The sequence below is a fragment of the Pelophylax lessonae genome (assembly GCF_965119305.1).
Source record: "Pelophylax lessonae genome assembly, chromosome: 7".
NCBI classification, from domain to species: Eukaryota; Metazoa; Chordata; class Amphibia; order Anura; family Ranidae; genus Pelophylax; species Pelophylax lessonae.
The window spans coordinates 148,416,695-148,546,815 of record NC_138774.1 but is presented as its reverse complement, the minus strand read 5'-3'; the positions used below and the strand labels follow the sequence as shown (position 1 = coordinate 148,546,815).

Sequence of the window (130,121 nt, the reverse complement as noted above, 5' to 3'; positions counted from 1 at the left end):
CCAAGACAGGATGTCGGTCACCTCCCGGGCCGCCCGTGCACTCCTGGTGCCCCCCTGGTGGTTGATGTAAGCCACCACGGTAGCATTGTCCGTCTGTACAGGCAGGCCCTGGAGACGGTCCGACCACTGGAAGAGAGAGTTTTATCGCTCGTAGTTCCAGCACATTTATCGGGAGGGAGGACTCCTCCTCCGACCAAGTGCCCTGGGCAGACAGGGTGCCCAGGACTCCACCCCAGCCCGACAGGCTGGCATCCGTGGTAACCACTGTCCACACCAACGGGCGGAAGGACTTGTCTTCCGCCACCGACGGGGACTGGATCCACCTCAGAAGAGCCAATCTGGTCCGGCGACTCAAGGAGACCTCCAGATCCAAGGACTGAGGAAGTCTGTCCCACCTGGCCAGGATCTCCGTCTGGAGAGCCCGCGTGTGGAACTGGGCAAAGGGAATTGCCTCGAAGGCCGACACCATCAAACCCAGGCCCCGCATGCAGGCCCTGAGTGACGAGGACAGATTGTCCCTGAGGGACCGGATTTCGTCCCGCAAAGTCCGGAGCTTGTCCTCCGGCAAGAACACCCTTGCCTGAGCAGAGTCCAGAACCATTCCCAGATAGGGAAGGCGAAGCGACGGAGACCACGCTGATTTTTGAACGTTGATGGTCGACCCGAACTCCTGGAGCGTCTGTACCGTGATGGACAGATTGCGCACAAGGTCCTGACTGGCACGCGATCTCCGAAGCAGATCGTCCAGGTACCCCAAGACCGCAATGCCCTGGGCCCGCAGCAGGCCCAGAACCGGTGCCAACACCTTGGTAAACACCCTGGGTGCCGAAGCAAGACCGAACGGTAACGCCACAAACTGGTAGTGGTCCTCTGCGATAGCGAACCGAAGGTACCGCTGATGACCCTCGAAAATGAGGATGTGCAGGTACGCATCCTTCAGATCTATCGAAGCCAGGAATTCTCCTGGACTCAAGGAGGCCACCACCGAACGGAGAGACTCCATTCGAAACTTCCGAACACGCACGAAGCGGTTCAGCGTTTTCAGGTCCAGAATAGGACGCACTTTGCCCTCCTTCCTGGGCACAGTGAACAGATTCAAATAAAACCCCCGAAACCTGTCCCGATGAGGCACCGGGACAATCACCCCCTGAGCAAGCATGTCCTGCACCGCTTGATGAAAGTCCTGCAGACGCCCCGGAAGCAGATGGAGAATGGAAGGAAAGAATCTGTCCGCCGGCCTGGAAAGGAATTCGATCTTGTAACCTGATCGAACGATTTCCTGGACCCACCTGTCCGAGATCCGGAGCAGCCAAGGTTGGAGGAAACCGCGCAAACGTCCCCCCACCCCAGAAATGGGTGAGGGCGCCCCTTCAGGCAGAGGCGGAGTGTCCCGCCGAACCGGCATTGCCGGTCTTCTGCTTACCCGCCCAGGGTTTTTTCTGGTTGCCCTGGGCCTTGAAGGGCTTGCCCTTGGATTGGTTCGTTCTTAATGCCAGGGCGAACCATAGCTGAACGCTCGATGGCGGGCTGGGGGTCCATCTGACCCTCTATGCCTTGGAGAACCAGGGCGGCCAGTCCGAATTCCAGCACCGCATGATCCATCTTCATCCGAAGAATAAACTAACACTAAAGCTGACAAAATAAACAGCTAGTAAAGTGAGAGAAAAAAAACTGACATTTAAAAAGAAAATCAAATAAAAGATTTAGGAAGGCTGAGACTGAAGCCCCAGCACAAGGTAGCCTGACTATTCCTGATGCTAGGCAAACTAAAACTGAGTTGGGAGTGGTGATGCAGGGGGTATTGACCAGATGGGACAGCCCCCGTGGGTGTGTATATGCTAATGCCTTTTGTCTTTTGACTAAGTCTATATGCCTAGCTATTCCTACGGATAGGTGGACAATACCCAATAGTGATGACTTAGAGGAGGCGGCGACTGTCGGAGGACGTAAGAGAAATAAAATTTTATATAATATTATATATATATATATATATATATATATATATATATATATATATATATATATATATATATATATATATATATATATATATAGTTTGGGGCTTCTAAGTAATATTCTAGCAAAAAATACTGATTTTAACAGAAAAAGGCTTCGGTTTGAAAGGGTTAAATACCCTGTTAGAGCCGGTTCACACTAATCCGACTCAAAGTCGCCCCGACTTTGAAGTCGCCCATGCAGCGCAACTTCATCGCGGCTTGCAAACGACTTCTCATAATAGAAGTCAATGCAAGTCGCCCAAACTTCGCCAAAAAATAGTGCAGGAACCTTTTTCTAAGTCGGAGCGACTTGAGTCGCTCTGATTAGAACGGTTCCATTGCACAGCATTAGGAGCTACTTGTCAGGCGAAGTAGTGTGAACCGGCTCACTAATGTGGAAGTGAAATAGGTTTGTTGAAAAATTCTGACAGGCAAGCTTTTCTTTTTTTTTTGACAGAAAAAAAAAAACGTATAGGTCTCTTTTTTCAGACGTTTCAACATGCCTGTTGGTAATTTTTCCATAAGTGTACACAGATTCAAGCATTTACAGCATTGGCACTATTCTGTAGCGAGACAAAGTAACTCCCATGCGCATGTGCGGGAATTACATCGTCCCGGCCTGGTCAATCAAAATGTCCGAAGACTCAAAACCCAGAAGAAGACCAGGTGAAAATGGGAGCACTGGCCATGGAGGGGAGTACAGGCATTGTAGTGCTGGAAAATATCACTTTGCTGGCTAAGTGAGCCATAATGTGCAAACAAATATGCTGAGCATACTTGCACTCTATGGTAAAAGGTTCCGAAGAGAAGGGGTGGGGCAAAGTTTTTTCTTGTGGTTTAGTTTTGCTTTAAAAACACACAAATCATTTTAATTTTTTTTTTTTAACCAACTAAAGTATTTTGAATTCTGTGCAGCCACAATTGTAATTCCAACACCCCTGCCAGACAGTACTACTGACACACTCTTAACCACTACTGCAGCTATAAAACCTGGTCAAGGACACACCCCTAGCATGCTCATTGGACAATGCATTAGTAGCACATTGAAGAGGTCATTCCTTTGCCCAGTCTTTCCATCAACTTGTTCTGTCAGTGCATGTGATCACATCAAGTGTGATTCAAGTAATTACATTGCACTTAAAATACATGCAATGCGTTTTTAAAATAATGCACAGCAGCTTTATGTGTCATTTCTTTATATTTGTCCAGAATTCTACTCTAAGGCTCAGTTCACATCTTGGCGTTCCAGGTCATGGGCAGAATTGCCGTGATTCTGCCCACGATCCAGAATCACGGCAAATCTGTACGATTCCCGTCATTTCCAATGACACCCCAAATGCGGCGCGATTTTCGCCCGACAAATTGTGGTAAAATCGCACAAACAAAATTGCGGGACGCCTGGCACCGAAAATAAGTTTTTGTACTTTTTTTTGGGCGACGGCCGTCCCACTATTCGGTTTGTGTGATTTTACCACGATCCAGAAAGCCAAGATATGAACGGAGCCTAAAGTGAACACACTTGGCTGACTGGCAAACATTTGTGTATAGATATAAAAAACAGAACAAAAAAAAAAAAAAAAAACACACACATTATAAATACTATTTTTTCCATTTTTATAAATGATCACATTCCCCCTGTTGTCAGCTGCATAAGGGCTGGGGGGAGGAGGGGAGGATAAACAGCAGCACGCTGGTCTTCCCTGTGATTGGCTGTGTGTGGGGGGGCATGTCAGAACAAGTCTGAACGTTGGAGGAGAGCAGGTTGAGTTTCCAGCATAGCTAGAAAACGGACCACATTGTGCTCTCATGTCTAGCATGGTCAGTTTTTGATAGGAAAACAGGGACTGGCAGGAACTTCAGGGATTTCACACAAGGGAAGCAGTGCAAAGAGAAGAGGATATTTTTTTCATACAAGTACATGGCAGGCACATATTAGGAATATAAACTATTATAAGAATATTATATATATTCTTTAATTATTATAAAAGTAAAAACACTTTGGCAATGGGTTTACAAGGTGCAAAATACTGCATTCTACCAATTCTGGATTAGAATGTCATTTTATACATTTTCCTAAACTTTAGCAGCACTGCCCGTCTCAAATCCCACACTAGTATTACAGAAAACAAATCTATAGTGAGGTCATTAGTAAACTGATCGACTTCATGGAAAAAATATGAATTGGGTCACAAAGTGAGTTTACTCTTCTCTTTTATACATTTGGCTTCTATTGGTATTTTCTAGAGTCGGAAGAAGTTTCTTTGAGCAGCAAATGTGCAGTAAGTGCTACTGCAGGAAATTAGAGTCTTGTGGGTTCATGAGAAAAAAACCTAAATAATTGCTGAGTTAGGCTGGCCATACACTCATCAAAATGTGTCCGGTCAAGCAGGGACCAGCGGAATTGTGATCAGTGTGTGATCTCCCCTGGTCCACAGAATCAGATTGCCTAATCAACATCTGACAAAGGGACACATTGGCAAATTTCCCATCCATCAATGGCTGAACCTGGCGCTGTCAAGAGTACAATGTCCTGGCAGTGGGGATTCCTCCATCCACCCTAATTTGTAGCTGGAGGAAACAGTTCGGCCCCTTTCACACATACGGACCATTGGTCCGTTTTTCATGGACACTAATGCATTCCTATGGAAAAATTGATGTAAATGGATGATCATTCATTTACATTTGTTTTTATCCGTTTCCGTCAACATCCGTTTTTTTGAACGGATTAAAGTCCTATTTTTCATCCGTTAAAAAAACGGATTGGATGAAAAATGGATGAAAAACTGATGTTGACTTAAAAAAACTGATGACAAAAAAACATGACTGAACTGATGAAATGAACGGTAGGGGTGTGTGAAAGTGGCCTACGTTTCTTTTTGTTCAGCCTGCTGGCTGCGCGAAAAACAAAATTAACAACGTATGGCCAACTTTGATGATCTGTTATTCCCATTCACATCTAGTGAGCAAAGGAGATTAATCCTTTCTCCTGCATGATTATAGCATATATGTATAAAGCAGTGAATGTGACATTCACCAGATGTTCACTGTAGGTAAATTCTGGTGCATGTGTTTGGATTACAGTAATTGATTCACATGCAGTGGTTTTGTGAATGATACATTTACTACTTAAAGCGATGTATTAAGGCCCCTTTCACACTTGTACGACTTGTCCTGCGACGTCCCATGACAAGTCGTACCCCATGATTTCCAATGAGTACCGTTCATATCTGTGGGACTTCAAGTCGCAGCGACTTCAAAGTAGTCCCTGCACTACTTTGGTCTGACTTTGATGCTACCTGAGGTCCATAGACCTTAAGATTACACAGGCATTGCTTCAAGTCCCGTTAAAGACGTGTGGCAAAGTCGTGTTAAGGTCACGTCAAAGTCGTGCAACTTTCAGGTCGTACAAGTGTGAAAAGGGGCCTTAAGTCTCATTTTTTAAAAATAACAAACATCTTATACTTCCATGCTCTGTGCAGTGATTTTGCACAGAGCAGCCTCGATCCTTCTCTTCTCGGTCCCATTCTGGAGCTCCTGGCCTATCCCTCCTGCCGTGTGCCCCCCCAGCAAGCAGCCTGCTATGGGGGCACCCAAGTAGGCGCACTCCCAACCTGCGGCTCTGTGTGTCCATTCACACATGGAGGCGTGGCTCGGCCTCACCCCCTCCATCTCCTGATTGGCTCACTGGCTGTGATTGACCACAGCAGGAGCCAATGGCTCCCGCTGCTGCCAACAGCCAATCAGGAGTGTGTGTCCAAGAGGCAAGGCTCTTGTGGACATCGTTGGATCAAGACAGGGCTCAGGTAAGTATTGGGGGGGGGGGCTACTGCACACAGAAGGTTTTTAACATATTCCCCTAAATCAGGGATTCCCAAACTATGGCCCTCCAGTTGTTCAGGAACTACAATTCCCATTATGCCTAGTCATGTCTGTGAATGTCAGAGTTTTACAATTCCTCATGGGATGTGTAGTTCTAAAACAGCTGCAGGGCCATATTTTGGGAATCCCTGCGCTAAATAATGGATTTGTGTGATTGTTGGAAATCAACTTCTTAAATGGGTGACAACATGTGCCTTGTGTAGCAGCTCACAATAAGAAGTAAATTGATGCAAAGAGATTTGTTTCCCAAAAACTATGACTTGAGCAATTAAAGCTTAACTGAAGGCTTAATACTCGCCTGTACAGCGGTCCCTCGCCAGCACTGGCATCTTTCTCAGTTCTGGCCTTAGGCTGGCCAAACACGGTTAGAACCTTGGCTGGTTCAGCAGGAACTGGCCGAGATTCGAACTGTTAATGGCCAGGCTGAATGTACCCAGTTGCTCGAGCGATCCACTAGGGTACAACCCACCTGCCGGATTCTTTTGCAATTAATCGGTAGCGGCTGCTATAGCCGCTAGCGATAACCACTGTCTTCTCCTGGCAGGAATTGCTTCTCCTGCCCCCCTTCACCAAGAGAAGACAATGGCCTGGCAGGAGGGATTCACGCATTAACACTCTTGTGTTGATGGGGAAAAAATCAAGCAAAATTTTTTTTTTGCAGGAAAGAAATTCACTCACTCAGTGTATGGCCGGCCTTCGGGCCTCTTTATGCACAAGAGGCTGTCATCCAAGCACCCAAAGACTGGCCCTGGTGCTATAAGCTGAGCTACGCATGCACAGCTCACTTTACAGCACCGGAAAAGGCAGGTAGGGGCATTTAATTGTAGAAGAGACGTATGTCTTTTCTGCAGTAAAAAACCTGCCTGCTTGCTGTTTATTACATAAACATCCTAGCCTTACTTTTTTAATTGGGTTGCACCGATACTTTTTTTTTTTTTTTTTTTTTTCAAATATAGTTTTATTAAATCATTTCATACAAAAACCAACAAGACATAACAATTCAACAAGTTCCCAAAACATAAACACAATGGCAACAGTACATCCTCATAGGTAACTCTCAACTATATCTCAAGATGGTATTTCAGACCTTCATATATTAGCCCGTCTGGCACCTGATCCCAATGCTGTTGCCCAGTTTATTATACCCTCCCACCCCCCACAGAGAAAAGAGGAAAAAAAAAAAAAAAAAAAAAAAAAAAAAAAAAAAAAAAAAACCAAACAAGCATCTCCTCCTCCCAATCCCCCCCCCCCGTAGATGAACGACGCGCCCCCCCCCCCCCCCCTATCTCCAGTCCTCTATCAAGCCCTCTTAGCTAGCAAAAAGTCGTCTGCCTACCTCTGATAACATAAACAGGTTCCATTTATCCCAGATACTATTATATTTTTCCTGCTTATGTTGTGAGGACAAGATCAAGTCTTCCATTCTACTAATATTTTCTACCTTCCGTACCCAATCTGAAATTGACGGTGCTCGTGTTTTTTTCCACAGTAAGGGGATACATGCCTTTGCAGCATCTAATAGAAAAGGTATTATTGACCTCTCATACTTTCCACTTGGAATTTCAGAAAGATGGAATAGGAAAAAGGCTGGGTCCTCCTCTATCTTATAATCTGTAAAAGTTTGGGTCAAGTTCCTTACCTCCGACCAAAAGGGCCTTATTACTTCGCATGACCAAAAGATATGTAAAATTGTGCCCTTCTCCTTCCTACACCTCCAGCATTTATCTGTCTCTTGTGGATACCATTTGTGTACTTTGTCCGGTGTGTTGTACCACCTGGTAAGTATCTTAAAATTTGTTTCTTGGGATTTAACGCATCTTGCAGGTCTAAAAGTAAATCTAAGAATCCTTTCTATTTGTTCCTGGGTGAGCTCACGGTTTAGCTCACTTCTCCATTTCTCTACCCATGGCCAATTCATCAACTCTTTTGGTGTGGTTAATAATTTATATGAGGTTGCTAGAGTGCGCGAAACACTCCTTCGTCCTTCACATAATCTCTCAAACTCCGTCAGTGGTCTATCAAATCGCTCTGGATTCGGTATCGATGATAGAAAATGGTGTAACTGATTCGCCTGCCAAAAGGGTAGGCCAAATGGTCCCCCTTCCTCTTTTAATTTTGCAATCGAGGGCCACTTTTTCTCTATCAAAAAAGCTGATACTTGTACCTGCCCTTTTTCTTTCAATTTTATATACTCTTTCCCCTCCATACCCGGAATGAATTTGGGATTTCCCATTATTGGAACTAAGGGTGAATCCATAGTTGTTAATTTTTGTTGAATACCCTGATAATGGCTTATACGAAGCGTATTACCTATTATTGGGTGGGTTTTCAGATTTCCAGGTAGACTTGGGTAACACCATATTGCCCTCTTTAAATCCACCGTAGTTTGCGCTTGTTCAATTTGCGTCCAAAGTTTTGTACTGGACTGGTGCCACCACTCCAGTACTCTGCTTAGGTGTATACCGTGGTAATACTTGCGTACGTCTGGTACTGCTAAACCCCCGTACTGTTTTGACACCACCAAGGTACTACGGGCTAAACGAGGCTTTTTCCCTGCCCATATATATTTAATAAATAATGTGTGTACACTCTTAAAGAAATTATTTGGTATTTTTACCGGTAATGCTCGCATAAGGTATAAATATTTAGGGAGGATATTCATTTTCAATAAGTTACATCTCCCAAACCAGGATTGCAGCCCTCCTTGCCACTGTCCCAGCATCTTCCTCGTCTCTGCTAACAATGGCGGGAAATTCAGTTCAAAGACCTTAGATAAATTTGTAGGTACATACGTCCCCAGATATCTCACTGCCGAATCCTTCCATTTAAATTTAAAACTAGCTTTTAATGTAGATAATTTCAACTTTGGGATACCCACCCCCATTGCCTCCGATTTCCCATAATTTATTTTGAAATTGGAAAATATTCCATACTGCTCAATTTCCTTCAGTAAATTCGGCAGCGAGATCTCTGGGTTCGTTATCGTAAACAAAAGATCGTCGGCGTATGCGGCGATTTTATATTGTGTTTGTTTCAGCTTTATCCCCCCTATGTCCGGGTTTGCTCTAATTCTGCACAGTAGGGGTTCCAGCGATAAAGCGAACAGGAGGGGAGACAACGGGCAGCCTTGCCTTGTACCGTTTTTTATTACAAAGGGGTCTGAAAGAATTCCGTTTGCTTTTACTCTTGCTGTAGGGTTTGAGTAAACTTTCGCTATTTTCTGTAACATTAACTCTCCTACTCCAATGTGTTTTAGGACTGAGAACATATAAGACCATTTCACCCGGTCAAAGGCTTTCTCCGCATCTGTGCTCAATATGACGCAGGGGGTCCCAGACGAGCTGGCCACCTGCATCAGATTGAGCACCCTAGTCGTGTTGTCCCTTGCCTCCCTGTCTGCCATAAACCCCACCTGGTCTAAATGTACTATGTTTGGCATATATTTTGTTATGTTTGGCATATATTTTGTTAATCTTGTAGCAAGTATCTTAGTATATATTTTTAGATCCACATTTAGGAGAGATATCGGTCTATAGCTCCCACACTGCGATGGGTCTTTCCCTTCTTTTAAGATCAATGAGATATGGGCTGTCAGGGTATCTCTAGCCCAGATCTCATTTGCATCGACCCCATTGTATAGTCTTCCCAGATATGGGCCCAGTATGTGAAATAACGAATGGTAATATTGGTTTGATAACCCATCCGGGCCCGGAGCTTTCCCCTGTCTCATTGATCTCAAAGCTTGCTGGATTTCTTCCTGCGTGATGTCTGTCTCCATAGCTAAACATGCCTCCTGAGGTAATACTGGTAGACCAGATTGTGACAGGTAGTTTTCTATCTCTTGCTCGATATTCTCATCTTCCGTCAGATTATATAGGGTCGAGAAGAAAGATTCAAATTCCCCTGCTATCTGTCCCGGGAGTGCTTTCCTTTCCCCTCCTGGCGCCACTATATAAGGTATATATGACCTCCCCTTCTGATCCCGCACTGTCTTTGCTAACATTTTCCCACATTTATTTGCCGATTCGTATGAGAATCTTTGTGTTACTTGTAGTGCTGCTTTTGCCTTGTATTGGAGTAGATCTGTTATCTGTTTTCTGACTAGTATTAATTCTGCTAGTAAAGGTGCTGATGGTTTCTGCTTATGATTCTTCTCTAGGTTCTTTAATTTCTCTAGTAGTGCCTTTAGGTTACTATTTCTTTCTCTTTTGATTCTAGCCCCATGCTTTATTAGTACCCCTCTTACTACCGATTTATGTGCTTCCCAGAGAGTACCTATCGTACATTCTGCTTGGTCATTTTTTTTTTACTCGCCGATAGCTTTGCAGTGCATTTTGAGCCCTATACAAAATGAATGGGCTCAAATCGCACTACAAAGAATCGCATGCGATTTGAACAGAAATGTGGTGCAATTCCCATCCGAATTTCATGCGGTTTCCTGCACTGTTCCCGTGTGAACCCAGAATCGAATAACTATGACAAGCCTGGGTTCACACAGGAGTGGTGAGGGAACTGCATGCGATTCAGACAGGAATCGCACTGAATTTCTGTTGAAATCACATGCAATTCTTTGCAGTGTGATTTGATCCCGTTCATTTTGAAAGGGCTCAAATCGCACTGCAAAGGTATCAGTGCTCTAGATCGTCGAGTAGTCAAAAGTATTGGTATTTGCAAGGTACTCGTGCCAATGCTTAGTATTGATGCAACCCTATTTTTTAGCCCTAGGCTGGTCAACTACTAACTACAGTATATTTTACCGTATAACATTTTTACAATACACAATAATACATTTTTAAAAATAAAAAACATTTGATATATAATATTAACTAATTTGTGCAAATGTTATAGCAGCTATCCACCTGTTTAATAGGTTATGTGCCATACAGTGGCATTTTTAACCACTTCAGCTCCGGAAGATTAACCCCCCTTCCTGATCAGGCCTTTTTTGCTAAACGGCACTGCATTAAACACTGTACCCAAATAAAAATGTTCTCCTTTTTTCCCCCCCACAAACAGTTTTTTTTTGGTGGTATTTGATCACCTATGCATTTTTAAATTTTTGTGCTATAAACCAAAAACAACCGACAGTTTTGGGGGGAAAAAAAACAACATTTTTTTACTTTTTGTTAGAAAACAAATACCATAAAACAAAAAATTAAAAAAAAAAAAAAAAAATTGAATTTCTTCATCAATTTAGGCCATTATGTATTCTGCTACATATTTTTGGTAAAAAAAAAAAATCCCAATAAGCATATATTGATTGGCTTGCACAAAAGTTACAGCGTCTACAAACAATGGGATATAGTTATGGAATTTGTATTTATTTTTACTAGTAATGGTGGCGGAATCACAGCGGGAGCGGGCCTCCGATGGCACGCAATTGCGCCCGATACCCTGAAATGCAGAATCATGTACAGTAATATATATATATATATATATATATATATATATATATATATATATATATATATATATATATATATATATATATATATATACACAGACACACACACACACACACACACACACGATCCTACACAACGCGGCTGCCATGTAGCAGTAAAAAATGGGATTTTGACTTCCCCTAAAATCTATTTCTCTGATGTTCATTGACAGACACAGCTCCTGATCTTTTTAACCATTGAGTTTTACTGCCCCCTACAGGCATAGGATACTAGGCAGAAAAAAAAAAGTCTGGCTAAGCCTATGGGCAGTCCCAAGGGGTATATCCCATCTCTGCTCTAACTCAGTCTTGTTACAAGCAGTGTCAGAAGAATTACAACTCTACAGAAGAGTGAGTGCGATGTCCTTCAATGAACATCGGAGAAATGGATTTTACGGTAATCCCATCTTTCGTTCATTGACGGACACACCTCCTGATCTTCTTAACTATTGGGACATCCCAAAGCAGTGTTAAACATGAGGGGTGGCAACAGTGAAAAATAAATTCCCAAGGCTAACTATAGCCAAACAGGTGAACAGGAGCTCAACCAAAGCAACAAAAAAAAAAAAACCTTAATTACTTACCGGTGACGGTATTTCTAAGAGCCTTTCAGGACAGCACCTGGAGAGAGCGCAGCTCCACCCAATCCACAGGAAACACTGCAAATAAAAACTCCTCCTCTTCCACCATGCCTCAGTCATAGAGTAGCCTCCGACATGCTGGAAAACATAAACTACCACAGGTTAAACATTTACAAATTATATTATAAACAAAACCAAGGGGGGGTAGCTGCTGCTGTCCTGAAAGGCTCTTAGAAATACCGTCACCGGTAAGTAACTAAGGTTTTCTCAGGTCGCCTTTCAGGACAGCACCTGGAGAGGATAAGCGAGTAACTTACACTTAGGGTGGGACCACTGCCTGCAGAACCTTTCTGCCGAAGGCTTGATCCTGAGCTGACAACAAATCCAACCTGTAGTGTCTAATAAAGGTTGAATAGCTGGACCAGGTAGCTGCCTTGCAGATCTGATCAGGCGAAGCACCGGCACCTTTCAGCCCATGAGGTCGCTACAGACCTTGTAGAATGCACCAAGATGCCTTCTGGAGGTTCTTCTCTTTGAGCTACATAAGCCTGTTCAATTGCCCATCTGAGCCATTTGCCTAAAGTGCTCTTTGATGCTTTTTCTCCTATACGGGACCCTGAGAAGATGACAAATAATGCATTTGTCTTTCTAAATTTCTTAGTTACCAGGAGGAACTGAAGTAAGCATCTCCTCACGTCCAAGGTATGAAAGGATTCTTCCTGAAAGGATTCTTCCCGAGTATTACTAGGAGTTGAGGAGAAGGTTGGTAAGACAATTTCTTGTGATCTATGAAAAGATGAAGCAATCTTTGGAAGAAAGGCTGGGTCCGTTCTTAGGACTACTCGATCTGCAAAAATCAAAAAAGGGTCTGAAACTGAGGAGGGCCTGGATCTCACTGATCCTTCTGGCCGAGGTTATTAATGTTATCAAAAAGATAGTCTTCAAAACTAAATTCTTCAGAGAAGCCTCTTTTAAAGGTTCAAAAGGAAACTTAGTCAGACCTTGTAACACAATGGTCAAATCCCATTTGGGAAATACTTTAAGGGCTATTGGCCTATTGCGGGCTAATGCCTTGAAAAATCGAATGATTAGAGTCTCTTGGGACAAAGTCTTTTCGAAAAAAAACTGAAAGTGCCGCAACTTGCGTTTTTAGAGTGCTTGCTGCTAGTCCTTTCTCCATTCCCTCATGGAGGAACTCAAGCACTGAAACTAAATTTTTTAATTCAAAATTTTTGCTGGAACACCAGAAGTTATATTTTCTCCAGACTTTTAAGTAAATATCCCTAGTCACCTTCTTCCTGCTGGAGAGAAGGGTGGAGATCACTTTTTCTGACAGCCCTCTGGCTCTTAAGAGGTCTTCCTCAGTAACCACGCTGTCAGTTGTAAGCGGTCCAGTTCTGGATACACCAAAATGTCTCTTGGACTCTGCAAAAATTAGCAGATCGTCCAGGTAAGGGACAATTGAAATACCCCTCAGCCTTAACGTCTCTAGGGCATCCGCCATTACCTTGGTAAACACCCTTGGAGAAGATGAGAGGCCAAAGGGGAGGGCCCTGAACTGTAGATGCCAGACCGATTCCCCCAGATTTGGTCACTGAATAGATGGTGTCCATCCTGAAGTGCTTGTACCGAATTGATCTGTTCAGGATCTTTAAATTTAGGATCATTCGGTACTTGCCTGAGGGTTTTTTTCACTAGAAAGATCTGAGAATAAAACCCACGGCCTTGTTGCCCCTCGGGGACTTGGGATGATCACTTCCTGTTGAATCAGCTCTTGTAAAAGAGACATCATTGAGGAAGCCTCTTCCGGATCCCTTGGAAGGGGAGTAACATGGAATCTGCTTGGAGGTGTCTCTGAAAATTCCAGTCTGTATCCTTGAGCCACTATATTCCTCACAAAGGGGCTTGCGGATACCTCTTCCCAACGTGGGAGGAACCATAACAGTCTTCCTCCCACTGGAAGACTGTTGTCACTTGCTTTTATTGGCCTGGTCAGGTGGTCTGAAGAGGACTCCACCTTTCCCTTTGCCCTTTTGGGAGGCCCATCTTGATCTCTGATCTTGTTCACGACCTCTGTTGGTTTGCTGAACAGAACTAAATCTCTTTTTAGGAGGCGATTTCTTTTTTGACGGAAAGGCCTTCTTATCCGCCGTCCTGTCAAGGATTGCTTCCAATTCTGGCCCAAAAAGCAAGTCACCGGCAAAAGGTAAACCACAGAGTTTCACCTTAGAAGCTGAATCACCTGACCAGGTTTTCAACCAGACCGCCCTCCTGGCAGAGTTGACCAGGGCTGCTGACCTGGCGGACATTTTAATGGATTCAGCAGAAGCATCGGTCATATACTTTACTGCCTTTAGGAGCAGCGGGAACAAATCCAGGAGATCTTTCCTTGCTGTTCCAGCCTCCACATGCCCTTTAAGTTGTTCGAGCCAGCACTCAAGATTTCTGGCTACCACAGTGGAGGCCATGGCCGGCTTAAGGCTGGACGTAGAGAAATCCCAAGCCTTTTTAAGGAGAGAATCTGCCCTTTTATCCATGGCGAACGCCAAATCCGTGCGGCGAGACACCTGAGAAAAAGCAGCATCCACTCTGCGCTTCTTGTTCCATAGATGCGCCGTATCCTCTTCAAACGGAAATCTCCTTCTTAGGGATTTAGAGAAAAAAGGGGCCCTCTCTGGGTCCTTCCACTCTTTTTCAATAGATTCCGTAAGGACTTTATGAACAGGAAAAACCCTGCGTTTTGTCTGTTCAAGGCCCTGGTACATTTTGTCATGAAGTGAAACTTGCACCTTTTCTTCTGCGATTTCTAACGTGGTGTAAATCGCCTTCAGCAAATCATCAACCTCTTCCAAGGATAATTTGTATCTGGAAGATGTGGCCACCTCTTCCTTCTCTTCCTCCTCTGAATCCCTGATGGAACAGAGAGCACTCTCCCCCTCATCTTCTGAATCACTTGACACTGCAGACTTAGAAGTAGACGGCTGGGAAGATGTTCCACCCGTTTGTTGGGAATCTGATAGAACTTGTGGCGTCCTGGATAACAGGGAACGAACGGAGGACAGGGTGTCTTGAGTTCTTTGAATGAGGACATGAAGTCGCTATTCTGCTGACTAGACTCTTCCTTCACTAGGTCAGCAATACAGGATTTACAAAGTGGCTTCACCAAGGAATCTCTGAGCGGATTTTTGCATGAAGGGCATTTCCTTGATGCTGGGGCTCTTGTCTTCACTGTGGCTTTAACCTGGTAAAGAAAAAGCCACCATGAATCCCCAATAACCACTAATAAAAAAAAAACCACCACCTAGTGATTTTTTGCAAGGGAGAAAAAATCGTGACCCACACCAAAAAGGATCAGAAGAAAAGACTCCCAGATGCATATATATCCTGTTAGACTGGGAACAGTTACTCAGTCTACAGGGCAGGCTCCAAAAGGAGGGAAGGAAGAAACCCCAAAATAAAAGCTCACAAAGTAAAGAAGAAAGAGGCACCACTGCACCTCTCCTACCTGAGCTTGGCCGGCGCTGGCGGTGCCTGCTTCCACCGTCGCTGCAGACTTTTCCTCCATGTTTGTTGAAAAGCGCAGCTTGCTGGCAGATCTCTCCATTTAAATACCGCTTCCCGCGTCCCCCTCTGTGGACCGGAGGCGGAAGCGCTGACCTTGTGACCTGCCTCTGACCCCTGCGTGTATTGCGGTTGGAGCAAACGCCGCCACGCCCCCACCGTAAGTCCCGTCCACCAGAAATGACGGCGCGTGTCCCTGGGATCAGAGTCCGAAAGTGCGGGAGATTCAAATGCCAAAGGCGGCTCCCCGCCCGCCGACCGGACGAAGCGCGGACCTCTGACACCCGGACCGGATCCTCCGATGGGACTCAGCTCCCCTGAGCGAGCAAGGTAAGAGGCTCCGGAGCGTACCCCCTTTGAAAACTCCAGGGAGGGGAGCTGGGATGGTCTCCAATACAGACATAGAGAATGGGCAATTACTCCTATTCTCCCCCTGGAGAGAGTGCAGCCCTTCCACACAGCTCCTGCAATGCTTCCACCATGGTGGAGGAAACACAAATCACTGAGGCATGGTGGAAGAGGAGGAGTTTTTATTTGCAGTGTTTCCTGTGGATTGGGTGGAGCTGCGCTCTCTCCAGGTGCTGTCCTGAAAGGCGACCTAAGAAAACACCTTCAAAAGAAGACCAGGTCCTCTAAACAGCAGCCTGCAAAAACCTTGCAGCCAAAAGGAAGCATCCGCAGATGCCAACACCGGAGATACAACTGATGAAACCCCTCCGGATGAAGGGACCACTCCCCTTCGGGCCAACACCTGCTGACTGAGGTAATCCGCCTGCCAGTATTCCACCCCTGGAATATGTATGGTGGAGAGGGCTGGAACAAACCGTTCTGCCCACCTTAGAATGCCGGCTACCTCCAGAGCCGACAGGACACTTCTTGTGCCTCCTTGGTGATTGACATAAGCCACGACCCTGGCATTGTCTGATTAAATGCGGACTGGACATCCCTGAAGATGATCCGTCCAATGTTCCAGGCACAGTCTGATCGCTCGGAGTTCCAAGACATTGATCGGTAGTCTGAACTCTTCCAGTGTCCAGATCCCCTGAGCAGAATTTGTGCCGAGGACGCCTCCCCACCCGGACAGGCTGGCATCCTTGGTGACCACTATCGAATACAAGGGGAGGAAGGATTTGCCTATGCGAAGCGCTGGAGAACAAAGCCACCATATCAGGGACTCTTTCGTCCCCCGGCACGGCCAGATCTGATTGTCCAGAGACTGCGGATTCTTATCCCATTTGGCCAGAATCTTCATTGCAGGGACTGGTATGGAACTGTGCAAACGGAACTGCCTCGAAGGAAGACAACATCAGGCCCAGCACCTGCATGCAAGTCCGGAGGGATGACCATCTGCTGGACAGCAGGAGACAAAATTGCAGCCTGCAGTTTCTGGAGTTTGTCCAGAGGAAGGAGTACTCTGGCTAAGGCTGAGAGTCCAGAGTCAGGCCCAGATAGTCCAACTTTGTGGACGGAACCAGAGCAGACTTCTGAAAGTTCAGAATCCAGCCAAAATCCATCAAAGTTCGTATGGTGATTTCCAGGTTTTCCACCAGAGCAGTAGGAGGCTCCTCTCCCACGGCAAAGCGGAGGAAGCGCTGGTGAGTGACACATATTGGAATGTGAACGTAAGTGACCTTTATGTCAATGGAGGCAAGAAAATCCTCCTGATGCAGGGAAGCCACCACCATGCGAATGGACTCCATTCTGAACTTCTGTACCCGCACAAAGCAGTTCAACGCCTTGAGATCCAGAAATGGACGCATCTTGCCTTCCTTCCTGGGGACTGTAAACAGGTTTGAGTAAAAATCCCTGAAAACGTTTCAAAGTCGGAACCAGGACAATTACCCTATGAAATAAAAGGTCTTGCACTGCCTCAAAAAGAGCCTGCAAGCGGACCGGGGACAGTTGCACGTTGGAAGGAAGAACCTTACTGAAGGGTAAGAACGAAACTCAATCTTGTAGCCGGACCGTATGACCTTGTGTACTCACTTGTCTTGTACCACGGAAGTCCACGGGTCCGGGAACCAGCGAAGAAATCCCCCCCCACCCCATATAGGGGTGAGGGCGCACCTTCCTGCTAAAGGGGACTTGTCCGTGGGTCCTGGAGAAGCCCGCTCTTGACTTGCCAGACCAAGTTCGCTTGGATCCTCCAGAGGAGGCCCCGAAGGGCTTCGACCCCTTGTCGTTGTGATGTGTCCCAGAAGACTGGGGGGAGAAGGGAGGCGAACTTCTGCTCAGATCGCCATGGCGATCTGGCCGGAGAGGAGCGGGTACCTGTCAAAATCAGGTACCATTTCCCCCCTCCCCCCCAAAAAAAGTGCCAAATGTAAAAAGGAGAAGGGTGTGAAGTTCTGCTATATATATTTTTTCAATTGAATTGTTTCACTGCAAAAAATTGACCAAACATGATCAGGTCTTTAATGTGACAACAGATGCTGTAACAGCTAATACACAGCAATGGTGACTGTGTACTACATAAGTCAGTGTTTAAAAAGGTACACACACACTGTGCATATCCATATGTACCTTAAACAATTACAAATAGGCAGCACAGTTCTACCCTCTGTTATGGGCATGCACAGCAAATAACGGTTCTACACTGGCTGGTCATTGTAGAGTTAAGAAAGTCGCATACAGGCAGTTCTCTCAGTTGCTTCTATAAGAAGAGAGATCTGTTGAGCCAGGGAATATCCGATTGCCTCTCGGGGGGATCAGGAAGAAATTATTTTCCCCTGCGTTAGCAAATTGGATCATGCTTTGCTGGGTTTTTTCGCCTTCCTCTGGATCAACTGCGGGTATAGGATTGTGTATATGGAATTGCATGGTTGGGTTTCCAGTACTGGTGTTTTTTTTTGTTGGTTGAACCAGATGGACTGGTGTCTTTTTTTCAACCTGACTAACTATGTAACTATGTTCCACCTCCAAATTCTCATTTACCTTAAACACAGGTGTATTTTATCATGTAGCCAACATAGCAGAACATTCCCACAACAATATGAGATTTTCAAATATGTTACATTTCTGTGACCTGACAGAGCGGTTACACCTGAGCGCTCAATTTGTATAAATACATGTGGTTTAAGATATGTTCCCTTTTCTATAAAGGAAAGGAAATTATTTATCATTGGGCACACATATTAAAGCGGTATTAAACCCCAAACCAAAAATGGAATATATTGCAGCTTACCAATCAGATGCGGTAGCCGCATTGGTTTACTTTTTTTAGGCTTGATTTCGCTGTTTTCACCTGGTGATTTAAGGTGCCCATAAATCAAAGCTGATCATTGTAAGCATCCCTTTCCATGTTAAACAGTTTGTCTCAACACTAACTGCTACATAAGCAGGAGACCTTGTTCTTTTGAAAAACAGACTTACCGGCTAGATCCCCAGATGAAAATAAAGGAAAGAAAATTAATGCAGCCATCACATCTAAGAATTGGTAAACTGCAAGATGAATGTTTGATTTTGGGTCTAATACTGCTTTCAGCATATATTACATTAAAAGTGTTGAAAAATCATTGTCAGCAACAAAACACTTTATGGCTTATACAAAACCATTATTGTTAAGTCTTTAACCGATACACTACTGACATCTCCCAAATAAACCGTAATGTTTGCATCCACCAAATTCAAACCATCCCTGGGATAATTAAAGTAGAATCTAAAAGTTTGGAAATTGATTGTACTGCCATTTGGTGATCAAAGTACTGACATGAGGTTCACTAGAATACAGATGTGTCACACTTAAGCTAAGGTTACCAATCTGACCATACAATCTTTGTACAATCAACTCTAGTTACCAAAACCATTTAAAATAAGCACCTATCTAACCTAACCGATTTGTATCTAGGCCCATGAACTACAGTACAGATTGTAATGTGTGGGGACTTTAATGGCATTCAGCAGGTGGCTGCACCTCTACTCTGAAAAAAAAAAAAAAAAAAAAAAAAATTATATATATATATATATATATATATATATATATATATATATATATATATATATATATATATATATATATATATATATATATATATATATATATATAAATAATATTGCAGCGTTACTAGTATTTTTATAAATCTTGAATTCCTCTGCTAAAATCTTTAGTTCCTCTGACTGGAATGGGCCATTCACTCACTGCCTCCCCAGAGCAAAACTACAGCATATGAAAAAGAGGGTACTAAAGTAGGAAAAGGATTTTCCGTTAAGCAGTACAAGGGTATTCTAAAATCAGATGACATCAATCTGATACTTAGAATGAGGTTTACATATTGGTGGAGGTGTTCTTTGAACACATGGCAAAACAAAAAGGGAAGGCCCTCTTTAAAAATCCATGAATATAATAACGGTCAGTCATAGACCAGTCTTCAAGCTGTTGCTCCAAAAATAAATACTATAATCTCCCAGTACACCTACATGTAAGGTATACATGTACAAATTTAGCATTACAGTGTTATCTTGTCTTCCGGGTTTAGCTTTTTAAAGAAGGGTTTCTGTTTTCGATGTTCTTTTGCCGGAGAAACTTGCGCAGTTCTTGCAGTTCCCAGGGCCCCAGACTCTGATCCACGCCTGGCATCAGCTGGTTGCTGAGTGGCGATACAAGGTAACCATTTTGATACAGGAAGTACCGTTTGCAACATTCAAAAGTGCTGAACATTAAACCGTAATAAGGAAAAATCTGAAAGCAAAAGAAGAAAAACATTAGTGGATAATAATTTGGTCTGTACTGAAAGTTTGTTTTACCATCAATATCGGTTTTGCAATTACAATATGTGTAAGGTAAAGATCCAGGAAAACTATACAGTATGGGCTAGGAGAACCGTTCCATGGCATGCAGAAACATGCTAAGGAAGAGGGAAATAGTTATTGGCGCCAAGTTTTTTTTGCAGCTTTTGGTACACACGTAACGTTTTTATTCGTTCAACCCAGTGGGAGAGATTGCCATATTAATACATGCAATGTTAGCGCAGTGATCTCCTCCGCTGTCCCCCCCCCCCCTACCCAACCTAACATATGGGAAAAAAAAAAAAAAAACACAGAAAAGCATTATGAACAGCACAGGAACATTCCTTGCTACGCGTTCACATTGCTTCATTACAAATATGCAGGTATTGTGAACAATGTAAGGCTGGCCATACATTATACAATTTCCTTGCACAATTTTCCTTTAGATTTACCAAAATCATATAATACGAGGTCAAACCTAAACACTTTCAAAGTGTATGCAGTCAGGCAGGGCCTTGCACTATATAGTTGAAGGTAAATCTAAAGGAAATTGAATAATAACATTGCATAATGTATGACCAGCTTAAAAGTGACTAAAAAAGGAAATGTTTTATTTAAAAAAAAAATAACAAACATGTTATACTTGCCTGCTCTGTGCAGTAGTTTTGCACAGAGCAGCCCTGATCCTAATGTTTTTAGGTCCCCTGCTGGCGCTCTGGGCCCCTCTCCCTTGCCAAGTGCCCCATAGCAAGCCGCTTGCTGTGGGGCACTTCTGGGTGCGCACTCCCGAGCTTGCTCTCTCTGCGCCCATAATACACAAATAGCGCAGCTCAGCCCCGCCTCACTGGCTAGGATTGACAGTAAGGACTTTTATCTTTGTGTAAATGAGGTCTTACTTTAGCCAGGTAAACACAGGCTGAATATCAGGAGACAAAGGCCAGCAGTTAAAAAAAAAAAACGTCCGACATTCGGCCCGTGTGTATGTAAGTCTGTCCAACAGAAGCCTGTTTGGCCAGCTTTGGACGGATTCCTGATCAGCATGCTCAGCCAATGGCAGAACACTGATCGGTGTGTTCTGGTGGGGTGTTCTGTTCTGGCTGTCGGAACACAACAGCTCAGCGGCGGAGATCGCTGAACTAAACTCGCATGGTTAGTACAGCAGCTCCGACCGGAGCTGACAGTTGAAAACTCGCAGAGTTAAATTAAAAAAAAATAAAAAATAATAGTGTGAACCCGGCTTTAAGGTGCCCATAAATTTCAGTGGTCAGACACAACACACATTCAGATCACCCTCAAACATAACCATTGCTTGCTGGGCCTATAAAGCCAAGGTCGCATTTACACTTGCAAACACACCCATTCAGCAGTTTGATGTAAGATCTCCAGTGGGGTTCCTGTGAATAGCTGCAAGGCAGCCCTACTGAACGGGATTGGAGGCTGTTGGCTCCCGCAGCTAATTGCGCCCACTCACATGTAAATTGCGAATGCACCCTAAAGAATGGAGCTAGGTTTGACCGATTAGATTACTTGAGATAACACAGGCAGAGCCAACAGGACAGCTCTGAATTTTTGACAAGATCAATAGGTATTTTTTGTTTTTTCATTTATTGAACAGATATAACAAAAGGAATACAATAGGATATTTAGCAGACCAAATAAGAGATGTTAACGCTTTGTGTTTGCATACACTTTAACAAAAAAAAAAACAAAAACAACAAGTCACCTTCAGTAAATTAGCAGTCAATCCATTCCAAAGGCTCAGAATACCTTTTATCTTTACAATTTGTCTAAAACAATCAACTACTCCATTAAAGTGGACATCAACGCCCCCACAATGAGGAAGGATGTGGCTTTGTGCCTGCAAAAGAGATAAAGACATTTATTCAATATGTACAGATAACGGCAAGTCTTTATCACTAGCCTATATACTCACCACAAAGACCACCACAAACACCTCTAAAGCCATCCATACGTGAATTAAAATTCAGCTGGTTCAGGAGGGACCGGCCAAATTTCGATCCATGTATGGGGACAGTGGTGGTACAGAAGTTGATGTACTGATTGACTTCTGTAGAACCAGGCTGTCGGTCTGATAAATGTCACTCAATCAGCACCAACAGCTATAGCCGGCAGCGCTGATCATTGTATTCTGGCAGTGGGGAAATCAGTTTCCCCACTGTCAGAGCACAATAGCTCAGCAGGATTGATTACCCTATCCACATATTTGAGGTGTGGTCTATTTTTTTCCTTAAACCCACTGGTTGACTGAAAAAAATTGAATCATCTATGGGCTGATTAAGGGGAGGGGGGGTTAGTTAACAACTCAATCCTGGCCCAAGTGCCATTTCAGGCTTTCTGCAAGAGAACAGCAATAATATACAATACAATGATTATACTGTAAACAAGAACACTTACCTATGTCCATACTTTCCTTTGTGTGGATCCCTTTTCCGGCTTCCTCTGTGCAGCTGGGGTCCCTGCACTCATGGCACTATTTTGAAAAGTATTTTGTCCTGAAGATGTGCAAGATGGAGCATATGACGTCATGTGCCTTGTCTGGCATGACTTTAGCCTTTTTTTTTTGTAAATAATGCCTTGCTCCACATGTGCAAGTTAAAATGCATGATGTCCTAGGTTTCATCTTGCACATGCGCAGGATGAAATCCTTTTTAAAATAGCAGTGTGGGAGCAGGGATACTGGCTGCACAGAGAAAACCTATAAGGGGATCCACAAGAAGCAAAGGCAGCGTGGATATAGGCAAGTGTATTGATTATGTGCAATGTATTCTATATAATTGCCATTCGCGAAAGATTTTTTTTTTTTTTAACAGGAAATCAGTTTAATGCTGTACGCTGCATGAGAGGATTTTGCAGGTTAAGGATCTCCTTGAAGGCACTAGTGACGCTGCCTTCCCCGGGTGGCATCTGCTTGGCTGGGGCTATGCCACTAGTGCCTTCTGGGAAAACAGGAAGTGGAAGCAAAAAAAGGTAAAGTTGAAGGTAAAGGTTAGTAAAAGGGGGAAAAGTTCTGCTTTATGACAGCCTTAAGCTGGCCATACAATAATAGAATTTCATTTGAAAACTTTCTTTCGATTTGGTAATCATTAGGAAGGTCAAATCGACATTCATTTTCAACTGTTTGGATATTTGTATTCAACTGTTTGGATATTTGTATAAAATGGATTGAAAATCTATCTATGTATCGTTTAAAAATAGTATACAGGCCGCTTTAGAAAATATGTCCCATTTGATATTGTTCATCCCCAAGATAAGGAGCACTTGCAGAGTTTGCTTGTGCCAACCCCCTGCACAAAAATGACTATGTTGGCAGTGCGTGTACAATGGCTACCTTTAAGCCTGGTAACCCAGTGGGCTGAACGAAAAAAAAAAAAAAAAAATTATAATTTACAGATTGCCATACCAACCCATTTGATGTTAGTGCGGCGACCTCTCCCACTGAGCTATTGTGTTCTGAGAGGGGCAACCCCCCGGCACCCCCCCCCCCCCACCCCACCGCCTGCCAAAACACACTAATCAGCCAAGGACTGCTGATACTGGTTTTCCAGCATGCTTGGCCAACAGAAACTGGTTGTGAGACTGGCTTCTGTCGGACAAGCAGGTATAGACATGAAAGTCGGTCGGTTTCTGCTGAACTGACCTTTTCAGCCAATTTTCGACCTGTATATACCCAGTAGAAGTCCAGTATCAGCAAAAGTGCATATGAGTACTGCATGAAGACACGGTTGGAGAGCTGATAACAGTACCAGCGAACTCACTGTAGGTTTCTGGTATTCAAAGAAAGGTGGACTGTTAAAAAATGATTATTGGCTTATTCAAAAAGTCAGTGCTAACAGTAATAAAATGTGTAAGGTATAGGCAAACAGATTACTACTCTAAAAAACCAGTAAAATAGAATTTCTGATTAGTTGCTACAGGTTATTGTGGTTTACATTTTTAAATTTTAAAATCAATGTACAAGCTGTATAATGTATTTTGCATTGGACAGTAATCTTTATCCAATAAGTGATATTGAACTACATCAGCTGATCTACTGTGAAATAAAAGACCGTAATTCTACGAAAAGGGTACACAATGTACAGTAATGTAGTATAATGTGTGTGCAGTGCAGTTCTGTGTCCTCCTTAGCTGCAAATAGCTGATTGCCATGCCCAGAACAGGTATTACCAGTTTAAAACCAGCAGGACACACACAGGCGGAGTTTATAGCCTGGAGTAAATCATCAGAAACTCCAATTCCAAGCAAGGTGACTTATCAACAGCAACTGAATATTTCCTGGCAGATGAAGCTACTTTTTTATAGCAGTGTCTAGGTTATCAATACGTACATACTACACACTATTACAAAGAATAATGGCTATTTATTAACATTGCCATACAGCAAAAACACAATGTATTTTACGAGACAGATTTACTAGATTACAGGTACTGATATAGCGCCATCAATTTACACAGCACTTAACACACACATTGTATTCTACATTCACATCACTCCCTGCCCTCAAGGAGCCTAAAATGAAATCTAAGGCCCCTAACTCACATTCATACATACACATACTAAGGCCCATTAGCCTACGAACAGGCCTTTGGTGGAAACTGGAGTACCCAGAGGTAGTGCTGTGGTTGGGATTCAAACAGATGACACTAGTGCTGCTCGGTGGAATTGCAAACCACTTGGCCACTGTGCTGCCTTGTATTTAACAATAAATCCCTCCCTCTGCTGCTCAGAAGTAGCATTGTTACAGGAAAAATTCAAAGCAAAGTTTGGAGAACTGTCAGTTACCTGTTTGAGATTGAACGTGCAGAGGCTGCAAACACATCAGACAGCATTGTGAACAGATTTAAAGCAGAAGGAAATATTACATAAATGGGATTTAAAAAAATCTTACTGGAATATAACCAGTAAGGGAATGTGCAGTGTTTTATTAAAAGGTTCTCTTTAGATTTGTCAGATAAATTTAAGGCCCCATTCCAATTCACGCAGTGGGAATATGGGTTCTCGCATTTCCACTGGTGTATGACAGACTCACCACAGAAAGTCCAGAACCTTTGCAGGTGTAAAGTGTTGTGCATTTTTAAAGTGCACGTTTTGCTGTGATTTTCACCTGTTTTGGCACAAAAAAAAAAAAAAAAAAAAAAAAAAAAAAATTGTACTTTGTTTAGGATGCTATTAAGAAATAACGCATGAAAACGCGGGCAGAAACGTTCAATACTGCCCAGTTTTCAGAGCGGCCAAGTGTGAATGGGAAAGTAAGGAAAAATGTTGCGCTGCAGTGCTGGTGTAGTAAAAGCAAATCTTAATATAAACCTTGATGACACATGTATCAAATGTTTAACTTGAAATATTGACTGGTGAATAAATAAATGGTGTCTGTCACCTTGTGTACAATAATAATAAATACACAAATCACAGTAATATATAGAAAAAGCATAACAATAATAAATGAAACAGTCTTGTGTCAGCACACTGTGAATCCAAGCTGTAAAATAGGTGATAGCACACAGTAACAAATACACAGATCACAGTGATATTAATATATAAAACAGTCTTTGTGTCAGCACATTGTGAATCCAAACTATGAAATAAGTGACAGCCCACAGTGAGTCATGCATTCTTCAGTGTAACATACACCCGGGGGTGTGCAAGCCGCTCACCTTAGTGCTGTAAGGTAACAGCATTAGAGGCATTTCTTACTGGTAGGCAATCTTTGTTCATACACAATATGTGTGGTTCCTTTGGGGTATCTTTCTCTTTAACCTCCAGTTTGTTCCATAATTAGATGTGAAAGATAAAAGACTCCATAGTGTAGTACGTTTTTTAAGATGATTTAGTAAAAAATTAGATGTACTCACAGATAGAAAGGTCTGACATCAACGAGCGCCCGGCCCGTATGCAAATCACTTCCGGTATCGCGGGGCCCTACGTGTTACGTTACAACACGTGACTTCATCAGAATCGGTTGTTTTACAAGGTGATCATTTACAATCACTTTAAGGTAATTTTTTTATATGATGTTTTTTGGCATGCCCCAATTTATGTGCCTAAAAAGTTTTTTGATAGCATTAATACTGTATTGACTAGCTTGTTTTGGGGTTCGAGTCCACCTAGAATCTCATCATAGACCTTGCAATTACCAGTACAGGGCGGAGGAGTGGCACTACCCAATCTGCAGCGTTATTATTTGGCAGCCCAATTAAATCATATTTATGCATGGTGAATTCCAAACTGGAGTAATGCTTCTGCGATGTCCCAAGATGCCCTTGTGAATTCTTATAAGGCTTTAATTAATTCCCTGTACAGGCATGGGCCATACCCTCCTCAGGGAGCAAATGTTTTACAACTCTCCTACAAAATTTTTCATATGTGCAATCATAGAATTAAAGGCCCCCTTCTTACCCGGTCTCCTAATGCCCCTCTGTGGTTCAATGAGAGTTTGGCAGAGCTCACTAAGCTTCTAGATGGCCATTCGCTGGGCACATTTTGGGCTTAAAGCGGAGTTCCACCCAAAAGTGGAACTTCCGCTTTAGGGAGTCCTGACCCCCTGACATGCCACATTTGGCATGTCATTTTTTTGGGGGGGGAGCGGGTACCTAGTTTTGACAGGTACCCGCTCCCACTTCCGCTCGGAGCGCCGCGGCGCCCTGAGCGGAAGTTCTCCTCTCCCCCTCCCTCCCTGCAATCTTCTGGGACACGTCAGAGGTCCCAGAAGATTGCCGGCCAATCAAGACGCGCAGCGCGACTCGCGCATGCGCAGTGGGTACCCGGCTGTGAAGCCGCAAACTGTCACAGCCGGGTGCCCACAGCAGTGATGCCGGCGCCAAGTTAGAGGATCGAGGCTTCGGGCGGCCGCATCGCTGGACCGTTGGACAGGTGAGTGAATGGCTGGAATTCCGCTTTAAGTATGCTCATCAGCTGTTCTCTTTGGGGGGAGTTTAAGGCAGGGTTCACACCTAATGCAAATGCATTAGGTGTGAATAAATAAGAGATGAACAAATCAGGGACGAATCAGGCCCGAATTTTAGCCTGAATTCGGACCTAAAACCAAAGAAGCACAGGACCCCTATGCAATCTGCTTCACAGCAGGCACGTAGATGTATGAACCGGCTCCATTGAGAGCCAGTCACAATCTCCTGTCATGCGAATTGGATACAGGGAAACCCGCATCTTTTGCAACTCTCAAAGCGTAGATTGGCATTCCGAGCAACTATCTTTTTGCTTATATACAACTCTGTCATGCGGTAGCAGTCCAGTTTGGACTGCGGGATGTCCTTCACCCCTTGGAGTTGGAACTTGCACTGTTCAAACATGATCACTCGAAGTTGATTTCCAAGTACCATTCGTTATTGTCTGCACCGATTATCCCTCGTATATGATCAAGGCTCAGTGGCAGGCAGATATCCTTGTGATACAAGAGGATACCTGGGAATAAGTGATGGGGTCTTAAACTATAGGAGCTATAGCAGCTGGGGATAAACTAATTTAATTTAAGTACCTACACAGAATTTGTTACACTCGCTTTGCAGGGCCTGCGCTACCTGTAAGGCGACCTAGGCAGCCGCCTAAGGTGCAACTTAGCAGGGGGCACTGGCATCCTGCACCTGGAATCAGTAATGGACCGCCGGACGGTGCGCCACTCCTCATGCTGTGCGCCGCCTGAGCGCTACAGCAAGCCACGCTATATGAGGGCTCCAGCATCGCCAAAATTCCCATAGGAAAGCATTAAATAATGCTTTCCTGTGGGGAGGTTTAATGCGCGTGCGCGACCAATATCAACCTAATGCGCATGCGTGGCAAAGGAGAGTAGGCGGAGCCTAACCCAGGGCCGAAGTAAGTCCTTTAGCAACTTGGGATGGGGCATGGGAGGGATGATTAGAGAATCGCAGAAGGTTTTACTGAGGTTTCTTTTTCTTCTATGTAAAGAAAGTCTATAGTGTTACAATGGAAACATCCAAACCCTCTTACCATTCACCTGTGGATTTCTTTGATAAGCAAGGCCTTGCCTATGTATAAGTTAACCTATACTGCTTGGGGATGCCCAAAAGAAAATTGAGAAAATTTGGTCCTGTTGGACATCTGTGGTATCAATGGATGTGAAGATTTGAGTAAGCAACTGCTATTTAATAATATTCCATGTGTATGCGGTTACATTACTGTTTATTTCATTAAGGATTTACTGGTAAATTATTATAAAAGTTTTCCTCTGTATATATTGTATCTTGCTACAGATCTGATAAATCTAACGATTGTATCTACACCTGCTGTTTGGGTTGATGGGATTTCGGTATCATCTTTGGCGAGTGAATATTGCTGTTGATTGTATTTTGCTGACCCATCACTATGTACCCTGTTAAATGCCTTGTTCTGTTGTACTCTGTTGCAAAAATAAAAAAAGTACCTTTACAAAAAAAAAAAAAATTTACACCAAGAGCTCTGCATCTACATCAAGACCTCCCTCCTCCTGCTGGTGATCCCTCTAGTGCAGATCCCTCTTCAAACTATGGCCCTCCAGTTGTTCAGAAACTACAATTCCCATCATGCCTAGTCATGTCTGTGAATGTCAGAGTTTTGCAATGCCTCATGGGACGTGTAGTTCGGCAACAGCTGGAGGGCCGTAGTTTGAGGATTCCTGCTCTAGTGATAACTAAAGATTTAAAGGAATCAGGGGACCTCCTTCCTCCTGCTGGGGATCCCTCTGGTAATAACTAAAGATCTACACAGAGGAATCAAGACCTCCTTCCTTCTGCCAGTCACCCCTCTAATGATACAAACTACAGTTCTAATTACTTTTACCACTGCATGACCAGGCCCCGCTTGACCTGAAAGCCCTTTGTCAAAATTTTTACCAGGCTTATCCTAACTGCTTTGCTGAGAAATGTTGAAGCTACACACACACACACACACACACACACACACAACTGAATTAACCCAAAATTCCACCATTCTTCCTGCATCCTTCCCTACTGGCTGCTAAATATGATGGGAGGCAAAACAGAAAGAAGAGAACAGACAAATTGGATTACCATTTTTTGTCATTTCAGCCTGGAGTTTGTCTTTGGAAGTTCAAGGATAAAAAAAAAAAAAAAAAAAAAAAAAAAAACACTTTATTGAAATCAGGATTTGGGATGTTCCCAATACCAGAAACCTATGCAAGGACTAAAAAGGGAGATTTCTCATTGGATGTTTGCAGGCAACAAGCTCACTCTAAATGACATGTCCTCTCTACATTCCACTAGTACAGCCATATACATTAGCAGTATAGTGGTTGGGTTATCAGGTTCATGCTGATACAGTCTGATCAAAGATCAAAAGAACTGTCTCTTTTCAGTGCAAGTAATCACCCACAGTCTTCACAGAGACAAGACTAAATACTGTATCAGTAAAAGGAAAATGATCACACAACTGGTCAAGCAGGTACTAACTACATTAGCAGCAACAGTTTATTTGGAATTCACGCTATTGTACTTATTCAATAAAAAGTGCAAACTTATAGGAACAAAGCCAAGTAACCCATAGCAACCCAGATTCAATTTGCTGGAGTCCAACCAGTACAAGATCAATTTTGTTTGGTTAAAATGGGCACCAAGTTTACTAAGTTTTCACTAAATGTATCTTTAGATTCACTAGTCCATGAACCAGATTATGATTTGATATCTGTCTCTGTGTAGTTGATTGGGAGAGAGGAGTAGCACTAGGAGTCAATCAAGTTCTGTTTCATTTATATGTACTAATAATAGAACACAGAAGAGCTGCTGCTCCTTCATTGTCCCATCACAGGCAGGGAGGTGACCAGGCTTTATTACTTAACCACTTGTTGTCTAACAGGGCCATTTTTATGGACAGATTAAATTGTTCCATTTTATGATAGAAATCACTTTAAACCCACCAAATATAAATATATATATATATATATACACACACATATATATATATATATATATATATATATATACATATATACATATACATATATACATATATATATATATATATATATATATATATATATATATATATATATATATACATATACATATACACTGAAAGCAGAGACCCCAGACAATAAAATGGTTGTGGTGGTAGTTGCAGTTTTTTCTGTTGCTTGATATTTGCGCAGGTATTTGTCAAATGCATATTCTTTTTTTTTTTTCCTAAAAAAAAAAAAAAATGGGATTTTTGACATACCGAAAACTCAATTTCTCTGATGTTCATTGAGGGACACAGCTTCAGATCTTCATAACCATTGGGTTATACTGCCCCCTACAGGAGTAGGACACTAGGCAGGAAAAAAAAGTCTGGTTTTGCCCATGGGCAGTCCCAGGGGGTATACTCCCTCTCTCTGCTATAGGCACTCAGTTTAGTTACAAGCAGTGTCAGAAGAATTACAACTCTACAGAGGGGTGGGTGCTGTGTCCGTCAATGAACATCAGAGAAATTGATTTTACAGTAAGTCAAAAATCCCATTTTCTCTTTCTTCCATTGACGGACAAAGCTTCAGATCTTCATAGCCGTTGGGACATCCCAAAGCAGTGTTAAACATGAGGGGTGGGAACAGTAAAAAAAAATTCCCAAGGCTAAACAGTAGCCAACCAGGCAACAACCAAAACAACTGGATCCCACCTGAAAAACAATACACCCTTGAAGAGGATCAGGTCCTCTAAACAGCAGCCTGCAAAACCTTGCGGCCAAAAGAAGCATCCACAGATGCCAACACATCCACTTTGGAAAAGTGTGCACCAATGACCAAGTGGCCGCCTTGCAAACCTGCGTCACTGATGCCTGATGGACGGGAAGCCCAGGAGGCACTAACCGCCCGAGTAGAGAGCACCTTAACAGGGAAAGGAGGAACCTGACCCTTGATGGATCAGACAGACAGTGATTCAGGCCTATTCCTTCTGGAAATGTTCGCAAAGGAAGCGGACAACCCTTTACGAGGCCCATCCGTGTGCACAAAGAGAGAGTCTGACTTCATAAAAGACTCCGTAGCTGCCAGGTACACCCTAATTGCCCGGACCACATCCAAAGGCATGCAAGGCAATTTCCTTTGGATGTTTAGGCCTGGAAAACTGGAAAGGCAACACAAGGTCTTCATTCAAATGAAAATCAGAGACAACCTTTGGAACGAATGATGGGCAGGGGTGAAGAACCACCTTATCTCTGTGAATCGCCAGGTAAGGTGAATGACATGATAACGCCACCAGTTCCGACACCCTTGGCTGATTTCCAGCCACCTTCAGGGACAGTGTAAGCAGGGGAATCTCCTGAAGTATTTCCCGAAGACGCCATATGGCAAAATGCATTGGTTGCCAGGTTCTTTTGGATCCTCCAGAGGAGGCCCTGACCAGTTGACCCTAAGGGACGAAAAAACTTCTTATGAGCCGAAAAGGAAGGCCCACGTCTACGACGAGGTTTCTTGTCCTTAGTAGCCTGCGGAAGAAAGGTACTTTTCTCCCTGTGAGACCTTTATGATGTCATCCAGGGTAGCTCCAAACAGGCAATCTCTTTGAAAGGGAAGAGCATTCAAGGCCTTTTTAGAAGTCTGGCCTGCAAACCAGCATTTGAGCCAAAAGACACACCGAAGAACCACTGCCAAAACAGAGAACTAGAAGCCACTAGGGAAGCCCCATCCAAAAAGGCATCACAGATAAACTGCAGCCCCTGGACCAGCTGGTCCGCCAGCTAAGCAAAGGCAGGGGGGAGCTGTTCTCCCTCCAGGTCATGGCGTAAAAGCTTAGCCCACTCGGTCAGAGTTTGCAACACCAGGGCAATGGTGAATACCGGCCTCAGTGCCGAACCAGCCAGAATGTACATATTGCGGGCCACAGCCTTTCTGTCAGCTGGATTCTTAATAGCCAGGGACTCTTTGACCGGAATCATGGTTTCCTTGTTAAATCTGGAAACCGGAGGGTCCACCAGTGGAACAGTCCACTTCCTCGCCTAGTAAAGTGCTTAGGGACTCCACTGGGACACTTTGGTCGTTCCCACCCTTTAGCGACAATTCTGTCAAAATACGCGGGGACAGGAGGTCTATTAGATCCCCAACGTCTCCCCTGCCTTCCAACTCAACTATTCAAACACAGATCCTGTTTAAAAAGCTGATTCCTCGGCTACACCAGCCGAAGAATGACATCTGTGACCCTGAAAGTGACGTAATACATGTCACTTCTGAGGTCATTAAATCGCTGTAGAGATCAGGAAACATCAGAGTTCCTCCTGCTTTCACCGGGGAAGCAGTTTCCTGCGATAGTTAATACAGTGTAGGCAATCTGCTAAATACACCTTTTAAATACATGTGTGTGAACTGCTGTACCTGCCAAAAATGTGTAACTATGTTTATCCAGTTTTCTAATCCAGACATCCCTGCCACACACTATACCAAGATCCCAACCATTTTTTTTTCCCAAAAGCAACACAGCTTGGTCAAGGCTGCAACTGAATCATGAATGAACAGCAGCTCACTGATTAAGTCATCTCTGATCTTTCCTCCAATCAGCAAGCTTCATTTTAGTTATATTCATAGAACTTTGCAATGCGGTAAGCTGACATTCAAAGCTGCCTTTTTCTCAGACAGTTAAAGTATTTTATTATTACATTACTGAATTAAATGGGGGTCTTTTTATGTATGCCCATATGTAAGTTTCAATCTTAAATCACAAGTGGCATTTTCCAAGAGTTTGACTGTAGGGGGCTTTTAAAAAGGTGGACTGTACTGAGTGTTATGATGGGAAAACTGCCATCATTTCTGGCCAAAGTCTAAAATGATTAACGTTCCCAGGAGACTCATGCATTCTCAATGGGGAATTCTAAAAAATGGCTGCCCATATAAACTAATGGGAATATAAAAATCATGAACCACAGCAAAATGGCAGCCCCCACGGCGCCATGCAGTCTCCATAACCCTGAAAGGGGGCCCAGAACAAAAGGCATTGGAAGGTCCCTGCCCAGGGGCCCAAACAGGACAAGCCACCCCCCCCCCCTCAAATAAGCACCACAATGGCCACAATATTACCACCCCCCCAGTAAAAACTTGCTAGGGGTAGGGGATTGCCGAGGGGTACACAGGAATAGTCCCCTGAGGTCCGACTATTCCAGGGAAGGGCTCATGTCTGCCCTGAGACCACCAGGGATTTTTAGAGGGGACAATTTACTTACCATACCACAGTACCAGGTGGGTGCCATTCCGAACAGATCACCTCCCACCTGCAATGGGGGTGCTGTCAGCCAAGGGAAAGCTGCAACTCAGGGGGTTCCAGCCAGGCAGTCCACTCGCAGGCTCGTCCCCACCCGTCGGGGCACTGTCGTGGCGAGGCCTGGTTCTGCACTATAACCTGCTCACGCTCGCTGGCCAGGTTGGGAGACCTTAAGGATCTAGATTATCCAGTGCGAAACCTCAGCCGGCTGTTGCTTGTAGTTCCTCTGGATCTTGCTCCTCAGGAACGAACTAGTGAAAATAAAAAATAAAAAAAATAAATCATAAATTAACAAACTTTCCTATAATAGCTAAGACCGAAGTCCCAGCAGGAAGCTAGGTCCTATTCCCTAAACTAGGCAGAAACAAACTGTTTGATGTTAGCAGAGTGTGTGGGGTTATGCCTGCAGCGAAAGCCCCCATAGGTTTTCCTGCCTAGTGCCTATTCCTGATAGGAGGAGCATAACCCTATAGTCTCTGACTAGATGGAGCTGCATCTGTCGATGAACATAGAGAAAGAGCACATTTCCATTCTCACCAATCAAATTATAGGACTATAAAGTAGTATATTGAATAATTATAATAACCCGATCAAAGATTTACATTAAAAAAGAATAGCGCACACATGCAAAAGAAATGACTATCAAATATGAAGACAATCCATAAATAAAATGGGGATTTGGTCCCACCATATGGCCATATCGTGCTCAAGCCCACCACTACGTCAAAGTACCCCATTGTCAGTGGGTCCTACACTATCCATAAAAAAGGGAGAATCCAGCCTCTCTAACCCTTGGAGACAACACTCCTTGCTGGGAGAGATGTGCTAATGCACTACAAGGGACTCCTCCTATATCTACTTGATAGTGGACACTGATAGAGTACAGGTGTGTGTGTGTGTGTGTGTGTGTGTGTGTGTGTGTGTGTGTGTGTGTGTGGGGGGGGGGTGCTCAACCTCAGAAGTCTGGTCAGACCGAATACATAATAAACAAGCAAAAACTTGTAGTGCATTAGCACATCTCTCCCAGCAAGGAGTGTTGTCTCCAAGGGTTAGAGAGGCTGGATTCTCCCTTTTTTATGGATAGTGTAGGACCCACTGACAATGGGGTACTTTGACGTAGTGGTGGGCTTGAGCACGATATGGCCATATGGTGGGACCAAATCCCCATTTTATTTATGGATTGTCTTCATATTTGATAGTCATTTCTTTTGCATGTGTGCACTATTCTTTTTTAATATGCATGTTGCTTGGTTCATAGCTGCACCAGCTTTAGAAATACATGTTCAGGGTTTGCTCCCCCAACTTTTTGCTTGTTTATTAAAGATTTACATTAGAAACTGGTACCCACATATTCACATCTTTAAGCCATCCATAGATTGTTCGAAACTCAGTTGATTTAGCAAAGATCCAGCGATCTACTTGGGTACAACTACAACTACAAAAAGGGTACCCCCAATTGTTTGGGACTGTGAATGCACAACCAGCAGGACAGATTTTTACATGCATTTTTTGCCAGCGGCTATAGCCACTGCTAGCAATAATCACTGCATTACCCCCCCCCCCCCCCCCCCAGCAGGGAGGGATTCCCCCATCAACACTGCCTGTGTTGTTGAGGGGATCGAGCATCCACACAAGTCCATTCAGTTCACCTAATAAAAAAAAAAAAAGAAAAAACTGAATAGAAAAACTCCATATACACATTCCCATACCCCACATACACAACTGAAGCTTGCAGGGATTGATTTCCCATGTCCTCAGGCACCCTAAGCTTCAACATCTCGAAATATAAAAAACAGTGTGAGGCAATCACTGCCTTTTACCCACCAATGGACAATGTTGCCTACTGAGGAATCAGATTCTCATTACTGGACTTTAAGTAGGAATAGGTTTTATAAAAGAGCCAGGGGTGTATCTTCTAAAAGTAACTTATAGTGAAAGAAATACAAGTACTCTCATTGCCCCCTCTGAAAATGCTTGTTGCCTGGTTGCCTTGCTCATAATCAAACTTTACCACTTGCTGAGGAACTGACCTGGAGCAAGTATGTAGATCAGCAGGCGCCCTCTCATTTTCACTTGCTCTGGGTGGGTGCTCAGAGAGTACAGAAGCCAGAGACCACCAGAAATTTCAAAATGAGGAGGCAATGGCAGCATACACACCATTTTCAGCTCTATTCAAAGGGGAAACAAAAATAAAAACATTTCAAGCTTATATAATAGCCCGTAATTACCATACCTGCTTTTCTCTAAAGTGAATCTGTGGATAATTTAAAAGTGAACGGTAGACGGTAGCCAACCAATTGTCAGTTGCTTAATCAGTACAGCAATGCCCACAGCCCTGTGAAATGCTGTACATAGGTCTGTGAAGGTATTTATAATTTTGAATACATTTCACAGTTCATCCAAGCAGCTGCTTCAAACTTAAAGCTGCATGATTAAGTTGCTAAATGTCTTCAGCATTACAAGACACGACCATGTGAATAATCACTCTTCTGCAATTGTACATATGCAGATATATGTTTTCCCAAAGTAGCTATATGCATAAGAATAGGCATTACCCCCTGGCCCTCACATTACAATACCAAAGCATGCTGATATGTCACTCTGGCACAAGGTATTGCATTGGTATATGAATGCAGGGTGTACCTAAGTCCATTAGAACAAACAGCAGGGGCTCCAGGTGGGATGGAGTGCACTGATGCTACAAAAGAAGAAGGGGCAGTGTTTTTCCAATACTACTGTCACTGTCAAATGGCACCAGTGACCAGCTAGGAGTCAATATTTTCAGCTCTGCCTTCAGTATGAACATGACCACCACATAAAGCAAACCTGTAAATATGCACACTTCAGCATATGGCCATCTGTGCACTTGTGGTACACTTGTATGCCTACAACTCTATGTGCATTTTAAATATCTGAAAATGTGCAACAAAGATTGAAATCAGTGTGGAAAAGTGCACTGAATTTAGGGTGCAGATCTAGGCCAACAATGAGTTAAGCGTGGAGTACCTTTTTCTAAACCTACAATTTAAATGTGTATTGTTTTCCACGGTGATCTGCATCTATAAAAACACATTTTACTGCTCAGGTAGCTAGTTTAATACAAATACTAAAGAGTAATAAAAAAAAACTGGGGTTTACTTTGCAGATTTCCAAAATATGTAAACTTTAGGCCTTCCTGTGGGACATATGCAACTAAGAATAACACAGGAAGTAACAGGACAGTAAAATGGATCTACTACTTTCAATTATTTCTGAATAAATTAAAACAGCTTGCCAGGTAAGGATTAAATACACAACATAACAGCATAAAGACAAAAAATATAATGAAAAAGGTCAGTAGGTTATAGAGAAACATACAATGCACAAAGTGTAAGGTAGCTTTAGCAGCTGTCAAGGGCATTGGAAATGACACACAATTTTCTGTCCCTGGAGCACCACCTAGTGGTCATCGAATTCCAAGCACATGATAAGGCAAGTCCTCAAGTCACCTCCAGTCAGCCTGAGGTTTATAGTCTAATTATTGACCCAAGGTCTATAATTTTCAGTGCAGCGACATCTTGTGTCCTGCACCTAGAATTTATTACTCAGCAAACTGATCTAACAATACGGTCACTCCTTCAACATCTATTCTATACAGGATGATCTATCTTCTGGTCTATACCATTTCCTTAATACACTAAGTGTGCATCTAAATCTATAAAGGTTTGTAAAAATATTTTTATTTTATATATAATATATACAGTACAGACCAAAAGTTTGGACACACCTTCTCATTCAAAGAGTTTTCTTTATTTTCATGATTATGAAAATTGTAGAGTCACACTTCAAGAGGTAGTCACCTGAAATGGTTTTCACAGGTGTGCCCTGTCAGGTTTAATAAGTGTGATTTCTTGCCTTATAAAATGGGGTTGGGACCATCAGTTGTGTTGTGCAGAAGTCAGGTGGATACACAGCTGATAGTCCTACTGAATAGACTGTAAAGCCTCGTACACACGCACCGATTGTTGGCCGACCGATCGGCCGTCTTTTGTCCAGTGCTGTTGTGTTGGTTGAAATGTGCTCTAGACTGCACACAAATTTTTTCGGCCAACAACCAACTGTAGAAGTGATGTCATGTGCTGGTTTACTTTCCGTGTGTTTTTTCTTCTCTGAGCATGCCCAGTCTTGCTCATCTGATTTTTGTCTGCCGAAATCTGTACTGACTGACGAACAAAATAGGCCGTTCTGTTGACAGCCAACAAAAATTTTATAGCATGCACACCAGATTTTGTTCGGCCGAAAAGTCGGAGTCGGTTGTCGGAAGCATCGTACTAACAAGCCCAAAATCGGCCGATCGGACGTTGGCCAAACATTCACGGCCAACAATCGGTGCGTGTGTACAAGGCTTTAGAATTTGTATTATGGCAAGAAAAAAAGCAGCCAAGTACAGGAAAACGAGTGGCCATCATTACTTTAAGAAATGAAGGTCAGTCAGTCCGAAAAATTGGGAAAACTTCGAAAGTGTCCCCTAGTGCAGTCACAAAAACCATCAAGCGCTACAAAGAAACTGGCTCACATGCGGATCGCCCCAAAAAAGGAAGACCAAGAGTCACCTCTGCTGCCGAGGATAAGTTCATCCGAGTCACCAGCCTCAGAAATCGCAGGTTAACAACAGCTCAGATTAGAGACCAGGTCAATGGTGCACGGAGTTCTAGCAGCAGACACATCTCTAGAACAACTGTTAAGAGGAGACTGTGTGAATCAGGCCTTCATGGTAGAATATCTGCTAGGAAACCACTGCTAAAAGAAAGGCAACAAGCAGAAGAGACTTGTTTGGGCTAAAGAACACAAGGAATGGACATTAGACCAGTGGAAATCTGTGCTTTGGTCTGACGAGTCCAAATTTGAGATCTTTGGTTCCAACCACCGTGTCTTTGTGCGACGCAGAAAAGGTGAACGGATGGACTCTACATGCCTGGTTCCCACCGTGAAGCATGGAGGAGGAGGTGTGATGGTGTGGGGGTGCTTTGCTGGTGACACTGTTGGGGATTTATTCAAAATTGAAGGCATACTGAACCAGCATGGCTACCACAGCATCTTGCAGCGGCATGCTATTCCATGCGGTTTGCGTTTAGTTGGACCATCATTTATTTTTCAACAGGACAATGACCCCAAACACACCTCCAGGCTGTGTAAGTGAAGTGAACAAAATGTTGCATTTCTACTGTATGGAACACATTTTTTCTTTTTAATCAAAATAAGGATTTTTTAAATGTTGAAAACAAAAACAAAAACTACACGCTGGACTGCATATAAACGTGTCAAAAAAAACCTAAAAATGTGCCTAAATGGGTATGCAAAAACACATCTATAACATGAAAATTGTGGTGTTAACAAGCCCTAAATGAATCAGAGAGGTTATATTGCCTGAGAAACAGGGAGATAAATATGGGGGCTGCCAGTGGTGACCTGCTTCTGAAAATGCGGGTTATCTGACTGTGATACTTATCTACTGACGCATGCAACACAGAAACGTTAGATATTCTTAAGGCATACTTGTTTCTGGTCAGTGACTCAAAGAATTGAACCCAGTTCAACTTAATTCAAAGAATTGAATCCCAGGATGACAGCCAGGCAATAGAATTTTCAAAAGGAGTGTCAGCAATGACAGACTCTGTTTTTCTCATTAAAGGCTTTCTTTAAAACACAAATGCAGAATAGTGTTACTTTGTTGTTACATGTGCTATAAAGATGGCTATGAATGTAGGCTTAAAGGGGTTGTAAAGTCAGAAGATTTTTTATCTTAATGCTTTCTATGCATTAGGATTAAAAGCCTTCCGTGTGCAGCAGCCCCCCCCCCCAGCCCCCCTAATACTTACCTAAGGTCCATCTAGATCCAGTGATGTCCATGAGTGCCTTAGCTGTCCGAGACTCTCTCTCCCTGGATTGGCTGAGACACAGCAGCAGCGCCATTGGTTCCCGCTACTGTCAATCAAACTCAGAGTGGCGGGGTGGAAAGGCAGCTCCGTGTCTGAATGACGGAGCTGCAGCTCGGCTCGGGTGCCCCCATAGCAAGCTGCTTTGTTTCACTCAACAGGAGGGGGGGCCAGGAGCTCCAGCCAGGGACCCGAGTAGAGGAGGATCTGGGCTTCCCTGTGCAAAACTACTGCACAGAGGTGGTAATTAGAAGGTTTGTTATTTTAATAGAAAAAAAGAAAAAAAAAAAAAAAAAAAAAAAGAGACTTTACAATCACTTCAAAACAGCCATGAAGTGTTGATATCTCTAGGCTACCAACAAGGGCCGAAGCCCTAATCAGGGCCTTGTGGGCTATTGGTTCTCATCTAATGCTAATGTTTCAGTATGGTCCCCAGTCACTGTTTATTTAAAACCTAGCTAGCTATGAAAGAGTTACAATTTTTGGCAGTTTTTTTCCCCCGTTACCAAGTTGTGGAGATATGCTCTGCCTTTCCGTCCTGTCCCTACTCTATACAACACTAAATAAAACATAGCTGGAGATGGGCTTCCAGCTAGAGCCCTGCGCGGGACTGTTATATTAAACCCACATCCCCTCGCACCCGCTGAATGTATGACCAGGACTGCCCGCACCCGTAATGTTTATGTTTCTCTTCCGCACACCCCCGCAATGTTTGTGTCCACTCCCGCCCGCACCCGCAATGTTTGTGTCCACTCCCGCCCGCACCCGCAATGTTTGTGTCCATTCCCGCGGTTTTGCCCTATACTCGCTGTATAAGACTACCCCCTCTTCTGAGGCAACACCATTTCATAACATCAGTGGAGCCATCACTATAACTATTAATATCACCCTATTAAATATTTTAGCCCACTGGATGTGCCTTAATATGTACTGTAGCTTCTGCTACATACAGAACTTCTGTATTATTGTTTAGCCCGCTGGATGTGTATACAGTAAGCTTCGGCTACTTACAGAACGTCCCTGTGCTGTAATACTCTATGTACCTGTAACGCTCCTGCGTTTTTTATATGGTGTGGATTTTCAGCTGCAGAAATAGTTCCACGTCAGCAGTCATGTAAGAGATATGCTGAGATACCATTCCCAACCTCAATGACTCATCATGTGTGGAAGGTCTTATTTCAGCCAGTAAATACACACAATTAGCAAGCTGGTTCCTAGAGTGACTTTATGTATGTGGTAACACAATGATGAAGGTTGAGGGATAGGTTGAGTGGAGGTGATAGGTGATAGACACTTAACCTCCTTGGCGGTAATCCCGAGCGTGACTCGGGGTGGATTTTTCATTGCAGGAGCGGTAACCCCGAGTCACGCTCGGGGTGAATGTGCAGAGAGCGCAGCGGTGTTCTCTTACCTTCTCCTGGCGATCCAGCGATGATCTCTCATTGCTGTGATCACCAGCCGAGAGTCCCACCGCTCCTCCGTCCACCGGTGGTCTGATCACTTCCTAGTTCCGTTCCCTGCAGCAGCAATGCTGCATGGGAGCGGAACTAGGGAGGGAAATTCAAAAAAAAAAAACGTTGCACAAAACATATAACACATTTTATATTATATATATATATGCACACACACATATACATATATATATATATATAAAATTATATTATTGATTCAATTATAATTCATGCATTATATATTACACATATATATATATATATATATATATATATATATATATATATGTGTGTGTGTGTGTGTGTGTGTGTGTGTGTGTGTGTGTGTGTGTGTATGTATGTATGTATATATGTATATATGTATATATATATATATATATATATATATATATATATATATATATATATATATATATATATATATATATATATATATATATATATATATATATATATATATATATATATACACACACACACACACACACACACACACACACACATATATATATAATATATAATGCATGAATTATAATCTAATCAATAATATAATTTTATTATATATATTATATATTAAATAATAAAATTATATTATTGATTCGATTATAATTCATGCGTTTGTGTTTCAAATTTATCACATCTGGGATGTCTACTAGACTCTTGTTTTGGTCAGGTTAAAATCAGTAATTACTAAGAATTGTAGGCCTATAATACATAACGCCAAATTTCCATGAAAAGAATTGTACCGCTTTTGGTATGTAATTCCTGACAGAATCATACCGCCAGGGAGGTTAAAGGTGAGACACATGTGAGTGAGAACCGACGCCTTAAATAGCCATCTAGTCCGGCGCTGAGTGATGACAGCTCCAGTCTTAAAGGTGTATGCGCACCTTTCCAAAAGTAAATGGTAGGGCGCATACACATACATTGTGGAAAGTGTAATTTAGGGTACCAAAAGGTACCGGAATATTACAATACCCCCCCCCCTTAAGGCCTGCTCCTGAAGGCCTCTGGAGCTGGTTTGTCTGGGTATCTCGCATGAAAATTGCGGATTAATCTAGAGGCATGTATGTCAGAGGTGTTTAGCCAGGTGTCGTCTTGGGGCCCATAGTTCTTCCATCTAACCAAGTACTGAAGTCTTCTTCTGTAGATACGAGAATCCAGAATCTCTTTTATCTCGTATTCTTCTCCACCTTCAACTTGTACAGGAGGGGGAGGTGGAATATTAGGCCTTATTCCGTGGTCCGGAACATGGGGCTTCAGTAGTGACACATGGAAAATGGGATGGATTTTTAGGTCCATTGGCAATGTAAGCTGCACTGCAGCTTTTCCAATAAGTTTCTTGATTAGGAAAGGTCCCAAGAACAGAGGTCCAAGCTTTTTGCTAGGGATCTTCAGTCTCAAGTTTTTTGTTGAGAGCCAAACGAGGTCCCCGATAGTATACTGTGGAGAAGGTCTTCTACGAAGATCATAGTACTTCTTTTGTTGACTGTGAGCGTGTGCAATGGTAGTATTTAGTAAACCCAGAGAATCCTTTATTTGGGAAAGATAGTCTGAGGCTACTGGGTTATTTGAAGGAAGGATGCGTGGAGGGAGAATAGAGGGATGGAACCCATAGTTCAAGTAGAACGGACTCTGCTTGGTTGTACTGTGAGTTGCGTTGTTGTAGGCAAATTCTGCCAGGGGGAGAAGATCCAACCAATCATCCTGTTGGTAAGAAGTGTAACAACGTAAATACTGCTCGATGCATTGGTTGACTCTTTCAGTCTGTCCGTTGGTCTGCGGATGGTAAGGAGAAGTGAGCTTCCGCTCAATCCGTAGTATGTGACATAGTTCTTGCCAGAATTTAGAAATAAATTGGGATCCACGGTCAGACAGAAGAGTTTTTGGGATACCATGTAATCTGAAGACATGTTTCATCAGGAGTTCTGCCGTTTGTTTGGACGAAGGTAGTCTGCGAATAGCAATGAAATGTGCCATCTTTGTCAGATGGTCCACTGACACCAAGATGGTATTAAATCCTTTGGAAGGAGGCAATTCTACGATGAAGTCCAATGACAAAACCTCCCATGGAGTTTGGGGTATTGGTAGACTGCATAGTAGACCGGATGGTCTCGTAGTGTCAATTTTGGACCTGGCACAGACATTGCATGAAGAGACGAATTTTTGTATAGATGTTTTCATGTCAGGCCACCAGAATTGTCGAGAAATCAAATTGAAAGTCTTTGTCATACCCATATGTCCTGCCATAGGCACATCATGCGATAATTCCAAGATCTTGGTGCGTAGGGTAGGTGGTATGTAAAGTTTGTCGTTGTAGTAGAGGAAGCCTTCTGCATCAGTATTTAGTTGTGGTGGGGGTGAATCCAAACTTATACCATGCAGAACCTCTTCCTTTAAGGAACGGACAACTCCAATAATGCGTTTGTGAGGTATTATAGGAACGGAAGGGATTTCAAAGTAGTTTTCTTCAGTTAGTCGTGATAGTGCATCCGCCTTTTTGTTCTTATCTGCAGGTGTGTAGGTCACTAGGAAGTTAAACCTTAGAAAGAATAGTGACCATCGTACCTGTCGATGCGAGAGAGTTTTGCTAGTCTGAAGATATTGGAGGTTTTTATGGTCCGTGTATATAATTATTGGTAGTTGGGTGCCTTCGAGTAAATGTCGCCAATTCTCCAGAGCCAATTTTATAGCAAGCAGTTCCTTTTCACCCACGGGGTAATTTATCTCGGGACTGCTCAGGGATTTAGAAAAAAAGGCGACTGGATGAAGTGGTGAAGTGTGGGTAGGTCGTTGGGAGAGTATTGCTCCTACTGCCAGGTTTGACGCATCTACCTCCAGAATGTATTGGAGGGATGGGTCTGGATGGCGTAATATGGGAGCGGAAGTAAACCTTGTCTTTAACAAGTGGAAAGCCTTATTTGCTTCTTCTGACCATTTAAATGGTATTTTTATGCTAGTGAGCTGTGTGAGGGGTCTCACAATAGCAGAAAAGTTTTTTATGAACTTCCTGTAGAAATTTGAAAATCCCAGGAATCGCTGTAGCGCCTTGCGTGTAGTCGGTGTAGGCCAATCCTGAATGCAGGATATTTTACTCATGTCCATCTCGATTCCTGTTTTGGATATGATGTAGCCTAGAAAGAGTACCTCATCTTTATGGAACAAGCATTTCTTCAGCTTCACATAAAGATTATGTGCAAGCAATCTCGATAAGACATGTAAGACTTGTATTATGTGTTCAGACAGGGTCCGTGAATATATAAGTATATCGTCCAGATATACCACAACACAGACATCTAGTAAGTCTTTAAAAATATCGTTTATAAATCGTTGGAAAACTGCAGGGGCATTGCATAGGCCGAATGGCATCACAAGATATTCGAACAATCCGTATCTAGTTCTGAATGCAGTCTTCCACTCGTGTCCATCACGGATTCGAATGAGATTGTATGCTCCTTTCAGGTCTAATTTTGAAAAATAGGTAGCTCCACGCACCTGCTCAATGAGCTCAGGGATAAGCGGTAGAGGATAGCGATCTTTTATAGTGATAGCATTCAATTTCCTGTAGTCGATGATAGGTCTGAGACTTGAATCTTTATTGCGAACAAAAAAGAGTCCTGCTGCTGTGGAAGAAGTGGAAGGTCTAATAAAACCTTTTTCCAAGTTCTCATCCAAATAGGTTTTGAGATGGGCAAGTTCATCCTGTGAAAGAGGATAAACATGACCGAACGGCAATTTGCTATTTGGGAGTAGATCAATGCTACAATCATAGTCTCGATGAGGAGGTAATGTTTGAGCATTTTTCTCAAGAAAAACCTCAGAAAGATCCTGATAACATAGTGGTGCAATCTCATCTGTCACCATAGACAGAATCTTCCCGGAAAACGGGAGGTTACACGTTTCCTCGCAATAACAAGAAAGGAAGGTCAAGGACCGTTTCTTCCAATCTAAGGTTGGTTGGTGTGTGTGCAACCAGGGAAGTCCCAACACAATGGGAAAGTGGGGTGATGGTATTAAATCGAAGGTAGAAGTCTCCCTATGAGACTCGTTAATAGTGACTAGAAGTGCTTGTGTCTGATCGGACCAGAGGATAACGGAACACCGGTAATAAGACTTACTGAGACAGGTTTGAGTTTAGAAATAATAGGAATTTTATTTAAAGCAGCAAAACATATATCCATATAATTTCCACAAGATCCTGTGTCAATCATGGCCTTAGTAGTAATCCTGTTCTGGTCCCACTGTAATGTCAAAAAAACAGAAATGTAAGGGTTAGTGAATGAAGTTGTCAATCCTCCTAGGGAGACATGTGAACACTCACCCTTCTTTTTGTTGACTAGGGGACAGACGTTTATCTTGTGATCCGGGGATGCACAGTACAAGCAGAGATTTTCATTTCGTCTTTTTCCATAGTTGATAGCGGTGGGCGTATGGTTCCTATCTCCATAGGAGCGGGGTCAACGGCCAGACTCCGAGAGGAAACGGATAATGGCATTCCCATCTTTTCAGCCTTTCTTTCTCGTAGTCTTCTATCTATGGTAATACTGAGTTGTATTAGTGCATCCAGGGTTTTTGGCAGATCCGCTCGGGCGAGCTCGTCCTTAACGGCTTCTGATAGGCCAAGCCTAAATTGGGTTTTCAGAGATGCATCATTCCATTCTGAATCAATGGTCCATCTCTTGAACTGTGCGACAAAGTCTTCTACAGGCCTCCCTCCTTGTTTCAAGGATCTTAACTGAAGATCAGCAGTACTCTGCCTATTGGGGTCATCATATAGGCTAGTGAGCTCTGCCAGGAACAAGGCATAGGAGTTGAGAAGCTGGTCGTTTTTCTCAAAAAGAGAATCTGCCCAGGCTCGAGGATCGTTTGATAGGTAAGAAATAATAGTACAAACCTTAATGTGATCAGTAAGGTAGGTACGAGGTTTTAACAAAAAAAGTAACTCACATGCGTTTTTAAATTCGCAAAATTTTTTGCGATCGCCTGTAAATACCAAAGGGGGATTTATCTTGGGTTCAGGGGACTGAGCAGAGGTAAGTTGTGTCAGTCTAATTACCTGCTGCGACAGAGCCTGATTGTCTTCTTTTAATTCAGCAAGTGAGTGTATTAACGCAGATACTTGCTGGTTTAATTGTGTCACCTGAGTGGCTATTTCTGCTGAATCCATTTTTTGGTTCGTTCAATCTGTAACGCTCCTGCATTTTTTATATGGTGTGGATTTTCAGCTGCAGAAATAGTTCCACGTCAGCAGTCATGTAAGAGATATGCTGAGATACCATTCCCAACCTCAATGACTCATGTGTGGAAGGTCTTATTTCAGCCAGTAAATACACACAATTAGCAAGCTGGTTCCTAGAGTGACTTTATGTATGTGGTAACACAATGATGAAGGTTGAGGGATAGGTTGAGTGGAGGTGATAGGTGATAGACACTTGAAGGTGAGACAGTAGCAGATGGATGCAGGAAGGTTTAGCAATGTTGTATGATAGCGGATGATAGAATAGCAGGTGGACATACAAAAGAGATCAACCCAGTGCAGAAAAGTAGCAGTAGTCTCAAGAGCTAGCAATCTAGTTTATGCAGATGTAATAAACAGTCTTTACTATGCAGAGCTAGATAGTGTAAGCTTAGTATAAGTTTATAGAGAATTCCCCTGCGGGGTACTTAGCACTATTAGCGATACAGCCGAAGGGTGGTTCAGGAGAGGCAGGTGATCCAGTAGCGGGATACAGGGATCAGCGCAGCGAGGTTCCGTCAACGAAGTAAGCTTGCAAGCATGGAAGCTTCAAGCAAGGTTAGCATCCATATAAGGGTGTTTGAACGAACACATGTGAGTGAGAACCGACGCCTTAAATAGCCATCTAGTCCGGCGCTGAGTGATGACAGCTCCAGTCTTAAAGGTGTATGCGCACCTTTCCAAAAGTAAATGGTAGGGCGCATACACTTGTGGAAAGTGTAATTTAGGGTACCAAAGGTACCGGAACATTACAGTACCACGCTGAGTCAATCACGGCTAGTTGTGTGTTCCATTATTGCATACAAAGCCTGCTCAGATTGGCAAAAGGTTGTATAAGCCCGCCTCTCTGACTCAGCCAATCCAAGCAGGCTTTGTATGCATTAATAGAATACACCGCTTGCCGTGATTGGCTCAGCACGGTACACAGTATTACAGCACAGGGACCTTCTGTAAGTTGCAAAAGGTTCTGTATACACATCCAGCGGGCAAACATTTTCAATAGGGATGTTCTGTAACTAGCTGAAGCTACAGTACCTGGCGTATAAGACGACCCCCGATTTTTGGGGTATCTTTTTTTATTATAAAAAAAGTCATCTTATATGCCGGAAAATACGTTACACCAAATTGCACCGTTCCCCATGGGTACCCGCGGGTCTCCACAAAATTTTTTGACCGCCCACTCCTGCCCGCAGCAGAGGTAAAACCACCCGCTCCCGCAAGATTTGCATTGGGTCCCACGGGAGCCCAAACCTAATGCAGCCCTCTACTTCCAGCTTCTCCAACATTATATCATTTTCTCCAAGCCTAAAGCTACATGGAATTTTCCTCATTTATCTGTAAACAGTCTGTGTAACCAATAAGCAGTTTTAGGATAAGTATCAGAAAGTTAAATGCCTCCCTGCTATGGCCATAAACAACTTTGGAGAGCACAGATCTTTTAATACTTTTCAATTCCTGCTGTAGCGAACCAACAACAGCTATACATATATGTGGCTAATGAGCAGGCTGTTCAACATTTGAGCATACATTATGGAGATTTATATAAAACAATATATTTTAACAGAAAAGTCAACAGTACGAAAAATAGAACAATGTCCAAAAGCTGTACCTGCATTTTCTTCTTGACAGTGTCAAAGGGAAAAGACAATGTCTGGGCTACAGCAGCAGCCAAACAGCCATTTACAAAGTTCTGTAGCAGCGTTAAACGGGCTCCGGACCCCTGCCAGATCCTGGCCAGACTCGCATCCATAAAGAATAAACCAGCAGAAAATGGAACTGCTCCTGGAAAAAGAATGGGTATAATTTTTCAATCAATAAGTAATTGAGGTACATTTTTACAATGATAGCTGCTCCAAATAGAGGATTGCAAAGATAAAAAGGTTATCACAAGGCCAGGTAAGCTTGGAGGAAACCAATCTCTTGGCCGGGAGGTGACTGTCTGTGTAGCCAAAGGCTTATCTGGGGTAGAATTTGAGCCAGAGCATTCAGCAGCATGTATGGGAGTGTGTGCAGAGGGGCTGTATAGTGGACAGATTGCACATTAGCAGGTCCATCAGAGCTGGTCATCAGGCTGCTGCAGCCAGTGACAGTGACCAGAAGTAAACAGGGCTATGAGCTGCTGGAACATTTAGAACCATGAGCTGGGGGGATTCACAACAGTCATGTTCACTCTATTCTATTTGCTAGAATAGCTTGGAATTTTCTTAAAAGAAAAAAAAAAAACTTTGCAAATCACTGCTTGCATTTAGGATTCCAAATGAACATTCAACTTCAGGATAACAACAGCCCTTTGTGTAAAAGCAAGTTTCCCCCGCATGATGTTAGAATATCTGTAACACATACAAGTGTAGATATTTTAAAGCGTAACTCCCACCAAAAATGTCTGATCTGTCTTGAGTTTGTATTACTGTCTATATCCTCCTTTAGGAGATTTCCCTGCATTTTCTGTTCCCACAGACATACCAGAAAGTAGTGGAAACCTCTTCAAAGTGAAAGAAAAAAAAAAAACCTAAAAATAATTCATTTTGGCTGGAGTTCTACTTTCATTTAGGTTTTTTTTTTTGTGGCCATTTTAAGTCCTTAGCATGTCATAACTGAATCAGAAAAAAGCTGAACCCCTCCGATGGCATGGGGGTTTTCCCATGCAGTACAAGTGGAAGGTATGGACATAGACTTCAGGCATAGCTGTTATACAATCGCAAGTCTCCCTCTCTGCAGCACTAGTGTTTAAAAAGTCCTCACTTACTGTATAGTCCTAGCCTGCTTCATCTTTTTTTAGTGCTAGCTGGGTTTATTTTGTCCACATTAGTCTCCTCAGGTTACACCAGACCTGGAAGATCTGGGGTATGCTTCTGATAATGGTTGGTTTCAAGCCCTCAGGCCATCCCACCTCTCTGGGTTTTGTACAGGTTTGTCTTTCCCTTGAAGAAGAAATTAATTCTGGAAGTCGTGCCCCAAAAAAAGCAGGCAGAGGTCAAAGGGCTACTCACCAGTATAATCAAAGGTAAACGTATAGAGATATCCACGCTACAATGATATGATGGCCATGATATATCAGAGTAAAGCAGCCAGCATACATTTGTTGATTACAAATAAAAATAAATAAAATGTTCGTATGCAGCACTAAAAGCAAAAAAAAAAAAGCAGTCCATATATTATGATTAAAAGAAGAGATGAGATCCCTGCACCAGCTTCAGTGTGAAATTACAGCACACCACACCACTGTGTTAATCCAATCTCCTTACCAGAGAAAAAAATGAGAGTAGGCATATATCAGGCAGAGGCGCCTCTAAGTGTAGACTTTATACAACAGGTTTAATCAATAAAATTATGCACTCACGTTAGTAAGTATATATTCATGCCCATAAAACAAAGTTACAGTGTGGAGAAGTGTACATCATCCGGTCATGGACATCCGTCCTGCTGGAGACGAAATCCTTTCACCGTGGCCAGCTTGTACGGGAAAGTTAGAACCAGGAAGTAGGCTCGGTGTATTTGCTTGACAGTGAGGCTTGGTGGATAGTCGAACCTGGATGTCATCTGCATGCAACGCGTTTCTGAGCGTGCTTGCTGCCTGGGGCAGGGCAGCCGCAGGATTTTGAGCATAGTCTATCTGTATTGAACTGGGGTCTTGTATGGGGAGAAGTGATTGATGCAAGTCTTTTCATTGATGGTGTCACAGTTTGGAATAGTTCACCTGATGATTGATGTTGGCACTACATCAGTAATTCCCGATCAATGCCTGCTCTCACTTTTTCTCTGGTAAGGGGATTGGATTAACACTGGGGGTGTGGTGTGCTTTAATTTCACAAGCTGGTGCAGGGATCTCATCTCCTACTACTCACCAGTATAGTCTGACCTCCCTGCAGCTGATTTTTTCCCCGCTATTGCCTTACCATGCCTTGCTCTGCAAAGTCTCGTTGTGTGGAGGCAGCCATCTTAGCAGAGGAAGGGTTTGATTTCTCATGTCAGAACATCCAACAAGGAGAACAGTGATTTGAACATTAGTGACTTCACTAAATCTCACTCCATCTGGGGCAATAATGTTCCCTTCCCTATCCAATTCCCTACACCTATGGGATATTATTTGCAAAATATCCCTTTTTAAATTTACACACATGCCAGTAGTCCCTCTTTTTAACAACCCCTTATTCCCACCAGGGCTTTCCCCACAACAATGATGGTTGAACAAGGGCCTATACTGAATAGGACATTTGTTGAACCACAAAGGGGATCAGACATCCAAGACTTACAGCAATCACTTCTCCCCAAACGCTTGAGATGCCTCCCATGGAAATATTCCACATGCATCAAACCTTTTATTTTCTACACACTCTTAAACAGATGATGTCACTACTAGAACTTTTTTTTTTTAAACAACAGATGCATGAAACAGATAAAGGTTCCCGAGTCAAAATGGTATTCACTCCTTCAAACATTATCTTCCATATATCATTTGGTGTGGGAGGAAGATCTGGGTATGGAAATAATGGACAAGGATTGGGCTCTGTGGACAGACAGGATTCACAAAGGAATTATTACCATGACCTTAAAGTGGTTCTAAGGCCTAAACATTTTTTAACTTTTGCATTCCTTGCATTAAGATAAAAAAAAAATGTTTAGGTATCAGCATCCCCCTTCACCCCCCCCCCTTTACTTTCCTGAGCCCTCATTCAATCCAGCGCTGTGCACGTCTGCAGCTCTTCTCTCCCTTCACTTCTGTGTCTCATTGGCTTTGCTGGGGCATCGGGAACTATTGACTCCCAGTGCTGTCAATCAAAGCCAGTGACGAGGTAGCGGGGGGGGGGGGGGGGGCAGGGCCGAGTCCAGCTGTCTGTCAGTCGTCCGAAAAAAAGGCAGTGGTACTGGGCAAAAGGACAGGGAGGAGGGGCCAGGAGTGCCGGTGGGGGACCCGAGAAGAGGAGGGTAATGGCCGCCCTGTACAATTCGATTGCAGGTAGTATAGACAGGTTTGTTATATTTTTTTAAATATATTTTAACTTTACAATCGCTTTAATTGAGGTGATTTACAAGGCCCTATCATAGTGGTATTTAGTCCCCTCTATGATTGCCAAAATCTGTCCTGAAGTATCTCTCCTTTGTTTCAGGGGATACGGACAGGAAGGGACCATGTTCCATGTCTGGTGGGTTTTTCCCAAAGTCAAGTGGTTCTGGGCTGGAATGTATACACTTATACACGCAGTGATCAATATCTATGTACATAAAAAAGCCAAAATAGCACTTTTAAATTTACCAATCCCCAGACATATGCAGACCCTAATTTTTTTTTAATTTTTAGCAGTGAAAATTATTTGGATTTCTAGAGCAGGGTTTCTCAACTCCGGTCCTCAGGGCACACTAACAGGCCATATTTTAAGTATTACCTCTGGGAGATGCAGACTAGAATACTGCAATCACTGAGCAGCAAATGATATCACCTGTGATGTATTTCAGCTTTCTTGCAAACCTGGCCTGTTAGTGTGTCCTGAGGACTGGAGTTGAGAAACACTGCTCTAGAGCATTGAAAACGATTGTTCATATAGCTGCAACAAAATATATAAGATTTCTTAGCCAGTATCCTTGGGGACAAGTTATCCAGACTTCAAAAGGTCTGGAATCCTTGGCTACGATATCTGCAATCACTTGTATAAAATAGGTGGGGGGGCAGGTCACTGGGATCCGACATAAAAGAACAAGCTCTTACATTGTTTTTGGTACACAATCTAGCATAATTTATTCTTCTCACCCCACCCTTTTTTTTTTTCTTACTATTGTAGATGTTACCTTTCTATGTAATTTGGATGACAGATTATTTTTGTCTTCGGTTGTTAGTACTTGCATTCACTAAGAAAGTCCATTAGTGGACTTGCCCATTCCAAGCTTCAGAGATGTTTGGATCATGCCTAACCCTGCAAGGCTGTTTGTAGTTTGGGGTACAGGGTTTTCAGTGCCTTACATCATGTCGATCTTCCTCTCCTGTCTATAGATGTCATACTATGTACACTTTATGCAACCTGTTACCTATAATGCTTTGTACTGATTTCTGATCTGAACAAATGTATGTAAATTCTTTATTTTGATAAAATAAACATATTGTAAAAGAAAGTCTTGCTCCAGATCTGCAGAGACTAGCAGTCAAAGCCAGCAGTTCCTTACATCTCACACTGCAGATATACAGCTATGAGGCTGTAGGAAAAGAAGTGGCCAGCCATTCTCACATACTATGCGGTGGGAAATGCACTGCTATTTTCATGTAAAATGTAAGACAAAAGATAGGATTTTCCAGGGTACTCTCAAGGCCCAATTGACATTTCTTAAATGGTCGACTTACAAGGGTTAGTTCACCTTTATAAAAAAATTATATCCTATGCAGTCAATAAACACTATTCCATAACCCTAAACTAATCATACTTAGTTCCTTATCCTAAGCCCCACACATGTGGAGCACGCACTCTCTTGAGCCTCTGAGCTCATCTGCAGCAACAGGAAAGCTCACTGCACTTGTGGACTTTAAAGTGGCTGTAAAGGCAGAAGGGTTTTTTTTTCCGTTTTATGCAATAAGATAGAAAGCCTTCTGAGTGCAAAAGCCCCCTTCAGCCCCTATAAAACTTACCTGAGGTCCATCTAGATCCAGTGATGTTGTGTCTCGGCTGCCTGGGACTCCACTCCTCATTGGCTGAGATAGCAGTGCGGCGCCATTGGCTCCAGCTGATGTCAAAGTCGGTCAGCCAATAAAGGGAGAAAGGGGTGGGGGTGTCGGGACACGGCTCCGTGTCTGAATAGACACAGGAAACTGTGGCTCGGCTCGGGTGATCCATAGCAAGCTTCTTGCTGTGGGGGCACTCAGCAGGAGGGAGGGGCCAGGAGTTGATAGGAGGGGATAGGGTTGAAATGGGGGATGAAACCACTGGTCAGGTTTTTATTGCGGTGTGTGTGCGGTCATATGAAAACGCCCAGATGAAACACGTTGACATAATTTCCGGTATGGCTGGAACGCATCGTCACTTCCGGTCTGCTTCCTGGATGTCAGTGGAACGCACGCCATAGCGGCGTCCACCACCTTTGTTGATACTCATTTTACATGCGGTTTTATTCTCATTTATCCTGTCCAACTTGGAGTGATCCTATACAAGGCATCCATAATCCTGGAAATATCCTTACTAAGAGCCTGATTGTCAGAGCCTTATATGATCTTATCAAAGCGCTTGAGCCTCATATTTGCGGTGAGTAGGGAACCGAGAGGGTCTGGCCACTCACTTGAGCACCGTTTTGAACGATCGTTTTTTTTGCACCTGAGCACTTTATTGGACACAACATTATTTAAGGACTGTTTGATTACCTTGTCACCTAATTAATTATTTATTGGACACATCACTAATAAGAATTGTTTTATATTTTTGCTACACATGTCTTGTTCTTATATATTGAAATGCTAGCGCTGTTTTAAATTTATTTCGTATAATGTTATTCATATAGTTATAACTCTCCCTTACACTGTGCGTGGAATAAATTGCACTATGTAATATTAATAAAAAAGACCTACCAAGAATTGAAAGAGAAACCCCTCGATATAACGGTCTGAATCCCTCTTGATAGTACACAGTGTATAGTGCATGAATGATCCCTCTGTATGTGGGCTCCAAGCTGTTCTGTACAATAAGTCGGGTCTTGATGACATCAGTAGGATAGAGGACTATTGCTGCCAACATTCCTGCCACACTTCCAGCTAGAATGGCTTTACTTGGTGATATTTGTCCTAAATCATCCATAAACAGCACTGATAGCCTATGGTGAAAACACAAATCAGTACAGAGGTAAACAGGTGATATTTGTAGCATTCACATACAAAATAATAATTGAAACAGAAATTTAAGTCTAATAAAAAAACAGTAAAATGGGCAGTCTAGTATGCTGATCCATGAAATAAATACTGAGTCACTTACCTGGAACAAGCATACAACTGGGGAAGTCGGTATGATGTCAGCTATCTGTAAACAATATCTTATTCACAGAAAGACAACATTTTTCCTGGTTATCTATCTCACTTTTTGGGGGACTTACCCACACTTTCTGATGGGTGTTTGAAGAAAATGGAAACAATGGGAAATCTCCCCAATGACAAAGACAGCAATAACAGCTATTTCTTTCTAGTAAACTGAGGAGGGGTTGGATATCAATGCTGAGTTTAAATACATTTGGTGGGGACATACATTTCATTCCACAGCTTTAAAAGTCAGAATAATGGGTATCAATCTCATGAAAGCTCACCCCAGGCCAAATAAGTGAAAAAACAGTGATTCTCTCACAAAAACCATATCACATATAAACAATGAAGTGCAATGTGCAAATAATAATAATTTAAAAAGTCCAGTTCACATTTGTGAAAAAAGTCCAAAACAGAGAAGTCCCAATGCAATCAAAATGATTAAGCATGGCAGCGACGACAATCCATACATAATCACCCAATGAAGATTTTAAACACTTTTTAAATTCATATTCTATTCATTTTTTATATATTTTACCTCCATTTGGAAAACATGATTATAATTTGATCAGTGCCATGTTTTTTCCATGTTAAGTGATGGATTGATATTATGGTTAATTCACTCGTTTGGTCTTAGGTATTGATGGTGCTCCCATTTGTGGTGCCTATAGTAAGGTTGGTTATTCTCTGCTTATACAGGCCGGATGTGACTACGTTCACAGGGAGGCTTGGTCTGCACTGCTAAACCATACCCAAGCTGTGATGTGTATTGTCGTTCCAGATTATGGGCCTATTTGGTGCGCAGCGGTGACCACCTGGATGACGTTCGCTCAGCATCTTGTATGAGAACGAGGCGTGAGATGCACATGGCCTAACTGAGAACGCGGCGCAACGCTATATATCCGGGAGCGTCAAAACAAGATGTAAAATACAGGAGGGTCACACCACTAGTTAATGTGTGTATTTGTGCTGAAATTTTATACAGTTAGGTCCATATATATTTGGACACAGGCACAATTTTAGATTTTTTTTTTTTCTTTAAGGTATTTACCAAAACATGTTCAAGCTATAGTTCTATAATGGATATGGGCTGAAAGTGTCTCAGGTTTAATTTGAGGGTAAGTACATCCAAATTGGAGGAAGGGTTTAGGAATTACAGCGTTTAAGATTAGCCATCCCTCCTTTTTCAAGGGACCAAAAGTAAGGTAAAAAGGTCTGGAGTTTATTCTAAGTGATATTTGCATTTGGAATCTATTGCTGTGAACCTACATCATGTGTTCAAAGGAGCTGTGCATGCAAGTGAAACAGGCCATTGTAAGGCTTCAAAAATGAAACAAATCCATCAGAGAGATAGCAGCAACATTGAGTGGCCAAATCAACAGTCTGGTACATTCTGAGGAAAAAAGAACGCACTTATGAGCTCGACAACATAAAAAGGCCTGGACGTCCACAGAAGACAACAGAGGTGGATGATTGCAGAATCCTCTCTATGGTAAATAAAAACCCATTCACAACATCCAGATAAGTGAAGGACACTCTCCAGGAGGTGAGCGTATCATTGTCAAAGTCTACAATCAAGAGAAGACTTCACGAGAGCAAATACAGAGGGTTCATCACAAGGTGCAAACCATTCATAAGCCTAAAGAATAGAAAAGCAAGATTAGACTTTGCCAAAAAACATCTACAAAAGCCAGACCAGTTCTGGAAAAGCGCTCTTTGGACGGATAAAACTAAAATTAATCTGTACCAGAATGACGGGAAGAAAAAAAAAAAAAAAAGTGTGGCGAAAGCTTAGAACAGCTCATGATGCCAAAACAAACGTCACCTGTAAAACATGGTGGAGGCAGTGTGATGGCATGGGCATGTATGGCTTCCAGTGGCACTGGGTCATTGGTGGTTATTGATGATGTGACAGAAGCAGCAGAATGAATTCTGCAGTGTTTAGAGATATACTGTCAGCCCAGATTCAGCCAAATGCAGCAAAGTTGATTAGACGGCGCTTTACAGTACAGATGGACAATGATCCAAAACACACTGCAAAAGCAACCCAGGAGCTTTTAAAGAAAAATAAGTGGAATATTCTGCAATGGCCAAATCAATCACCTGATCTCAACCCAATTGAGCATGCATTTCACTTTCTGAAGGCAAAACTAAAGGCAGAAAGACCAACAAACAAAGAACAACTGAAGACAGCTGCAGTTAGAGCCTGGCAAAGCATCAGAAAGGAGGAAACCCAGTCTTTGGTAATGTCTATGGGTTCCAGACTTCAGGCAGTCATCGCCAGTAAAGGATTCCTAACAAAATATTAAAAATGAACATTTTATTTAAGATTATATACATTTGTCCAATTACATTTGACCCCTTAAAATGGGGGGACTGCGTATAAAAATGGTTGCCGTTTCTAAATTTCGTACTTGATATTTATGTTCAACCCCTTGAATTAAAGCTGAAAGTCTGCACTTCAAATTCATTTGGATGGTTTGGTTTTAATTTTATTCTGGTGGCATACAGAGCCAAAAGTATGAAAATTGTGCCTGTGTTCAAATATATATAGACCTAACTGTGTATGTGTGTATATATATATATATATATATATATATATATATATATATATATATATATATACACACACACACACATACACATATATACACACACACACACACACACACACACACACACAAATGACCAGTGTAGATGCACACCCCAGGGGATGTCTTAGCAGATGAAACGTGTCGGGTTCAAGCTCTATCCAGGCCACTGCGTTCTACATGTGTTTCTTCTGTTGGATTTCGGGATAGGCTTTTAAACTTTGGATATGATATAAATGTTCTACTTTTTCTAATGAAACTACAAGTTACGGTTTTATATTATGTGGAGGCTTTTTTATGCTTTTATGGTCCATTGGAACGTACAATGTAACCAAGTGGAAATCCTGTCGTAAAGCTGTGATGGGAGACCCAAAGCGCTGCCTTCCCACAACTACTATCTAGATTACACATGCTTTGTTGACTCAGTACCACAGTAACTGGGTCCACACTTTCTGGTGAGTGCAATACCTGTTTTTAATGGTGGATATTCACTTATGGGTGATATATATGGATTGTCATCACTGTCATCCATAATCATTTTGATTGCATTGGAACTTCTCAGTTTTGGACTTTTTTTTTTACAAATATGAACTGGACTTTTTAAACATATTATTATTTGCACATTGCACTTTGTTTATATGTGATATGGTTTTGTGAGAATATCACTGTTTTTTCAGACATTTAACAATGCCTACCAGAATTCATGTACAAAGCGTACGGTCTCTCATAAACAGTGTCAATACTAAGGCCCTGTTCACACCTGAGCATTTTTCATCTCGTAAAACGTTCATCTATAAAGTCTCAAAACGCCCAACAAGCAAAATCCTATTCATTTCAATGGCCCCTGTTCACATATGAGCGTTTTGTCGCCTAAAGCAAAATGCCTGAAGCTCAAAAAAGTACATGAGCTTCATTTTTGACAGATTACAAGCGTTATTAGATGTCAATGCCTGCCTCCAAAACACCTGCCAAAAACGCCTGAAAAATGCCAAAAAAATCCACCTGAAAAAAGCCCATAAAAACACCTGAAAAACAATATGCTCAGGTGTGAATGGAGCCTTAAACTGGCCATACACGGTTTGAATTTTGGCTAGTTCCTGATAAACCACATTAAATCCCCATAGTGGGTGCCCCTTCCTGCTAAACATCCTTTGACCGAAAAATCGAACCAGATGCAGCCGCTGTTTGGGTATTTTGAAAGCGGCTGGCGCCAGGTGTCTGGATACAGTAGCCCCGCTGAAGATTCAGCCATCTGCACTATGTAGTATGGATGGAAGAATATGTCTTGGGGGATTACATTAATCAGCAGCTGCAGCCTCTAAGCGCCGGTTCACACTGCAGCGACGCTACTTCGCACCGCGACCTCCGAGGTCGCGGTGCGAGCAACGCGCCTCTACCTCGGAGCGGCCGCCATGGACTTCATAACATTGAAGTCTATGGCAGTCGCCTCCTGGTGGCCCCAAAGAAGCTCCGGACCCTTTTTCTAGGTCGGAGCGACTTGTGTCGCTCCTATTAGTACGGGTCCGCAGCTTCCCTATGGTAGGCGACCTGCGAGGCGACCAGGTCGCCTCACAGGTCGCCCTAGTGTGAACCGGCACTAAAGCGACAAAAACTCAAGTTTACCATTTGACAGAAGTCGACCCAACGTTTAAATTCGAAATGACTTTGAATGAACAGAGATTGCCACATATGGATGGAAATCCATCTGGTTTCTGCTGACCTGGTCCAATTTCGATCCATCTATGGCCACCTTAAGGTGGATTTTATGGTTTTTAGCACAATCACAGTGTTATTCTATCTAGCATTTCCAGCACATTAAACTGGTTTTACTTGTTACCTGGATTGCGCAGTAAAAAGAAGGCCTAGCTTTATACATAGCATGTACAGTATATCTGCCTAAGCAACAAGAATTATACTGTGCTAAAAGATTTCTGAAATGTCCAAATATCACATGACAGAATTCTGTTCAATACTACAAGATGTGATGATACAGAGTCATGTGACAAGCACAACAACCGCTTGCTTGTGGCTTTTACAAAAAAAAAAAAAAAAAAAAGAAGTGTCTTTGTTCAGAACAAAATTTTTTCCATAACCAGAATGATCACATTTATTACAGGTATTTCTAGAGCACCGACAATTTTAGCAGTGCTTTACATACTGTATATTTACATCAGTCCCTGCACTCAAGGAGCTTACAATCTGTGTTCCTTATCCCACATGCATATACATAGACACATATTCCATTTAAATGTGGTTACTTTAGGCAACAAACAGATTGGTAAATCTGTATGTAACACAACCGCTGATACAGGACAGATGTGTGCACAGATATCTATAACTACTTGCTGCCCACCCACTGTCAAATGACGGCGGAGCGATGCCGCTCTCGTTTTGGGAGGACGTCATATGATGGCACCCCTGAACGGCCGCTCCCGCAAGCCCGGAGCGCTGGGATCGCGACTGCCCCATGTTCCTAGAACATGGTGCGACCCTGATCTTGGTAAAGGGCCAATGAGGTGGCTCTTTACCCATGTGATCGGCTGTGTCCAATCACAGCCGGTCACATGTAAATGAGGAAGTGCCGTATCGGGCGCTCCTCGCCTCACATGGTCAGAGTTTGTGGCGAGGATAGGCTATCATTGGTTCCTCCTCAAAGGGGAGTCTAGGACATGTAATCAGGGCACTGATTACAGTAAAAAAAAAAAAAAAAAAGTGCCCATCAGCGGCACCAATCAATGCCCATCAGTGACACCAATCAGTGCCCACCAGTGACACCAATCAGTGCTCATAGGTGCCATCTCATCAGCGCAGCCTCATTAGTGAAGGAGAAAAATTACTTACTTACAAAATTTACTGACAAATTAAGAATTTTTTTCAAAATTTGTCTTTTTTTTTTTAGTAAAAAAAAAAAAAAAAATCCTGCCAAAAGAGAGCTCTATTTGTGTGGAAAAATGATAAAAAATGTAAATTTGAGTACAGCCTTGCATGACCACGCAATTGTCATTCAAAGTGTGACAGCGCTGAAATCTGAAAATTAGCCTGGGCAGGAAAGGGGTGAAAGTGCCCTGTATTGAAGTGGTTAACAGACCTTACACTGGCCTACATATAGCAAGCAATGACAACTGATGAGGCCAGTTAAGGGATGCATCCATTTCCATAAGGTCATTGATCGTAAAGGCCAATTGCGCACAATGTGGCTGATATACTAAATAAAATAAATAAGATCAGGATGAACAGGGAGGCTACAAATGGATCAAGTGTCTGCATATGTGGGTTAATGTGTGTGAAAGTCTGCCTGTTATTGTGATTCATAAAACTCAGCTAGCTGTTTAATGTGTACGGTGTGATCCTAGTTTGCCATGCATGCAGAACATTCAAGTAAGGTTACTTTTTTGCTTCACTAATGTGTATCTCTTAATATGAATGGTAAAACACTGCAGCAAAATAGGCTTAATAAAAGAAAAAAAAAAAAAAAAAAAGGAGGGAAAAAAGACTAATTTGACAAAAGTGGTTGTACTATAAAGTCAGTATAAAAACAGGTATTTACTAGTAATTCATGTTCCAAGAACTAATGCATTCAGGGCATGTGCTATAAATTGCACATATGCAGTTTAAAGCGGAGCTCCATCTGAAAAAAAAATTAAACGTCAGCAGCTACAAATGGTGTAGCTGCTGACTTTTAATATAAGGACACTTACCTGTCCAGGGATCCTGCGATGTCGGTACCCCAGCCGATTCGTCCATTGGCATTGCAAGTAAGGGGAACCAGCAATGAAGCATTCAGGCTTCCCAGCCGGTTTTCTACTGCACATGCGTGAGTCACGTTGCGCTTTCTGAATGGTCCCGCCATCTTCTGGGACACACACAGGTCCAAGAAGGCAGCGGAGGAGGGGCTGGATATGTTGCAGATGCACCGCGTGGCAGTTTTACCTGGAAGAAGGAGTGGGTACCTGTTAAAACCAGGTACCCGCTCCCCCCCCCAAAAGTGCCAAATGCGGCAGTGGAGGGAGGGAGGGTGCCAACAAGCAGAGCTTCCCCTTTTGGGTGGAGCTCTGCTTTAATATCCACCCCCTCCCCTATGTACAGTGACACTGGAGTACAAATAATTAACAGGTCTGTTTCAACCACTTTGAGACTGTGTTGATGGGATCAGTTTAACCACTTCCATACCGAGTCATGTAAAATGACGTCGGCAAAGTGGTTGTCTAGATCCGGGCCGCCGTCATATGACGTCGGCCCGTTCTAGCTGCTACTGCACGCCCCCGGCGGCGCGCAGCGGCGCGATCAGGGATGAGGCTCGTCCCTCGGACATAGCCCATCCCTGATCAAGGTAAACAGCCAATAGAAATTGGCTGTTTACCACGTGATCGGCTGTGTCAATCACAGCCGATCACATGAGCGGCTCCAGCACGAGCCGCTCGTTCTCTCTGCAATGCGCGCCCCCGGGGGCGCGCAGAGCAGCGATCGGGGACGAGGCTCGTCCCTCGGACAGAGTCGATCCCCGATCTAGGTAAAGAGCCAATCAAATTGGCTCTTTACCACGTGACCGGCTGTGTCCAATCACAGCCGGTCACAAATGTCAACAGAGAACACGGTAACTAGCTGTCACCGTGTTCTCCTCCTCACACACTGATCCTGTGTGAGGAGGAGATTGTGGTAACAGCTAGTTACCAACTACAGTGCACCCTAAACACACTGATTGCCCCCCCCCCCCCAATAAAGAGCACCTGTCACTAGCCCATCAAAGTACCCAAGTACCTGTCAACAGCCCATCAGGTACTCAGATGACAGGTACTTGGGTACTCTGATGACAGGTACTCGGGTACTCTGATGACAGGTACTCTGATGACAGGTACTCGGGTACTTTGAGTACCTGTCAACGGAGTACCCGTCATCAGAGTACCTGAGTACCTGTCACCTACCCATCAGAGTACCCGAGTACCTTCCACCTGCTCATCAGAGTACCTGACGCCTGAAGTACCCAAGTACTTGCCGCCTGCTCATCAGTACCCATCACTACTCATCAGTACTCATCAGTACCCATCAGTACAGTATCACCTATCACCTATCAGTCAGTGAGTACTACTCATCAGTACCTATCACCTGCCTGTCACCTGCCCATCAGAGTACCCGAGTACCTGTCACCTGCCTATCGGAGTACCCGAGTACCTGCCACCTGCTCATCAGTACCAGAGTACCTGTCACCTGCCCAACAAAGTACCCGAGTACCTGTCACCCTTCATACAGCCACCATGTCCAAGTCCAAAAAGGTTTATATACGTCCTCCGTTTAAACCTAAATACCGGTGTTATGGCAGCAGATAGCTGCCATAACCCTGGTATTTTTTTAAACGGTGGACGGTTGGCTTTCCGATAAGGGTGGTCCCAGCGGCGGATTCGCCGTGGGATCACCCTTCCGGGATGGCGGAAGAGGCGCCCTCCCCCCTCTCCCGACGCGTTCCGGTCCTTTTCCCCGCTTACCGGACCCGCCGGCAGCGGGGAAAACGATCCGGTCCCGAATCCTCACAGACAGGATGTCGAGTGAGGGCAAGCTTGCCCTCACTTGACTCTATGGTCTTGGAGGACCGGAGCTACGGAAAATGTTGTTGCCTAGCAACCGGTTTAAAGGTCCTTTTTTTTTTTTTTTTTTTCCATTTTATATTATAATTATTTTTTTTTTCTATCTTTTAGTGTACTTGTGAGATCTGAGGACTTTTTGACCCCAGATCTCACAAAAAAGAGGTCCTGTCGTGCCTATTTCTATTACGAGGAATATTTACATTTCTTTTAATAGAAATAAAAATGATCAATTTTTTTTTTTTTTTTTTAAACGGTGTAAAAATAAAAAATAATAAATAAAATAAATAGTAAAAAAAAAAAAAAAAAAAATTAAAGCGCCCTGTCCCCGTTAGCTCGCGCGCAGAAGCGAATGCATACAGAAACCCCGCCCACATATGTAAACGGTGTTCAAACCACACATGTGAGGCATCTCCGCGATCGTTAGAGCAAGGGGAATAATTTGAGCCCTGGACCTCCTCTGTAACTCAAAGATGGCAACCTGTAGAAATTTTTAAATTGTCGCCTATGGGGATTTTTAAGTACCAAAGTTTGTCACCATTCCGTGAGCGTGCGCAATTTTGAAACATGGCATGTTGGGTATCTATTTACTCGGCGTAACATTATCTTTCACATTATGGAAAAAAATTGGGCTAACCTTACTGGTTTCTTATTTTTTAATTAAAAAAAGTGTATTTTTTCCAAAAAAATTGCGTTTGGAAAACCCCTACGCAAATACGGTGTGATAAAAAATATTGCAATAATCTCCATTTTATTCTCTAGGGTCTCTGCTAAAAAAAAAATATATAATGTTTGGGGGTTCTAAGCAGTTTTCTAGCAAAACAACTGATTTTAGCTTGTAAACACCAAATGTCAAAAATAGGCCTAGGCAAGTGGCTAGGATGCATGATGATGCTCCTTGGATGTTAGGCCCCTCTATATGGCTAGGCTGTGAAAAAGTCTCACACATGTGGTATTGCCATACTCAGGAGGAGTGGCAGAATGTATTTTGGGGTGTCATTTTTGCTGTGTACATGCTATGTGTTAGGAATATCCTATAAATTGACAACTTTGTGTAAAAAAAAAAAGTTTTCATTTTTTTCCCACATTTTCCAAAAACCTGTGGAAAAAAATGATATGTTCAAACGACCCATAATGCCTCATAGAATATACGTTGGAGTGTTTGCTTTCCAAAATGGGGTCATTTTGTGGACTTTTCCATTGTATTGGTGCTCTAGGGCCTTGAAAAGTGTGATAGGTAGTAAGAAAGTTTTATGTGTATTTATGCTCCTAGAACGCCTGAATGTGCTTCTTGGACGTGGAGTCTCTTTTTGTGGCCAGGCTGTGTAAAAGTCTCACACATGTGGTATCACCATACTCGGAAGGAGTAGCAGAATGTATTTTTGGGTGTAATTTTTGCTGTGTACATGCTATGTGTTAGAAATAGCTTATAAATTGACAACTTTGTGGGAAAAAAAAGAAAAAAAAAATTTTTCTTCATTTTCCCAAGAATTGTGGGAAAAAATTACAACTTCAAAAAACTCACCATGCCTCTTACTAAATACATTGGACTGTCTACTTTACAAAAAGGGGTCATTTGGTCGGTATTTGTACTGTCCTGACATTTCAGGGCCTCAAGAAAGGAGATAGGCAGTCAGTACATCTGGTGTGATCAATTTTCAGTAATTGGTACCATAGCTTCTAGACTCAATAACTTTCACACAGACTAAATAATATACACTAATTTGGGTTAATTTTACCAGAGACATGTAGCAGTATACATTTTGGCCCAAATGTATGAAGAAAAATTTTTTGCAAAATTTCATAATTGAAACTAAAAAAAAGTGTTTTTTCAAAATTTTTGCTCTTTTTTTGCATATATCACGAAAAAAAAAAAACCCCAGTTGTGATCAAATACCACCAAAAGAAAGCTCTATTTGTGTGAAAAAAATGATCAAAATTTTGTTTGGTTACAGTGTAGCATGACTGAGCAATTGTCATTCAAAGTGTGAGAGTGCTGAAAGCTGAAAATTGGTCTGGGCAGGAAGGGTGTCAAACTGCTCTGTATGGAAGCGGTTAAGATGCTTTAAAGATCAAAATCAGAAGTCATTTACAGGCAAACCTGACCAGCAGTTCAGCTCCTAACCTGCTTCAAGCAGATTTTGCACTCACATAGACTTGTATGGTAATACAAAACATGTTTGATGCATATGAAAGCCTATGGACACAAGCCCTAAACATGCTAGTTGCACTTTAGATGCCCATAAATTATACAATCCAATTGTACAAACTTCTTTAGATCTACCATTACCTTTGTAGTGCAGGGCCTGCCTGATTTCATACAAGTTGAATGCATTGGTCAGATGTGCCCTCCTATTAAATAGTTTTGGTAAATCTAAAATGAGATCGCAGAATATAATGCCAGCTTTACAGACTTGGGGGGGGGGGGGGGGGGTGGGGTGGGGGAAATAAAATTATATATCTTTATCTTAGGCACACCAGGGCTTATTTTGGTTGGGTTCAGATACTATAGTTAAAAAAAATCCTGCCCATATACGAGGATATAGCACATCCATATGTCACTGATGTGTGATCATATTTTCATATACTATAGTAAATCAGCCGCACAGTAATCTCTAAGGTCCATGTATTCTGCCTGCACAGTAAAATGCAGTAAATGACATAGCAGCTGGAGTACACAAGCGCTTCTGATTTTTCTTGTATTCATTGCATGGCAGCTGTAGTAATCACAATGTAAACATGTGAATCAATAAGCCCTCAGCAGACCGTTTGACTACTTACTACTAAAAAAGGACCGTCTTATCCACATGGCCAATGACAGAAAGCAGATTCATATCATGTCTAGTGCTCAGTGTCATGTTGTGTGTATATGTCTCATATGACCCAGCTCCTCACATTGTCATTGGCTGGCAAGGAGGTGTTGCGAGTGCTGAGCCCTCCCTGGTTGGAAAGACATCTAACCTACAGTAACTCACTGTCAAGGAGGATATAAACAGAACCAATGCCAACCATGCAACCAAAGAAAAAACAGTTTAGAGGGCAGACGAATGCCTGATATACATGATAAGATTATTAGATGGTTTGTTTTTTTTTGTTTTTTTGCATTGCTAGTCTCATTCGAAAATTAAGAGTTTACTAAATTGACGAAAATTCTGAAGTGATGTATTGTGTTGTAATTTCCAAACAACAACAACTGTACTGATTAATTGAAAATCATACGATTGGGTATCATACAAGAAATTTTCATGCTTGTCCCTTTAGATAATATTAGATGAACTGTAATGATCGGCTCTCAAAAGCTGTGTACTAAAAATAAGATTATCGTACGATTGCTTTGAAATTGGTATTTTTTTTTAATACGATTTTCTGATCGTGTGTTTGGGCCATTAAAGCTGATTTCAGACATTAATCCTCACATATAATTTTAGCTAAACTTAAAAAAAAAAAAAAAAAAAAATCGAAGTTCTGTACCAGCATACATCTCAGTGCAGTTGCTTCAGTAGATGTAACCAGTCCTAGGCACATGATCTGTGTTCATTGTATTACCTGCAGGAGAGGATTCAGTCTAATGATCACTTAAATGAGTTGTAAAGGTAGGAAGGTTTATCTTATTGCATTCTATGCAATAAGATAAAAAGTGTTCTCTGTGTAGCAGCCTCCCTAGCACCCCCTAATACTTACCTGTGCCCCCTCTCTGTCCAGCAATGTCCATGAGTTCCTCGGCCGTCTGGGACTCTCCCTCCTTTACCCTCAGCTTCTTTAGCAAGGCAGTGGTCGTCTTGGAGGTGTGTTTGGGGGTCGTTATTTTGGAATACTGCCCTGCAGCCCAGTCTAAGGAGGGAGGGGATTATGCTCTGCTTCAGTATGTCACAATACATGTTGGCGTTCATGGTTCCCTCAATGAACTGTAGCTCCCCTGTGTCTGCAGCCCCAGACCATGACACTCCCATCACCATGCTTGACTGTAGGCTTTGTACTCCTCAACTGGTTGCCGCCACACACGCTTGACACCATCTGAACCAAATAAGTTTATCTTGGTCTCATCAGCACAGGGCATGGTTCCAGTAATCCATGTCCTTAGTCTGCTTCTCTTCAGCAAACTGTTTGTGGGCTTTTATGTGCAACATCTTTAGAAGAGGCTTCCTTCTGGGATGACAGCCATGCAGTCTAATTTGATGCGGTGTATGGTCTGAGAACTGACAGGCTGACCCCCCACCCCTTCAACCTCTGCAGCAATGGTGGCAGCACTCATATGTCTATTTCCCAAAGACAACCTCTAGATATGACGCTGAGCACGTGCACTCAACTTCTTTGGTCGACTATGGCGAGGCCTGTTCTGTTCTGTTAAACCGCTGTATGGTCTTGACCACCATGCTGCAGATCAGTTTTAGGGTTTTGGCAATCTTCTTATAGCCTAGGCCATCTTTATATAGAGCAACAATTCTTTTTTTTTTGAGATCCTTAGGGAGTTCTTTGGCATGAGGTGCCACGTTGAACTTCCAGTGACCAGTATGAGAGAGTGAGAGCGATAACACCAAATTTAATTTAAACACACCTGCTCCCCATTCACACCTGAGACCTTGCAACACTAACGAGTCACATGACATCGGGGAAGGAGATTGTCCAAATTGGGCCCAATTAGCCTTTTTCACTTAGGGGTGTACTCACTTTTGTTGCCAGTGGTTTAGACATTAATGGCTGTGTGTTGAGTTATTTTGAGTGGACAGCAAATTTACACTGTTATACAAGCTGTACACCCACTACTTTACATTGTAGCAAAGTGTAATGTCTTCAGTGTTGTCACATGAAAAGATATAATAAAATAATTACAAAAATGTGAGGGGTGTACTCACTTTTGTGAGATACTGTATATATCATATGGTTACATGTGTTCACATTATTTAGTCTGTGCCTAGAGGCAAAAGTTTTTTTTTTTATTTTCTAAACACAATCAAACTGAATTAATCTGAATCATTATTATTATTTATACAGGATTTATATAGTGACAACAGTTTGTGCAGCTCATGTAAACACTTAGGGACCTATTTATAAAACAATCACTGAACCAATGTCACTCACTCTGCTGCAGGCTGTATATTTTCTATAAAAGATTAAAGTGATTGTAAAGTTTTGTTTTTAATTATATTTTTTAAAATAACAAACATGTTATACTTACCTGCTCTGTGTATTGGTTTTTACACATAGCAACCCTAAGGCCCCGTTCACACTGGGGCGATCCAACTTCCCCAGGCGACCACAGAGGTCGCGGCGCGCTGCTCGCACCGCGACTTCGGAGCGGCCGGCACGGACTTCATAACATTGAAGTCTACGCAGGTCGCCCCAAAGAAGCTCCGGACCCTTTTTCTAAGTCGGAGCGACTTGTGTCGCTCCTATTAGAACGGGTCCATAGCTTCTGTATGGGAGGCGACCTGTCAGGTGACCAGGTCGCCTGACAGGTCGCTCCAGTGTGAACGGGGGCTAATCCTCTTCTTCGGTCCCCTGTTAGCACTCCTAGCCCTTCCCCTCCACTGAGTGCCCCCTTAGGAAGCTGATTCCTATGGGGGCATTCATGCGTGCTCGCTCCCATAAGACACACAGAGCGTGGCTTAGCCCTGCCTCCAGCCTTCTGCTCACTGGTTGTGATTGACAGCAGCAGGAGCCAATAGCCCCCGCTGCTAGGTCTGAGCCAATGAGGAGAGGGAGCCGAGAGAGTCTCTCGCTGGATTGAGATTGAGGGCAGGTACGTTTTTGGAGGGGGGAAGCTGCTTGCAGAAGGTTTACCTTACAATAGGTAAAGTATAGCCAAAACATTTTTGGGCTGTACTTCCCCCCCCCAATGGATCACAGAAGTACAGTTACTCTGCACTCATGTGACCCGTTATCAGCTGACAAGCCTGGACCGGCACCTGACCCAGCGTCTCAGCCTGAGCCAGCCCCTCCCACCCCCTCCACAGCCCAGCCGATGACTGACAGTCACCAGCTCTCTGCAGTCTGAACTGAGAGATCAGCAGTGTTTGAAACAAGACTTTACAATCACTTTTTGGTAAAAATAAAAAAATAAAAAAAAAAAAAACACACAACCTTCTGCCTTTAGGCTCTATTCAGGCTCCAATGTTGCGCCGACTTTGACGCAACTTTGGATGACTTTGGCTTTGACCAGTGATAATGGACAACTGTTGCACTGTATAACCTTCAGGTATGACTTTCATGCAACTTTTGAGGGTTAGCAAAACTATATGGCCCTCAAGTTGCATGAAAGTCAGACCAAAGTAGTGCATCAACTACTTTGAAGTCGCTGCAACTTTAAGTCTTACATATATGAATGGTTATCATTGGAAACCTTGGAGAACAACTTGTCATGAGACTTTAATGTCCAAAGTTGCATGACAAGTCACACAGTGTGAATGGAGCCTTTAGAACCACTTTAATTCATATGATCTAGTGTCCTAGACACAGTATAATTTCTGAAATACTTCAATGAGAAAGAAAATGTGGCCTCTAGGTGGAGCTGAAGATCATAGAAATTAATCTATTACAATAAATGTGTGCAGCCTGCACCATTGTCTGTGGTATTCATCCAACTGTTTAATAAATAGCCCTCACAGTGTGCATTACACCACTCAAAATCATTACATGCATTTACAAATGTATTACAAAACACATAAGGTATAAATGCATACAATTAAATGTATATATAGATAGCTTAAATGTATGTCATTGCCTGTGTAAATGAGGCCCAAGTATGAACATCTAACTGTATTAGATTATTATAATACAGGATTTATTTATCACCAACGGTGTGTGCAGTGTTTACAGTATAAAAAGGAGCACAATTACAAATCAAATGCAAGACAAGAATGTAAGGACCCCTGCTTGTGGGAGCCTACAATCTAAGGGCCCTTCACACTCATCAGTACCGCAGTACAAAAAAAAAAACCCACCTCCTAAAACCAGTCAGTTGTATTTTTTAAAAAAGTCTTGCTTGCTGCAAGTTTGGTTCACTTTTATATTATCCGCAGGCATTTGAATTGCGACAAACAATCGTCTAAGATTAAGGGCCGTGGACCTATTGGGCATGAATCCCGCCTGATCCTCATGGATAATGTGAGTTATCACTGAATTCACCCGCCGTGCCAGAACCTTAGCTAACAACTTAACGTCCGCCTGGAGCAGTGAGATGGGTCTGTACAATCCCGGGTCCATGGGCGATTTCCCAGGTTTAAGCAGAAGCACAATGCTCGCCCTAGACATGGACTCCAGCAGTGTCCCAGCCTCTCTAGCCGCCAGGAACACCTCCAACAACTTCGGCAGCAACAGCCCCGAGAAGGTTTGATAAACCTCCACGGGGAGGCCATCATCCCCGGGTGCCTTGGCTCCTGGAAAGAGAGCCAATGCCTCCAACTCCTCCTCCGTAATGGGTGCCTCCAGCCCCTCACGCTGTTCATCCGTGAGTTTAGGAAGTGATATGGCACTTAAATACTCCTGCAACTCCTCTGAAGTGTACGTTACCCTTGTGGAATAAAGATCAGTGTAGAACCTAACAAGTTCCGTCATAATCTCCTCCTGCTTATTCACCAAGTGCCCAGTTGGTATCCGAAGGGCCCCAATGGGGGGAACCGAGGGGCACGCCCCCACCAAACAGGACAGCAGGCGGCCCGTCCCCTCCCCCTCTTCATAAAACGTGGTTTTAGTAAAAAAACGTTTATCAACTTTAGATCGGATTTCCCCCAACCACACCGATTGAGCCGAGAGCCAGGCTGCCTTCCTCTCCTCAGTAGGGTCAGCAATATATTCCTCCTCCAACCTCTGCGCACTACTAGCTAACTGTTCCTCAAAGTGCTTAGAGACCCTGTCTGAACTTTCCGGATGTGAGCAATCAACACCCCCCGGAGGAAGCATTTGAAGGCATCCCATCTCGCGATCACATCCCCGTGGTGGCCATGGATCTCAAAAAAATCCCCAATGGCAGCAGCAATGCCATTATCCTGCAGGAACAGCTTCAGCCAAAACGCGTTGAACCTCCAGGGGGCCCTATTTAAGACCACCCGGGGGCGCACCGCAAGCTGGACCACCGGCGGAGAATGATCCAAGATTCCCCTCAGGGCATATTTCGTCTCCTCCACAGCAGGGATGGCAGCCCTATTACACACACAGAGGTCAATCCTAGACAGGGAGGAGTGCGTCTTAGAAAAACAAGAAAACTTAACCACCCCAGGATGCTTCAAACACCAAACCTCCGACCATTCCACCTCCTCCAAGAAGCGGGAAAGGGCCATGCCCCTATCAGCAACCGAGGAGGGGGGCGGCGGATGCCTATCCCGGGCGGGGTCCAAAATACCATTGAAGTCCCCCATAACAATTAGCGGGGTGTCCATTTTGTCCAGCGTGAAGTTAAGCAATTTCCTAAGAACCAAAGATGAGAACGGAGGCGGAATGTAAACCACCGCCAACACACATGTAAACTGAAACAGTACACAATGCAAAAAGACAAACCTCCCCTCAGGGTCCACCTGCACCCCCAGCTCCCGGAAAGCCAACGCCCTGTGAACCAGAACGCCGACTCCCCTGGAATACGTGGAGTGATACCCCCAACCCACCCAAGAATATCGCAAACAGCCCACAGTGTCCCCCTGCAGGTGTGTCTCTTGTAGGCCTATGATGGCCGGGTGATGTTTCTTCAATTGTTTAGCAATCATGGCCCGTTTTACTGCGCACCCGAGGCCACGGACATTCCATGAAATTACCGGTACTCCAGCCATGTTAATGGAGACAAATATTGTGGGGCCTTGGCCCCCCCGACACCGCCCTCGTGCAACAGAGCAGTGAGTGATGTCCAGCAATAAAAACAATAGGAGGTATGGGGAGTTTAGGCATACAATCCAAAAAATCCAGTGTGGGTGAAGTTCTCTCAAAAACAAAAATGAAAAGCAAGATGAGAAGTCTCAGTACAGCAAGGCACAACGGTGCCTCGTCACAAAACTGAAAGCGGGCGGGCAGACCAGTCCCGGTGAACCCGACAACGGCTGAACAGTTCAGTGTTGTCCACCCGCCCAAAAACGCACAACCGTGTGAAGAAACCATGACATGCCACACCAAAAGTGTGGGTAGATACAGCAAAGCCCAGTTATTCATACCTTGCGTAGAGCTTCACTATCCAAACGAGCAACTGTAAACGTCCCCGGCCGGGCCAATTGTAATCCAAACTTGTAATCACATGCATAGGGGAGCAAACCCCAACTCAACAGGAACTGATCATGCCATCGCTCCTACTCAGTCTCCCGGATCCTCAAGGTGTCTGCGGCGGAGAGCGGGCTTGTGCACATCCAGCCAATTCACCGCGTCTGCGGCCGTGTCAAAAAAGTGTGCCCTTCCCTCAGCCACGCAGGAGAGCAGGATACAGCATAGCATATACCAGTCCAATGCGGCGAAGTCGCTGCTTCACATCAATAAACTTTGCTCTTTGCTTCTGCACCTCGGCCGAAAAGTCAGGGTAGAATAACACTCTGACCCCATTGAATCGTATGTCTGCCTTCTCTCTGGCCAGCCGTAGGATCTTCTCCCTATCACAATAGTGGAGTATTTTTGCAAGCATTGGCCTGGGGGCATTGCCAGGCAGGGCCCTAGTGGGGACCCGGTGTGCCCTCTCCACAGCGAACAGGGGGGAGAAGGAGGCCCGTTTAAAAGTATCACACAGCCAAGTCTCAACAAAATCAGTGGGGTCCCTGCTCTCCACCTTCTCCGGGAGCCCCACTATGCGAACATTGTTGCGTCGCAACCGATTCTCGATGTCATCCGTCTTGTCTTTATTCGCCTGAGCCTGCCTGGCCGTAGCCCTAGATTCTGCAATCAGAGCAGGTACATGGTCTTCCAAGTCGCAGATGCGACTCTCCGCCGCTGTAGTGCGCTCACGAATTTTCTGCAAGTCCTGTCTGAGGAGGGCTACTTCCTCTGTGAGACGCCCCAGCCTGTCTTTCACTGTATTCACAGAAGCAGTACAGCGATGCACCGCTTGTAGAATTTGGCAGAGAGTGGGCTGGTCAGACTCCTGAAAGTCATCCATGTCCATATCCAGAGCGGGCTGCTCTGGGATCCCTGTATCCCCCAGACCGCATGTCACATCCCCTGGGGTCTGAGTGTCAGAAGAGTGAGCAGAATCGGCTTCTCCAGCTCCCTGGATGTCACAGAGCCGCTTCGCATACAATAGTATGTCCCCTGCATTGTCTTTACCCCCATTCCTTGCCGATTTAGACTTGGTGCTGGTGTCTTTATTCTTCGCCTGCCCTCGGGAGGCAGGCTGCGGTGTCCCAGGGCCGGCGCCATCTTGGCTGGCAGGGACAGCTCCACTGCCTTCTTTCTGCTTGCTCCCTCTCATCATGGCGGCTCCGGATCGCAGCATGCAGGGTACCGCTGCGCTCAGGGGAGATAGAGGCAGATGATTCCGGTGTTCAGGATAAGGTAGCCGGCCGGGACAAGGAGTGAACTACCGGATTAGCGGCGGGAGCTTCGTGAGCTGCGACCACTCACATGCCCGTGCGGCCACGCCCCCTTGGTTCACTTTTATAAACAGCACCAAAATCGCAGCTCCCCGTTGAAAAGAATAGAGATAGTGCCAAAAATCCACTGCAGTTTAATTTTTTTTGTCACTTTTCCACGTTTCACAGGTGCATGCTGGGAGTCAGAGTCCGGCGGAAACACTGAAAACGCATCAAAAAAGTTTTTGATGCATTTTTTCAGGGGACGTGGTTTGCAGAGTGCAGGCTGGGGCTGCCCCTTACTCCCATCTCACATTTGCCAGGCAAGGGAGTGACAGCCACCCTACACCATTGTGTGAAACTGAGCTAATTGGTCAGGACAGAAATTATGGATGGCTTTGCATCAATCAGCAGCACTGAAATGGTTAGCTCAGGAATTGAATCAGATTGTCATCAACCAGATTACGAGACTGTGTGGCAGAACCGAAGATGTTAACCACTTGCCGACCGCCGCACGACTATCTACGTCGGCGGTCAGCCCCTCACAGGCAAACTAACGTAGGGCTACGTTGCTTGCTTGTGAGGGTCTAGGGAGCGAGCGCGCGCCGCCGGAGGCGTGGTCACGGACCCCCCCGCGCGTGTGACCAGCGGACCCGATGTCCGCCGGACACTCGGCGATCGGCGGGGGAGAGGGAGAATGTCAGGCAGCTTGTGTAAACAAGCCACCTGTCATTCTCCTCGCTGTAAAGACAGTGATCACATGGATCTACTATGTAGATCCGTTGATCAGTTTCCTTACAGCTCAAGCCACAGCCAATCACAGTAGAAAGCACGCCCCTAGGGGGGTGTCAATGGTCCGATCTGTCCGCCGCAATACCGCCAAAAAAAAAAAAAAAAAAAAAAAAAAAATCGCAGATCGCCGCCATTACGCGTTAAAAAAAAAAAAAAAACAACAAAAATGACAAAAATCTTTCCCTTTGTTAGTAAACGCGATAACTTTTGCGCAAACCAATCAAAATACCCTTTTTGCGATTTTTTTTACCAAACATAGGTAGCATAAAACAAATTGGCCGAAAATGTTAAAAAATTTTGATTTTTACATTTTTTTGGGGGGGAATTTCATATAAAAAAATGTGAAAAATATTGCTATTTTTGCAAAATTGACGCTTTTTTTGTTTATAGCGCGTGATCAAAAAAAAAAAAAAATCGCACAGGTGATCAAATACCACCAAAAGAAAGCTCTGTTTGTGGGAAAAAAAGGACGCCAAATTCGTTTAGGTACAGCGTCGCACGACCGCGCAATTGTCCGTTAAAGTCACGCAGTGCCGAATCGCAAAATACCCCCTGGTCGGAATGGGGGTAAAATCTTCCGGGGCTTAAGTGGTTAAAAACAGGTGTAGCGCTCCCTAACCCAATGTGTTCTTCACTTCTAACTTTTGTCTGATGGCTGCAACCAAATAATTGTGTTCTCACAACTGCAAACGAAATTAAATCAATGTTGGCTGCATACAGGAGCTTGTCTTAAGTTTTAGTGTAAGTGGATATTATGCAATAAATGTGAAACCTTTACAACATCCCATTGTGTGGAGTGTATCTTTTATACTGAGGGGACATGGGGGAAAGGAAGTCCAGACAAAGCCAGCTCAGTGAGGATAGAGGAGAGTGAAAGGAGATTGAACAACTGAGGAGTCTGGAATTAACCCCAGCAGGGGAAGGCAATTTTAGACCTAGAAACAGGTCTAGACTGGAGGTGAGTCCAGTGGTGAAAGGTGGAGGGAGTCATTGCACAACACAATTGTATTAACTGAAATCCACAAGGGTGAAGGTGGAAAAACTGCAGGATTTCAGAAGCGCATTTAAAAAAGGGAAAAATATCTGAAAGAAGAAAAGCACTACGAATTGAACTAGAATCATTGGGAATTTGTTTTATTTGTTTCATTTGTTTTATTTTATTGTACACAAGAAATTTTGTCACTGAGTGGCGGTTCACATAGGCGCGACCCGACTTTGCCGGGCGACCTGTGAAGTCGCGGTGCGCAGCTCGCACCGCAACCTCGGAGCGGCATCCATTGACTTCATATCATTGAAGTCAATGCAGGTCGCCCCAAAGTAGCTCAGGACCCTTTTTCTAAGTCAGAGCGACTTGTGTCGCTCCTATTAGAACGGGTCCTGTGCTAATCTAAGGCAGGCGACCCACGGCGACTTGTCAGGCGACCAGGTCGCCTGACAAGTCGCCCCAGTGTGAACCGGCTCTTAATATTGATAGCAGTTTTGTGGTTTGAAAGTAAGTTTTTGATTTAAAAACATTATTTGGATTGCACATGGATAGGCGCAGCCAATATTTTTGATTTTAGAAACAAAGATGTGATTGACAATTTACTTCCAAACTATTGATCGTTTTTTTATTCTTTTCGTGAAAAGTTAATTGGTAAAGAAATCAATCATTTATTGAAGCGTGTATGGCCACCATTAGGTGTATATTTGATTAACCACTCTACTACCGCTCACGGTAATAGTACTGCGGCAGAGTGGCTCGTTCCCGTCCAGTCACGTAGTATTAACGTGACTGGACTCCTCCCCTTCTGGGCGGCGCTTGCGCGCCGCCGGAGGCTCGCTCCCGCTGTTTTCATTCACAGCGGGAGTCGGGCCAGGGGAGGAGCAGCGGCGATCGCCGCTGCTCTTACCCGATCGTCGGGGATCGAGTCTGGAGATCCGCCCGCTGTGTGTAAACACAGCGGGCGGATCTCCATAGTGACAGGGAGTGACAGATCGGACTGTTCAGCATAGCTGGACATCCGATCTGTCCATGAATCACATAGTCACCTCCCCCCTACACGTCAGTAAGCACCAGGCATACATTAACCCCTCCCTCTCCAATAAAATTAACCCCTTCCCTGCCAGTGTCATTTTTACAGTAACAGTGCATATATATAGCACTGATTACTGCAGTAATGTCACTGGTACCCCCAAAAGTGTCAAAAATGTCAGTCAGGGGTCCGGTCTGTCCGCCGCAATGTCGCAGTCCCGCAAAAAAAAAAAATCGCAGATCGCCGCCATTACGCGTTAAAAAAAAAACACCAAAAATGACAGAAATCTTTCCCTTTGTTAGTAAACGCAATAACTTTTGCGCAAACCAATCAAAATACGCTTATTGCGATTTTTTTTACCAAACATATGTAGCATAAAACAAATTGGCCAAAAACTTTTAAAAAAATTGGTTTTTACATCTTTTTTGGGGGGAATTTCATATAAAAAAAATGTGAAAAATATTGTTATTTTTTCAAAATAAACGCTCTTTTTTTGTTTATAGCGCAAAAAGTAAAAATCGCACAGGTGATCAAATACCACCAAAAGAAAGCTCTGTTTGTGGGAGAAAAAGGACGTAAATTTCGTTTGGGTACGGCGTCGCACGACCGCGCAATTGTCAGTTGAAGTCGCACAGCGCCGAATCGCAAAAAGTGGCCTGGACGGAAGACAGCAAAATCCTCCGGTTGTAAAGTGGTTAAAAAAAAAACAACTCAGCACTGTTAACATCAACATGCGTCAGGTTAACAAAAGCAATTCCCCAATGAGAAAATCACATTGTTCCACATAATGCTAAAAAGGTTGGTATTATGGAACTAGCGTGGGCTAGCTGAGGCCCACCACTTATGTGTCAGGGCTGGCAGGCAGGTTTTATAAGGAATGGGAGGAAACATAGATGACAGCCCAACCCCATGGAACCCCCCCCCCCCAAGTTCATCATGTTGCACTTACCTGTGATAGGCTGACAGCTGAACCGCACTGTATGGGAACAGGCGCACACATGCAGTCAGGTTTCCCTTCCAGAATGCCCAGGGCCCCTCTGCCTTGTACACCAGTCGGAATGTATTGAGGAAGCCTTGCTTGGAGTGGTAGGTGCCCACTTGTGTAAGAATCTTCACCACATCCAGGGGGGCGGTGGCTGTGCGGCTCAGTACTCCAGCTACCCCTCCACACAGTGTGCTCTGCCAGGAGGTCAGCCTCGGATCCCTCTTTAGACTGGCCATGTACCGTGTATACACTGCGTCCTATGTATATGAGGACATGTTAGCACAGCAGAAGATCTCCACACACACTCACTCCTGTACACAAGACACACACACAGCCACACACTCCTATATAGTGTGTGCTGTGAGAAAATCCCAATTGATGACAATGTAATTTCGTCCTATACAGTATCTCACAAAAGTGAGTACACCCCTCACATTTTTGTAAATATTTCATGATATCTTTTCATGTGACAACACTGAAGAAATGACACTTTGCTACAATGTAAAGTAGTGAGTGTACAGCTTGTATAACAGTGTAAATTTGCTGTCCCCTCAAAATAACTCAACACACAGCCATTAATGTCTAAACTGCTGGCAACAAAAGTGAGTACACCCCTAAGTGGAAATGTCCAAATTGGGCCCAATTAGCCCTGGTGTCATGTGCCTTGTTAGTGTAACAAGGTAGGTCTCAGGTGTGAATGGGGAGCAGGTGTGTTGAGTCAGCGGAGAAGCGCAAGGTCTCTAACATCCACCAGCTCTGTGATGTCATCATGGAGGAGTGGAAGAGGACTCCATTGGCAACCTGTGAAGCTCTGGTGAGCTCCATGCCCAAGAGGGTTAAGGCAGTGCTGGAAAATAATGGCGGCCACACAAAATATTGACACTTTGAGCCTAATTTGGACATTTCCACTAAGGGGTGTACTCACTTTTGTTATCAGCGGTTTAGACATTAATGGCTGTGTGTTGAGTTATTTTGAGGGGGACAGCAAATTTACACTGTTATACAAGCTGTACACTCACTACTTTACATTGTAGCAAAGTGTAATTTCTTCAGTATTGTCACATGAAAAGATATAATAAAATATTTACAAAAATGTGAGGGGTGTACTCAATTTTGTGACATACTGCAAGTACTCACCTGGTAATTGCACAACCAACCAACGGGTGAAGGGATGGCAGGGAGGTGGGGAACCCATGGCCTAGGCGCGATCCCGTTTCCTACTCCATCTCCCAAAGCACCATGGATCAGCTGGTCTAAATTGGTGATTCAACCTGGAAAATCATGTCCATCTATGCAACACTACAAGTCCCCGAGTAATGGCGGCGATTCCCCGGCCCAGCGGCATCCGACGTCACTGAGCCGCCGACACGCAATAGACACTGCGCTGCCGGCTGCCATCTCCTCACCTGTTTGTTGTTGTGCAATTACCAGGTGAGTACTTATATTGGGATCCTGAGGAGTTTCCCATGAGATGGCTCTTGCTATGGACACTCACTGTGTCTGTACCACTTGGGACAGGTAAATATACATATACATACAATTTTTGTCCATGGGAGGTCTCACTCTGGAGACCTTTTTGCCTGCACTCTGGCCAGAGCTACGCTAATGGCCGGAATACACAATAAGAAAATCGGCTGAAAATTTCCGTTCAGCGAAGGATCGGCCGATATTCTACTTGTTAATGCCCAACCATTAGTGACCGATATCGATATTGTGAACGAAAAATCCCGTTTGAAAAAAAAATGAAAAATTCTGTCGTCTCGTTTGCGAACGAACGATATTCTATACGCTGGTGTTAAGGTCGTTCATTTAAAATCTGTAGAACATCATCACGCATGCACTGTTTCGATGGTCAGCGGTCAAACAGTCGGGCGATATTCGGCCTGTGTATGTTGGCAACGTTTTCGACCAACGAACGCTTTTTCATAAGTCGGTGATCGGGGCGATATTCAGCCCATGTATTCCAGCCATTAGTGTCTTACGTTTGTTTGTTGTTTAGACAGATATACCCTGTTATGTTTAACCACCTCTTGTAATTTATAGGACCGATTGGCTTTTTGGTGATCCTTGAGGGCATCTGTTTTAGCCGAGGCCTGGGAGAGAATTTTTCTGCTGAATCTTTTGCGGAATTTTTTGCTCTACATAGGAGTTTTTAAGCTGGATACACACTATACAACTTTTGTTGTTAGATTTCCTTTAACTATGTAGTGCAAGAGCCTGCCTGACTGCATACAAATTAAAAGTGTTTAGGTTAGACCTCATATTTATATGGTTTTGGTAAATCTAAAGGTAAAAAAATCTAAAGACAATTGTATAGTGTGTATCCAGCTTAAAGCCCCGTACACGCGTACCGATTGTCGGCCGTAAATATTCGGCCGCCGAACGATCGGCCGATTGTCGGCTTGTTAGTATGATGCTTCCGACAACCGACAGCGACTTTTCGGCCGAACAGAATCTGTTGTGCAAGCATTAAAATTTTTGTTGGCCAACGCCAGAACAGCCGATTGTTCGCCAGTCAGTACAGAACAAACAGCCGATTAGCAAGACTGGGCATGCTCAGAAAAGAAAAAACACAAGGAAAACTAACCATCACATGACATAATTTCTGCAGTCGGTTGTTGTTGGCCGACAAAATTCATGTGCAGTCTTTTGCAGTTTTCAGCCGACAGGACAGCACCGGACAAAAGACGGCCGATCGTTCGGCCAACATTCGGTATGTGTGTACGAGGCTTTACTCTATGTCGGTCTACATATGGCCCACATCTAGCTAGCCCTATATTCAGGGACTCTACCTGTGCTGTATTCCTGGTGAGACAGGCACTCAGGATTCAACATTTCTATATATTCCTGAATGTGCATTCAGCAATGTGAGTATTGTTTCTGCCACTGTAATTATATGGATATGGGTAGGATACTTGTACTGATATCTATACCTTATACTTTATAGACCTAAATACTGTGTTCAGACCTATCCCTGAAGAAGGAATTGCTTTTGTTCTGAAACATGTTGGGTATGGATATGGATATGCTAGTGTGAACATTAGGTTGGATCTACAACTGTTTGTTTACCTAACTGAACCAGTGATATACCTGTACTCATACAGATGGTTTATCATGCTTGTTCCTATTTGATGTGTATTGTGATTTTTATTCTCATGTTAATAAATACTATGTTATTATCATATTACACACAGCCACGCTCCTGTACACAGGAAACACACACACACACAGCCACGCTCCTGTACACAGGAAACACACACACAGCCACACTCCTGTATCGGGGGACACACACACACAGCCACACTCCTGTACACGGGACACACACACACACACACACAGCCACGCTCCTGTACACGGGACACACACACACACAGCCACGCTCCTGTACACGGGACACACACACACAGCCGCGCTCCTGTACACGGGACACACACACACAGCCGCGCTCCTGTACACGGGACACACACACACAGCCGCGCTCCTGTACACGGGACACACACACACAGCCGCACTCCTGTACACGGGACACACACACACAGCCGCACTCCTGTACACGGGACACACACAGCTACACTCCTGTACACGGGACACACACAGCTACACTCCTGTACACGGGACACACACACACACAGCCACACTCCTATACACGGGACACACACACACACAGCCACACTCCTGTACACGGGACACACACAGCCACACTCCTCTACACGGGACACACACAGCCACACTCCTCTACACGGGACACACACAGCCACACTCCTCTACACGGGACACACACACACACAGCCACACTCCTGTACACGGGACACACACAGCCACACTCCTCTACACGGGACACACACAGCCACAATCCTGTACACGGGACACACACAGCCACAATCCTGTACACGGGACACACACAGCCACAATCCTGTACACGGGACACACACACACACACACAGCCACGCTCCTGTACACGGGACACACACACACACAGCCACGCTCCTGTACACGGGACACACACACACAGCCGCGCTCCTGTACACGGGACACACACACACAGCCGCGCTCCTGTACACGGGACACACACACACACACAGCCGCACTCCTGTACACGGGACACACACACACACACACAGCCACACTCCTATACACGGGACACACACACACACAGCCACACTCCTGTACACGGGACACACACACACACAGCCACACTCCTGTACACGGGACACACACAGCCACACTCCTCTACACGGGACACACACAGCCACAATCCTGTACACGGGACACACACAGCCACAATCCTGTACACGGGACACACACAGCCACAATCCTGTACACGGGAGACACACACAGCTACACTCCTGTACACACACAGCTACACTCCTGTACACAGGACACACACAGCTACACTCCTGTACACAGGACACACACAGCCACTTACCAAACAGGTCACCCTGGGTACACACTTCTCTAGTAGCTCTGAGTCCACTGAGACATCCTTATTGGTATTCGGCAGCTCAGTGTTTTCTTCCTCATCATTGGACAGTATACCGACAAGCCCCGCCCACCTTGTTGTATAAGAGCGGGCACATGGCGGCTGAATAGGAAGGATGCATGATTTGGGGGCGGATATTACGTTTCTATTGGACATTGGCTTTGCAGACATTGCCAGCTATTGGTTATTACCAGGTGTAATTGAAGTGAAAGGAGTGACGTGTGATCGGACTGTCCTATGGAGAAGCGCTGTTACTGAGGGTGTGTGCTGTGTGTCGTGTAGCGGCAGCGGGTCATCTAATGATAGAGAGCGGTGTCACCACCATGTGATTGTACTTTCCTCATCCTCTATGGTGTGAGGAGGTTAGGAATACATTGCATTGGTTAGGCGGGATCCGTGCGGTGTGCTGATTGGACTGGTAATAGGAGTGATATTTCCTCTGATAATGTATTTCCACTTTTGCAGACAGTTTAGGATAACATCCATTCATATTTCATGCCCCTATTCACATAGGATCATTTAAGGGTTGCTTATCTTTTTACTTGCCTAAAGCTGTGCTCCAGCTGGGGAAAAATAATTAGAAGTCAGCAGCTACAAATACTGTACCTGCTGACTTAACCACTTCAATACTGGGCACTTCGACCCCCTTCCTTCCCAGGCCAATTTTCAGCGCTTTTACAATTTGAATGACAATTACGCGGTCATGCAACACTACCCAAATGAAATTTTTATAATTTTGTTTGCACAAATAGCTTCTTTTGGTGGTATTTATTCACCGCTGGGGTTTTTTATTTTTGTGCTACAAATGAAAAACGACCGAAAATTTTGAAAAACAAAAAAAATGCGTTTTTCTTTGTTTCTGTTATACAATTTTGCAAAGAAGTAATTTTTCTCTTCATACATTTTGACCAAAATTTATACTGCTACATTTCTTTGGTAAAAATAACCCAAATTATGGTATATTATTTGGTCTGTGTGAAAGTTCTAGAGTCTATGGTACCAATCACTGAAAATTCATCACACCTGATGTGCTGACGGCTTATCTCAATTCTTGAGGCCCTAACATGTCAGGACAGTACAAATGTCCCCAAAATTACCCTTTTTTTGGAAAGTAGACAGTCCAGGGTATATAGCAAGAGTCATTTTTTTTTTTCCCCCAAAATTCTTTGGAAAAACTAAAATTTTTTTTTCACAAAAATATCATATTAAGCACTTAAGGACCAGAAGGTTTTGCCCCCTTTAATGACCAGGCCATTTTTTGCGATTCGGCATTGCATTATTTTAACTGACAGTTGTGCGACGCTTTACCCTAATAAAATTGATGTCCCTTTTTTCCACAAATATAGCTTTCTTCTGGTGGTATTTGGTCACCTCTGCAATTATTAGCACCGGTTCACATTGCAGCGACGCTACTTCGCACCGCGACCTCGGAGCGGCCGCCACGGACTTCATAACATTGAAGTCTATGGCGGTCGCCTCCGGGTCGCCCCAAAGAAGCTCCGGTCCGGACCCTTTTTCTAGGTCGGAGCGACTTGTGTCGCTCCTATTAGAACGGGTCCGCAGCTTCCCTATGGGAGGTGACCTGTGAGGCGACCAGGTCGCCCTAGTGTGAACCGGCACAAACAAAAAAGAGCAACAATTCTGAAAAAACAAACAAAATTTCACTTTCTGCTATAGAACATCCCCCCCCCCAGGAAAAAAATAAAAATCAGATTTTTTCATCCTTTTAGGCCAATTTGTGTTCTGCTACATATTTTTGGTAAAAAAAAAAAATCCCAATAGGCATACTTTGGTTTGCGCAAAAGTTATTGCATCCACAAACTAGGGGGAAGATTTGTCATTTTTATTTATTTATTTTTTACTAGTAATGGTGGCGATCTGCAATTTTTATTTTTTTTTGCGGGACTGCAACATTGCGGACCCCCCAACTGACATTTTTGACACTTTTGGGGGGACCAGTGACATTACTACAGTAATCAGTACTAAAATTATGCTCTGTTACTGTAATGTCACTGGTAGGGACGATCAAATGGTTAAGTGTGAGCCTAGGAGAGTGTTTTCTAACTGTATGAGGGAGGGACTTGTGGAATAAACACAGAGACCTGTGTTCATTCCAGAGAGAACAACGGTCTGCTGTGTTTACAACAGCAGACCATTGTTCTTTCTCCATGGGGAGCGATCGCAGGTGCCCGGCGGCAATCGCGGCTGCCGACCCCCATGGATCAGCTTCCCCCCTCCCTAATGGGGGTGCGTACCTGCGCCCCCAGGAGCGCTCCCGCGGTTCACGCACCCGAGCTAGCCTGCCGCAGTATATCTTGGGCGGGCAGTCGGCAAGTGGTTAACAAGTTATTCCTCACACACGGCATTGCCATACTTGCAAATACACCCCAAAACACATTTTGCTACTCCTCCTGAGTATGGCGATACCACACGTGTGAGACTCTTTCACAGCCTGGCCACATATATAAGCACAACATCCAAATAGCACCTTCAGCCATAGGGCTCTTTCACACGGTCTGCCTCCGTAGGTGGATCTGTGCTGCTCAGCAGGGATCGATCCGCCGATCCCCGCTGAGCCGGCGGATGACAGCTCCGTCTCCGCTTGCAGTGCGGAGGGGGAGGTGTCACTGCTCCCGCTGCTCTCTATGGGGGATCGGATGAGAGCGGACCGCATGTTCGCTCTCATCCGAGCCAATCCCTGAACGGATGGAAAAATAGGGTTTCCATCCGTCCGGATTTCATGGACAGGATCGGATACGGATGGCAGCGGGTATCAGCGGAGATGTCTCCGCTGACATCCGCTGCCCCATAGAGCTGCATGGAGGATCCGATCAGATCCGCCTAAAAAACTGACAGGCGGATCTGATCGGATCGCCTATGTGAAAGGGCCCATAAAAATCTTTAAGACCAGGTCTTCTTCTGGCCCTTTTTGTTTACAATTAAGGGCTCTTTCACACAATGAGTCCATTGGACGGACTCCGTTTTTCTCAGCGGGGGATCGATCCGCCGATCCTGCGCTGAGCAGGAGGATGACAGCTGTGTCTCTACTCTGTGTGCGGAGACACAGCTGTCAGTTCCCTATGCATCTCTATGGGGGAAAACGGATAGGAACGGACCGTCGGTCCGTTCTCATCCGATCCCATCCGATCTGATCCGCTGGACGGATGGAAAATAGGGTTTCCATCCGTCCAGATTTGACGGATCGGATGTCAGCGGACATGTCTCCGCTGACATCCGATGCCCCATAGGGATGCATGGGGAGACTGTTCAGATTCGATAAAAAAACGGACAGGCGGATCTGAACGGTCCGACTGTGTGAAAGGGGCCATAAAATCTGTATTTTTGCTAGTAAATGACTTAGAACCCCCAAACGTTAGATATTTTTGTTGCAGTGGCCCTGGAGAATAAAATGGTGGGTTTTTCAAATTATGTCACACAGTATTTTCGCAGCAGTTTTTTCAAACGCAATTTCACACACTAATGCATAAATACATTTTTTTTTAATTTCAATGCACACAGAGACAATATAATACCCAAATTTTCGGTAAAATATAAAATATGGTGTTGTGCTGGGTAAATAGATACTAAACATATCACACCTTAAAATTGCGCACGCTAGTGAAACGGCGCTAAACCTCAGTATTTGAAAATCTCCATATGCGACACTTTTTAAGGCTTTATTGGTTACCAGTTTAGAATTACACAGGTGGTCCCAGCATTAGTGGGATTAAACAATGTCCTATCTTTGGTATTAGGGGAACTATTAGTGCCCTGTCGTTGGTGTCAATGGGAAATGTAGTGCCACAGCATTTGTGTCAGTGGGAGGAATAGGACCGTACCATTGGTACCAGTGGGGAGAAATAGTGCCCCATCGTTGGTGTTAGTAAGGAGGAATAGTGCCCCATTGTTGGTGTCAGTGGGAGGAATAGTGCCCCACCGTTGGTGTCAGTGGGAGGAATAGTGCCCCACCGTTGGTGTCAGTGGGAGGAATAGTGCCCCACCGTTGGTGTCAGTGGGAGGAATAGTGCCCCACCGTTGGTTTCAGTGGGCGGAATAGTGCCCCATCGTTGGTGTCAGTAAGGAGGAATAGTGCCCCATCGTTGGTGTCAGTAAGGAGGAATAGTGCCCCATCGTTGGTGTCAGTAAGGAGGAATAGTGCCCCATCGTTGGTGTCAGTGGGAGGAATAGTGCCCCATCGTTGGTGTCAGTGGGAGGAATAGTGCCCCATCGTTGGTGTCAGTGGGAGAAATAGTGCCCCATCGTTGGGGTCAGTAAGGAGGAATAGTGCCCCATTGTTGGTGTCAGTAAGGAGGAATAGTACCCCATCGTTGGTGTCAGTAAGGAGGAATAGTGCCCCCATCGTTGGTGTCAGTGGGAGGAATAGTGCCCCATCGTTGGTGTCAGTGGGAGGAATAGTGCCCCAAGGGCCGGATAAAGGCAAGCAAGGGACCGCAGTTTAGACACTGACGTTCTATCTGATTGACTAATCTAATGACTAATTCTAAACCTACTCTCACCCACATCACTATACTTCTCTATTCTGCAGCTGCTCCAGGCCAGGAAGGTGGCAGGCAGAGTGGTCAGCGGAGGCATCAGTGTATAGAAGAGGCACCCGACAACAGAAGCTCCATAGTAAGTCATTTCCCAGCCAATGTCGGCTTCCTCCTGCTTACACAGGGTGGTGCTGGACTGAGACTGGACTGTAGCGACTTCAGAATAAGTAAATTATATAGATTTTATTTTATTTCGTTTTTTTCTTTCTCTTTACAGGGCTGGATATATTAGGCTTAGAATGTGGCTGAGAGTAGATTTAGAGTTAGGTTTTTGCCTTTACTTCCACTTTAACCCTTGCAGTGGGGTATTTTTTTCTTTCCAGTCCAGAGTTCAGCTTTAAGTGCCGGTTCACATTTATGCGATGCGGGAACGCTGCGAATATGCAGTGTGATCCCGCATCGCATCCACACCTCTGGCAGTTCACACTGCCATATGCGATAAGCAGGGGGTGTCAATTAAAAGTTAACGACACCCCCAGTTGCGATCACATATCGCAGTGCGATCTGCAAGTTCGCACAGAATCGGATCGCACTAGTGTGAACCACTATGCGATCCGATTCTGCTGCGGATAAAAAAAGCCTCATGTGCGAGTTTATTGTGGATGTGGTGTGAATTCACCCATACATTCAGTGTATGGCTGAAATTCGCACCGCACATGAGATCGCATGTAATTTAGGAGCAGTGCGCTCCAAATTACATGCAATCTCTGCAAACGCACTAATGTGAACCGGGGCTTAAGCGTAACTCCACTTTTGTTGAGGAAAAAAAACCTTTCCCTCTGGGTAATCTCTGTACATTGCAGATATTTTAACAATCTTTGTTGCAGATTCCTACCTTTTTGTTATGCTGAAGAAATCATTGTTTGTTCCTCTGTGCTGAGTGGGTCAAATGGGAGTGGTTTCATAATTATCCGTCAGCTGTGGCAGCTGCAGGGCTCTAATGAGGAAAGCTGCTGGGCCTGCATCCCTTTAGACGTGTTCCTATTTGGGAGTATCTAACCAAAAATGACATTTTTGTTGCAGGGGATGCCAGAAATCTGACTTGTATCTTGGGGCAGACTTCTGGAAAAATTGGTGAGCCAATCACACAAGCAGGAATTGATGTTTCTAGGGTGTTGTCAGTACATATTCTGTGTCCAGAACAGCTCCAGGTAGCCATATTGCATTACATTTTCACAGCTGCAGATTGAAAAGGAAAGGTAATTTTTTAATAACATTCAATTACAATTGATTTGTTTTGCAATTGTATACGCTATATTGTTTTTTCTTCATTTGCTGATTTTTTTTTTTTCCCCCCCACAAAAGTGGAGTTACCCTTTAAAGAGGGGGCTCGGTTGGTACCATAAATCACCAGAGCTCTCTTATGCTGGCAGATCTCAGTATCAGTTGTAAGCTAGATAGGCACACTGCTTGACCCAGTAAAGAGTTAAGTTCTGAAGGCTTGGGGGGGTACATTGTTGAAGTGGTTCTAAAGCCTAAACGTTTATTACCTTAATGCATTCCTTGCACTAAGGTAAAAAAATGTTTAGGCATCAATTTTGGTCCCTTAGGGCTCTTTCCCACGGTCCGCTCCGTCGGCGGATCCGTGTTGCTCAGCAGGGATCGATCCGCGATCCCCGCTGAGCCGGGCGGATGACAGCTCCGTCTCCGCTTGCAGAGCGGAGAGGGAGGTGTCTCAGCCCCCCGCTGCCCTCTATGGAGGATCGGGTGAGAGCGGACCGCTTGTCCGCTCTCATCAGATCCGATCCGATCCGATTACTGAACGGATGGAAAAATAGGGTTTCCATCCGTCCAGATTTCACACACAGGATCGGATGCGGATGGCAGCGGGTGTCAGCGGAGGTGTCTCCGCTGACACCCGCTGCCCCATAGAGCTACATGGTGGATCCGATCAGATCCGCCTAAAAAACTGACAGGCTGATTTGATCGGACCGCCCGTGTGAAAGAGCCCATATACTTACCTGAGCCCTCATGCAATCCAGCGCCGTGCACGTCTGCAGCTCTTCTCTCACTTCCATGTCTCACTTTGCTGGGGCAGCGGGAGCCATTGGCTCCCAGTGCTGTCAATCAAAGCCAGTGACAAGTGCAGGGCTGAGTCCTGCTGTCTTTGTTAGTTGACGCATTAATGGGGCTCGGGAGTGAGCATGCAATGGATAGATGAGGCAATTGTTCTTGTATTCTGTACTGCAGAGGTATGTGCTGAAAACAAATAGGACACTGAACTTTTTTCAGAGCAGCGTGTTGCAACACAGTACAACACATTGCAGTCCCATGTGAACAAAGAATCAGTTGTCACTTTGTGGAATTTCTATAAAGTTTAAAATAATGGGGAAAAAAGGTAGATGGTGCATCATTTACAATGCATTACCACTGATCCATTCACAGCACATACCAGCGGCCGTTGTATATCGCAGCCGCTGTTGTAAATGAACCATTAATGCTGTATACAGGTGGTCCCCGGCTTACAAACATCCGACTTACAAACGACTCCTACTTACAAGTGGAGAGAGACAACAAGAAGTGAGGAGAAATCTCCCCCTAGGAAGGGAAATTCACTCCTGTAAGAATTCATGGGAAAAAGGTGACTCCGCTGAAGCTTTATCACTAATCCTTGTTTCCACAACAACCCAAAATGTTCAAAATCCAATTGTGATAGGGATAGAGAAAATGAGGTAAAATCTTCTGAACAGGGGTACAGACAGCAAAACAAATGGTACAGGGGGTGTTAACCCTTCCCTATGCTATCCAAAAAAACTTAAAAAACATTATTTTGGCTGGAGCTACACTTAAAAAACCCGGGGACCGCCTGTATTAGGCAAAGGGCATAATGTCTTGTGATCCATGCACTCCTGTCAGACAGCATAGCCAGGTCTGGACCTCCTTATCGGCTATAGTGTTGCTGTGTGGTGACATAGTGTGCATTGTGAAACCTGCTGCATTTTCCCCACACTGCAATGCACCACACATCACACAAGCATTGTGGTGGGTGGTGTGGTGTGTGGTTTGTTATCCCTGTGCCATAGCAGTGACCTGCATTTATCCAGTGCAGAAAATACAGCTCCCAGCACAAAGGGCTCATTCACACCGTGTCCAGTGATCTGCGTTTTTCTTATCTGAATAAATACAGGTTACTGCAAGGGCACATAGAATAAAAATGTTTTATTTGTGTCTTGTTTACACTACAAGGTTGTGTACAAGTGTAGTGCATTGTGTTTTAACATGCAACATTTATGCCTTTTAACGCAAAGCACAATAACGCATACCAACGCAATACAACTGAAGTACCAAAGTGAAAAAACCTTTTTTATTTTGAGCCTTCCACAGAACAAGGAATGATGTAAAAGGAAATAAGAATGCAAAATGATCATCAATTAATGAGCATTAAAAGGTATGCTAATGTATAAAAATGCACACAAATACACATTCCCTCATATGCATTTCCATAAGTTGTGCAGTAAGGACCCTTTAGTGCCGGTTCACACTACCGCAGCACGACTTCAGGGGCGACCTGTGAAGTCGCGTACACCGCGACTTCGGCGCGACTTGCACGGACTTCATATAATGAATGTCATTGCAAGTCGCTCCGATGTCGCCCCAAAGTAGTACAGGAACTACTTTCTAAGTCGGAGCGACTTGAGTCGCTCCTATTAGAACGGTTCCCGTAGCACTGCATGGACCGCGACTTGTCAGGCTGACCAGTCGCCTGACAAGTCGCGGTAGTGTGAATGGGCACTTAAGCTGGCCATACTTGGAAAGTTTTTGTTTTGACCAGCCAGCTGATCAAAAACAACCAAACCTATTCACCTTCCACACATTCGAGGTGGATTGAAAAATCCACCCTGCTGCGCTATTTTACCTATCAGAATACATTGGTCAGCACTCAACTCAAACTCAGTTTCCAACAGTCTTCTTCAAGAGTAGAAGATTACTTGGTCAGATCCTCTTAAATGGGAACAGCCAGAGATGGACTGAAATTCAGCTGGTCCTTCTGAACCAGCCAAATTTTGATCCATTAATGGCCAGCTTTAGTGTGAACAAGTTCTAACTCTCAGTGCCAGATGCTCTGCGCTGACTGCATTGTACTGGAGTGAGTCCCAGTTAGGTCTCATGCACACTGGGCATTTTTAAGCTGCTTCTAGGGGCATCAGGTGTGTTTTTTTTTTTTTTCTGCCTTCATAAACACACAGGGAGATTGATTTACTAAAGGCAAATATACTGTGCACTGCAAGCTCTGGAGGGGAAGCTCCGCTGATTTCTAACATCAAATCATGTGCAAGCAAAAATGCTGTTTTTATTTTCCTTCATTGTGACTGAGTAGTCTTTGCAAAGTAAGGCTGTACTTCGTTTACTAAGCTATAGAAACTGCGCTTGCAATGCACAGTATATTTGCCTTTAGTAAATCAACCCCATAGGCTTCTAGCAGTGTTTTCAGGCAGAACAGTTTAGTGGCAGGGAAAAAAAAAAACACTGCCAGTGCGTCTTTGTAGGAGCGGCGTTTTGGCAGAAAAACACTTCAAGTTGCTAAACACTAGGTGCGTTTAGCGCTTGAGTGATAATTTATTTCAATGGCCAGAATAAATAATTCTAGCCAATGAAATTAACACCCAAACACTTGATGCGGGTAAACTCAGTACACTTTTACAAGTGTCAGGCGATTTTTTTTTTTTTTTTTTTTTTTTTTTTTTTTGGCAGAAGGAGGCTTGTAGGGGAGTTAAAGTGGTATTTAAAAAAAAAAAAAAAAATCTTTAAATAACAAACATGTTATATTTAATGTGCAATGGTTTTGCACAGAGCAGCTCCAGTCTTCTTTTTGGGTTCCTTGCTGGTACACCTGGCTCCTCCCCCTCGAGCAGTGCCCACAGAGAAAGCTGCTTGCCTTGGGGGCACCGCTTGCATGCTCGCTCCCGAACTGTTGCTCTATGCATCCATAATACACATAGAGCCACGGCTCGGACCTGCCCCCACCCCCTGCTCTCTCCTCATTGGCTCTCTGGCTGTAATTGACAGCAGTGGGATCCGATGAGTTCCCGCTGCTGTCTCCGCCAATGAGGAGGGAGAGTCCCGGGACAGCCAAGGCTATTGTGAACATCGCTGGATTGGAGGGAGCTCAGGAAAAGGTGGGGGGGGGGGTGCTGTACACAAGAATTTTTACCTTCATGCATAGAATGCATGAAGGTAAAACGCTTTTAGAATCACTTTAAGACACCACCACAATGGATTTAAAATGAAACAAACAAGATGTGCTTTAACTGCAGACTTTCAGCTTTAATTTGAGGGTATTTACATCCAAATCAGGTGAACGGTGCAGGAATTACAACAGTTTGTATATGTGCCTCCCACTTTTTAAAGGACCAAAATTAATGGGACAGATTAACAATTGTAAGCTGGGGAATAGGTAGCGGGTGCAAAACTCCCTGGGATGAGCAGTCTTTAAGGCACAGATACCAAATCCTCTGAGGTAGTGACAAACAGTGCGGTGTTTATTGGTGCTATATACAAGTTTATAAACAGGTGCTGTACAGTGCTTTAAGGAAAACAAACAGGAATAATAATAATAAACAAAAGCCTAGCCGTGTCCCGGCGCTTACTACACACAATGTAGTCCCTAACTAACCCAGACTGAGCAAGCCTACAGCTTGTCAGCTTCCAAAGACAGACACAGGTAGTTTTACTGACCTTCCGCTCTCATAGACAAACGTTGTCTGTGTTCCCAGGCTGAGCGAGAGATGCTGTCTGTCTCAGGTGAGATTAAATTGGCCTGGTGAAGAGGACGAAGATCCGAACTGGATCATGGTTTAGAGATCCCTAAAGGTATAGGAGAGATGCCTGGCTGATGTATAAACCCCGAACAGGACTTTTCCTGGCTCTCTCTGGGACACTCTGCTACATATCCCCCCCCCTTGTTTCAACCCCAGGGTTGGAACACCTGTGGCCAAACAGGAGTGAACACGGGACAGGGCATCTACATTCCCCATCTCAACACCTGGCCTGTGTTTTACAGTGAAGGAGTAATCTTGTAGAGCCAGAAACCACTGGTTCACCCGTCTATTAGTCTCCTTCTTTTGGGCCATCCATTTCAGAGGAGCATGGTCAGTTATCAAATCAAACTGGCGCCCTAACAGATAGTACCTTAGTGCGTCTAAGGCCCACTTTATGGCTAAACATTCCTTTTCAATGACTGCATACTTTCTCTCGTGTTCATTAAGCTTTCTGCTCAGGTACACCACAGGGTGTTCTTCCCCATTGTGTACCTGTGACAATACGGCCCCAATACCTACATCAGACGCATCCGTCTGAACCAAGAAATCCTTGGAGAAATCAGGGGAGTAAAACACTGGCTGTGCACAAAGAGCCTTCTTTAAGACTTGGAAAGACTCCTCTGCTATTGGGGACCATTTCACCATTACTGATTCTTTCCCTTTCCTTTCGTAAGGTCGGTCAGTGGGGCAGCTAGAGTTGCAAAATTCGGGATAAAGCTCCTATAGTACCCTGCAATTCCAAGAAAGGCTCTGCTTCTTGTTTGCAGGACGTGGCCATTCTTGGATGGCTTCTACTTTGTTTAACTGAGGTTTAATGACTCCACGACCAATAGTGTAGCCCAAATACCTGGCTTCCTCTAAACCAATGGCACATTTTTTTGGGTTTGCTGTAAAACCTTCCTTGAAGAGGGAATCCAGAACTGCCTGTACACGGGGCAAGTGAGACTCCCCGTCAGTGCTATGTACCACTATATCGTCCAGATAGGCAGCTGCATACTGTCGGTGAGGTCTTGGGGTCCTGTCCATGGCCCTCTGAAATGTCGCAGGGGCATTTTGCAACCCAAAAGGCATTTTTTTATACTGAAATGAACCCTCTGGGGTAACAAACGCAGTCTTTTCTTTGGCGCTACCAGTCAGGGGTATTTGCCAATATCCTTTGGTCAAGTCTAAAGTAGTTAGATAGCGGGCTTTGCCAAGTCTGTCTATAAGTTCGTCCACTCTGGGCATTGGGTATGTGTCAAACTTTGTCACTGCATTAAGTTTTCTGAAGTCGTTACAGAATCTCCAAGTACCATCAGGTTTTGGGACTAAAACGATGGGGCTAGACCAGTCACTATTGGATTCCTCAATGACATCTAGCTCCAGCATCCTTTTTACTTCATCACTAATGTCCTTTCTCCTCGCTTCGGGAATTCGGTACGGTTTGAGCTTGACACGGACCCCAGGTTCAGTAACAATATCGTGCTGAACTGCTGAAGTCGTACCAGGTAACTCCGAAAATTTCTCTCTATTCCTTATCAGGAACTCTCTAGCTTCTTGTTTTTGGGAATAAGACAGGGTGTCTGGAACCGTGACCTCAGGGACCAGAGGGGACTCAGTAACCCTAGATGTCACAGGGACGGACCTCGCAATTAAGACCAGCCTATCCTTCCAGGGCTTTAACAGATTAATATGGTAAATCTGCTCTGGCTTCCTTTTTCCTGGTTGATGCACTTTATAATTGACCTCCCCAACTCTTTCCAATACTTCGAAGGGACCCTGCCACTTAGCTAGGAACTTGCTCTCGACAGTGGGAACTAACACCAGGACCCTGTCACCAGGTGAGAAGAGACGGAGTCGGGCTCCCCTGTGGTATATTCTCTGTTGGGCTGCCTGGGCCTGCAGTAAGTGTTCCTTTACCATAGGCATGATCGCTGCAATCCTGTCCTGCATTTGAGCGATGTGCTCAATGACACTTTTGTGGGGTGTCTGCTCCCCCTCCCAGGTTTCCTTGGCTATGTCTAAGAGTCCCCGAGGGTGTCTCCCATAAAGCAATTCAAAAGGAGAGTATCCCGTAGAGGACTGGGGTACTTTCCTGATGGCGAACATCAAGTACGGAATCAAGAAGTCCCAGTTTTTTCCATCCTTGTCCACAACCTTTTTTAACATACTCTTTAAGGTTTTATTGAAGCGTTCTACAAGGCCATCAGTTTGAGGGTGGTATACGGAGGTTCGCAACTGGGTCACCTTAAATAACTTGCACAATTCTTTAGCTATTCGTGACATAAATGGGGTGCCCTGGTCCGTAAGGATCTCCTTAGGGACCCCAACGCGACTGAACACCATGAACAACTCTTTAGCAATGTTCTTAGCGGATGCAGTGCGTAAGGGAACTGCCTCAGGGTAATGGGTAGCATAATCCATGATTACAAGAATGTGTTGATGACCACGGGCAGACTTGGGGAGTGGACCTACGAGGTCCATGGCGATCCTCTCAAAGGGCACTTCAATAATGGGTAAGGGCACTAAAGGACTTCGGAAGTGGGGTAGTGGGGCTGACATCTGACATACAGGACAAGATTGACAATAATTGTCAATATCTTTCTGTATCCCAGGCCAGTAAAACCTGCGTAACACCCTTTCAGTGGTTTTTTCAACCCCTAAATGACCTCCTAGTAAGTGTCCATGAGCCAATTCCAGCACCACTCGTCTGTAAGGCTTAGGGACCACCAACTGTTAAACAATTTCATCGTTCTTTTTATATACACGATACAATAAATCCTCATTGCTGCTGAAAAAAGGAAAACAGGGCCTGTCCCCTGGTTCGCCAGGTACATCATTAATCATTACTACATTCTCCCAGGCCCTGGCAAGGGTAGGGTCTTTTCTCTGCTCGGTACCAAAGTTTTCCTTGTGTACATTAAGATCAGCAAACTCTAATGTACCCTCAGGGTTAGCAGAAGGTTGTCCACCTTGACTGACTGTGGGGACTTCCTCAGGCTCCTCCAGTTCTCCTGCCATAACAGAGAAAGGAAAATCTGGGGAACCTTGACAGGGATCCCTTAAACCCACATTGTCGGTGATGGCCAGGGGTTCTGGCTCCACCACTGAGTCAGTTACGGTGACCGAGTCGGGACTGTCCCACAGTTCCCAAAACTTAGGGAAGTCTCTACCAATGATGGCCTCATGCACTAAGTGGGGCACAAGTCCGACCGGATGGGTCACCGTACCTAAATCAGTTTCAAAGCGAACAGTCGCTATAGGATACTCCCGAGTATCACCATGTACACAGATCACAGCAACTTTTTTTGCATTTAAATTCACATTTTCAACCTTTTCTGCTTTAACCAAAGTCACTAGACTTCCCGAGTCCAGCAAGGCTGCAATAGGCTTATCATTAACAGTCATTTGGCATATGTGTTTTCCTACACCTGGCGCCGCAGCGCATGAAACAGCAGCAAACATAGACTGCCTTCTCAGAGACGTATCACACTGCATGGGTTCATCTGTCAATGGACAGTTTGCTGCAACATGTCCCAGTTCCTGGCAACGGAAACACCTGATGTTATCCCAGTTAGGTTTGTTGACAGGCAGTGGCTTCCCTTGTTTGGGACGCCAAACTTCAGCTCTGGCACCAAAAATCCTCCCCCCTGTCTCCTTGCCATGCTGACCACCCACTTCCCCTGGAACAGTCTTACCGGTTGTCTGGGGAGACCGTGGCTTTGGGTGGAAAGTCCGTGCGGCTGTAGGGGTGGTGACCAGGTTCTCTGCAGCATAGTACCTCTCAACAAGCTCCACCAGGTTGTCTGCCGACTTGGGGTCTCCTTGACTCACCCACTTCTGCAAAGGAGTTGGTAATGACTTCAGGAACCGTACATGACTACACGCTCCACTATTTGTGGCCCAGACAAGGACTCCGGCTGTAGCCATTTTCGCGCCAAGTGGATTAGGTCAAACATCTGTGATCTTGGGGGCCTCTCATCTCGGAAAGGACCAGCTGTTGACCCGCTGGGCTCGAACGGCCAAGTTGACACCCAGACGCGCCAGGATTTCCTGCTTGACCTTTTCATACTCTCCTGCATCCACGGACTCCAAATCGTAATAGGCCTTCTGCGATTCCCCAGTAAGCAAGGGAGCGATCAATCCTGCCCACTGGGTTTTGGGCCAGCCTTCCCTCTCAACGGTTCTCTCAAACGTAACCAGAAAGGCCTCTGGGTCATCATCAGCAGTCATCTTGGACAGGAAGCGACCAACATGGATGGCTGAGGAGTGGTCTCTAACTGGTTCTGTTTTCACAGCCGACTCCTGTGTAAGTGTCTGCACCACCTCAACCAGCACCTTTCGGTATGCTTCTGCAGCACTTGCCAGTTTTTCAAACATCAACTGGGTTTGATTTTGTACAGCACCAATCTGTTGTTGAAGCAAAGAGTTTGCTTGCTGTTGTGCAGCGTTTGCTTGCTGTTGTGCAGCGTTCGCTTGCTGCGTTTGTTCTTGTACAACACCAATCTGTTGTTGAAGCAAAGAGTTCGCTTGCTGTTGTGCAGCGTTTGCTCGTTGCTGTGCAGCGTTGGAGACCACCAACTGTTTGAGGATTTCCTCCATGTTTAGTCACTCCAGGTACTGGCCCTTTAACCACTTGCCGACCGAGTACGGTAATAGTACTGCGGCAAAGTGGTTCGTTATCGTCTGACGACGTAGTATTAACGTCGTCAGACACTCCCCCTTCTGGGCGGCGCTTGCGCGCCGCCGGAGGCTCGCTCCCGCTGTTTTCATTCACAGCGGGAGTCGGGCCAGGGGAGGAGCAGCGGCGATCGCCGCTGCTCTGCCCCGATCGCCGGGGATCTAGTGTGGAGATCCGCCCGCTGTGTGTAAACACAGCGGGCGGATCTCCATAGTGACAGGGAGTGACAGATCGGACTGTTCAGCATAGCTGGACATCCGATCTGTCCATGACTCACTCAGTCACCTCCCCCCCTACACGTCAGTAAGCACCAGGCATACATTAACCCCTCCCTCTCCAATAAAATTAACCCCTTCCCTGCCAGTGTCATTTTTACAGTAACAGTGCATATATATAGCACTGATTACTGCAGTAATGTCACTGGTAACCCCAAAAGTGTCAAAAATGTCAGTCAAGGGTCCGATCTGTCCGCCGCAATGTCGCAGTCCCACAAAAAAAATCGCAGATCGCCGCCATTACGCGTTAAAAAAAAAAACACCAAAAATGACAGAAATCTTTCCCTTTGTTAGTAAACGCAATAACTTTTGCGCAAACCAATCAAAATACGCTTATTGTGATTTTTTTTTTTTACCAAACATAGGTAGCAGAAAACAAATTGGCCAAAAATTTTTTAAAAAATTGGTTTTTACATCTTTTTTGGGGGGAATTTCATATAAAAAAATGTTAAAAGTTATTTTTTCAAAATAAACGCTCTTTTTTTGTTTATAGCGCAAAAAGTAAAAATCGCACAGGTGATCAAATACCACCAAAAGAAAGCTCTGTTTGTGGGAAAAAAAGGACGTAAATTTTGTTTGGGTACGGCGTCGCACGACCGCGCAATTGTCAGTTGAAGTCGCACAGCACCGAATCGCAAAAAGTGGCCTGGACGAAAGACAGCAAAATCCTCCGGTGGTAAAGTGCTTAAGTAGCAACTTACTACCAGTGCCCGCATCCTCCACCATATGTAAGCTGGGGAACAGGTAGCGGGTGCAAAACTCCCTGGGATGAGCAGTCTTTAAGGCACAGATACCAAATCCTCTGAGGTAGTGACAAACAGTGCGGTGTTTATTGGTGCTATATACACGTTTATATACAGGTGCTGTACAGTGCTTTAAGGAAAGCAAACAGGAATAATAATAATAAACAAAAGCCTAGCCGTGTCCCGGCGCTTACTACACACAATGTAGTCCCTAACTAACCCAGACTGAGCAAGCCTACAGCTTGTCAGCTTCCAAAGACAGACACAGGTAGTTTTACTGACCTTCCGCTCTCATAGACAAATGTTGTCTGTGTTCCCAGGCTGAGAGAGAGATGCTGTCTGTCTCAGGTGAGATTAAATTGGCCTGGTGAAGAGGACGAAGATCCGAACTGGATCATGGCTCAGAGATCCCTAAAGGTATAGGAGAGATGCCTGGGTGATGTATAAACCCCGAACAGGACTTTTCCTGGCTCTCTCTGGGACACTCTGCTACACAATCATAAATCAAACTTCCACTTTTTAATACTTGGTTGCAAATTCTTTGCAGTCAATTACAGCCTGAAGTCTGGAACGCATAGACCTCACCAGACGCTGGGTTTCATCCCTGTTGATGTTCTGCCAGGCCTCTACTGCAACTGCCTTCAGTTCCTGCTTGTTCTTGGGGCATTTTCCCTTCAGTTTTGTCTTTGGCAAGTAAAATGCATGCTCAATCGGATTCAGGTCAGGTGATTGACTTGGCCATTGTATAACATTCCACTTCTTTCCCTCAAACTCTTTCGTTGCTTTCGCAGTATGCTTCGGGTCATTGTCCATCTGCACTGGAAAGCGCCGTCCAATGAGTTCTGAAGCATTTGTCTGAATATAAGCAGATAATATTGCCCGAAACACTTCAGAATTCATCCTGCTGCTTTTGTCAGCAGTCACATCATCAATAAATACAAGAGAACCAGTTCCATTGGCAGCCATACATGCCTACGCCATGACACTACCACCACCATGTATCACTGATGAGGTGGTATGCTTTGGATCGTGAGCAGTTCCTTTCCTTCTCCATACTCTTCTCTTCCCATCACTCTGGTACAAGTTGATCTTGGTCTCATCTGTCCATAGGATGTTGTTCCAGAACTGTAAAGGCTTTTTTAGATGTTGTTTGGCAAACTCTAATCTGGCCTTCCTGTTTTTGAGGCTCACCAATGGTTTACATCTTGCGGTGAACCTCTGTATTCACTCTGGTGAAGTCTTCTCTTGATTGTTGACTTTGACATACATCCACCTACCTTCTGAGAGTGTTCTTGATCTGGCCAACTGTTGTGAAGGCGGTTTTCTTCACCAGGGAAAGAATTCTTCAGTCATCCACAACAGTTGTTTTCCGTGGTCTTCCGGGTCTTTTAGTGTTGCTGAGCTCACTGGTGCGTTCTCTCTTTTTAAGGATGTTCCAAACAGTTGATTTGGCCACACCTAATGTTTTTGCTCTCTCTGAAGGGTTTGTTTTGTTTTTTTTTTTCAGCCTAATGATGGCTTGCTTCATGGATAGTGACAGCTCTTTGGATCTCATATTGAAAGTTGACAGCAACAGATTCCAAATGCAAATAGCACACTTGAAAGTAACTCTGGACCTTTTTATCTGCTCCTTGTAAATGGGATAATGAAGGAATAACACACACCTGGCCATGGAACAGCTGAGCAGCCAATTGTCCCATTACTTTTGGTCCCTTAAAAAGTGGGAGGCACATATACAAACTGTCCTCACCTTTCACCTGATTTGGATGTAAATACCCTCAAATGAAAGCTGAAAGTCTGCAGTTAAAGCGCATCTTGTTTGTTTCATTTCAAATCCATTGTGGTGGTGTATAGAGCCAAAAAGATTCGAATTGTGTAGATGTCCCAATATTTATGGACCTGACTGTAACTAATTTAGCCCTTTCTAGCTTTAGTAAATAAACCCCGTTGTCAGAAAAGTCCTCTTCGGTATCCTCATTGTTACTTTTTTTTTTTTTTCACAAAAGTAAAATAATTTTTAGGCTGGGTTCACACTGGTGCGAATTTGATGCAGGTTTCCCCGCATCCAATTCACATGATGGCTCTCAATGGCACTGATTCACACAGCTCCGGGATGGCTGTGGAGCAGTTTGCAGAAGGGTCCTGTGCGTCTTTTGGTCCATTTCAGGTCTGAATTCAGCCAAAAATTTGGACCAAATTCAGACCTAAAACTGTAAACCGGGACGCCTTAACCTCTCTCGGTATTTCCAAGTCCGGCTCGGGGTTAACTTTCAGTACCAAAAGCGGTAACCCCGAGCCACACTCGGGATTACCCCAGAATCACACTCCCCTTCCTTGCAATCCCCCGTTGTCCTCACACTCTCTCCCCGCTCTGTGCTCAGCAGATGCTGGCACTTGCCTTCCGGTTCTTTTCCCTGTGAGCGTTGCGACGCAGGGGGGTGGAACCGGCAGCAAATTAGAAAATGTAAATACACTAAATGACATGATACAAAGCTGTGATCCTAAGGGCTCTTTCACACGGGCGATCCGATCAGATCTGCCTGTCAGTTTTTTTAGGCGGATCTGATCGGATCCTCCATGCAGCTCTATGGGGCAGCGGATGTCAGCGAAGACACCTCCGCTGACACCCGCTGACATCCGTATCCAATCCTGTCCCTGAAATCTGGACGGATGGAAACCCTATTTTTCCATCCATTCAGGGATCGGATGGGATCGGATGAGAGCGGACAGATGATCCGCTCTCATTTGATCCCCCATAGAGAGCAGTGGGAGCTGTGACACCTCCCTCTCCGCACTGCAAGCGGAGACGGAGCTGTCATCCGCCGGCTCAGCACGGATCCACCTACGGAGGCGCACCGTGTGCAAGAGCCCTAACAGATTACACTGTATCATGCTATTTCAGCACAGGATTGCACCTGGTTACTTTTCCACTGCTTTGTGCCTGCAAAATAGAGAACGACCATGGCGTCCAAAAAGCATTCTTTTTGCCCAAAAGCGCTTTTAGACAAACTGGAAAACAGCGACAGCGAAACGGAGTTACTTAAAGAACTGAACGATAGCGATTCGTGGGAAAATTCGTCATCAGGTATGGAAAGTGACGACAGCGACGATTCTGATGTCTCTTTCTGGCACATAGCTTGTGGAATTTGGAAATTATATCAAATGATTCTTCTGAATTTCCAACTGAGCTATGTGCCAGAAAGAGACATCAGAATCGTGAAATCCTGTGGTGAAATGGCATGATACTGTGTAATCCGATCAGAACTTGGTATCGTGTCATTTAGTGCATTTACATTTTTGAAATTGTTGCAGGTTCCACCCCCCTGCATCGCAACGCTCGCAGGGAAGGGAACCGGAAGACATGGCGGGGGAGGACGGCGGGGGATCACAGGGGAAGGTGCGTTTTTAAAATGTAAAACAACAGATTTCCATGCAAAACAATGTACCGCTTTTAGCACAGAAATCCTGACATAATCAGACCGCCAGGGAGATTAAAGCAACAAATAATGAGCAAAAAAGCTAAATTACGTAAAATAAACAACTCTTAAATACACCAGAAAAAAAAGAAAATATGCACATTTCCCTTAAACACACACACACAATGAGAAAAAATTAATTGACAAAATCAGTTTTGACAATCACTCTGCTCATCCCTACACACCTCTGCTAATACTGAACATAGATTTGCCTCTCTTCTATAGCCCCGCTTTATTTAATCATGCTAGAGGAGCTGCAACTCAGAAACAGGATTAGTAACCGGATACTAGTTTGAGGAGTTAGTCATCCACGTGAAACATGACAAGTTGGGAGATGTAGAGAAATTTCTTTTGTGACATCTGACCTGGAACAAATCGGAATGAAAGAAAACTCCTCTTCCTGCACATAAAGAATGCAGTATTAGCCAATGGTGCTGGTGAGCAGCCAAGGCTTGTGCAGAGCTGGGAGTGACACAGTGAAGGCAGACGCACACACTACACGGCACTCAGTGAGGAGCACTTCAGGGTAATGTCTGCTTTTCAAGGGGAAATCTACCAGTCTACACCTATGTGTGGGAACTGTAATCTTTCTGTTTGTTTTCATACATGTTTCATAGACAATGCACAATGTACTGTGTAGCTCTCCCCCCTCTTATGACTGCATGTGCTGCTTGCATTCCTACTCACATGGCGCACACTACTGTGGTTACAGAGTAATGCATGATATTGTTTTTACATCAATTATTCAGTGTGACGTTTGTTTTTGTTCTGCAGGTAGGAAGGATTTAACCTCCACGGAATTGAATGCTCTGGCTCTGAGAACTTGCAAGTAATTAACATGGCTGAAGAGGGCATCCTGGTGGAGATCTTCACTTCTCCATTAAATATATGTCTTCTGTTACTATGCCTGTATCTGCTGTACAAGATACTGAGGGGGGATAAACCCAGCCAATCAGAAGAGAGAGAAGAGCAGCTACCTAAGATGAAGAAGAGAGACTTCACGATGGCTCAGCTTAAAGAATTTGACGGTCTACAAAATCCCAGGATTCTGATGGCCATTAATGGCAAAGTGTTTGATGTCACAAGGGGGAAGAAGTTTTATGGACCAGGTGAGAGCGAGTCTCATTTAATCCATGGAAGTGTTACAAATGTTAAAAGTAGATTTATTTATTACAGTTTTTTGCGCAGCATTTTACATCCATCTTGTACATTGACATCAGTCCCTACACTCAAGGAGCTTACAATATAGGGTCCCTAACTCACTTTCATGCATACACAAACTAGGACCATTTTGGACAGGAGCCAATTAACCTACCTTTGGATTTATTTTAAGTTTTGCAACTTTTAAAAAAAATTCAATTTTAGAAATGCAGCTTTAAGAAACTGTTGATGACAGAACTGTGTAGCGCACTGTGCCGGATTAATCCGCCTAAACCCGAAACTGATAAAATAGTCCACTTACTGTTCCCACGCCCACCAAACACAGGGGGCCTGGAGAATTTTTTTTTCTAAATAGCTGCATGGCGGGGGATTGGGGTTCCCCCCCCTTGACAGCAGTCAAGGGGGGACCACAAAATCCCCCGCCATGCAGATATTTAGAAAAAAAATGTCTCCGGGCCCCCTGTGTTCGGTGGGAGCAGGAACAGTAAGTGGACTATTTTATCAGTTTCACCCAGGCCACAGATAGAAGACAGCGTCCAGAGCAGGTACTGGGTGGGGGGGGGGGACTAACAATGCTGCATTTGAATTCTTGTCTTAGCGCCGGTTCACATATGTGCGATGACACATCGCATGTGATGCACAACGCACTGCTGTGCAAATCGCATGTGATGTGTGTGCAATGCAAATTTAGCCATACAGATTGTATGGCTGAATTTGCATCGCATTCGGACACAATTCGCGCAGGACCCTTTTTTGGTTCCGCACCAGAATCGGATAGCATGGGTGTTCACACCAATGCAATTTGATTCATTCCTGAACTGGCAGTTCGCACTGCGATATGCAAACTGATCTGGGGGTGTCATTAACTTTGTATTGACACCACCAGTAATTTGCATATAGCAGTGTGAATTGCCTGTGAGTTGAATGCGATGCGGGAACCCGCAGTGGATTCTCGGGGTTCCCGCATCGCATATATGTGAACTGGGACTAATACCAAGCACGTTTTGGAGTAAGACATCTGAGGGGCATTGCTGTAAATTAGGGTACACTAGTGTTGCCCGCAGAAGAGTGAACCACAATGGATCACTTTTCAGAGGGTGTTTGCCAGGTGGCAAGGAAGCATTATGATGCCTCCTCTCCATCTAATTTAAACCTGAAAAACCTGCACCACCGTTAAAGGTTCCCCCTTATGTCAGGACCTCCCCTCCTTAGTGCATTCACCCTGCGGAAGGTGGTCTCTGGTCACCAGAGTCCCCCATACATCAGAGTTCCCGGCATTCCCCTTGACCTCATTCTGCAGGATTCCCCCTTACAGTGCAAGGGGGAACTCTTTGGATGCTGACATGAAGGGGAGCTTTGACGTAAAGGGTAATGCTGCATACCCTGATGTAAGTGGCAACTCTGATGTAAAGAAGAACACAGTGGACTCTGATATAAGGTGGTCTCTGGTCACCAGAGCCCCCCCCCCCTTATATCAGAGTTCCCCTTTAGAGCATGTACTTCAGAATTCCCCTTTATGTCAGAGTTCCCTTGCACTGTAAGGGGGAATCCTGCAGACTCTGATGTAAGGAGGAACTCTTTGCTGGCTGGGTTATATTAACCTGACCTTTGTGTAAATGGAGAAATATGGTGCTTGACTTTTGTTTAACTTAAACACATTGGTAATAGCACTATCTACATGTTTATAGTTTAAATATATGTTTGCACTGTTTAGCACAGAATATGGGCATTTTAGGTACTTTTTTGCAATTTCGGGGGGGGGGGGGTGAGTTCCCACACTTTTTTTTTTTCCCAGGACTTGACCTCTGTATGTAAGGCTACCTACAGGCACTAACAAGTGGCCAGTTATGCTCAATCCAGAAGCCAAATTATATTTCTAATTCAAGATCGCCTTTTACATTTGCATTTGGCATTTCTGTACATTTGTGACATCTATGGCATATACACATCAGCCAGGATCAGGTCTCTTGGACAACACATGTCGAGCATGCTCAGAGTGCTGTAAATCCATGGCTTGGGCAAAAATTCTGATGTTGATCGGCTTCTGTTTGGCTTATTCATAAAAGCACTTTTTGGTAAATTTGCAGGAGTATTTCTGTCCCTGGAATACATGCCACTGCGAACAGCCACTGCTATTAACGTAAAACCACTCGGGCACCTCAACATACAATCTTAGATGCGCACAGTTTGCATCTAGGGGCATACGGCTTTATGTACGTGTGGGTTTACGCGCGTAGCAGCTTAAACCTGCCTATAGCTATTTTTCTTTATGCGCAGCTAAAATAGGCTTGCAATTTATATTTTATACATAATGTATATACAATGTGCCTATGTGCATGAGCCATCACTGTGTCAGGAATTGTAAACAGCCAGAGTACAAGGGTCATGGTATTGCTTCCAATGGGCTGCGATACTGCCTTGCTATTAGACGGTGGGACAGACTCATTACGTTTTTCGGTTTTTAAAAAGCTTTTTTTTTTTAAAAATTTAAAATAACACCAGAATCCTAGAGACAAGGGTTAATGCATTCAGCATTAACAATTTATTGGATGTGAAATTTAAACTTGCCCAGCTTGCCAATACTTCAAGGGAAAGTGTCTTTAAAGGAGAAATCTAGACCGTTAAATAATTTTAGTTATACGTGTGAAAGAGATCAATTTTGTGGAAATAATGGCACCAATGTGTGTATTTAAAAATAAAATAATAAAAACTTGCTCCATTCTTTAGTTTCATGTACATGTTGGCAGTCTTTTTTAGTGGTGTTTTTTCTTATTTTTTTATTTTTATTTCAGTAATGTTTCTTAACCACAAACTGTGATCTATGTTGCTTTTGTTTATAGCAAGAAATGTAGTTTTTGCCTCAAACAATCAAGTGATTTGATAATGTTGAGCAATGTACTTGTATGTGAAATATGAACTTTAATGATAGGCTCATTTCAATGGTAGTAACATGTGTGGGGGTGGTGTGCAGTAATCAATAAGACACCAGTACAAAAAAAAAGCTAAAAAATAGTAATTTGTGTGTACGTAACATATTTAGCACCCACTTCACATTTGGATGTGATATTATTGATATACTGTACAGTGTGTTTGCTGAATATAATTTGCATAACCCATTGTTTATAACTTTTTATAGTTTGACTTTCAGACCTCTATTGTTGGCATAAAGCTGATTAATCATCAAGCAGATATAAAAGACACACATTATTGCAGCTCTAATAATCTAGTAATAGTTCATTCATCATTTAAAGGTAGTTTTTCAAAGCGAGAAGTGTATCTGTTTTGGTATCGGCTGCTTGCAGTCAACTATACAGCAGGGCTTGGGTCTGAGAGTAAAAAGCAGTACGAGGAGCCAACCAGTTCATGTTCTGACAACAAGCATGCTGATAGGAAGAGAAAGCAGAGTGACATGGCCTTATCAGTGTGCTGTCTCATTTACTGTTCAGTCACAGGCTGGGACAAATCCAGGGTGACCTGGTCTCAGAGGAAGTGGGTTGAATAATGCTGGAAGGACATCGAGTGGCAAAAAAGGAACTCCAGGGGAAATCGTGAATAATTTTGCAGGAAAAGCTTGTTTTGCTATTTTAAAGTTTTTAATGAGCTATTCATTTTCACCTTATTTTTGACTGGAGATATACTTTAGCACTCATCTTCAAAATATTTGCTAACACCTTCCCACCTCTCTATCCGCTGTATGACAAGAAGAAAAATCCAAATGTCCATTTTACTTCACTGAAGTCAGTCATATGATACTTGAAGGTGATTGGCTCAACCCCTCCTAGGGTAATCCCTGACTACCTATAACTCAGTCAAGTCAGCTGTGTGCAAAGGCGGAGTCTCCAGGAGAAAACCTTTGCCACTGAAATAAATCAACTAGTCTGCGTGTGGTTCAAAGGATTACGCATAGCAAAATATAGATATACAAAATGGAGGAGCATGTCCCACGCTCCTACAATACTCTCAGGCTAATCCTTCTCTTTTCTGTTTATTTCCGGGGGTCTATATCACTGCATGCATGATGTGGACACCTCCTTTTGGTGGAGGCAACACTTGGTACTTAAAACAATAAGGATTATTGAATCCGAAAATGATGTACCAAATTAAGACATACAGTATATCTTCAAAGGATAAGTTCACCTTTCATAATACATTGCACCCGTATTTAGGGTCTAACATGGTATTAAATCAGCATCCACAAGACCCATTGTGACAGTGGACGGGGGATCTTCACCCTGCATCCACTATCAAAAATTAAAAGGAGTGCAGACGAGCAGGGCTTTGCCCACCAGGTTGTGTCATTCATTCAGAGTTCTGTGAATGAATGAACTATAACTATCATAAACCATTGCAGCTGACGGCTTGTAGTTCTCAATTAACTTCAAGGGTGCTGATGAGAGTTCCAGTAGTCCATTTGTTCTTCCTGTCATTTTAACTGCCTACCCATACAAGGCACGGGCAGGCAGCTACACAGTCTGCAGGACCCTGACACTGCGTCTGCGATCTGCTCATTATAGGTGCAATGCTTTTCAGGCACCTAATAATACATTTAAAAATAAAATGATAAATGCACATTTTTATTTATTTATTTTTTTTTGTCTGCCTTTTTTTTTTTTTAGGTAGGCAAATTCGTTATTCTGCAAAATTTTATCCTGTGTGTTTAGGCACCGATTGACCTCTGGCCACGGAAGGGTAAAGCAGCAATTGCAGACCGGTGGTATTGTTGCTTGCTGTACACCTGCTAAAGCTGACACATGCACATACATTTCTTTTGTAGTGCGGATCCATAGATATCGCCTTTTATTTCTTAAGATTATCACAGACCGTAAACCTTAAGCAGTAACCGGAGTTCAGAAATACTTCAGGCTAGTGTCAGATTTCATAGGCATGACTTGGCATAACTGGTTCATCCAGTTTAGATTTTAGTAAATCATTGAGGCTTTGCTCTGTATTAAATCATAGGAAATGTTATGTGTTTAGACAAGACGCTTTGTGTGTTTACTGCATATGCATAATATAATTATTATTATACAGGATTTATATAGCGCCAACAGTTTGCGCAGCGCTTAACAAAATGAAGGCAGACATTACAGTTACAATACAATTTGGAACAAAAGGAATCAGAGGGCCCTGCTCGTTAGAGCTTACAATCTAAAAGGGAGGGTCAATTGATACAAAAGGCAATAGCTGTGGGGGATGAGCTGATGGAGCAAGTGAAACAGTGTTAGTAGCCATAATATTTGAATGTGTGAAAATTTTGTCCTTCTACTTTATTTTTACTTTAGGTGCACTTTATACGTGGAACAAAGTTATACTGGGTCATATGTAATTGTAGACTCTTGAATTTTTCAAGGACTTTATGGAGTTCTGGCTATTAACTAGCATTTTGCCTCAGAGAGTTATTATTGGTGTCAGGGTTTAACAGATCTCTGAGCCATATAACCAGAAGGCCTAAGGGATAGCTGCCATTAACTTTTTGTTGACCGTGGACTCTCCTACCTTCCTCCCACCTTGGTCATTTTACATTTGCTTCCTAAACAAAACTCCCAAACGCTTTTATAATACATGGATTTTTTTTTTTCACTGCTTACATTTCAGACTAGAATGACACTGGAGTCCAGTCATATTTTACTAAACTGGATTAAAAAAGTCTTTTGCATTTTATATACCGTATTTTCCGGCGTATAAGACGACTGGGCGTATAAGACGACCCCCCTATTACATGATCTACCCGTAATACTTATACTTAGGTTACCTTGGAGATATTATACTCGGCGTATAAGACGAGCTCCCATTTTTGGGGGATTTTTTTGAGGTTCAAAAGTAGTCTTATACGCCAGAAAATACAGTACTTTTTTGGCACCTGGACGCTAATTCACCAGGTCAAGATTGGATTCGGTCAGAAATATTGCAAATGTTTATGTATTTGTTGATGTATCCTCACAAAGTATTTTATCAGAAAAAAATTATATTAATGATATTATTGCATGTGCAGTTTGAATTTTGAATGCAGTTAGTTATTTGGTCAGCCTGATCACCTGAAAAGTAAAGAATTCTAAAGTCCGCTTGTGTGTGTGTGTTAGGCATAGTTACCTGCCTGTGACCATGATAAGAACCCAAGTTTCACAACACTTAGTTGAACATTGAAATGATTTGCGAAACCGGCAATGACTTGCACAGTTTAGATCTTTGCACTTTGTATTTGGACTGATTATACTCGGAAAGGAGTCATTATGTGGAAGCTCATATCTGAATAGTATAGGTTTGTTTTTTTTTTTTTTTTTTTTTTTTTTAGTATGCAATGAATGCTCCTGAATTTTATATAGAAGAAACTTAAAGCAATTCTAAAGCCTTAAGGTTTTTGCATTTATGGTACAAAACCCTCTGTGCTGCAGCACCTCCCCTTCCCTTATTTCCTTATTCTTTCCTGAGCCTGATCAGATCCAGCGATGTGCACAAGAGCAATGGCTTTCTCCTTCCTGGGTAGATTGATAGCAGCGGTTATCCTGGCTCCCGCTGCTGTTTATTAATCTCTTCAGTCCCATAAATGTTCAACCCCCTTCATGACCAGGACATTTTTTGTGATCCGGCACTGCGTTAATTTGACAATTGTGCAGTCGTGTGACTCTGTACCCAAATAAAATTTAGGTCATCCCCCCTCCCCCCCTCACAAATAGAGCTTTCTTTTGGTGTTTGTTCACCTCTGCTTTTTTTTTTTTTTTTTTGAGCTAAAAACAATAAGACAGACCATTTTGAAAAAAAATATATATATTTTTTTTACTCACATAATAAACATAACCAATAAAAAAAAAAAATAAAACATAAAATTTCTAAATCAATTTAGACCAATATCTATTTTGCTACATATTTTTGGAAAAAAAATCCCAATATGCATGTATTGATTGGTTTGCACAAAAGTTAGAGCGTCTACAAACTATGGGATATTTTATGGAATTTTTATTACTAGTAATGGCGGCGGTCAGTGACTTATAGTGGGACTGCGACAGACAAATCGGACACTAAGTGACACTTTTGACACTTTTTTTTTTTTTTTTTTGGGACCAGTAACACTAATCGTGATCAGTGCAAAACATATGCACTGTCTTTGTACTGACACTGGCAGTGACGGGGTTAACATCGGGGGCAATAAAAATGTTAAATGTGTCCCTAGGGGGTGCTTTCTAACTGGGGGGGGTGCCTGTACTGCAAGAAGTCAGAGATCCGTGTTCCTGCTTAGCAGAAACCTAAGATCTCTGTCTTCTTTTGTCAAAGAACGGAGATCTGCTTTGTTTACATAGGCAGACCGTCATTTTGCCTGCCTTGGGAAAGATCGGCTGGTCCCAGGGGATATGGGGGTCCGCTGGACCTGCCGATGGGCTCCCGTTGTGCCCCAGACCTGGAAGAAAAAAAATTATCTACAGGTACGTGGTTTTGCGCTAAAGGGCCGCCCTGCCGCAGTATATGTATGTCGGGCAGTCCTTAAGCAGTTAAATGCTGTGCCAGGTGGGGCTGAGCTGCCCCCTCTGTGTCAATAGTTGCAGCCAGAGCGGCTCGGGAGCAAGCCCGCACCTGGGTGCACTTGCCAAAAAGGAGGAGTCTGGAGCATCTGCAGGGGACCCCAAAAAAGGAGGATCGGGCTGCTCTGTGCCACACTATAGCACAGAGCAGATGCCACACTATTGCACAGAGTAGGTAAGTATGACATGTTTTTTTGTTATTTTAATTACAAAAAAAAACAAAAAAAACTATGAAGCTTTAAAGTCACTTTAAGCTTCAGAGCCTTAAGCCTAGTGCACACTTTCAGAAAATCGGACAACCAATCATTGGATTTTCCAGGAATGTGCGTATCATGATGTAGCCAAAAATATTGACGTGATTATGCTCGTAAGTGAACAGGGCCTTAAAGACCATAAAGACCATACAGTGTGTATGTGTATATATGTGTGTGTGTGTGTGTAATATATATACACACAGTATCTCACAAAAGTGATATCTTTTCATGTGACAAAACTGAAGAAATGACACTTTGCTACAATGTAAAGTAGGGATGCACCGAAATGAAATTCTTGGCCGAAGCCGATTAATAATAAAATGTTTGGCCGAAGGCCGAATACCGAACGTGGTGTTTTGCATTTTTTCCATTTATTTTGCCAATTTTTTGTCCTCTCTCTTGTCCTCTCGTGTGTCTCTCTCTCTCTCTCTCTTGTCCTCTCACTCTCTCTCTCTCTTGTCCTCTCAGGTCTCTCTCTCTCTCTCTCTCTCTTGTCCTCTCTCTCTCTCTCTCTCTCTCTCTCTCTTGTCCTCTCATGTCTCTCTCTCTCTCCCTAAATGTTACTGAAGGGAATGGGATTCAGTGCACACTGCAGCCTTGTACCATAGGGTTAATGTTAGTGACACTGTAGGGATTGGGAAGGATGCTGGGAATGGAAATCAGGAAGCATGCAGGCAGCCTTGTAAATTTTAATTGCAGATACAGGGCACTGGGCAGGTCAGGGTTAATGTGGTAACATCAATTACTCAGTGACAGACAGTCAGTGTCAGTGTGGACTCGATCAGATTATACAGTGACAGACAGTCTCTCATAGTGGTGGTAGTAGGAGGCTGGAGGTGGACTAGTAGGAGCCTGGAAAGGAGCACAGCCGCATACATACATTACTCACTCGTGCACTGCAGCCCGCCCCACACATTCAGTGAGTCTTACTCTCCTCCCTAGTTTTTTCAATGGCACATTCAGGAAGCCAATCACGCCGTGAGTAGCGGCACAGCGGAACCAATCAGGTGTGCAGGCACGCGTGATTGGTTCGCTGTGCAGCTAATCACGGCGTGATTGGCTTCCTGAATGTGCCATTGAAAAAACTAGGGAGGAGAGTAAGACTCACTGAATGTGTGGGGCGGGCTGCAGTGCACGAGTGAGTAATGTATGTATGCTCACCGCTGAAGTGTCCCGGCTTCACGGAAGTCTGTGAGTCCTCCTGTCCTCCTCCGAGTCCCTTCCCCCTGTAAATATCGTGACCTCGGCGATATGAATATCGCCTACGGCCACAGAACAATAGTCAATATCATATCGACTATCGTTCAGCCCTATTATTCGGCACAAAATTATTCGGCCTTTTGACTTATTCGGCCGAACACCGAAAGTGCTATTTTTTCTATTTTCGGCCGAATAATGTTCGGCCGCCGAACATTCGGTGCATCCCTAATGTAAAGTAGTGAGTGTACAGCTTGTATAACAGTGTAAATTTTCTGTCCCTTCAAAATAACTCAACACACAGCTATTCATGTCTAAATCGCTGGCAACAAAAGTGACTACACCCCTAAGTTAAAATGTCTAAATTGGGCCCAATTAACCATTTTCCCTCCCTGTGTCATGTGACTCATTAGTGTTACAAGGTCTCAAGAGGCTCTGAGGAAGAGGCAAGGCCTCGAAGCGCGTTAGCCTTCAAGAATCTAAGGGACTACTCATCCTCGGATACTTTTACTGAGGACTGCGTTCCTTTTGTGACATGCTTTTAACAAGAACTCATTTGTGAGTATTTTTAATCCTTTTTTTAAATACACCATCTAAATGATAATGCACTAGGCCGGTGCGCCCTTGTGTTTGTTTGTTGTTGCAGTGTTTCCAGACTTCCCTGGTCGTGTAAGGGGCAGCAAGGCCGTAGCATTTTTCCTGGGTTGACGTGTCCACAGCTACAGAAATATCTTTAATACCTTAATAAGGTGGACTAAAGTTCACACCACTCCGAGCTCAGGTCACGGGTGCTTTGCACCAAAAAACTGTATGTACTGTTAATGGGGACAGAGGTCAACATGGCCCCTCATGGCAAAGAACTCTGAGGATCTGAAAAAAATAATTGTTGCTCTACATAAAGATGACCTAGGCTATAAGAAGATTGCCAAGACCCTGAAACTGAGCTGCAGCATGGTGGCGAAGACCATACAACGGTTTAACAGGACAGGTTCCACTCGGAACAGGCCTCGCCATGGTGGACCAAAGAAGTTGAGTGCACGTGCTCAGCGTCATATGCAGAGGTTGTCTTTGGAAAATAGATGTATAAGTGCTGGCAGCATTGTTGCAGAGGTTGAAAGGGGTGGGGGTCAGCCTGTCAGTGCTCAGACCATACTGCATCAAATTGGTCTGCATGGCTGTTGTCCCAAAAGGAAGCCTCTTCTAAAGATGATGCACAAGAAAGCCTGCAAACAGTTTACTGAAGACAAGTAGACTAAGGACATGGATTGCTGGAACCATGTCCTGTGGTCTGATGAGACCAAGATAAACCTTTTTGGTTTACATTGTAGCTAAGTGTCATTTCTTCAGTGTTGTCACAGGAAAAGATATTATAAAATATTTACAGAAATGTGAGGGGTGTACTCACTTTTGTGAGATACTGTGGATGTGTGTGTATATACGCCACTGGCGCATGCGCTCTGAAGGAACGGCTGCCCACGTGCATGCACCGGAAGGAAGACCGGGTATAGATGGACGCCGTCTCCAGTGATGATATTGCATCACTGGAACCCTTCGTTTTCAGGTAAGTGTCAAATAATGTGCTAGTATGTGATGTTATGCCTTTGCCTTGCAGGTAGGGCAAAAAAAAAAAAGTGCAGTGGTTTACAACCACTTTAATAAACAATTTAAACAAGAAAATATACAGAGTGAGAGGTGTCTGTCCCTTCTTTTGAAAAAACTGATATGTGAGCATATCAATGCAAAATGAAGTTCTGGGCTTTGGTGATGGCAATTTTGTTTTTAAGGCTGGGTTCACACTATTGCGAATTGGATGTGGGTTTCCCCGCACCCAATTCACATGACAAGAGTGTATGACTGGCTTTCAATGGAGCCGGTTTACACATCTCCAGGGCAGCCACGGAGCGCACTGCAGAGGAGTCCTTTGTGTCTTTGGCTCCGTTTTCAGGTCCCAATTCAGCCAAAAATTTGGACCGAATTCAGATCTGAAAACGGTGAATGGGGACACAGTGGACCCCCTGCTGCGAGCCGTGCCGCAAACAGTGTGAACCCAGCCTCCAGGTTAGTAAATAAGAGTGGTATTTGTGGGTTTAGTAACCAATCTGTGTCTTCTTGTTGTCTAATATGCTGTACAACAAAACCAAATCTGTTTAGGTTTTTTTGGTCAAACCAGGCTCTTCCCTTTTCTGTCATTTTAAGCTATGGTGCCCACTGGTCACAATGAAACTGGCTCTGCAATCGAGCACTTTATATAGTAGAAATTCTAGTTCTACTTTTCACAAAAATATATTTTATATATGCAGTAAGGACTTTCTTCCTGCTTTTCAGGTATCTCTTTTGTGCTTTCTCTGTCATCCTCTAGGTCAGTGATGGCGAACCTTGGCACCCCAGATGTTTTGGAACTACATTTCTCATGATGCTCATGAACTCTGAAATGTAGTTGAGCATAATGGGAAATGTAGTTCCAAAACATCTGGGGTGCCAAGGTTTGCCATCACTGCTCTAGGTCAGGGGTGTCAAACTTAATTTCATCAAGGGCTGCATCAGCAATATGGTTGGTCTAAAAGGGCCAGTTGTATCTGCAAGACTATATAAATGTAGCACCCTCCTAGGTAGGTGCTAGGGAGAGAGAGTATTGTTTTTGTCTCTGTCTGCCTATCAGAGGAGCAGCAGGCAAAATCTATATTGCTTTCCGCTTAACAGAGAGCGGGATCTGTGAGTTAGGTCTGCTCATGGTGCTCACTGTGTGATTCATCTAGTCTAGGGAGTGTTTCACACAGATCCAATGGGGAGGCATATTGGACAGTGGAGGAAACCAGACTAACGGGTACACAGGTTTTGATACTCAGTGATTGGCACAGACTGGTTGTTTCGGTGCATTCTGGGGTGCGGTATAAATGCCAGGAGCACATGCTGCTCGGGGTCTTTGGCTGGCAGAGTCCCGGAAGGAGGGTGGTGGCTGCCATCTCCTCTGTAGCAGTTGGTGTTGGGTCACAGGCAGTCAGCCTGGTGGACCAGAAGGAATGACCTGAGCCCAGAGGTCCAGGAGAACTGACTGGAGGGGTTAAGACACTGGAGACCCTAGAAAAACAGTATCATGAGTACAGGGGATCTTGTCTAGGGCCCTGACCTGAGAGGTGGCCACCCCGAAGTAGTATAGTCAGAGGATGGGTGTCAGCTGGTGGAGCGAAAGGGGGTGCTAGGCGAGTACCCTGAAGATAGTTGCTCAATCAAGTCATCTACTCAGACTTAATCCTAAAGTTCATCTAGTGGCAAGGTGAACCAGCATCCTGGCTGCATCTACCGACCGGAGTCCTCATCTTTTGTGAATAGTTCAATTCTGGAGTATCCCACTCTTCCCTTCTCCCATCCCTAATTTAAATAAAACCACAAAAAAACACTACATCCCCCTAGACTGTTCATTGACTGAGCCGGAGAATAAAGAGTTAAATTGTGCATGCTGCAGTTGCTAACGGTAACCCAGGGAGAAAGTTTAATATCCAGCAGTCCTCAAGGGGACAGTGCTACATAAATATACTCATTGTGCTGCTGCCGGGAAGAAACTGGGAAGCAGGGTCTGGAGGAGGACCAGAGGAGGGCTGGAGTCAGCCGAATGCTGAGAGCAGGGACAAGAGGCGGTGTGGCTGCACAGAGAGCGCAGGATTTGTAGGATGAGGAGGGGGGCGGGGTCAGGCAGAGACAAGCCTCTCCACGGCCTCTCAGAGTTCTGTCCTCTCTGCAGGCATCTGCTTGGACAAGGTGGGGGCCAAGACCAGGGTGTGCTGCAGGAGAGGTGCGAGGGCCACATGAAATAGTCTGGGGGGCCAGATTTGGCCCCTGGCCTTGTGTTTGACATATGTGCCCTAGTTGGTACTATCAGAGCTGGTAGCTTTGGATTTTACAGCCACATGACTCATTTTTAATGGGAGCCATCAATAGAGTGGTTCATCATAAAGCAAAAGTGGAACTTCCGCTTTAAGTACTCCTAACCCCCTGACATCCCACATTTTGGCATGTCAGATTTTATTTTTTTTTTTTTGGGGGGGGGGGGGCGACCTTGTTTTGACAGGTACCCGCTCCCCCTCCCTCTCCAATCTTCTGGAACACCTCAGAGGTCCCAGAAGATTGCCAATCCAATCAAGACACACGACTCGCACATGCGCAGTGTGCACCTGGCTGTGAAGCTGCAAACCATCACAGCCGGGTGCCCACACTAGTGATGCCGGTGCCGCAGAGGGAGAGGACCAAGGGCTTAGGGAGGCCGCATTGCTGGATCGTGGGACAGGTGAGTGTGTGTTGCGTTTATTAAAAGTCAACAGCTACACTTTTTGTAGCTGCTGACTTTTAATAAACGCAGAAAAGGCTGGAACACCACTTTAAGTCTTGTATACAAGTGAAGATACTTATAACCATTACAATTCAAACATCAGTGAAAGTATGTGAATTCAACAAAGACGTTATGAAAATGAGTGAAGAGGAAGCCAGGAACAGATGCTACCTGCACCAGAGGGAACTGCAAACAGTTGAGGTTTTCTAAACTACCTGACTGCCCTTGACCAGTAGAATCTGCTCAATCCTCATAGTCATAGGTCTATTGCTAGATCTGGGCAAAAGTGTCCAGATAGTGGGGGTACTTATTGTAATGTCTCTGGAAACCTTGATGAAATTACCTGGTAAAAAGACTTAAAACTGGCTTTGAAGAACACAAATTTAACTATAATCTACAGCATGGGTGTCCAACTTTTTGGCTTCTCTGGTCCACATTGAGTGTAGAGAAATTTTCTTAGGCCGCATATAAAATATATACTATACATATACAGTAAAACCTTGGATTGCGAGCATAATTGGTTCCGGAAACATGCTTGTAATCCAAAGCACTCTTATATCAAAGCAAATTTCCCCATAAGAAATAATGGAAACTCAGATGATTCGTTCCACAACCATTTATTCATAAGTCCTTCAGTTTATAGTCCATATAAAAAGATTATAGCATTGCGATAGGTTGTGTAACCATAAAATGTCCATCCACAAATAGCCGCTTCCATAAGGGGATTAGGAGTAAAATCCAGCAGGAGCTACAGAGTATCAAAGAGAAGAGAGGCGCCTCTAAGTGTAGCAATATGGTTCCATTTAATGAAGGTACAACATTTAGCAACTCACATGGTTGATGAATAAAACAGGCACATCTAAGTATGCAGGCATCCGGGGTAAAGCTGTCCACATAGACTAGTCTGTAATCCTGACCGGGAAGACCACCCTGGAGTAAAGCGATCTGAAAGCGAGGGGAAGCATGGAAGGGATGATGTAGATGGCGGTGCGGAGGACGGTCTATGTAGACAGCTTTATCCCTGATGCCTGCATCCTTAGATGTGCCTGTTCCAATCATCAACCATGTGAGTTGCTAAATGTTGTACCTTCATTAAATGTAACCATATTGCTACACTTAGAGGGGCCTCTCTTCTCTTTTATACTCAGCTGTGACTTGAGGCTACTTGTATATCAAGACATCGCTTGTATATCAAGTCAAAATTTATTGGAAAATTTTGCTTGTCTTGCAAAGCGCTCTTAAACCAAGTTACTCTCAAACCAAGGTTTTACTGTAGTTACATAGTAGGTGAGGTTGAATAAAGACAATAGTCCATCCAGTTCAACCTGTGTAGGTGTGTGTGGCCGTAATCATCTCACATACTATAGTTAAGATATATAAGTAATAAAATGCCGCCGTGCCCCCTGCACTAATTTAACACCGCTATAGGATGATCAAATGAAATGGAATCGGTATACAGAGGTTTACTTGTTCTGAGAGAACACTCTAACCACCATGAACACTTCAGTGATTTGAAGTGGTCATGGTGGTAGGAGTCGAAAACACTGCACATGCTCGCCTACCCCCCCTCCGAGGCAGCCTCTGCCTACCATTAGTTGGAAGCTGCTGTGGCCGTGCCCCCGACCCAGCTTCCTTCCTCCCCAGCAAAAAAAAATAAATTGTCAGGGGTCAGTGGGCCGCATTGCCTGCGGTTCCGGGCCACAGGTTGGACATGCCAGATCTACATTGACTCTAGATCTACGGTGACTCTAAACTAGTTTGTTTAGAATGAATGAAATGGTTAAAACAGTACTTTGTGTCATGTTCTTATTCAAAGAGCCTGGCTACTGAGCACTGAGAATTACAAACTGATAAGGAAGCTCAAATATCCTGGTGTGTTGGTCATGTGACATTTGATTGTCTGTCTATCCTGCTCTAGCTGTATACAGATTTCAATGTGCGACCAGTAACTACCGCATGTGATTTTTAATGTTCTCCTAGTGCAAAGTCTTCTTTAAAATGTTCATATACATTAAATTGTTTGCTAAAGGAGTCCGTAATTATTAAGTTATAAACTTGTTTATATGAAGGAGCTAGGTTCTAATTGTAAAACCCTTTTTGAGATGCCAAGCAGTTGCATATCCCTGACTTGGAGCCGGAGTAAGCAGGATACCTAGGAGTACATTGTATCCTGTTTCTTGAAAGAAACAAATATGGTATCTGAAAATACATTCCAGAACTAGTGTGTGTGTCCTGCTATATGTTCATTTCTACCTCCTAATAATAAAGTGGTTCTAAAGGGACCCCAGAAGAGCAGGATCAGGGCTTCCCTGTTAGGAGCAGGTAAGCATAACATGTTAATTTAAAAAAAAAAATTCTAGGCTTCACAATCACTTTAAAGTGACACTAAAAATCTCCAATTTGTTGTTTTGTTTGGTTGTTTTTTTCTTGTGTGTGTGTGTGTGGTTTTATTTATTTTGCTGCTATGATTTGATTTCCTGTTAGATGGTGACTGACTTTGTTCTCCATGGTCCCACTGTGTATAGGAACGGAGCTACCTTCTGCTCGCTCCTGAGATGAAATGTGAGCTTTGTAGTGTACATCGAGCAGTGCGCATTATTGCAACGAAGGTGCACTGCTCACTCCAGACAAATGAGGGGGGGGGGGGAGAGAGGTTCAGGAGTTCACGAAGGATGTTACAAGAAGGCAGAAAAACACAATAAAACCATTTAATGAAAAATAGATTATGGGACTAATCGTAATGGATGATTATGTATTCTTTTTGAAGCATAAGGTGTAACCATTTTTATTTTAATGCTGACCTTGTCTTTTGGCAGAGGTAATCGTAAAACTTTTTGGCTAGTTATTTATTTATTCATTTAGAAATGTAATGTTTGGCTGAATTCATTTTTATGTCTAGAAGTTCAGTTAATATCTTTCAGGGTTTTGTCTCTTTGGCTAACCATAAATCTGCAATGATGGTTTGCCCATTCCCACCAATTATGTGTTAATTGGATGATTTAATGTTTATGAACATACTGCAGCCTCTGGCTGACTGATGTGGACAGGCTTCCTGCAAGTCCAGACTCCAAACTTTCTATTTTATTTTTCAGTTATTTTACAACATAATCCCTAGACCCACTGTTATGTATTTGTTTTCTGTTGTGTTCACCCAAGACCTTGAGGTTCCCATTTAACCTGTCTACAATCAGCAGCCTCTTGCCGTTTATTACAATACAAAGTATACATTCATGTACATAATTGCACGGATTTTGTGTATAGGTATGAGCAGCAATATTTTCATTCAAATTACGAGGTTATTAAGGTTATAAAATTGTGGATGCTATGTTTTGTTATATAAAACTTTTATTGTCTTGGTTGCAGAGGGGCCTTACGGTGTGTTCGCTGGATGTGATGCTTCTCGTGGTCTTGCCACTTTCTGTCTTGATAAAGAAGCCTTAAGAGATACATATGATGACCTCTCGGATTTAACAGCTTCACAGCGGGAGACATTAAGTGACTGGGAACAACAATTTACCTGTAAGTTGTTTTGAAAGAGAAAATGTTCATTATATATTTTTATAAGCTACAAGAGCTTCTAGATCAGCACCTAAAACTTGAGTATCCGCACATAGCCTGGACTGGAAGTTGTAGTGTGAAGATTGTAGTGTTAAAAGTGGTGCCCAAGTTTTTTTTACCTTTTTGCATTCAATGCATGAAGGTAAAAAAAAAGCTTTGTGTATCATCCCCCCTCAGCCCCCTTTTTTAATACTTTCCTGAGTTCCCTCCAATCCAGCGATGTTCACAATAGCCTCAGCTGTCCCAGGACTCTTCCTCCTCATTGACTGAGACAGCAGTGGGAGCCCACTCTTTAGAGAGTACACAGCGATGCCCCTGGGGCAAGTGTGTTTCTCTGGGGGCACTGGTCTAGGGGGAAGAGCCAGGAGCACCGGCGGGGGACCCAAAAAAGAAGAGGATCAAATCTGTTCTGTGAAAAATCAGTATACCATGTTATTTAAAAAACAAAACTAAGCTTTAATGCCACTTTAGAGATGTTTGTCTGGCACGAGAGCTTTGTTATAACTTCCATAGACTTTAGACACATTGAAAATGTACATTTGTTCAATTTGTATGCAAGGACTGCTTTTCACTGCTAGACTTAAGAATAGATTGGAAAGAGCGAGCCAAAACCTTGACTGGTTTCTATAGGAAGCTGCCCTGTTTTAATTATGTTATCATGAACTAACCAGTGAATTTTAATACCCTTTCACCTCCCTCTAATAGCATTGGGCCATCAAGGCATCCTCATACCTGTAAACCCACTGTTTCTAGTTGAAAGAATGATAGTTCAGACTTTTTCTTCCTGGGGGACCAAAGCTTTTTTCCAGGACATCCCAGCTCAGCCATAAGACCACCTAAGAGGTAGACATCCCTAGAACAGCTCTACTGTAATTTTATGGATGGGTGACCATATAGGTTTCTCTTTTTTGTTCTGATCCTTCTTAACCATTGGGTTATACTGCCCCCTACAGGAGTAGGACGCTAGGTAAGAAAAGCGGCAGCACTGTGCAACACTTGCAAAAACAATGTAAGCATGGGATCAATAACTGCAAAAAACAAAAATATGTCTAATCTTTGGGTCCATCTAAGAGTTCATCATGTTTAATTGTATCATGCAGCACAGAAAAAACAAAATGAATCACAAGGTGAAACATCACTATGCCAGGCAACAATAACAGATATGTTTCGGGGAAAAAACAGGTGACTAAAATCAGATGGAAGATCCCAACTGCTGGACAGAGTAATCACAGAGATGATGGTCACTGATAACCAGCCATTTACAATAGTGTCTTACTCTGGTTTTAAGCGGTTGATGTCTATACTTGAGCCAAGGTACACACTTAAGAGTGACAAGTTTTATCGAACTGAAATGCTGAAAAAAAAATTCACCAAAATGTCGTTGAGAAAGTAAAGGCTATGCTGCAACCAGAGAATGCTGGCAACTCCCTCTCATTCACGACTGATGGCTGGTCAGGACAAACTGAATCACTAATGAGTCTTACATGCCACTTCATTGACAGCGGATGGAGAAGAAAGCATTTGGCGTTGAATACAAAAGTGATGCAAGGATCCCACACTGGGGAGTACATTAGAGAAATGTTTCTAGGCATGCTAGAAGAATGGGGGAATCACCAAAGACCGAGTGATGCTTGTGCTTCGAGACAGCGGAGCGAACATGGTGAAAGGATTGAGACTCGCTGAAGTGTCAGACCTCAGTTGCATGCCACACACCCTCCAACTTGTGGTAAATGATGGTCTGTCAAACCAGAAAGCTTTGCTTGACATAATTAGCATGCTGAAGAAGTGCGCAGGCCATTTCCACCATTCTATCCTTGCCAAGCAGCGACTGAGGTACATTCAGGAAGACCTTGGCCTACCCAAAAACAACTTGATACAGGCTGTTCCAACTCAATGGAACTCAACGCTATACATGCTGCAAAGGATGCTGGAGCAGAAGCGAGCTCTTACCATATATTCTGGCGAATATAGACTTGGAGGACATTCTTGTCCTACGGCTGATCAGTGGGACATAGTAGCCAACATCATTGAGACATTGGTTGAGTCGGCCTCCGTTGGGAGGCAGCCCCAGTGAGACTGGCTGGGATAAGTGCACTTGTGGCTGGGCCTCCACACAAATTGAGGATACAGCTTGCAGCCTAATAGGCCTTGCGGGCAGCTTGGCATCTCCTCTTTAAAGGGTGGGGCTGTGGGGGCGGTTTAATGTTTGATGGCAACCATGCCGCCATTATTTGTGGAGGGCACCTACCCCTTTTAGCGCTGCGGTACCATCAGGATACCCTGCCTGTGCGTCCATGTTACGGCAGTAGGCCCCCTTTTAAGGGGGTTATTTCCTATTATGCATGCCTCTATGGAGGTGCGGGGTCCGTAGGTGGTCCATTCATGGACCTTTGGTCAGCGTTGCCCTTGTGGGATCTGCCCCTTCCTTGCTTGTTACGGTTTTTCCAGGTGACCTTGGTATATAACGTACACCGCCCTCCCCTGCCTCATCTGTCCATCAGATCCTAAATCTGTTTCAGCTGCCGTGGATGCGAGTTACCCTACTGGGTTTGCGTCCATGCACCCTGAGTGCTCAGACAGTTGGGATGTTTCCTCTGCTCCTCTGGTCGTGCATGAAAAGGTGCTGGAGGATGCACTGATTGTGTCCGAGTGTGAAATTTTAAACATGGCAGAGATGCTGCATCGGAGGCGCCGGTCCCTTTTGGGACCACAGGTCCTCCACTGTGGCGGGGGTGTTCCCCTTTCCCGCTTACATTGCCAACATTGTCACATAACAGTGGGGTTGTCCAAAATAAACTGTTGTTGTCCCTAAGTGTGTTGCTGTGAAGTATCCTTAGGATTCCCTGCTTAAAAAAAAAAAAAGTGGACAGTCCCACCTGTAGTGAACTCGCCATTTTCCAAGCAAAGGCTCTGGCCTTCCATATGTTTTAATATAGCTGGTATGGCTTAGGCCGGTATTTACTATTGCCCTGGTGTCGCAAACTCTGACGTGTTGGCTAAACTTTTTACGCCAGGATTTGGAGGGGAAACAGCTTTCCCTTGCCTTTTGCGGAGCTGGTGGATCAGTTGATCCAAGGGCTACAGTTTTTTTTTTTTTTTATCTGTGATGCCTCTTTGGATGCGGCTCCTTTGATTTCAGGCTGTCTGTATCAGCAGTGGTCTTTCAGCGTCTTCTCTGGCTGACAATGCTGGTCTGCGGACCAGACTTCTAAGAAGGTCTTATCTTATCTCTCCTTAGTGGAGGATCGCCTGTTTGGAGCTTCCTTAGATGACATCATAAAGGGTCTCCACAGGGGGAAGAGTACTCTTCTTCCACAGGCTACCGAGGGCAAGAAGCCCCGTCGTAGACGTAGGCCATTCTTCTCGGCTCAAAAGAGGCCTTTTTCGTTCCTCAAGGGATAAAAGTCCTTCAGGGCCTCCCCCCGAGGTTCCAAGAGGACCTGGTCTGGCAAGCCATGATGGGCTCTTCCAGACCTGTGGACAAGGCTTCCTCTGCATGAAGGGGCGCCCTCACTTGTATCTGCGGTGGGGGGACATCTTTGCTAATACCTGGAACCGTGGACCTCTCTGGTACAGGTCAAGTGGGTCCATTAATTCATTCGGTCCGGCTACACGACCAGGTTTCGGTCTTTTCCTCTGGAAAGGTTCTTTCCTTCCAACCAGCACTTGTCCCCAGATCGCTTACGGGGTCACTTTGGGGCAGTGCAGGACTTGTGGAGTGATGGTTCTGGCTTTGGGGTGTTTTCTGGGGTTTTACCCAAACCTGTTTAGTTTCCTGGAAGGAAGGCAAGGTATGTCCAATTCTGGACCTCAAGGCGCTAAACTGCTTGGTGCGGGTACAGAAGTTCTGAATGGAGTCCATTCGCACGGTAGTGGCGTCCCTACATCTAGGTGATTTTCTAACTTCTATTGACCTCAAGGAATCCTACCTTAATATTCAAATATGTGCCAGTCATCAGCGCTTCCTCCGCTTTGCAGTGGACGAGGAGCATTATCAGTTTGTGGCGTTTTGTGGTGTTACCCCTTGGTCTCACCTCTGCTCCTCAGGACTTCAAGTGTTGACCCCGGTGCTAGCATTGTTGCATCAGTGTGGGGATTGCGGTACTGGGGTACCTGGACGATCATCTTTTGCAAGTGGAGTCTCCGACTGCTCTGATGGACACCTTTTGGAGATTGCTCTGCGATCTCTGAGGGAGTTTGGTTGAATTCTGAACCTTCAGAAGTCTGCTTGTGTTCCGTCCACAAAACTGGACTATCTGGGTGAATTCGGCCTCAGCCAAAGTGTTGCTTCCTCTGGAAAAACTCCAGAAATTGCAGGAGGCAATTCAGCTTCTGTTGTCCAGCAGACGTCATCCCTCCGGGCTTGCATGTGGGTGCTGGGCCTGATGGTGTCTACCTTCAAGGCGGTTCCATTTGCACAGTTCCACATGAGATCTCTGCAAAAGGAGATTCTGGTGACATGGGACAAGAATCCAATCTCTCTAGAGGTGGCTCATTCTCTGGCACTTTGAATGGGAAATCTTTCTCCCCCTGTAGGGGGCGGTTGTCAGCATGGATGCTAGCCTGTCCGGATGGGGAGGCGTCCTCGGCACAGCTTGTGCTCAGGGGATCTGGACTCGGGAAGATCTGGAGGGGATCTGGACCCTCTCTGCTGTACACATTCCATGGAAGGTGCAGAGTTTTGTGGCATGGTCTTGGGATCCTCTGGCCGATGCAACAGACTCATTAGTGGCTCCTTGGAGTCAGTATCATCTGATTTATGCCTTTCCTCCTCTCAAACTTCTGCCAAGACTCCTGTGCAGGATCGAGGCAGCAAAGGAGTTCGGTCATTCTAGTGGCTCCAGACTAGCCTCGCTGGTCTTGGTACTCTGATCTGGTACGGCTGGTCGCCGATGCTTCTTGGAGACTTCTCTCAGGGAAGATCTGAGATCCCAAGGGCCAATCTTCCCTCATGTTTTAGTTGCTGGTTTTAACAGCTTTTCTGTTGAAAGCCAGGTTCTGAAGGATAGAGGTTTGTCTGAATCAGTGATTCCTACGCTGTTAAAGGTTAAAAATCTACCATCGTACTTAGAAGATGTATGTTGCGTATTGTGAGTCTTTTTTGTGGTTCTCTCTCGCTCCTTTTTAGGTGGCTCGGATCTTGGCTTTTCTTCGGCCTAGACAGTTTTCTTTGAACGTCCATTGGCCACACCGTCCTTGGTGCGTTCCTTTATCCAGGGAGCTCGACACTTGGTTCCTCCAGTGTGGTCTCCATTACCACCGTGGGTCCTCAATTTGTTGTTGTCAGTTATCCAGGAATCTCCCTTCAAAAATATCGGGAGGTTCCCCCTGCTTATGTTGTCCCAGAAGTTTGTCTTTTTGGTGGCTATTACTTCTGTGTGCAGGGTGTTGGAGCTTGTGGCGTTGTCTTGTCGTCCACCTTACCTGTTGGTTTACAGAGCTTAGCAGAGCAAATTGCTTTGCATTTCCTTGTGGTTCGGGCAATCAGGGTGTACCTGGCAGCTACGGAGTATTTTCGGAAGTCCGACTGATTGTTTGTTTGTTTGTTCTCACGTTTGGACCTTAAAAAGGGTTAGTCTCTTCTGCTGTGACCATTTTGGGATGGATCAGAGAGACGGGGATTAAGGCCTATTCAGTTGGGGGTTAGTTTCCTCCTTTCCCTGTTAAGGCACATTCTACTAGGGCGCTTAGTTCCTCCTGGGCCTTCCGTCATCCGGCGTCAGTGATGCAGGTTTGCAAGGCGGCTATCTGGTTGTCTGTGCACAATTTTACAGAGTTTTATAAAGTGGATGTGTTGGCATCTGCAAATGCTTCTTTTGGTTGCAAGATTTTGCAGGCTGCTGTTTTAGAGGACCTGGTCTTTTTTGAGGGTGTATTGTTTGTTTTGTTTTTTTTTTTCAGGTGAGCTCTAGTTGGTATGGTTGAGTTCCATGTTACCTGGTTGGCTATGGTTAGCCTTGGGAATTTAGTTTCTGCTGTTTCCCCCCCCCCCCCCTCATGTTTGACACTGCTTTGGGACGTCCCAATAACTAAGAATCGGGAGCTGTGTCCATCAATGAACGAAAGAGAAAATGGTATTTTTGGCTTACTGTAGAATCAGTTTCTCTGATGATCATTGACGGACACAGCACCCACCCCTCTGTGGAGTTGGCTTTCTTCTGACACTGCTTGTAACAAAACCAAGTGCCTATAGCTGAGAGTGGGTGTATACCCCCTGGGACTGCCCATAAGCGTAGTGAAGCTTTTTCCTGCCTAGTGTCCTACTCCAGTAGGGGGCAGTATAACCCAATGGTTAAGAAGAATCTGGAGCTGTGTCCTTCTATGAACATCAGAGAAATGAATTTTATGGTAAGCCAAAAATCCAATTTTTCCAAACCACTAGCTGTACTTTGTTTATGCTGTAAGGGTGGTATGCACCATTTGTCTTCATCTACATAATTTTAATTGTTTTCACCAGTCAAGATGAGTCATCCCAGGTCAAACTCCGAAAGCATTTAAATGCTTTACATTACAGGGTCCAACGCAAACGTATGTCTGATGTTCTAAAACATTGGCTGAAGGAGAGTCTTCAGAAACACTGGTGGAATCATGTAAAATAAAATCCTTAATGTAGTTAAAGTGGAACTTTATCCAAACCTTTTTCTAGTTTTTGGAGAAATAGAATATGGTTTGCAATTTTTACTCAAATCAACCTCTATCAAATCTGTGAGTTCTTGAACAATTTTGACTATTATTCTACTGAGGAAGTTGGATTTTATTTTGCTTCTGATCGATCACAGGGATATCTTTGTGGTATACCAGAGATCTAATGGCAATTACTCTGCTCTATTTGTGTGTTTAAAAAAAAAAAAAAAAAGTATAAGCGACAGCTCACCACCTTTAGGCCGGCTGCTTTTTCTTTCCTCCAACTATGGAAAGAAAATCACTCAAATTTCCCCCTTCAGCACAGTCAGTGTGATGGGGGAATCCCTCACATGGAGCTATTGTGTTCTCCTGGTGGGGGGGTGGCACTCCTCCTTGGGAGAACACAGTAATTATTGCTAGCGGCTATAATCGCATGTAAAATCTGACAGGCTGGGTTGTACCCAAGTTGATCGCTCAACTTGAGTACATTGAGCCTGCCCATACATAGTTCGAATATTGGCCAGCTCCTGCTAAATCTGCCAAGATTTGAACCGTCTATGGCCAGCTTTAGGTAATGCTAGTTGCTGCATTTAGCACATCAAAGAGTGCATTGGAAAATTGCTAATACTACAAGGCCTGTCAAGATGATCTCAGATTAATGATGGATTTTTTTAGGTGCTGATGGTGGGGATGCTTTTCTGGTAGCTTACAAACACATGAACATGACTGGGCATTTTCACTGGTTTCATAAAATGCCCTGATGGATTTATTTTGAAACTGCTGCTGGGAGCTGGCATATGGATGTGATGTTGACCTCCCTACCAGACTCAGAGCTGTCACTCAAGTGCCACTATAGCAGGGGTGTTCAACCAAGTCCAGTAAAGAAACCCTTTTCTTTGGCTACATTTGTTTGCAAAGGGTAACACATTTTTACAAAACCAATTATATAAAAAAAAAAAAAACCTTTTTAAGTAAGTTTACAATTGTGTTGGGGCTGCAGGTCTTGACACTCTCTTGCATTCGAGTATTTGTCTTCACTGTCCCGGTGGCTACATAAAGTTATGTAGGAAGGTGAGCGGGGGAGAAGCCTGTCCATCGCAGAGAACAATTAGGCCTTTGTAGACGGGGAAATGACTATGGAATGCAAGGAGGGAGTGGGCTGCACTAGGGAATGGACTTCTGAACTAGTCAAATTTCCTGCAAGTTGAAAGGCACATTGCAAGTAAAATATAATTTATGGAGAAAAAAAATGGTGCATGTAAAGTATGCATTTAAAAATACAGATTTTTCTGTGTATTTAGTTGAATTTTGTAAGTTGTTTTATAGTGTGTCTCTTTATTGCTTGTTTGTGCATAGATAACTACGTAACAGAAACACTGTAAACCATGGGGTTGATTTACTAAAACTGGTGTTTGGTTTCTATGCAGAGCTGCACCACATTTTACCAATCCACTTCCAGGTTTTTGTCCAAAGCTTAAAGTGGTTTTAAAGGCAGAATGTTTTTTACAATAATGCATTCTATAAATTAACCTCCCTGGCGGTATGATGATTATTTCAGATTTTAGGTGCTGAAAGCGGTACCATTATTTTGCATGCAATTCTTAAGGACGAGCAGCCCAAACCAACTATTTACATATGATTTTTTTTTTTTTTTACTGTGCGTTCTTCTTTATAACATCTCTGGTATGATAAAGTTTGAAACACAAAATCATAAATTATAATAAATAACTATTAATAAGTTCAAGTGTGTGTATATGTATATGTATGTGTGTATTTGTGTGTGTGTATACAGTAAAACTGGAGGGCAAGGGCACTGGAGGGGGCAAACTAAGGTCAATTTATTTTATTTAGTAATGTAATCCAATAGGATTACAATATATCAGTGTGTTTGTGTGTTTTACTTTTTGAATTTGCCGCCGGTTCCACCCCCCTGCGACGCGGCGCTCGCAGGGAAAGAAGGCCGGGGCACACAGCATCCAGTGGAAGATCCGGCCGCCGTACACGTACACTGCCGGAATAAATTGCGGGATACTGGGGACAAGGTAAGTAACCTCTTCCAGGATCCAGTGACTTCTCCCTGGCGGTACCCCGATTTGTGGCTCGGGGTTACCGCTAATGGCACTGAAATTCCAACCCGAGCCACACTCAGGAATACCGCCAGGGAGGTTAAGGTAAAAAACCTTCTGGGTGAGAAGAGAGAGAAAGAGACCATTCACAAGCACTCAGCAGAGGGGAGGAGCCAGGGCCATCGGTGGGGGGGACCCAAAAAAGAAGAGGATCGGGGCTGCTCTGTGCAAAACCATTGCACAGAGCAGGTTAGTATAACGTTTGTTTGTTTATTTTATTTATTTTTTTAAACCGATCACAACATTTAGAATCACTTGAATTGAAAAAGCTGAAGTAAGAAGCTGATGGCTACAATACACAGCTGCACCAGATTTTGCACTCCGCAGTTTTAATAAATCAACCCCTATGTGTATTTATTTATTTTTATAAACTCATCTATTTATATATCCCATGTACTTTATTTCAGTTAAGTATCACCAGGTGGGAAAACTTCTGAAAGATGGAGAGGAACCAACAGAATACACAGATGAAGAAGATGGTGACCAGAAGAAGAAAAACTAAAGAAATACATTATGCTTTGAATATAAGTTCCTACATTCCAGATCTTACATTTGTTCTAGTTTTGCAGTATATACTACAGCATTGCGTGTAGTAATGCTGTAGCCCGTGTGGTTGTCTTCCACAAAGTTTATTGTTGCTTATTGTACACAAACTTTCTACGCAGTGTCTATGAAAATGCTTTGTATATCAAGGCTTTCCTTCAGCTGAAATGATACTTCAGGGCCGTGTTTCCAAAACTTTTCCTTGGGTACCACACTGAACACGTTTCAGTTATCCTTCTTCTTTTTTTTTTTTTTTTTCTTTTGTTTTGCCCTTTTCTTGTCTGTACTGTTGTGAGTATCTGTAATGACTGACCTGTTAGTGATATTTCACAAAAGGAAAAGGAAACATAAGTTTATGGTTCTGTAAGCTTTCTATTAAAAAAAACACTAATTAATCTAATGATATGAATTCTAAAGTGAGTAAAGTAATGGTTTGCAAAAAAAAAGTTTTTTTATTTTGGTGTTTTTGTATTTTCCAATTTAGCAGCCTCTCCAGTGACACATGGGCATTGTTAAAAACCTGTACTTTCCAAAAACCAGCTTGAGAAGAATCTGGCTCGGCAAGTATTTCAAGCCATTTAAAAAGGGAAGGGCTGCATTTTTGGAGATCTTTTTTGGTACTTTTTTTGCTCCACCTGGACGCATTGCACCAAGGACTGAGAGAGTGTTGGAAGTGGCATTGAATTCTTCACGTTCAAACTTAGGCCTGGTTCATACCTAATGCGTTTCTTAATGCTTTTTGCTGAAACACACTACAGTCCATTTAACATTGTTTCCTATAGGACATGTTCATATCTATGCTTTTTTTCAGCCACTGCCTTTTTGGAAAGGGTCAGGGACTTTTTTTGAACACAAAACGAGGCTTTTTTTTTGGGGGTTTAATAGACTTCAATAGAGAAAAGGCTGTAGTGCATTTTTGGGATGATTTGCATTAAACAAATTGGCCAAAAAAAAAAAGGAAAATGCAAATTGTAGCAAAAACACACGTGCAAAAGGCTTAGCAAAAAGCACTGCAGAAACTTTTAAAAGCAAACTGCATAGGTTTGAACCAAGCATTAGTAAATATTACAATTAAAAAAAAATTGCTCCACCACTCAAAGTTGGATACCTTTTCTATAGATAAAATTAAAAACATGCACCGCGTTAAATAAATTAATCATGATTGCCAAGTAATTGGCAAATTCACACCAATACAGCTGTAAAGCTCAAAATGAACACAAAGCTAATACTACACATATAATAGAGTATATCAGTGAAAATGCCCAAGTGAGAGATATATATATATATATATATATATATAATAAAACTAAACCTAAAACAGTGTATGGTGTCTTCAAATAAATTTGTGAAAGTCCATAAAACATAACTTACCACACTTCCCAACCATAAATGCTTGGAAGCAGAGTCTTCAGGGTGGATGGTGGTTTTCATCTAAATTTCATCCAACAATTACCATGCCAGTATAGCTGTCAGCATGATCAGTCTAGTCTGGTGAGCTGCGGGAGTTACCCTGCTCTGTATTGACTTATGCCCCATACACACGTGCAGATTATCTGCAGACTTTTGTCTGCAGACTTACCAAAACCATATAATATGAGGTCAAACCTAAACACTTTCAATTTGTATGCAATCCGGCAGGCCCTTGCACTACATAGAAAAGGTAAGTCTGCAGACAAAAGTCTGCAGATAATCTGCACGTGTGTATGGGGCATAATGCTTCAAGCTGTTTTGTAAACTGTGCGTGTGGTTTTAATAAATAAGTAAATAAAGTTTTTATTGATTGTTGGAACAGGGTGCACTATTATTCGTCCTTTATATTTTGTAAGGCTGCAACAAAATATTCTTTCCTTGAGCAGAACCATAGGAATTGAGGAGGTTTGGATCCTCCATTACAGCTGATCCTGGCTTTCTGAAAGGGAGTCTGCCTGATTATACCTTTTTAATAATTTAAAGATCCATCTTAGTAGGTGATCGTATGCCCTGATTTTCCATAGTGGTGGAGAGCATTTTTCTTTATTTGCTATACATATTCATTTGGGAATTTTCATTGATATACTCACAATATCTTTTATATTTGAAGTATGTAATCTTGATTAATTCCTTTAGCATGGTGCATGTTTTTTTTAGGTTACTAAACAATAACATTTGTTAAATGCCTCTCAAAAGGATGCCCCTGACCCAGGGGGGAAGATGAGAAAAAAAGCCCATGTGCACTCATACTGTACGTGCTAGGTGAGGTTATCTGCTCTTGTATTTTTGAGTGTTTAGATCCTTGGAAGGTCATTGTTTTTATGCAGCATTGACTGTACCTTGCATTTCTGTCACGCTGTGAAGTAATGAATCACAGTCCAACTCCTTTCTGAGAAAATATACACATTTAAAATGTATTTTCCTGAATCAGTTGCTTGTACCTCATAAGATGTAAAATTGTAATATAATTGCACTAAAATACCTTACATTCTGCAA

At 43.8% G+C, this 130,121-nt stretch overlaps 2 protein-coding genes across 3 annotated transcripts; one reads left to right on the top strand and one right to left on the bottom strand.

Annotated features, from left to right (window-relative positions):
- Positions 1-19,703: 19,703 nt before the first annotated feature.
- SLC25A43 (solute carrier family 25 member 43) lies at positions 19,704-76,679 on the bottom strand. The gene is made up of 5 exons (XM_082263504.1): positions 76,373-76,679; positions 53,537-53,778; positions 47,603-47,775; positions 21,910-22,044; positions 19,704-20,139 (listed from the first exon to the last, which is right to left on the bottom strand). The coding sequence occupies exons 1-5, from the start codon at positions 76,642-76,644 to the stop codon at positions 19,933-19,935; spliced, it is 1,029 nt and encodes a 342-aa protein (XP_082119630.1). The 5' UTR covers positions 76,645-76,679; the 3' UTR covers positions 19,704-19,932.
- A 24,051-nt stretch (positions 76,680-100,730) lies between these two features.
- PGRMC1 (progesterone receptor membrane component 1) lies at positions 100,731-127,863 on the top strand. Of its 2 annotated transcripts, none has more exons than XM_082263507.1 (4): positions 100,731-100,863; positions 101,129-101,463; positions 118,168-118,323; positions 127,520-127,863. In XM_082263507.1, the coding sequence occupies exons 2-4, from the start codon at positions 101,193-101,195 to the stop codon at positions 127,612-127,614; spliced, it is 522 nt and encodes a 173-aa protein (XP_082119633.1). In that variant the 5' UTR covers positions 100,731-100,863; positions 101,129-101,192; the 3' UTR covers positions 127,615-127,863. The 2 variants fall into 2 exon arrangements, with proteins under 2 accessions (XP_082119633.1, XP_082119634.1); XM_082263508.1 differs by having other exon boundaries at positions 100,766-100,880.
- The last annotated feature ends 2,258 nt before the right edge of the window (positions 127,864-130,121 follow it).

Coding starts and splice junctions, on each gene's coding strand:
- PGRMC1 (XM_082263507.1), top strand. CDS start 101,193: ATGGCTGAAGAGGGCATCCTGGTGGAGATCTTCACTTCTCCATTAAAT. Junction 101,464..118,167: donor GAAGAAGTTTTATGGACCAG/GTGAGAGCGAGT, acceptor TCTTGGTTGCAG/AGGGGCCTTACGGTGTGTTC. Junction 118,324..127,519: donor CTGGGAACAACAATTTACCT/GTAAGTTGTTTT, acceptor ACTTTATTTCAG/TTAAGTATCACCAGGTGGGA.
- SLC25A43 (XM_082263504.1), bottom strand. CDS start 76,644: ATGGCCAGTCTAAAGAGGGATCCGAGGCTGACCTCCTGGCAGAGCACA. Junction 47,776..53,536: donor GGTTTCTCTTTCAATTCTTG/GTAGGTCTTTTT, acceptor TTCTTTTTCCAG/GAGCAGTTCCATTTTCTGCT. Junction 20,140..21,909: donor TGACTGCTAATTTACTGAAG/GTGACTTGTTGT, acceptor TTTTGCTTTCAG/ATTTTTCCTTATTACGGTTT.